The 136740-nt window shown below is 49.5% G+C and overlaps 6 protein-coding genes across 23 annotated transcripts; 4 read left to right on the forward strand and 2 right to left on the reverse strand.

Annotated features, from left to right (window-relative positions):
* Positions 1-821: 821 nt before the first annotated feature.
* DCAKD (dephospho-CoA kinase domain containing) lies at positions 822-31193 on the reverse strand. Of its 4 annotated transcripts, XM_049860230.1 has the most exons (7): positions 31057-31193; positions 30696-30742; positions 30436-30612; positions 11594-11784; positions 10171-10374; positions 6467-6554; positions 822-3175 (listed from the first exon to the last, which is right to left on the reverse strand). In XM_049860230.1, exons 4-7 carry the CDS (start codon positions 11703-11705, stop codon positions 2884-2886), a joined length of 696 nt encoding a protein of 231 aa, XP_049716187.1. In that variant the 5' UTR covers positions 11706-11784; positions 30436-30612; positions 30696-30742; positions 31057-31193; the 3' UTR covers positions 822-2883. The 4 variants fall into 4 exon arrangements, with proteins under 4 accessions (XP_049716187.1, XP_049716186.1, XP_049716188.1 ...); XM_049860229.1 differs by lacking the exon at positions 30696-30742 and having other exon boundaries at positions 31013-31193; XM_049860231.1 differs by lacking the exons at positions 30436-30612; positions 30696-30742; positions 31057-31193 and adding an exon at positions 23679-23879 and having other exon boundaries at positions 822-1056; positions 3016-3175.
* A 204-nt stretch (positions 31194-31397) lies between these two features.
* On the forward strand, positions 31398-59848 carry NMT1 (N-myristoyltransferase 1). Of its 2 annotated transcripts, none has more exons than XM_049859609.1 (12): positions 31398-31566; positions 43493-43601; positions 46978-47122; positions 50015-50133; positions 51014-51105; positions 52158-52274; positions 53115-53285; positions 53904-54012; positions 56720-56890; positions 57504-57671; positions 58718-58855; positions 59501-59848. In XM_049859609.1, the coding sequence occupies exons 1-12, from the start codon at positions 31436-31438 to the stop codon at positions 59519-59521; spliced, it is 1491 nt and encodes a 496-aa protein (XP_049715566.1). In that variant the 5' UTR covers positions 31398-31435; the 3' UTR covers positions 59522-59848. The 2 variants fall into 2 exon arrangements, with proteins under 2 accessions (XP_049715566.1, XP_049715568.1); XM_049859611.1 differs by lacking the exon at positions 31398-31566 and adding an exon at positions 35324-36109.
* Positions 59849-59949: 101 nt separating this feature from the next.
* Positions 59950-84535, reverse strand: PLCD3 (phospholipase C delta 3). 2 transcript variants are annotated; one of them, XM_049859607.1, is made up of 15 exons: positions 84254-84535; positions 74094-74255; positions 73777-74005; positions 73137-73266; positions 72051-72279; positions 71521-71722; positions 71230-71374; positions 70467-70619; positions 68615-68761; positions 68349-68499; positions 67511-67627; positions 66795-66961; positions 66500-66635; positions 66264-66413; positions 59950-66054 (listed from the first exon to the last, which is right to left on the reverse strand). In XM_049859607.1, exons 1-15 carry the CDS (start codon positions 84402-84404, stop codon positions 65966-65968), a joined length of 2358 nt encoding a protein of 785 aa, XP_049715564.1. In that variant the 5' UTR covers positions 84405-84535; the 3' UTR covers positions 59950-65965. The 2 variants fall into 2 exon arrangements, with proteins under 2 accessions (XP_049715564.1, XP_049715565.1); XM_049859608.1 differs by having other exon boundaries at positions 65966-66054; positions 66570-66635.
* A 1548-nt stretch (positions 84536-86083) lies between these two features.
* ACBD4 (acyl-CoA binding domain containing 4) lies at positions 86084-97037 on the forward strand. 13 transcript variants are annotated; one of them, XM_049859773.1, is made up of 12 exons: positions 86084-86188; positions 86284-86418; positions 86589-86718; positions 87001-87121; positions 87206-87290; positions 87569-87689; positions 87903-87992; positions 88310-88380; positions 88470-88548; positions 89281-89420; positions 91500-91571; positions 92631-97037. In XM_049859773.1, exons 3-12 carry the CDS (start codon positions 86631-86633, stop codon positions 92754-92756), a joined length of 993 nt encoding a protein of 330 aa, XP_049715730.1. In that variant the 5' UTR covers positions 86084-86188; positions 86284-86418; positions 86589-86630; the 3' UTR covers positions 92757-97037. The 13 variants fall into 13 exon arrangements, 9 of the variants coding, with proteins under 9 accessions (XP_049715730.1, XP_049715732.1, XP_049715731.1 ...); XR_007514018.1 differs by lacking the exon at positions 91500-91571 and adding an exon at positions 89532-89669 and having other exon boundaries at positions 86087-86188; positions 92631-92706; XR_007514019.1 differs by lacking the exon at positions 91500-91571 and adding an exon at positions 89955-90042 and having other exon boundaries at positions 86087-86188; positions 92631-92706.
* A 553-nt stretch (positions 97038-97590) lies between these two features.
* Positions 97591-101086, forward strand: HEXIM1 (HEXIM P-TEFb complex subunit 1). Its single transcript, XM_049859772.1, has one exon. It carries the CDS (start codon positions 98204-98206, stop codon positions 99284-99286), a length of 1083 nt encoding a protein of 360 aa, XP_049715729.1. The 5' UTR covers positions 97591-98203; the 3' UTR covers positions 99287-101086.
* Positions 101087-108370: 7284 nt separating this feature from the next.
* HEXIM2 (HEXIM P-TEFb complex subunit 2) lies at positions 108371-112166 on the forward strand. Its single transcript, XM_049859782.1, has 2 exons — positions 108371-108451; positions 111153-112166. The coding sequence occupies exon 2, from the start codon at positions 111231-111233 to the stop codon at positions 111939-111941; it is 711 nt and encodes a 236-aa protein (XP_049715739.1). The 5' UTR covers positions 108371-108451; positions 111153-111230; the 3' UTR covers positions 111942-112166.
* Positions 112167-136740: the final 24574 nt, after the last annotated feature.

Genomic DNA, 136740 nt, shown 5'->3' on the forward strand with positions numbered 1-136740 from the left:
GGTGCTGCCACCTGCCGGCGGGAGAGGAGGCCGCCCGCTCCGGCGCTGGGCGGGGGACTCTGGTGACCTGGCCCCTGGTGTGTCCTGGGCAAACCAAACCAAATCTAGTGCCATCGAGTCGATTCCGACTCATAGCGACCCTACACGACAGAGTAGAACTGCCCCATAGAGTTTCCAAGGAGCGCCTGGCGGATTCGAACTGCAGCCATACCACTTAACCACTACACCACCAGGGTTTCCTGTCCTGGGCAGCAATGGCGAATTATCCAATAAGTGCTTACCTTGCTTACCAGATCATCTATAGTGAACAATTTCACATTCTTCGACATCAAAGATTGTGCTCCTAGGTATGGCATCTGCCTCTCTCCTAACCCGCACAGCACCTTCCTACAGAATCAAAGCCTCTTTTCAAACTTGCAGTCCCTGACAGGGGTAAGTTACCCAGTAAACAAGGTGAACACCGGCTTACTTGGGCTTATTTAGTGATCTGTAGTGAAACTGGGCGCTACAGATTAGTAGATAAGCACAAGTAAACCCATGCTTACCTTGGTGAGTAGTCTCCTGGTTCTAGGCTCCACACATGGCCTAAACATGAGGTCACACCCAGGGTAAGCAGTCCTTGCTCTAAGGCCACCTTGGACCACCAAGCTTGGGAGAGGGAACAGCAGAGGAGGAAGGCCTGAGGAGAGGGAGAATGGGACCAGGGCAAAGGCAGGACAGAATCTCGCCACACCTTGCAGCCTGGCCACCCTCTGATAGCACTGCATCAGTGTCAGCAGACGGAGATAGGGAAGAAAATAATTCTCTGGAAATTTGAAGTTTGCAAAGGATTTTCCATCCTCCATTTATTAGGCCCTATGACGTAAGCTTCACGAAGCCCACGTTATAGAAGAAACCGAGGCCAGTAGGTCACACAGCAAGTAGGCAACAGTGTCTGAACCCACTCCCAGGTCTTCTGTTTCTCCAGAGAAAAGACTCAGAGGCACGAGGCAGAGTTCTGAAGCCTGGCTCTGTGACCGGAATCAAACCTCTTCAGACTGTTTTCTCTTCTGTGAACTGGAATAACTGATGCTGTGTTACCTATAGGGTGTCCCACGTCCAACACAGAGCCCAGCATCCACAGGAATGAATGAGGAGTCATTTTCTCAGTCACTGGGGTAACAGTGTGGGAGGGGTCTATCCCTTTCCTCCCCTTTGCCTCCCTTCTGCCAGGTCCCACCAAACCGGGGAAGCAGCAGGCTGTTCTCATCCTTCCCTGTTGGCCCGAGCCCCCCACCCCAAAGGTCCCCACTTCCTTGCCCAACCCTTCTTTGCCCCGTAGGGGTTTGTAGTGAGTTAATGAGCTGGACTCTGAAGAACGAGCAGCTCTGGGAAAGGGGGCACTAAATATGGCCATCACAGCATCTGCATTTGTCATGCTCATTTCTGGCCTTAATAGGCTGCTGGCCACAGGACCAACACATCAGCAGGCCTGCCGGCTCTGGCCAGGAAAGGCTGATGTCTAAACCGGTCTAACTGGGTTGGGGAAGGAAGATGGAGCAGTGAGGTGGGTGGGTTGTGATGCTGCCCCGGCACCTCCATCCACCTCCCACATAGGTACATCTGAACGTGGCTGGAATCCTCTTGGGCCCAGGGGAAACTCAGGGGGGCTACTGCGCCTTCTGGAGCCTGGGAAGTGAGGGCCCCAGGCCCAGTGTGGGAAAAGGCCAAAAAAAAAAAAAAAAAAACCCATTACCAACAAGTTGGTTGCTGTCAAGTTGATTCTGACTCATAGCAACCCTATTGGACAGAGTAGAACTGCTCCACAGGGTTTCCAAGGAGGGCTGGTGGACTTGAACTGCTAGTCTTTTGGTTAGCAGCCAAGCTCTTAACCACTGCACCACCAGCGCTCCAGGAAGAGGCCAAGTAACTCCAGATGGTATCAGCCAAATTGGAGAACCTCATCTGGTCCGTGGTGCTGGGTCACAGAGGCAGGGCAGGGTATTTCAGATGGAAACACTTTATTGAGTACCGATGGTGAGCCAGGCTCCACACCAGGGACACAGAGATGAGTAAGACACAGTCCCTACCCTCAAAGACCTTACAGTCTAGGATACCAACCAGCTTTTGGCTGATGACTATACCCTGGATTAAGGTAAAACAAGGGGGGGTATCCTAGAGCACCTAACCCAGCCTGGGGCTTCAGAACATTTCAGCTGGGAGTTAGCCAGTTGTAGAAAAAAAAAAAAAGGAAAGGTATTCCACTTGGGAGAGCAGCATGGGCAAAAGCACAGAGGCCAGAAACAGCCTAGTATGTGTGGAATACCAAGCGGGGCATCTAGTGGGAGGCAGGGGGTGGCTGAAGGCTGGCAGGTGGTGTGCAGGGTGTGGGAATGCTGGAGAGGTCCCACGGTAGGATGGTGGGGCGTCCCAGAAGCCGGGCCCCTGCTAGGCTACAGCATTACCCACGAGAGAATCCTCTCTGCACTGTTTGAAGGTGGCAGCCTTTGGTCCAAAAGGATTCCCCACGGTCCACTAAGGAGGTTTTGGCCATGATGGGGGCCAAGCCCAGGGAACCCTTGGCCTCCTAGCTCTACACTGGTGAGGGCCACCAAGACAGTGTTCCCCACCCCACTCACAAGATACTTATAACAGACGGTCCCTGAGTGTCGCTGTTATGTACCATCACGGATACTGTTCTGTAGGTGCCGCCAGAGGGGAGGAGCCTTGGGGAAGGTAGGAAGGAATAGCAACTGGCAGCTTTTTCTCCACTTCCGACAGGATGCTCTCCAAAGAAGGGTCCACCCAGTGCAGGCCCCAGCCCAGATTCAGATCGTGTCTGAGAGTGTGTGTGTGTACGGTGTGAGGGGTATGACCTGGGGCTTCCTGACTCGGACTGCCCAGCTAGGGGGCAGGAAGGAGGTAGCGGGTGAGCAGGTAGAGGAGGCTGGCAATGCCAACCAGGCCTGTGAGGATGCTGAGCCTCAGTGGCAGGTACTCTAGGGAGCGCTCCAGCTCAGCATGCAGGAGGATGACCTGGCGTTTGGTGATGCTCCACTCGCCCGAGTTGTCCAAAACGTGGCGGGCCATGCGGGCTTTGTCCTTCAGGGGCAGCTGGGCTGAGATGCGGGCCTCTGCCTCCTGGCGGTTCAGCTTGTTCCGCTGCATCAGCCGTCTCAACTGTGTATCCCGGTCACTACAAACGGGGTAAGAGGGCTGCTCAGGCACTGCAGGCCCAGCCTCCCTCCCTTAGCAAGTTATAGGGCTGCGGCAGCCCTGTCGGCCCCAGCCTGGAACAGGGTCTGGGGACTGGACCTTTCTTGGAATCCTATCCCCCTCTAGGATACTCAAGTTCCATCCCCCGGGAGAGTGGCTTGGAAACTCACTAGCTATTCCCCCCTCACACCACTCCTTGTGAGCACCCTGGTGGCTCTGTGGGCTGCCTAAGCCCCTCGATATAAGCAAAAGCAGGGGGCGGGGGGGAACGCTTACAGCAGCTATTTTCTGCCATCTGGGGTCTTTCTGCTTTGCCACTAGGCCTGAGGTTCCCCAACTATAAGATGGGAGATTTGATCACCTGGAATCAGCTACGTCCTGGATCCGTGGATGGGTGACCTTTACTGAAAGGCCTGTGCCTGCAAGTTAAACATCCCCTTCAGTTCCCTGGGGGCTGGGCCTACTGCATCAAGAATAGCTTCCTGAACCACCACAGGGGCCCCTCTGCTTCCCCACGTCACACACATCTAGAGCTGGGTGTGCTGAGATGCTGTGTTTGATGCTACTGATGAATACAAGGGGCAGGCCCAAGGTGCTTCAAAAGGTGCCAGGACTTGGGACTTGGATCCCTCAGTCCTTAGGACAGGATAAGCACTGCGTTAAGCCGAACAATACCCAGGTCTTGCAACTCCAAAGGAAACTGAAAAAAGATCTCTTTTACCCACCCTGATATTACCATCTGGGTCCTTCCACCTCCCTCTGCAAGCTTCCTCTCCTGTCTTTGGCTGCACGGAGCCACCTGGCTTGGCTGGCTGTGATCAGTCCTCGGGAATGGACTCCTCTCCACCACCACTCTGGCCCTCTGGGCTTCCTAAGCCCCTCGGTGGGGACAAGTGGGGAAAGGGCTGCAGAGCTGTTTTCTGCCATCTGGGGCCTCTCTGCTTTGCTACTAGACCTAAATTTCTCCAGTTATAAGGAGGAAGGATTTGATCACTGCAGTTTGGTCCCCTCTTAGGGACCCTAGGAAGCAAACTAGGCAAAGCCAGACATATGTGGGAGTGGCAGCCCACCCCTCCCTGACAATGAACTGCAAGAGGCCACTGATTTCCTTTGGGGGACAGTGTACTGTTGAGGTCATGGGGCCAATCTCTGCTTGGCTGAGAGCAAGGACTATCCAAACTTAGTCAGGGAGACCACAAATGCGGCTGGGAAAATCTGGGTAAGACAGTGGAGATAGCTCAGGGCTCTGTGGGTGCACATTCTTCTGAGAGTACAGCTGAGACGCAAAGGCCTCTGGGATGTGAAGGCAGCATCCTTCCCTAGCCCTGGGCTGGGGCCCAGAAATAGTCCTGTTATGGTTTGCTTAAGACTTGCTGCTATTTGTGGTAATGGTATTTTCCCCTAAACACCTATTCCACTATTGGCAAGTGCCTCATGAAATGTGAATAATCACATTTTGGTGTAATTACACTTTGGTAAATGCCATTATTACTTCAGATGCACCAGGGGTCACTTGCCATTAAAAGAATCCATGAGGGGACACTTACTTTTGTAAAGTATAGATCCCTTTAGTGAAAAGCAAATAATCACCCCCTCCTAGCTCTCTGGACTCTCTCAAGAGTCATACACCCATGTGTCCTCAATGTGGGGGCAGGCCCGGCACCCAGGATTCTGGCAAAGGCTTCTCTGGCTGGAAAGTGGCGCTAATGCCGATCTCTTGGTGAGGAGGCAGAGGCTAAAAAGACCCGCTCATCCGCCAGAAGCCACAGCTATCTCTGCTCTTAGCAAATGGAGCAACTGAAAAGGAAAACGCACGAAGAGAGAGTGGCAAGGGTAGGCGTGAGGTCACCTGTGATTACAAACGCACTGCACGTTCTGAAGTCTCGTTATGGGCCTGTTCTGTTTCCTTACCGACACGCTAAGAGCCTTCTTTTTTTTTAATCCCCAGGAACAAAGTTCCAATTGTGTTAAGATTCCAAGGCAAGGAGGATTCCAGGTCTTGTCGGGCCCCTTTGGCCTCAGTTGACAGTCTTTCACAAACAGGGAACAAAGAACCCAGAGAAGCTGCAAGTTTTCATGGGGAGACGCAGGCCAGTGGGGGAGCTGAGAAGGATGCCTGAGCCCCCACACCAGGTTCACAGGATTCATACTGGGCTTTAAGGACGGCCCATGGTGGGGAGTTGGGCAGCGGAAGGTGATGCTCAGGGCACTGAGACAGGACTCTAGGCCCCACCCAGTGTGCTAGAAGCCTCTCACGCATTAGTCTCTTGAGAACCACCCTGTGCCCAAAATACCTGCAGAGCCAAGTGCCCACCTATGCGCCTGCTGCACTGTGGGTGGCATCCAGGAAGTTTCTGGGAGGCAGAGACACTCTGCAGCCTCATCTACTCTCTCACCCTGCTGCGACTGTGACTCATTTTTCTCCGACAGCTTGATCCTCCTCTGTTTGCCAAACCTGGATTCTGGTTTGCTTCATGTCCTGGGGGATTCTGAGAACAAAGCTCCTTCCTTAGCTGGGCTCTGACACTTCCCTCCATGCAACTTTCTGTTCAGCCATTGCCAATAGGTGATCCTGGACAAATTCCTTAACTCCCTCCTTCAGTTTTCTCTTCTGCAACTTAGAGGTATCAACCCCTGCCCTGACCACCTCCTGTTGAAAAGTAAAGTGAGTGAAGCAATAAATGTGTGAGTTGCTTTGGAAAGCTGAGAAGTGCTATAGGAGGGAAAAGGGATCCAGTGAATGTGAATAACAACTACGTCTCACATTCTTTGGACATTTGTCAGGAGGGACCAGTCCCTGGGGAAGGACATCATGCTTGGTATAGGGTCAGCGAAAAACACGAACGCCCTCAACAAGATGGACTGACACAGTGGCTGCAACAATGGGCTCAAGCATAGCAATGATTGTGAGGGTGGCGCAGGACCTGGCAGTGTTTCGTTCTGTTGTCCATGGGGTCTGCTGAGTGGGAACCGAATTGAGGGCACCTAACAACAGCCCAGGAGGACCAGGTATCTGGGCTGAACTGCCACTAATGGCCAGCAGGGGGAACACTTCTCAAGCACTTACAGAACCAAGGGTGGTGGTGTGCAGACAAGAGTCTGAATCCCACACCTACCCCCAGACATATCTGGGTCGGGCAAGAAGGTCAGTTTCTATAGGCTCTGGGCACTGCTGCCAAACCTCCTGTGCCTCCTGGCCACCGCAAGGAACGGGTACTCCAGGGGTGCTCCTTCCCAGCCTCACTGGGGCTGGGCCAGGCCACATACTCACCAGTACACTACCACGGTGTGTTTCATGTACTTGAGCAGCTTCTTGGTCTCAAACAGCAGGGGGATATCCAGAATCACATAGCGGTATCCTGGGAAGAGGCCGGAAAACCCACAAGTTCAGTTCTGAAAGAACGTACTGAAGGTGACTATGTGCCAGGTGTGGGGACAGAAAGGACAGCCTGAACACTAGCCAGTTCCAATGCCATTCAGAACAGAATGCCATAGAAAATCATCTCTGACTGGATGCCCACAGAAGACTTGTATGAAGGATGGCATTTGTACTGGCCTTAAAAAGGGGGTAGACGTCCGACACTTGAAAATGAGAGGGTGGAAGGAGGATCCCAGCGTGGGGACAGCCAAGCACAGTGAGCAGTGAGGCGTCTCCTGTCTAGCTGAAGTGCAGGCCTCCTGCAGTGTGAGGCGAAACTGACAAGGTGGTCAGAGTAGACACAAAGGGGTGAGTTGGCCTTGATCCTGAACCCAAGGAGTTGTGATTTCCGAGCAGGAAAATGACACAGCCAAAGTTACAGGAGACTGGGGAGAGTTTTCAGGAGTAATGGCCCTTTCTGCCCTACTTCATTTTACTTTTGCTCTAAAAGACCAAAAGGATAGGTTCCCCCGCAAGAACCTAGTCTGAGCCTGGCCCCTACTGGAGAAGTCTGCTGTGACTATCTCAACCAACTCACCGGGGCAGCAGCCCCAAAACGAAAGAGGTTGCTTCTTGGCATCAGAGGCAGACCTCCGGCCAGGGATTGTGGGGACTGGGTCTGGAGGTGGCAGGGCTAGCTATGACTGATACTATATAACTAACTCAAATGAGGCAAAAGGCACTGGCTGAACTTCCCACTAACAAGCCAAGGCCAGTCAAAGGCGGCACCCTCACCACTGTGAGCGGGCATGTTCCCTGGGCCGCTTGCCCAGAAACACTGTGGCCTACACCCTCCTAGTTCTCCTTAGGCCAGCAACTCCTGTGTATGTGTGAAAAAGCTGGCAGGGAGCAGGGGAGCAGTGAGGATAAGGGACAGGATGGCTTCTACACAGAGACAGCTGGCCTGGATGGGGCACAGACTATACCCTGGTGGGATCATACCAGACTCCACACACTTTCAACCACAGAACCAGACACACACCAACTCCATGGGTGTCACAGGGAATGTGGCGCTCAAGGTGATGCAGGGAACTGGGGAGGCAACCCCACCTGCTGGGTTTCCTGGCCCCCAGGACCTGCTGCCCAGGAAGCCCAAGAGATGCCCTCAGCTGAATGAGGTGGTCAAGAGCACGGATTCTGGTAACACAGGTTGGCTTGTAGCCCCCCACTTGCCCAACATGTGACCTTGGGCCCATTAACGAATTCATCTGTGTGAGTAAAATAAAACCACCCACCTCACAGTATGATCCAACCAACCCAACCCACTGCCATTGAGTTGATTCCGACTCATAGCGACCCTATAGGACAGAGTAGAACGGCCCCATAGAGTTTCCAAGGAGCACCTGGCAGATTCGAACTACTGACCTTTTGATTAGCAGCCATAGCACTTAACCACTACGTCACCAGGGTTTCCCACGGGATGATGGTAAGGATTAAATAAGCAAGTGCATGCAAACCAGCCGGCACTCCCTCCGCCAGCCTTGCTAAGTGCTCCATAAATGATGGGTATTATGGCCACTGTTCTCGGGAGAAGGGGGGTCAGCAGTGCTGGGCACCACCCTGCGGCCCCACCTCAGAGCGCCAGCTAAGACCAGATCCTCTCCGGGCCTCTTATCTCCCTTTCCTGCCCCACTCCCGTCGCCACCTCTCCTCTCACTGGCCTTTCTCCTTGGCCCTCTCGGGAGCTCGTGGCCAGCTCTTTGGTTCACTGGCAAAGGGCTATTCAGCTGTCACATCCCTCCTGCTTGATAAGCTCTGCAAACTATCCTGACTCTATTAAGACATCCGTCTGCCTACACAGAGACCTCCCCAACAGCTGGTGATCTTATCTGACGTTTGATTATACCAACTTTGACAGTTGTATTTGTTATACTCATCAGGGAAAAACTGGGACTGTGCAAGCCACAGCTGTCGTCCCCGTTTTTCACCTTATCGAGCTGGAAAAAGCTTTCTGGCTTTTATTTAACTGGTGGTGGCAGGGGTGGGGGGGGGAGAAGGTGAGGGGGGAGAGGCTGGGTGGGATGACACAGTGGGAGAGCTTTGGAGTGGGTGACATTATCCTGTGTTTAATTTCAGAAGGAGAGAGCCACCGCCGCCTCGAAGCCCTGCAGATGTACTTGTAACTGGCCTGGGAGCAAATGCAAAAGGGCAGGAATGGAAAGCAGAAGGCTCCGCTCCTGGGCAGGGGACAGGAGGGGTACTGGGACAGACAGGCAGCGGGACAAAGGCAGTACGACCAGAGACTCTTTGGTGGGGGTGTGCAGGAGGGGTTGTGGCGAGGTACTGAGGGGGAGAGCAGGGTGGTCCAGTGGGGAGGATGTCTAGAGTCAGTTCCAGCCTGCCAGAGCCTGGGGAAGTTGGGGAGCTCAATGTCATGGATGTCTGTCAAGTCACCATCTCCTTCTGGAGAGAGTGAGGGTGGGAAGGATTCCTCACTCTGTACATGAGAAGCTGGGAGAAAAAGGGCTTTGACCATCACAGTACAAAGGCCTGAAGAAAACTTAGACGGCTCCCCATGCCCTCCAGGTAGGAAAGTCTCCATCGTGACTGACAGTGACTGACAGACAGCCAAGCCTTCAGCACCAAGGCCATTGTTGGAGGCCACGTATGCCAAAGGCTGGCAGCAGACTCACCGGGCCCCAAGCCAGCCTCTTGCCTGATCCTGAGCCCCTGCTCTCTGCTTTTCCAATGCTCCTGGTGAGCTGACCCCATCTTGGACAGGAAGTATCAGGTCACCCAACACAAGAACTGGGCTTGTACCGGGGTGTCTGGCTTGGGAAAGGCTGCTAACAGTTGTACAAGCAAGGTTCTGGACAATGACCACAGGCCCTTGCTTTTCAAACCCTCTCCCCTGCTTCTAGCCAGGCACACCTCCTGGCAGTCCTTGCACATGCCAGGCTGACTCTGATCACTGAGTCCTACCTCTGTATAACCGTCCCCCAATTAGAACTCCTCTACCTCCTCTACCACCTGCCCTGGCCATCTTGGTCCCTCCCCAACTTCCATTCCACCTACAAACTTACTTTCCCAGGCGGCGGCTCAACCATTTCCAAATCTGACTCTGACCACGGTTTATATTTGTGTAGTGACTGATTGTCCCTAGAGTGGACTTTTAGTCCTTCCAACAGCTTTCCAAGGTCAGCATTGTTATCCTCACTGCACAGTTGAGGAAAGAGGCTAAGGGGCTGGACCACTCTGCCAAGTCACACAGGGAGACACTGGGAGAGCTAGGACCTGAACTCAACTCTTAGGACTTCATCAGTCATCAGCTATTATCACTCTCATCCCCACCAGAAAAATCAACTTACTTCCTAGGGATCATGAATCAAAAGCCTCATGTGTTTCTTCTCATTAAACTGTCAACCACCCTAAGAGTCAGGGATCATGTACTTCTTTCCTCTGGGGCTGGTACAGGGCTCTGCATGGGGGGAGGTGCCAATGAACAGTGTGAATGGACCAGCCTGAATAACCAGCTCGCATGCCCTGGCCAAGCTTTCTGCAGAAAAGGGCCCTGGCCCTGGACGGCGTGGGCTTTGCCCCTGGCCCCTGAGTCTTACCCCGGAGAAAGTACTTGAAGGTCTCTTTCATCATTTCCTTGTGGATCTCAGGGTGGGTGATGGTGTTGAGCAGCCGCCGCAGGTCAGGCTGGTTAAAGATCAGGTCCCCCAGGACCTTGCGGTTGATGTCACCATTCTCTAGCAAGACTTCAGTGCCGAAGGCCTCCACAATGCGCCGGTGGGCAGGGTATCCTGGCTGGACCACTGTGGCACAGGGAGGAGGCTAGGTCACTCTCGGGAGCCTCCAGGTCAGCCAGAGGGACCCCAATTAACTAGAGGCAAGATGATAGAAGAATCCAAGGGGTGCTTCTTACAGTTGGAGCAAAAACAAAATGAGGGGAGGACTCCAGACCTCCTAGAGTCACGGAGGCTGGATAAACCCCTGAAACTACTTTTTTTTTTATTGTGCCTTTAGTGAAAGCTCACAAATCAGTCTCATAAAAAAATTTATATACACCTTGTTATATACTCCTAATTGCTCTCCCCCTAATGAGACAGCCCGCTCCTTCCCTCTACTCTCTCTTTTCGTGTCCATTCTGCCAGCTTCTGACCCCCTCTGCCCTCTCATCTCCCCTCCAGATAGGAGATGCCAACATAGTCTCAAGTGTCTACTTGATCCAAGAAGTTCATTCTTCACCAGCATCTTTTTCTATCCTATTGTCCAGTCCAATCCCTGTCTGAAGAGTTGGCTTTGGGAATGGTTCCTGTTCAGAAGGTCTGGGGGCCATGACCACCGGGACCCTTCTAGTCTCAGTCAGACCATTAAGTCTGGTCTTTTTACGAGAATTTGGGGTCTGCATCCCACTGGTCTCCTGCTCCCCTGAAACTATTGTCCTAAGATAATCTTTAAACCTTAAACTAAAAATATCCCCTGAAGTCTTCTGAAAACCAAACAATAGTTTAGTTTAACTAGTAAAGAACCTTGAACACTGTGCTTTTTTAAGATCTATCTATATGGGATCAAACTGACAACAGCAACTCAAAAGATCAGATAGGTAACCTGTGGGCAGTGAGTTAATGTCAACGAGGGAGGAACAACTTGGAAAAGGAGGGTGAAAATGGTTGCACAACTCGAAGAATGTAATCAGCGTCACTGAATTGTACATGCAGAAACTGTTGAATTGGTGTACGTTTTGCTGTGTATATTCTCAACAATAACAACAAAGTTAAAAAAACAGAACAACAAACGAGGGGAGGGAAAGCAGTTAGGGAACAGAAGGCAGAGACTCTTCTTGTCAGTGATGGTCAAGGGCACTCCCAATTAGACAGGAGAGTGAACAGAACAGACAGGGGGAGGCAGGAAAGCCTTTGCCTCCCCTGAGGCCTTCAGGTGAGAAATGAAAAGGGTGAGGCATGGTAGAAGAGAGGGCGCACAGGGGAGCCGATGTGTACAATCCCCCTGAAGCCCCTTCCTGCAACTCACCATGCCGGGCAATGACGTCCACATCAATCACTGCACAGCCCAGCTGCTGGAACACCTGGGTCACTGAGCTCTTGCCCGAGGCAATGCCCCCTGTCAGGCCCACCAGGAACATCTTGCCCAGGAAAGAGGGAGGTCAGAACACTCAGAACCAGGAGCCAGGGAGTCACTGGAGAGTAAGGCCAGCTCAACCACTACCAGAGGAAGGAAAGAAGGACATGCTGGTCAGACAAGAACAGGGCTGATCAGTGTTGGCGCTGGATGACTGGGGGGAGTGGGAGGCAGAGAGATGGAGGGGAGATATGGCCCAGTCACTGACAGTCAAGCCTGAGCTTGAGGAGAACTGGGTCCACCTGGAGAAAGAGAACACCTCCACAAAAAGCCTCCAGTATTCTTTTAAAGATACTCCTAAAGCAGGCAGACTAACACAGTATAAATTTAGCAGTCAAAATCTTAAGCAGGCAAGAACCTGGTCAGGTGCTGTTAAGCAAAGAGTGCTTTCTGGAGGAGGCAGTTTGCCTGATGGCAGAAAGGAGGCACTCACCCCCCTGTGGGGAACCCAGGTCAAGTCCAGATGCCCCTGATGAGGAAGAACAATGTAATCACAGCCTCCACTCTCTAATCTGGGACAGTGAGGCTCATGGGAAAGAAAGGGCCTAGCTGGAACCACCACAGTGGGTCACAGCAAAGATTACAAACAGACCCCAGGGTCTGGGCCCTCTTGCTCCAACTTCCCTCTCCACAGGAAGGTCTGTCTGCCCACCCCACCCTAAGCACCAACCTGAGGGCCACATGGGTGGCTGGTCTAGACTGAGATGTCTAATCCCTCCAGCTCAACCAAGAAATGGCCTAGATGGGGCTCAGCGGCAAGCAGTGGCTTGGGTTCGGCAGTGCTAAACTTGAACTTTTAGAGAAGCCCGGATTTTGCCAAGGAGGAGTACGAGGGGAAGGATGACAGGCCAGGAGGGGACTCTGAGCTCTGCAGTGATCTGTGGCTCCCCCTGACAGTGAAGCAGCAGTGCAGCACAGAGGTCAGGAACACAGGCCATAGAGGAGGCTGGACTTCAATCCCAGCTCCTCCACTTAATCTTGTGACACTGGGCAGGTCACTTGTCTCTCTGAACCTTGTTTCACTATCCATAAAATGGGAATAGCAAAACCTGCCTCACAAGGTTGTTGTAAAGGCTGAATGGGAAACACACATAAAGTCCTTCACACACGGCCTGACTACACTGTCCGACTCGCTGGCTTGGGGCACGTCATCAGGAAGGATCAAACGCTGGAAGAGAACATCATGTTTGGTGAAGCAGAGGGCCAACAAGGGCAGGGGAGACCCTTAGTGAGACAGACTGGCACAATAGCCACAACAATGAATTTGAACATGCCAGCAATTGTGAGGATGACGCAGGACTGGGCAACGCTTCACTCTGTTGTATGTAAGGTTGCCAGGAGTCAGAGTCGACTCAGTGGCAGCTGACAACAACAGCACAGCGTGAGACATGGTAAGTGTCCAATAAATAGCAGTGAGAAAGGTGAGGTCAGGTGGTAAGTGGGGGTTAAGAAAAAAAAAACCTTTCATGAAGTCACGTCCCCATTCCTGCCCCCTCATACTATCTCACAATAAACCAAAAAACCAAACCCGTTGCTGTGGAATCGATCACTACTCATAAGGACCCTATAGGACAGAGTAGAACTGCCCCATAGAGTTTCCAAGGAGCGCCTGGTGGATTCAAACTGCCGACCTTTTGGTTAGCAGCTGTAGCTCTTAACCACTACACCGCCAGGGTTTCCTACCTCACCATAGGCTTCCAAAAGTCAGGTTGCATTTTCTGGAGTCAATGGGGCTCCCATTGACTGGATTTTGATCCCTAGGCTAGAAGAAATTAAACGGAAGACCAGCTCTTTTCCACTCTTCCTTTGATAGCAAATCAATTCTCCAGGACCTTGAGCTCTGTCATAGGACTCTTTTTTTTTTTTGTTAAACAGCAGATTACTGTCCTAATTACACTTTCCTCGAGCTTATTCTGAAATGAGTTTGCCTCCCCTGAGGTCACACCAAATGACAAGGGGAGGCAGCCTTCAGATGTGGGCTGAGCGGGTGGGTGGGTGGCTTGGGGTGGCAGAGGCACCAACGGAGAAGTTTAAATCTGCCTAGGATCATTCTCACACAGGGAGGCCAGGGGTAGAGACGGAAATATTCACCAGAGTCACCACCCAAATGGAGGAGACCTAACTGAGTACTGCTGTCCATAATGCAAGGGCAATCAGCTCCTCTTCTGCAGAATGACCAATGTAGAGGAATGGAGTGTGCCTTGAAGACAAGCCAGGGCCTAGAGGAGGGGCAAAGGCCAGCTCCCCACAGGTCCCTGACCTCATATCACTGAATGCAAGCCGCTGTCACCCGGTCACCCAACTTTGCCAGGCTCGGCTGAAGGGGCCTCAAAGACCATCTGGCTGAGGCAACCTCTACCCTCTCTGTACACAGGTGCCAGGACCCCTCCTAAACTGAAAAACCAGTTGCCATGGAGTTGACTCCAACTCATGGCAACCCCATGTGTTGCAGAGTAGAACTGTACTTCATAGGATTTTCAAGGCTGTGACCTTTCAGAAGCAGATTGCCAGGCCTTTCTTCCACAATGCCTCTGGGTGGGTTTGAACCAACCACCTTTCAGTTAGTAGCAAAATCCAAATCCATTGCCATCTAATCGATTCTGACTCATGTCCACCCCTTGTGTTACAGAGTAGAACTGCTCCATTAGGGTTTTTTTTTTTTTTTTGGCTGTAATCTTTATGAAAGCAGATGGCTACTCCCTTCTTCTGTGGTGCTGCCGAGTGGGTTCAAACCACCAACCTTTCAGTTAGTAGTCAAGCACTTAACTGTTTGCGCCACCCAGGGACTCGTAGACCCCTCCTGAGACCAAACGAATAAGGATCTCTGGGGGTGGAGCTGCCCAGGCAGTTCTGATGTATAGCATGGCTTGGGATCAACTTAACTCTTCATTTAAAGCTGTGAAGACTGAGGGCCAGAGAGGGGTAGGGCCTTACCCAGGGCCATAGCTATTAGCATACCCCAGATGAAATTCAAGGCTCCCAGCTCCCTAGCCTAGACCTGTGCCTTTAATGTACTCCAAACTCGTTACCACTGAATCAATTCTGACTCATAGCAACCCCATACGATAGAGTAGAACTGCCCCATAGGGTTTCCAAGGACTGGCTGGTGGATTCAAACCGCCAACCTTTTGGTTAGCAGCTGAGTTCTTAACCACTATGCCACCAGGGCTCTACTTAATGTACTCAGGGAATGAAAAATTAATTTACCTTTAGACTAAACAAACAAAAAAAAACCCAAACCTGCTGCCGCCTAGTCAATTCTGACTCATAGCAACCCTATAGGACAGAGTAGAACTGCCCCATAGGGTTTCCAAGAAGTGCCTGGTGGATTCAAACTGCCAACCTTTTGGTTAGCAGCTGAGCCCTTAACCACTGTGCCACCAGGACTCTACCTTTAGACTAAGTAAGACAAAATGAGGAAGGTGAATCTGTCTATAGGTCAATCAATTTAGAGCCAATAAGAACTGATATTTTGATTATCATACTATTGTTTTTCTACAGAATGGGGTCAGGAGAACTTTGGACAGAGACCAGGACACGGATATAAATTTCAGGCTCATCTCTGTCCCAGGGTAACCTAATGACTCTCTTCCCTTCTCAGAGCCTTGGATCACCATCTGTGGCAACAGACCAACAGCTGCTTGGCCTCCATCAGGAAGGCCAAGGGGATGGAGAAGCACATGCCTGCGGAGACTCTGGACCCCTGGCTTAAAGGGGTTGGAGAAATAGCAGCTGTTCTCATTCAACAAGGCCCTCCAGAACTCAGGCCCTCACTAACCATTGGTGCCAGGACTTCTCAAGCAACCAAATGAAAGCACAGGTCTTGCTCTTCAGGGAAGTTGGAGACAAAAACAATTACAACCGAAACCAGTGGAGAAACAGAGCACCGACAGGTGAGCAGAATTGGTCACCTGGTATTCTCCCTGGGCCCAGAAGATATGTGAAGGTCCCTTCCAGCTCACATACCTGCCAGGGAGGGAGTTGCAACAAGTAAGAGCCCACTGTCCTCCTAGGGCTTAAAAAAAAAAACCCAGCTGCCATCGAATCGATTCCAACTCATGGTGACCCCCTGTGTGTCAGAGTAGAACTATGCTCTGTAGGGTTTTCAATGGCTGATTTTTCCGAAGTAGATTGCCAGGCCTTTCTTCCAAGGTATCTCTGGATGGACTCGACCCACCAACCTTTTGGTTAGCAGCTGGGCACTTAGCCATTTGCGCCACCCAGGGACATCTCTCAAGGCTTAGCTAGGAGAAAATGGAGGCTTAGGTTCCGAGCTGCCTCTAAACTCCACCTAGCCCCTTCTGGCAGCTCTTCCCCAGACATCCATGGAGAAGTGACCCCTTTGATAACTTGTGTTCATGACTTTCTTTCTGTTCTGGCTCAAACCATCATTTTCCGGAACTCACTCCAGTCCCTCCTTTCCACTGCCATCTACACTGAGCCAGTGGCACCTTACAGCAACTCCTAAACTTGGCTTGGATCTGCCTGCCCTATGAAACTTTAGAAAAGGTACAGAAACCCAGGTTTCACCCCAGATCTACTGAATCTGAACCTCAGGTGAGACCCTGGCATCCCAGCCAGCAAGGTTCTGGAACACCTGCTAAAAGGGAAGATTGTGAGCTGGGACTTCAGAGGCCTGGGTTGCAGTCTCTGAGCTCTGCCATAAAACTACCCGTGTGGCTGCAGGCATACTTCCTTCCCAGGCCCACTGCGGTTAGTGTTCCACAAATAAGAAATGGGGGCTGGCCCTGAATCCCTTCCAATCTCTGTAAAATGAGGGGGCTCGCCTTCCAGTGCCAATAACAGCGCCAGCTCCTGGAAAAGCTCTGAGTCACTGTGGTGCTTCCTTCCTCCCCCTCTGGGGTTCAGTGCTCTTCCGGAAACAGTCAATAAATGTTCACCTAGTGAATCAAAGAATGACCACTGGTGGCCTGGAATTTTCTTCCTCAACACCAAAAACCATTAACAGAGATGGCTTGGCTGGAGGAGGCAGGACAAAACCGAGTCCCATAGTTACAGAGAAGAAGCTAATGCCCAGTAGAAGGAAAAGGGAAGCTAGATTCCGGAATTAATCCCAGGCAAGGGAGACATCAGCCAAGGTAGGATCAGAAGAAAAAGCCAGGACTCCAATTTGAATCCTTTCATTTCCCTCCATGTCAATGGAAAGGCAGCAGGGGGTAAAGAAAAGGGTAAGGACTTCTGAGTCAGAGGTGGTATCTGCACCCCAAATCTGCTGTGAGCTCTGAGGCCTGAGCTTCCTCCTCTGTGAAATGAGGATCAGATTCTATTGTGTTCCATAAATGGTGGGCCCCTCTCTTTGGCTTCTTCAAACTGCTTTTCAGCTCTTACCTCCTGGGCCTGGCTCCAACAGCCCCAGGGAGATAAAGAAAACGCATTCGGGGAAGAACAGTCTGTTTTGGAATCTCCTCCGGCAGTGTTGCACAGGGAAAAATGAGTGGGCTGCTTCACAGGCCACCAAGCAAAAAGCCCAACTGCCTGATGCATTCTGTACAAGTTGTAACCCCTCCAGGCCCATCCTGCTAATCTAAGGCATCAGCACCTCTTGTCCGGACCACTGCAGTAGCCTTGTGACCCGATTCATCTCTTATTTCTCCCCAAGGCTTTCTCTACATGGCAGTTAGTCATGGCTTAAAGTGAACACTGGATCATGTCATTCTCTTGCTTAAAACCTTCACTGCCCTCTTGTCCCTCCTCCTAGCCCCTCCCAGAGGCCTCCAGGCTCTGTGTGACCTGCCATCAACCCCTTCACCCCCTCAGTGATTCCTTGTCTGTGTCCTGTGCAAGTCACACTGGCCTTCCTTTTGTCCCTGAACATTCAGGCTCTTTCCTGCCTCAAAGCCTCTGTATATGCTGCTCCCTCACCAAGAACTCTCCTCCTGGCTAACTCCTCTTTATTTCTTCAAACAATCACACACCAGGCACTGTTTAAGCAAGAGTCCCTGCCCTCCCAAAGCTTACATTCTAGTGCAGGAGGTGTGTGGGGAGTGGGGCGGTGGATATAAACAATAAACTCATAACATGTGTGGTGGTGGTAAGCGCTATGAAGAAAAGAGAAGGGAGTAAAGGTATTAAGAGTGCTGGGGGCATTGTTTTCAGTGAGGGACCAGGGGCCCTCTCCGAGCAAGGTCCTGAAAGCAGTGAAGGAACAAGTCACAGCTCTCCTTCAGAGAAGCCTAGTCTGATCCCCTAACCCACATCAGGCCCTAAGTCTTTCATGGCTCCATTTACTCTCCTCCCCCTTGTACCTATCAGGGTTTGTACTTTTATTTCTGTTTGTGTGACTATTTTGACTGTTTTAGATAAACTAAGCTCCATGAGGCCAAGAGCCATGTCCAGTTTGCACCCCTTCATCCCAGAATTGAGTGTGGTGTCCAGCACATGTCCTGGGCTCTGTCACTTGTCTGGTGAGTGAACTGGTCAAGTTACTTAACCTCTCTGCAACTCAGTTTCTTTATCTGTAAAATAGGGCTAAGGGCATTGGCTTCTCTGAGTTGCTGTGAAGAGTAATTAAGTTAGTATACATGAAGTGCTCAGAATGGTCCCTATTTGTTATTAAAGGGAGTTTAATTTACAAAATGAATGACAGAATGACTTCATGAGCAGGTCTAGGTGTCAGCCCAGGGAGGGAGGGGAAATGTTTGGGGTCACATTCTCCTGTCAGTGGCAAATGGGAGGCTGGAAGCTGCCTCCCAGCCTGCTCCTTTTTCCATTAGAACCTGCTCCTAGTTGCTAGTAAATCTCTCTTGGAAAAAAGCCAAACACCCAATGATTAAACACAGTAAGGAACAAGTATTTGAATGGACATTCTCTTCTCTCCCTTGGGAGAGCTCAGGACTTGAGTCAGAAGCACGTTCTATTGCTTCACATTTCCCAGTCAACAGCCCCAAATCTGCTTGTACGGGGGCCAGGACCTCTTTCCCTCATTAGCTTGCAGCTTTACTTCCTCCTCCTCTCAAAGCCTCTCAGGGTTTCACACTGGGCACACTGACCAGCCAGAAGCTTCGCCTTTGAATTGCTTTCCAAAGGGGATGTATCTGTTTTGCTCCAATGATCAATACAATCATTCATGAAAACGAGTCATTCCCTGCCTTGGGACCCAATTATTTTATTGTGGAACCAGTGGTTGCAAAAATATATTGTTTTCCAGTTAACTATTAACTGCTATTTTTATATACAGTTTCCCTGCTCCTAATCTTTCATTATTGGTGAGAGGCTGCTGTTTAAACCTCTGAGTCCAAGTTCTCTCCATGCAGCCTGGCCTATTAAATTCCACCTCCTCCAAGTGACCAGTTATGTGGAGGGAGCCCAGGAGGAGGTGTGGACAGTCATGCTCTGTCTTCCACCCTCCCCCCACCCCCACCACCTGCCAACACCAAGGGAAGGGAAAGAACAGGTCTCTTCCATCTACTTGCACACTCTCCCAGCACAAAGGAACACTTAGGGAGCTTTTATAGGTGGGCAGGGAGGTTGATTGGATGGACTACTACGCTGTTATTATGCAGCAAAAGGATCACAGACAACACCAACTCTCAGAGGCTTCTGAGTCAGAGGGCCCTAGATTTGGATCTTAGCTCTGCCCCTTAACTACCTGTGTGGCCTTGGGCAATTCAGCAACCTGAGCGTGTTTCCTTGAGTTTAAAATGGGATGAATGTGACTATACAAGGGGGTCTTGCCAGGATGAAATGAGGTGACATAAGACACCACGGGCACCTCATCTTCTCCAATTCAGTGTGAGGCATGTCACGGTCACTGCAGTTTACCCCATTTCATAAATGGCAACTCCATCCTTCCAGTTGCTCAGGCCAAAAACCTTGGCATCTGTCTGCCTCCTCTCTCGCCCTCTTCATCTGATCCACCAGCGCACCTTGCCAACTCTACCTCCCACCTTCATGACCTAGCCAGACACCCCCGGATCTGTACTCCATCATCATCTTGCTCCTACATCGCTGCAGTAGCCTCCTGAGTGATTCATCAGCTGCTCTCTCTGCTCCCGGACAGTCTATTCACAACACAACAGCCAGCGTGATCCTTTAAAAATGCAAGTCACCCCTCTGCTCAAAACCTTCCAATGGCTCACTCTGAGTAAAAGCCAAGTCCTAACTATATGGGATCAAATTGATAATAGCAACTCGAAAGATTAGACAGGAACCTTATAGAGCAGTGAGCTTATGTTAATGGGGGAGAAACAACTCAGAAAAGGAGAGTGAGAATTGTTGCACAACTTGAAAAATGTAATTAATGTCACCGAATTGTACATGTAAACTGTTGAACTGGTGTATGTTTTGCTGTGTATATTCTCAATAACAACAAAAAAAGATTACAGCCAAGCAAACCCTATGGGGCATTTCTACTGTCACATGGGGTCTCCATGAAAAAAAAAAAAAAAAGTCAAGTCCTGACAGAACTTTACAAGTACTTCGTGACAAATGCAGGCTAGATCCTCTCCAGCCACCCAGCCACCTCTCGCCATTCTCCGGGTCGCTCCCCTCCAGCCACACTGGTCTTGTGCTCCTTGACCTGGCTGAGCACACTCCCACCTCAGCCTGTGGCCACGTTGTTTCCTCCTCATGGAAAGCTCTTCCCCCAGAGGGCTGCCCAGCTCGCACCCTTCTGCCGAATTGTCACCTAGTCAGAAAAACTGTCCCTGAGTATAGAAAATAGCATACACACTTTACTCTATTCTCCTCATGGTGTCATTTTTCTTCATGGCATGTTATCAACCTATCACCATGTGTTTATTAATCTCCCTTTCTCCTCCAGAAACTGGTTACTGCTGTATCTAAGATGCCTACAACAGGGCCTGACACGTAGAAGGACCTCAAAAAACATTTGTTGAATGAATACATAAAACACCCAGCAAAGTGCCTAGCTCATGGGTAAGCAGGAACTTGACATTAACTATTGTTATCATAAAATAACGTACCTGTTCCGGAAATCTACTGTGAGAATCACAAAATCTCTTCCACATCACTTCCCACCACCACATTCCTAGGCTGACACTATCTTGGGCTCACAGTGAGGAAACTGAGGTACTGTGTGCCTAGGAAAGTGAGTTTCTGAGCCAGCAGGAACTGCTGTAGGAACATAGCCACTACTTGAGCACTTTCTATGTGCAAGGCCATCCTTGATCCCTTCTGATCAGTACAACCCAATAAAGTGTTTTGATTTATTCTCACTGTAAAGATGAGGAAATAGAAGTTAAAAGAAGTTAGATATATCTATCTGCCCACGGTAGTTTCAGCTGGTCTCCGCATTAGGGAATGAGAACCTGTAGGGGAATGCAAGAAGCTTTCCAAGGGGCACAAAGGCACGAAGGGGAAGAAATTCCCAACTTCCACAGCCATCCCTAAAGAGACCTGCCTGGGAAACTGCCTGCAGGCTCTTTTCCCAGCTTCTCCTTCACCCTCATTCAGTCTTCCAGACAGGTATTAAGTACCCACCCATCCCAAATCTTACTAAGATGCATTGTCCCACGGTGCAAAAATCCCTGGGCAGCATAAAGGGCCTATTTAAAATATTAGTCTCCATGCTGAGAATGGTGAAGGCCTGGTGACAAAGTTAAAGGAAGGCCTAAAAAAAACTTTCCACTTATGGATCATTAACAATTGATTTGGATGATAGATGGCTATGTTTTTTTTGTCCGATAACTCAGGTGCTCAAAGAATTGAGACATTGCTGCAAAAAACTGCCTTCAACTCCTCTGTAGTTATTCACATGAACAAACTTTTTCGACGCTATAAAAACAAAACAAACAAAAACATAGCTGTTTCATTCAAGCAAATATACATTGATGGATGCATGAATAAAAACAAAACCACTCAGCTTATTAAGAGAAGCATTTCCAATAAAACTTATGTTTAACAATGATCAAAATTTGTAATGTATTTATGTTGTTTTGATCAATTGTGTACTAATTGTTGTAATAACCCAATCCAAAAGGAAATGTTTAATATTATAATCACAACACAAATTTGAAAATATAGATTTTAATTTTTGAATATATTTTTATTGCAGAGGACAATAACCCTAAGGCTTTCAAACATAAAATCTACTACGCTAGAAAAAACTTCTGCCGTGCAAATATGAGTTCGAGGAGGAAAAAGGAACAATGCAAAATCTCAACTGTTAAATAAACACTGGTTAGTGAATTTTTTCCCCCAAAACCGAGGAGGGAAATCAAATCGCTGTGGTGTTAGAGTCCACTGCACACATTTAAACGAGTGATGACGTAACAGTTTTAGTTTAAAATGTCAGTTATTTACAATTAACCAGAAATCATATCCTTTGGAACTACTGAAACTTTCAGAGAAAAATTTTAGTTGTCAACCTAAAAATGTGGGAATGGATAGTTTTCAAAACAAAGTTAAGCTCACTGCTTGCCTGCTTCCTTCAGCTAGCAGCCCTCATCTTTCCTCCTAAGGCATAGGTACCCTGAAGCCCTCTATTTAACACATCACCAGAAGAACACATTCAGACCTTGCCCAAGGTATACAGAAGAGGATCTGATGGGAATTTAGGGCCCAAGCTAACACCAAAGTGTGGTTAAGGTTCAGCTCTGTGGGAGAAAGATGTGGCAGTCTGCTTCGGTAAAGATTAAACCAAAAAAAAAAAAAAAAAAAAAAAAACCCTTGGAAACCCTATGGGGCAGTTCTGCTCTGTCCTACAGGGTCGTTTTGAGTCAGAATCGGCTCCACTGCAACGGGTTAAGACTGAACTACCCCAATCATACTGTCCACTTTCTCTTCATCAACCAGATCCCTCTAGAACAATGCACCCATTGCCCCAGGCCTATACCCACAGCCCCCCCCCCCACCAAGTCAATCGGATTTATTCAGGCAAAATCAGCCCCACCCAAATAAAAAAGTAAAAGGAATTCAAAGCCTTCCCCTTCTTCGCCTTCAGAATTAGGACTTAATATCAAAGTCCACTCGGGCGATAATTTCCCCATAGTTAAAAGAGACAGAAAGTCTGAAAACTTCAAAAACAGACTCAACATCAGGGATGCCAACGCCTCATTTGGGAAGCTTCTCGTCTGCGGTCTGCTGGCCCTCTTCACTAGGGGACGAATGGCAGCTCTGAGCCTCCTCCCAGGCCTCGGGGCTTTCACTAAAACTTTAAAACCAGCCCATTCTTTTGGGTGAAGCGGACGAGAAACGAAGTTTGAAAAGCGAAGATGAGCACTCAGCACGACAGTCGCTACTCAGCAAAGCACTGCACATTCACCCTGTGAAATTAACCAAACCAAACCCAGTGTTGCCGAGTCGATTCCGACTCACAGCCCCACGGAGTTTCCAAGGAGCGCCTGGTAGATTCGAACTGCCGACCTTTTTGGTTAGCAGCTGTAGCACTTAACCACGACGCCGCCAGGGTCTCCCCCTGTAAAATAAGTACCATTATTCCCATTTTTCAGCGAGCAACTGAGTCGGAAAGGTACCCAAGGTCACACAACTAGTAAGTGGTCGAGGCTGGACTCAAAAGTCAGATCTAGGTCTGATCACAAAGTTCGAAAGTGTAGAGCGCTTTGGACTGGCACCTGTTTTGAATCTACAATTTCATTTCCGTCGCTTTCTAATTGTAGACGTTTCGTTTCCTTTTAACATCTGGCTTTGTACGGTTGCTGTGAAGGCCAGGGGCAGGCCTCGTCCGTGGGAAGGAACGAGCCGTGGATACAAAGCGTTTGACACGCGGTGTGCTACATAGTATTTGCTGGAAAAATTGTAACCAAGGCTTTTAAAAACGGCGCAGACTCGGCGCCCCACCAGGAGGCACGGCCGGGGCGCCTCTGGCGGTGGTTCTGGGCGCCCAGAGGCTAGCTGCCAACCCAGCGCGGCCACAGCGCCTCTGGTTGAGCCCAGCGACGGAGGGGAACAAACCAACCGGGTTTCACCGCCGTCCGCGGCGCCCCCTCCCCCGCGCCCGGCTCGTTTTCACCCGCCCGCGCGGCTCGCTACGTACCAAGGGCCTCTGGCCCGGCCCGAGTTGCCGCCACTCGCCCAATCTCGGCCTCGCTTACTGGGTAGCTCCGGCGGCGGAGGCGGGGCCTCGGAGGCGCGCGCGCGGAAGGACCGGAAGTCCGGCCGCCGGAAGGGGCGTGGCCGGTGAGGTAGGCGGGGAGGGGCGTGGCCCGATATTGTGGGACAGAGGGCGGGCGGTCAGAGGTCCAAAGTACCGCTGCGTCGGAGCCTGAGCCTTTTTAACTCTAACCACTGAACTCTAGAGCAGTCTAAATTCAAATAAAGGCTTGTCCGTTCCCTGTTGTGTAGCCTCTGGCGATGGTAATGATAGCTACAGTAATTGAGCGCTTTGTACTGGGTCCTGTGTTGTTGCTTCTAGTTACTAGCTCATTTAATCCTTGAGTTGGATACTGTGTCATGATCCCTGTTTTACACAAGAGGAAACTGATGTTTAGAAGCTAATCAATTTGCCTTATTATATAAAGCCTTTTGCCAGCACAGCCCATATCCTGTTCCTAGCAAGTCCCTTAACTTTTCACCCTGTTTCTTGTTAGTTGCCGTCAAGTTGATTCCAACTCATGGCGACCCGTACGTGCAGAAGTAGAACTGCGCCATTGGGCTTTCAAGGTTGTGACCTTTCCGAAGCTGACTACCAGCCTGCCTTACAGGGTGAATTTGAACCACTAACCTTTTGGCTAGTAGTCAAGCACTTAACCTTTTCTGCCACCCAGGGAATATTCTTATTCTTAAAGTGGAGATAATTGCTACTGTGTAGCGCTGTAAAAAGAACTGGAAATACATAAAGCATCTAATGGTATCTCATCTCACACATAGTGATCCTTAATTAACTCCTATCCCACCTTCCTTCTCTTTCCCGAAACAGTATTTGCTCTCTATTTCCTTTAAAATAGGAATCTTGTCTATCTTAACCACTATATCCCAAGAACCTAAAACAGTGCCTGGCATAGCAAGAACTCAATACATTGAGGAATAAAGGAACTTAACATCTTTCTCTGAAAACTTGACTCCAACAGCACTGACTGCCTTCACCCAATAATGTCTCATGATCCACGGGTCGATTGGTCCAAACACCCAGTGTTTGAATCCCTTCCGTGTCATCTCGGCCATCTATACTTGTCATTTCTCCCATCTTTTTTGTACTTGGATGCATCCAGTGTCAGGGAACTCACTGCCTCTCAAAGCAGCTTTATGCTCTTCAAAGTCCAGTTCTGGCAATTAGAAAGTTCTTTCTTAGATGATCTCTCTCCTAGTTCTACTCCATAAGGCCGTATAAGAACAAGTCTAATCCCTATTCCATAGAGCCAGTTCTCACGGCCCAGTCCCTTTCCTGCTCCACCCCCTTCCTCAAGCCAAACTACAGATAACCTAGTTCTGTGGTTCTCAACCTTTTCCCTACTCCTGACACATAAGAGGGATACCCAGACTCCCATTAGTAACCACGGCAGTGATAGGGATAAGAACATGTCCGCCCTTTCTCCCAAATTATCAGGATCTTCCTGGGGCATATTGTTAGGAAATCCTTGCAGATGATCCTGATTTTCCCAGGTACTGCCTTATAGTATCGTGAGCTATTGGTATACGAGTGAGGGTTTGGCTTCTAAGTAGACGTCCTTGGGGTCCAACCTGCCAACACCCACTAAACCTTTACCAGGGGCAGAGCAAAGGCTGAAGGGCTGCTGCAGGGCTTCAACCCAGGCACCGTCTGGTACTGAAGCTCACCTTAGCAGTGTTGAGGTGATGCCATCAAGAGTTTTCTCAGCCCAAACACATATCATCCCTTGTTCACCAGGCAAGCTTTGAGTTGGCTCTAGCTGCTTACATGATCCCACTTCTTCCTGACAATGACCTGCATCCCAGTCACCTCTGTGTCCTTAGCATCTAACATGATGCCTGGGACACAGGGGTGCTTCGAGTTTTGTTTGATGAACAACTGAGTCCATTAGAGATGACTCCTTTGACTCCTGGATCTTTGACTCGAGTCTTAAAATTTATTTTCTGCGTGTTTACTTTAAATAAATATTAATATGCAATTAAACTTATATCGTGCCTCACAAATACCATTAATATTTATCCTCTATTAAAAAACTTCAGAAAAAAAAAAAGCCTCCCATAGGTCCTTATCAACTAGAAGATAAAGTCCCACCAGACATACATTCCCCTTCACAAAGGAGAAGGAGGAAAGTAATCTAGTTATTGCACCAGGCTTTGTTAAAACACTCAAGTTCAGGTCTGAAGTCCATACTGAATAGCAACTAAGAAACTCTGGACAAATCACTGAACTTTTCTTTGGCTCCTCACTGTAAAACAGGAATAATACTTGCCCTGCTCACCACACAGTATCATGGTAGGGATCAAAGGAGATACAGTGTATTCGTGCATTTTGTGAGCAACAAAGCACTGCACAAACATAAAAAGTAACTATATTGTGTGTGTTCCCGGCTCCGCCTTTGCTTGTTAAATCCCCCATCCTGAAGGCCTTATCCTCCTTTCTTGCCATTCACTCACTCACTCAGTCATTAATTAATTCAACAAATATTGCGGACCTATGGCGTGCCTACCCAAGGGATAAAACCTGTTGCTGTTGAGTAGATTCTGATTCATAGTGAGTAGAACTGCCCCACAGGGTTTCCAAGGAGCAGCTGGTGGATTCGAACTGCCTATATTTTGGTTAGCAGTCATAGCCTTTAACCACTGTACCACCAGGGCCCGTCCAGGGATAACCAAGACAAACAAACAAACCCATTGCCACCGAGTCCATTCCAATTCACACTGACCCTATAGGACAGAGTAGAACTGCTCCATACAGTTTCCAAGGAGCACCTGGTGGATTTGAACTGCCAACCTTTTGGTTAGCAGCTGTACCACTTAACCATTATGCCACCAGGGTTTCCTCCCAAAAAATAAGTGTTGTAAATCCTAACCTCTATGCCTGCTTTATAATCCCATTTGGGAATGGTTGTCTTTGTGATATTAATGAGGCAGGATTAGCATAGGATATATCTTGAGTCAATCTTTTTTGAGATATAAAAGAGATTAAAGAAGCTAGCAGAGCAAAGTTGGGGGAAGAGAGATGCCAAGCCACATGAAGATTGCCCAGGGACAGAAGCTCAAAAGAGATAAGGACCTAAGCCTTCCCTTGGATCCTGCTTGCACCCTGAATTCGGACTTCTAGCATCCTGAACTGTGACAAAATAAATTTGTCTGTGAAAGCCATCCATTTGTGGTATTTCTGTTATAGCAGTACTAGATAACTAATACACCTGTAATGGCCTAAACAGCCTGGAGGCCAAGTTCAAAGTCTGCTTTCTCCAGAAAGCCTTTTCTAACACCTTTTCCCCCCTCACCATTTGACTTATTATCTATGTGGCTTATTTGTTATCTAATCACATGCAGTTAGGCTTTGTTATTTTATCTTCAAGTGTGCCTAGTCTTCCTGATTTTACTGTGCTCTCTGGACAGGGAATGCCTGGCACACTCCTTCTTAAATCCCACAGCACTGAGCAGAAGGCTGGGCCCACTGTACTCCAGGCTCATGTATTGAATGAGTGAACGTAAACTGAGATCCAGCAGGGGCAGTGACTCAGGAAGGAAGGGTACCCTTCCTGAAGGGGAGTTCCAGTGGAGACAGGAAACTGCCAAAGATTATCTCCCCATCCCTTATTTCACAATTGAGCCCACTAGCCCTGTTCTTCTTCAGAGGGGGAAAACCCTTCCCCTAGGACAGCCAGAGTGCTGTCCAGTATCATCCCTCTTTCACAAAAATTTGATCATGTCTCTTCCCAGCTAAAAATCCCTCAAGGGCTCCCATGAGTCTTCAGGATAAAATCCTAACTCCTCAGCATCCTTACCCCTTCATAGTCCAATTCCTGCCTGTCTCTCCAGTCTCAACTGTCAAAATTCCCCTCACACTCTAAGCTCCAGTCGCATCATTCTCATTGCAGTACCTCAAAAGCATCCTATTCTAAGGCAGCTGGACAATCACATTTTCTGCCTAGAATGTCTACCCGTTTGCATGCTTCCCCTACAAAAACTCAGCTCTCATTTCCCCCGGGTTCCCTTTCCCCAGGTTAAGGGTCCCTCATCTGACCTCCCACTACACCCTGTGCTCCCCACTCTCTCATGGTGCTGTATTGTTACTGTCAGTCTCTGTACCTACCAGCTTCTAGCGGGAACCCAGGGCAGGGACTATGTTCTTTTATTTCTGATTCTCCAGTTCCTGCCATAGGGTCTGACACGTTGTGAGTGCTCCAAAAGGTTGACTACATGAACCTCAACCTGGCTCATGCCTTCCTAGGCCCACTGGAAGAAAGGGTATCTCTGATGTGCTGGGAGTACAGCAAGGGCCTTGATCTGTGATGGACATCATGAGAAAGCTTTTCTTTGGTTACCACAGCAGTAATGCTGACCTCCTGGGAAGGAAAACAATTACTGGGTATTGACTTTGTCTCAGAGTGCTTTACATGCATTGTCTCATTGAGGCTCAGAGAAGTTAAGTGACTCGCCTAAGGTTAAGTCAGAGGTAGAGCCAGGATTTAGAAGCCAGGGAGCCAGATGCTGGAGACTGAGCTCTTAATCACTCACTCCAGTCTACTGCCTCCAACAACACCTGCGAGGGGATGATGGAAGTGTCCACAGTAGGAGCAAGCTCCAGAATCTGCAGAACTTCACCAGCAGGTCCTTCAGCCACCCTCTGGGCCCTGCTGTACTCTACAACCTTCATATGATGTACCTGCCAGAATGTACGGTGGGAAGAGCCAACAGGGCTAGATGGGAGGGTCTGCTATTCTAGTGTGATGAGGGGTTCAGAAAACTGGGAATGTTTGCTTTGGGCAAGAGAAGAATTTTAGGGAACCAGATGCTAATTGGAAAATATCTTACAACATATGACACAGGATTATATATTTCTGCATAACTCCGTAGGGCAGAACTTGGCCAGCTTTCCATCAGTTGGAGCTGTCTGAAAAGTGGAAGACTCTCTTTTATATGGGAGTGTAGAGAAGCAAATATGAGAACTAATGGAACCCAAGAAAATATCTGTAGACCCAATTTAGGAAAGTCTACATTGCTTTGCTTTGGGTGATCATTCTGTACCAATGTCACTGTAAACCCAAATGGAAGCTTAGGCACCAGAATCACAGTTATCAAGTGGTCATTTGAAAAAAGTGATCACAGGTACTCAAGTTCTTCTTAAAAACAAATTTAAATTTTATTATAGACAACTCATTGATCCTACAAAATATAAGGGAGAACTCCCACTTGAAAAATCCTGAGAGAGAGAGAGGAGTAGGTGCTCCTCAGGTCTGTTCTAACTCTAAAATTCTTGGAGGTGCTGGACTCCAGAACTTTGTTTTGAGCTTGGTTGTGTCAGCCACATTGTCTACCTACCTCCCAGAAAGTCTCTCCAGTTTAAAAAAAAAAAAAATTGCTCAGTTTACAGTGAAATACAAGGCGGAGTATCTTCTTAAGCTTTGAACTGCAAGAACAGCAGGGACACAGAAACAAGTACCGTCTCATTCCCCATAATCATTCTTCCTTGGTCATGTTTCCTTAGCCTTCATTCAACCTCTGCTTATCTGTGGGAATTAGGATATCAGATGTGGTCCTAGCTCTGCAACTGGGTCTACTGTGATTTTTTTTTTTTCCAAGTACAATTTTCAAGTCACCACTTCCTTATCTGCTTCACAAGGTCAAATATATGAGCTGAGATAGGTGAAAACACTTAGAAAAGTTAAATCCAACTAACAGAAGTAAAAAAAACAAAAACCTGTTCCTGTCAATTCCAACTCATAGCTACCCTATAGGGCAGAGTAGACAGTAGAACTGCCTCATAGAGTTTCCAAGCAGTGCCTGGTGGATTCGAACTGCCGACCTTTTGGTTAGCAGCTGTAGTTCTTAACTACTACACCACCAGGGTTTCCCAAAAGGGCATCTGCCTCACCGTTGGGAAATCAAACTCTGTCTCCCGCATGACGGGCGGGGATACTCACCACTATACTAACGAGGATGGCAACACATGAAAGGCTCTAATATTATTTATCATGTATTATATTATTATTTACTATATTTATTATCTCTGATCTCCTGCGGCTGCATATAAGGCATCATGTTGACAAGTAGTCTTGGCCCTGCAGAGATGAGCATGAGTGACAGCTTTCAGCCTGAGCAGGGGTCTCTGACTGCCTTCCAATGTCGAATGTAAATGGGGATTATCTACTGCTTTGGACCACATTTACTTCTGCTCTTGCCACACACACGAAAACTAAGAGTTGACTATATTTAGCTCTATGTTTTATTTCCTGAGTTAGATGGGAACTGTTTCTTCCCACCCTACCCTTCTTCCCATGTCGAGAATCTCCCAAAGGCATAATTCATTTCCCTTTTTGGACACAGAGCTGATGATAGAACTAGCCCTGGTGGAAGAGTGGTTAAAAGCCCAGCTGCTAACCAAAAGGTCAGCAGTTCGAATCCACCAGCTGCTCCTTGGAAACGCTATGGGGCAATTTTACTGTCCTATAGGGTGACTATGAGTTGAAATCGACTCTATAGCAAGGGGTTTGGTTTGGTTTAGTCCTTCCCTCATCACCCATTACACCCAACCTGAATAGGAAACCTCTAAGAATGGAACCGTGGAATCTCTCTTCAGTACCCAGGTCAAAGATTACTCCATCACAGGGGTGAGACCCAAGGGACTAAAGCATTCAGTCAAGGCTACAAATAAATTAAAAAATTGCAATTACCTTCTAATAACAGATTTCCTTGGGTAGATGTGCATATCAGACACTGGAACTTTTGTGGTGGTAAAGAATTCAGAAGGCCTAGGGGCAGATAAATCCCCATTTGTATACTGACTTCGCCACGTATTAGCTCTGTGACTGTGTGCAAGTGACCAATCTCTCTGGGCCTCATTTCTTCATCTGTGAAAAAGAGAAATAATAATATCATCCGCATTCTAGGCTTGTTGAGAGGATAAAATGAGAGAATGTATGAAAAGCCTTACCACAGTGCCTGGCATACACGTGCTCAGTAAAGAGTAGTTGTGGAGTGCTGTTTTGGAGAAAGAAAGGGAAAATGTGTGCAGAAAGGCTGAGTGGAGATCAGCACGTGAAGGACAAGAAGCGACGAGGCCCGGCTGAGCAGTCAGGTCTCCTGCCTCGCGAGGCCTTGAACTACCAACGACCAGAGATTGCCAAGTGTGCCGAGGGAGGAAAGCGGACAGGGGCCAACCGGACTTCTTGCAGGAAAGTCCCCTCCAAGGCCCGAACCATGCGAGCTCCGGACGGGTCGCATCCACCGGCCGCTGGCCCTCTCACTTACCCGGGAATGGTAACGGTCCTTAACGGCAGCCAATAACGGCTTACCTGTGGCCTAGGCAATAGCAAGGGCAGGCTGAGGTCAAACCTTGGATTTTGAAGCCTCCACACCTGGAACCCTAAACTACCATCGAACTACAATTCCTAGCATGCCAAGCGGTCACCCCGGCCCTTCTCTCCCCTAAAGCGCGGCCGAGCACCTAGGGCTTCCGGGTATTGCTGCCCCGCCCAATATAGAGGACACCGCCCCCCATGATTTCTGGGTACTGTAGTCCACTCGTTTCCGTTTTCAGGGAATAAGCCGCACCTAGTTGCGGGCCATCCATCCGCAAAAAAACTACAAAACCCAGAAGATAACGCAAGTTTCTCTCGTCCAATAGGAACTCCGCATGTAGCGCGGCGCGGAGCTCGGCTCTCGCAGCTCAAGATGGCGGACGAGAGTGAGACAGCAGTGAAGCCGCCGGCACCTCCGCCGCCGCAAATGATGGAAGGGAACGGAAACGGCCATGAACACTGCAGCGATTGCGAGAACGAGGAGGACAACAGCTACAACCGGGGGTAACGAGATCCTCGGAGTTCAGTTCCCGTCCAGTCTCCCCACAACCTGGGTTTTTGGGGTGCGGGGAAGTAACCGGGAGCTTAGTCTAACCCCACCCCTGTATTCTTATTGGCTAAGGGATTGGGATCTTGCCTGGCGATTGGTTGCCGTTTTTGTCATTCACCAAAGGTGGGTGTTCAGTATATCGAGGGCCGGAGACATTCAATACTTCCATTATATAAAAGTTCTTCTGTGTGATGTTCCACTCGTGTGCTTGAGGTGCGTCTGAGGAAAAGAACAATTTGGACGATGGTTTTTGATGGCACAACCCGGGGCAATCCAATGACAGTACAGTTCAAAGGGAACGTTACCTGTAGAGGTACTGTATGAACAGACTGATTAGCAATAAACGAATAATAAAACATTTCCTCTAGTTCCCCTTCAATGAGGAAATCCATCAAGCTATACAAACCGTAATTATATTGTAAAATATTACTACTAGAGAATCCTAAAATATATACTGGCCTTAAAAATCCTAGGTAATTACTGTATGATAATGTTTTGAGTTATACGGTGTCCGTTGCTCCAAATAATTCATGTTTCCTGAACAATGTAATTAGGTCTTCCCACATCCTTGCTCTATTAACTTTGCGAAGTAGCCTCAAGCTTCGAGAAATTGAGTGATGTTGCTTCTCGGACAGTTTGGAAACTGTGGATTTAATACTGCATCTTATACTTTAGAGTCTTGCTTACTAGTAACTGCATTTCTTCTTTGGGAAGAAGAAATGCATCAGGCTTTTGAGTATTGAGTTCTTTTAAGCCACAGCCTATCATTCTTCTTTCTTCACATTGTTATGGGGACTGGCACCCTATACCAAAAAACCCAAACCAAACCCGTTGCTGTTGAGTCAATTCCGACTCATAGCGACCCTATAGGACAGAGTAGAACTGCCCCCATCGGTTTCCAGGGAGCACCTGGTGGATTCTAACTGCCGACCTCTTGGTTAGCAGCCATAGTTCTTAACCACTACCTAATCTACTATATTCACATATATATTATTAGTCGTGAGACACTGTTTTGGCTGTATAATTCTGAGTCTGTGGTAGTCTGATTTTTCATAGCCAGCTTGTCATTTGCAGTGCTAATGGTAGTCCCAGAGAAGAAGGTTGAGGTTTTTGGAAACTTTCTTTTTTTTCTTAATTCTGCTACCTAGTGGGGACTGGAGAGTGAAGGATTACTTAAGTAGTTTATAGTCTGCTTGTTGTGATGAATCTTTATAGCTTTTATGTTCTTCCAAGAGCATAAAACTCACACAAAGAACATAGAGGGAAAGGTAGCTTGCCAAATTTAGGTTTATAAGACTGTGTTCTGTTGCTGTAACTCACAACAGTTCTAATGTAATAAAAGCCTTGTTTTGAAGTTTGAGATTCCTTAGAAGAGCTAAGAAAGAGGAAGTAGGAACAGGAAGAAGGGAAAGTGCAGCTTTCCTAGGTAGAGGTTAGAGTCAGAGACGAGAGTTATTGAATGTGAAAGTCATTTCAGAAGTGAAAATATGACTTTTTCATTGTTCTTTGCGTAGTGTGCTTTGAGTTTTCTCTGCTTAAGCCATTGCTGTGATCTGTGTCTATAATTCTTCAGTAGGTTTTGTTCCCTACATGCTATGAATCACTTTGCAAAACTGTCTGGCAGAAAGTTTTGTGTTCATGGTACAACTAAGTGGCAGCCTAAAAAAAAAAACTTTGGAGATGTTTTTGTTGTTGTTTTTGTACATGCTTGTGGCTTGGGTAAGGAGCCCTGGTGGGGCAGTGGTTAAAGCATTCAGCTGCTAGCCAAAAGGTAGTCGGTTTGAACCCACCAGTCCCTCCACAGGAGAAAGATGTGGCAGTCAACTTCCAAAAAGATTTGCAGCCTTGGAAATACTATGGGGCAGTTCTGCTCTGTCCTATAGGGTCCATGTGAGTAGGAATTGGGCTTGTATGTTTATGGTCTGGTTGAGTTAAGTTTATTAGCATCCAAAATCTAGAGGTCTGTGAAAAACAGAGGACCCAGCCTGGAGGAGAGAGTCCGATTCTGGCACTTAGATAATAGAATCTGAGGTAGAATCAACACTTTTCAATTAATTGTCAGAGGAGGTTTGGGGAAGAAGCAGCGTGACATGGTGGGAAAAGCATGGACTTTGGAGTCATTCATACATGGGTTCAAAGTCTCATTCTGACACTTGATGTGTGACCTTGGGAAAGTTACTTAACCTAGACTTGTGGGGATTAAATGAGATAACATCTGGAATGCAACCCTCTGGCTTTGCATCCTGCTCTTCCTTCAAATCTTCCCCATCCCCTTCCCCTAGCTGCCTCCCTGCTTTTATCACATACTGTATTTTTCATAGCTTTTATCAGAACAGTAATTAAATAACCCACTGCCATCCAGTTGATTCTGACTCACAGCAACCCTATTGGACTGGGCAGAACTGCCCCATAGGGTTTCCAAGGCATTAACCTTTATGGAAGCAGACTGCCATGGCTTTCTCCCATGGAGCAGCTAAGGAGTTCGAATGACTGACCTTTTGGTTAGCAGCCAAGCACTTTAACCACTGCACCACCAGGGCTCCAATTAAATAACATATTTGATAACTTTGTATAACGTGTTGGGTCCCTACTTCACCCAGTTGTAAGGTGCCTGAGAAAAGGGATTGTGGCCTTGAGATGCTTCACATTTAGTGGGCATTATTGAGTGTTTCCTGGATGAATGAATGGCAGGTGTCAAGTGGCTGACCCAAATGTTAAAGAAATTTCATTTCCCCTCACTGAATGGAAGGATGTGAGATTTTTTTTACGTACACAATTTTTTTCCCCCAAAATAACCTCGTCGTAAGCTTTACTGCAGTTTTTGTGACAAACCAGTGGAAATGAAGGATCCTTCAATTTGTGGTAGAAGCTTCTGCTTCTTGAAATTGTTTTTGTCTTTGTTGTTAGTTGCTGTTGAGTCTCCTCCAATTCGTGGAGTCTCCATGTACAACAGAATGAAAAATATTGCCTGGTCCTGCACCATCTTCACGATTGTTGGTATGCTCAAACCCATCCTTGCAGCCGCTGTGTATTTTGAGTGCCTTCCAACCTTGGGGGCTCATCTTCCAGCACTATATCAGATAATATTCTGTTTGGAATCAATAGGATTTTCATTGGTTAATTTTCATATATAGATCGCCAGGCCTTTCTTCCTAGTCTGTTTTAGTCTGGACACTCAGCTGAAACTTGTACACCATGGTAGACCCTGCTATTATTTGAAATACTGGTGGCATAGCTTCCAGCATCATAGCAACACGCGAGCAACCACAGTATGATAAACTGACAGATGGGTGGTGGTTCCTGTCTTAATGCCATTTAAAATGTTTTTAGAGTCATACAAGAATTGAAAAGGAGTTTCTCTTAATGCTAGAAGCTGTAAAGTACAATATGCAATAAAGGTTAATGGGAGTTAAAACTATCCCTTATTCTTTTAAGATTTTCTTTCAGAATGAGTTCGTAGTGCTTTACACTGAGATGAGTTACATTCATGCACTGGGTTAACAGGAAATGCAGTTGGTGCTAGCTTCTTATGTCTCTTTATGTATAAGTTTAATTCTTTTCTAGCATGTATTTCCTCCATAATCAAATAAGCATAAATATTTGTGTATAAAGCTTAACATACGCAGATAAATGTATATATATACGTAAGTGCTTGCATATACATTGTATGCATAGTATGTATGTACCTGTCTACAGCTTTTTCTATCAGCTATTTTTTTTAAAAATATACTCAACAGGAAAGGAGGTCAGCATTTTTCCCACAGTTACTTGCCTGACATGTTACTCTCAGCAATTGAGAGGAGAATCAGAGTAAAATCATTTTACGCTGTATATCTTTGTAGTTCTGTGGTTCTGAGCAAGCAAAGGGCTGTTTAAAAGCCTGTATTCATCTATATGATTTAATTTGCTTGTTTGTTTTTAGTGAAAGGCTTTCAAGAAGTATTGCTAAAGAACAATTGCTGGCTGTAGATTTTAATTTGGGGGTAACACAGCTTATCTGGGTGTTTTGGAACAGGAGAGAACTTTTAGACTATTTTGTTCCTAGGATTCTTTTGGAATTTATTTTGCAGCATCATTAATACCATTGAGATGTGAGTAAGCCATGGGTCAAGCAAGAGCCCTTTGATAAAGAATGCCTCTTTGGCCTGCTCTTACTGCGTGGATAGGGACAGTTAACATGAATTCTTAGAAATTTTCCTTACCTGTGGATCATGAGGTAAAGAGAAAAGAAAGGTCTTTTTTGAAAGTAAATTCCATAAAGCTATCCTGACTTGCTTTTGTTTTATTCTTTAGATTCTCCAAGAGCGATTCTTTCCGTAGTCATTTGATGGCTTATAGCTGCATCTACCTCTTGGAAAGAAGAAATCTTTTTAGTCCCTTTTTATTCTTCCCCTTCAGCTTTTGGTTTTTCAAAACTAGATCAAAGCAGAAGTGAAAAAAGACACTAATCAAGAGCTGCTTCAAAAAGAAGAGGCTGGAAAGCAGAAGAAATGAAAAGTAAATGAGAGCCTATTTCAGGGAGGCTGCTGCTCATGGCAAACTCGTTTTGCTGATTTTTCACATTGTTTAACTAATGTGCTCACCCATTTATTTCTCAGCTTTACTAAGTCTGCAGTTAACTCTTTCCCTGCAGAGTCCATAGAGTTTAGTAATTTTAGGGGGATGCCTCTGTAGCTCTTCCTCTTTAATCTTTTATCTGAAACTCTTACTTTGCACTGCAAGCTTCTCTTCTAATTACTAGAAGAAGGTGCCCTTGTGATTGTTGCATTTCAGGCACACAGAACATGGTGTTCTCTATTGAAAGTGCCAAAAAGCAAAACTAAACTAAAATTCTTCAACAAGGTCAGTGCTTCAGAAAATTTTCTAGTACTTCTGACTATAAGGCACGTGAGGATTCACTATTGTTACGGGTTCAGTAAATGTCATCTATTTCTGTTATCACTGCATTGGGCACTGTGCTACGCCTTTGACATGGATTATCTCATAGAGACTTAACTTATAAAGACTATGGTTTAGCTTTAGTCTTTAGGCTCGGAATCGGCACCTCCGCCTTTCCCTTTTACATCTCAGAAGGTTCGTTCAGGATTTAGTGGATTCCTCTCCCTCTGCGTTGACTTTTGCATCCTGAGTCTGCAGCAGTATGAGTCCTGTTTTGGATCCATTCAGCAACCCACGGACTTTCTCCAACTCGGGAGCCAGTTAGTGATAGAGATGGCTGGCCCCTTTAAAAGCTCCTCGATAGGCAGTATCTTTTTCAGAGGTTGTTCTAGTATGTGAAATTGCTGCCAGCGTTGAGTCATTGCTCAGAAAATTTCTGGCAGTGGTCTCTGAACAGCATTTGATTTGACCTTGGAGTTGCCAGGTCAGCCTAGCTCACCGAACAAAGCCAAAGGATGTGGATTCTATACTTTTGTCTCATTCCTGTTTTAAACAGTTTAGTATATCAGAGCTTTCGTGACCCTGAAAATGGTTATCCTTTATGAAAGGAATTCACCCTTGAGACTCTGGCTAATTATCCAGGGAGGGTAGAGGATGGGAGTAAAAATAATCTTTGTAATCCCTTGGCACAACCTGCTGTTCTTTTCACAGGCCTCCTAGGACACCCTGATGGCAGTAGTGAAGTGTTTTTGTTTTTCTCGTCATTTAGGATTCACAAGCATTTTTAAATATAAGTAACTGGTTAGTGGGAATTTGCAGTTTGGATATTGCATTATTGCATTGAGTAGTTCTATAGCCAGGGTAGCACAGAGAATAGGCAGCTGATAGTGCGTTCTGCACACCCTGTGGCTTCCACCTGGTAAGTGCCACTTCAGTTACCTTTCTTTGGGCTTTCTGAGTGCTAATAGGGATGCTGATAACCGTATTATATTCATGAGTAAGTTGACTTGCCAGAAGGATTTCCTGGTGTGTAAGGTGGAATCAAAAGGGTATTAGAAACTAATTTTATCTTAGTTAGTTTCTGTGGTGAATGTGAATTTTATCCTAAAGCAGGAACTCCTAGTTTACAGGGGTGGGAAACAAGTGACCAAAAGTTGTGAATTTTTTTTCTGAACCCTTTTTGATCTCAGTCAAAACTAACCCCATGAGCTGTGTTTAAGACATTGAGGCCATTTGAAATAGTTACGGGAAAGCTTTTGTATTTTAACTTTTGTAGGAATAAATAGGACAGGTCCTAGGGAGAGGAGACAATGAATGAATAAGAAAGTTGAAAATTTGAAATCTCAGCCAGTGGCTCAAAAGAGCACAGCATTTCCACTGCTTTCATAAACTAGTAACACAGCTGTCCTATGAAAACAGTACTGAAGATGTTTTGCTGACCCTCTTTTGGGCTCTGACTTTTCAGTTTTATTTTAGTCTATTATGCCTGAAAAGCTTCAGTCAGGCATGTATTTGTGGAACCCTTTACTGTGTGCTCAGCACAGCTGAGAGGTGTATAGTGGTCTTTATGTTCAGAAAGTTTTTTAAGTTCATTGGGAAGCCAGAAAACACACATTATTATTTATAAGGTATTAAAGCACCTGGTAGACTTGAACTGCCAACCTTTTGGTTAGCAGCCATAGCTCTTAACCACTATGCCACAAGGGTTTCCATTAAATTGTTTATGAGACCATGATTTTAAAATGGAGTCCCTGGGTGGTACAAATGGTTAACATGCTCAGCTGCTAACCAAAATGTTGGAAGTTTGAGTCCACCCAGAGGTGCCTTGGAAGAAAGACCTGGCAATCTACAGCTGATAAAAACAGGGCTTCCAAAGGGTCCAGTTCAACCCTCTGCTGAGAATTTCCACCTCCACCCTAGATAAGAATGTACATTTTTAACAAGATATTTTAACAACATATTCCTATGTATCTGTAAAAATCACCCGGGGATCTTGTTAAAAATATAGATTCTGATTCAGTATATCTGGGGATGGAAACGCAAATTCTCAGCAGGGGATTGAACCAAAAATGAACCAGTTTGAAGCCCTGGAAAAAATCAACAATTGAAAACCCTACGGAAGAGTTCTCGTCTGATACATGGGGTCACCATGAGTTGGAGTCTACTTGATGGCAGCTAGTTTGGTTTAATTTTAAAACAGTGATCAGTGAGAGCTAGAGTAGTCAGAGGAGGCTTTCTAGGTAAAATATGGGTCACTCTCCTCATTATGTGTAGTTACTTGCACTTCTGCTACAATAAAACTTCATTCAAGGGCCCCACGTGATGAAACAGAATGAGCGTTCTTTTGGCTTTGGAGAATTCTCATATAAATTCTGATAGGAATGAGTCTAGTGTCTGGGGAAGGGTGGCCTCAAGTTCTCAGATTGGTGGCTTGTCCCCGGATTAGTTGGTTAGATGATGTCTGTGGGCCATGGCTTCCTCATCTGTAAATAACAGGTTAAGCCAGATGGCGCTGAGATTGCACCCAGCACTGCTGGCTTAGCTTGCATTCCCATCTGATAGCTGCTTTCTCAGCCACATGCCTTGGAGTGGATTTGTCATCCAGTAGAATTGAGGGGAGGCCTCCATTATGGACCTTCACGGCTCATGCTGTCTGGAAGTTCTGTGCTCCTGCCGCTTCTCTGTCAGCTTGCCCTTCCCTCCCACCCACTCACGCACCCTGGCACTGCATTCTGTTTTAGAAATAAGTACAGAGATTTGTTTTCCAGATCCATCGCCTAGCCCTGACTTTATTTAAGGGCATCCATAGGATTTCTTAATATGTTTGAACTTAGAATGTTCTGGCTTTCATTGGAAGATGACAGAACCTGTTCCTGGGTCTGTCATTCTACTGATTAGTCCTATATTCACCAAGTTGGTCATTAATGACTTGGTTTGACCAACTTTACGCTGGGAGGATATAAGTCAAAATTTTTGTATGGACTCCCATCTCCCTTTTCATGACAGGCACCCACCAAGAAAGGCAAATTTCACCTAATTCTCTTTATTTTCGAGGCTGATTTCATAATCAACTAGAAAAGCAAATGGAGCAATTGGACTTTGACTTATTGTATTCCAAGGTTCTAGTTCTGGCCAACCTCAGTTTGAAGGATGTTAAGGGGACTTGAGGTTTACAGAGATCTTTGAGAGATTTCTGTTTCAATTTGCAGAATCTCAGCATACCCTGGGATACCCACCCAGTGAGTATAGACTTTAAACCAAGCCAAACCAAACCTATTCCCATCAAATTGATCCCAACTCATAGCGACCCCATAAGACAGAGTAGAACTGCCCCATGGAGCTTCCAAGGCTGTAATCTTTATGAAGTAGATTGCCGTATCTTTTTCCCACAGAGCAGCTGGTGACTTGAACCACAGACCTTTTGGTTAGCAGCTGAACATTTAACCATTGTACTACCAGGCCTCCTATATGAACCTTAATCCAAAAAAAACCAACCTGCTGCCATCGAGTTGATTCTGACTCATAGTGACCCTACAGGGCGGAGTAGATCTGCCCCAAAGGGTTTCCAAGAAGTGGCTGGTGGATTTGAGCTGCCAGTTTTTTGGTTCGCAGCCATAGCTCTTAACCACTGTGCCACCAGGGCTCCAGTGTGGACCTTAGGGCCCTTTAAAAACAATTCTGAATTCTTGGAGAAGGTGTAGCGTGGCTTCTGTGGGAAACTCTGGTTTGGTGCTCCCCAGATCCAAATTAAGGCCATTATCCTCCAAGGATGCTTCTTGAAGTCCTACTTCAAGGCTTCTAAACTTGTTTTCTTATGAATAATTGAATTGATTATAATCATTTTGAATGTTAACCCCAGCAGGCTTCTTACAGTTTCTGACTCAGTTGTTTTCCTGTTTGGGGGGTATTGCTTCTAAAACTATCTTGAGTTCATAATGTGTTCTCATGGTGTTATATCTGGTAGCTCAGTGAAAACGACTTTTTTTTTTTTAATTTCCCTTTGTTCCCTTTAATGTCTGTGTGCTTGGTGTACAAGTTGGAACAGGATCGTTGCTCTGTAGCTGCTTGTGCAAATCAAGCCAGTATACTCAGAAAAAATATATATGCGGAAAATGAAATTAGTTCTTGGCTTTAGTTTAGGACTTGGAGTTTGTCAGGCACTTGTATTGGTAATACGTGACACAGAACAAGGGTTCAGCTCCAAATCTGTCATCAGAAATGGGCTCCACGAGGTGATGGCTGCACAGAAGTATCTCCACAGAATAGCGAGAGCAAATGGCAGGTCAGGAAGGTAGTTTGTCTAGTGGCTATGTGCACTTGTAAAGACTTGTAAAGTTGAAGAAAGTCATTTTCTCATGTGAAACAGTGTTTAGTAAGCATCCCATTGGTTAATACACAGCACTTCTTCACTTTGAACTTCATGATTCTTTCTTTGAAAGAATTATGAGAATGATCGTTATGCTAATTCATATACAGGGGCTAGGTAATTCATTCCCTAAGCCGATATGAACAAGGACTTAGAAGCTGTACTTGACAGTGACACACTGCTTTGTCTCCTAACATCAACCAGTTTTAAATCTTACAACGCTGTTTATAATCTGAACTGAGAGTATCTGTGGAATGAGAAAATCACATAGAGTTGTAGTCTGCGATTGGGCCTGTGTGTGATGAAAAAAATGAGTTATTAAGAGGAAAAAATTATCTCCAGGCCATAAATGACTTGTGGTTCCTGTTTTCCGCCGTCGCCTTGGGGGTTTTGCTGAGCATCAGGTTTTAAGGAGTTCACCTTATTCCCCCTCTGGCTGTTACCAGCCTTCCTTCCATATTATGCCACCTGGGTTCCATTAATATAATACCTAGGAGGACCACTTGCATCCGGACTTGTGACCTTATGCTTGGACTAAAGTGACGTCCAGCCTTTACTGGATCTCCCTGACTTCACACTCTTTCTGCACCAGGGCATCGAGAGGTCAGGCCAGACTGGTAATGGACAGTTAGTCCAGAGCAGTGGGGTAGAAAATCCAGCAGTAGGATAAGCTGGATGGGAACTGAGGGTGATGTGCCTGGAGAAAGGTTGGGCTTGATACCTTCCAAGTTAAGCAGCTTTTAAAGCCTGGGATGGACACATGGGAAGCCATTTTCACAGAGGTGAGTCCTGCAACTGCACATAGGTCAGTATGATCCAGAGAGACTCTAAAGTCAGGGAGACCCAGGGAAGGGTGGAGATTACTTTAGTCCCAGTGTGAGGTCATGAAACCTGGACACAAGTGCTCCTGCCAGGAGGAGGAAGAGGTGAGTCTGAAGATACTCTACAAAAGGAAATGTCAGCACTTGGCTACAGATTGTCTTCTCTACATAGAGTCCCACTTACTGTAATTAGTATTCGTAATAACCCTAAGGCATTTTAAGACCCTGAAAGCTTTTGAATCATAGAATAAAGTTTAAATAGTACTTATAATGATCATGGTCTCCTAGTTTTGTCTTTTTAATGAAAGATTTTCAGGAAAGATGGCAGAGTGACATCAGGCATTACTCCCAGACTGAAAGTACCCAACTCAGTTTGGACATGACAGAAACCAACAAACTACAGTAGTAACTGGAAAGCAAGCTGTGAGGTGAACCTTAAAATTCATCAATAAAATGAAGGAAACCCAGAATCAAAAGTGTTACCCTAAAATTAGAGGAAGACCAAATCAGCAAGAAGTGGGAGAAAACATCTAGAAAAGAATGAGTGGAAAATGTCAAAGAAACAGTATCATACATGATTTGTATCTCAAAAATATTGAGATACAGTACAGGAAATGATAATAAAAGAGTATGTCATTAGTTGTTAGGTGCCATCGAGTTGGTTCCAACTTATAGTGACCTATGTACAACAGAACAAAACACTGCCGAGTCCTGTGCCATCCTCACAGTCATTTTTATGCTTAAGCCCCTTGTTGCAGCCACTGTGTCAGTCCATCTCGTTGAGGGTCTTTCTCTTTCTTGCTGACCCTCTACTAAGCTTGTTGTCCTTCTCCAGGGACTAACCCCTCCTGATAACGTGTCCAAAGTATGTGAGACAGAGTTCTCCATCCTTGCTTCTAAAGAGCATTCTGGTTGGACTTCTTCCGGAGAGATTTGTTCATTCTTTTGGCAGTACACGGTATATTCAAGTATTATAGGAATTGATAAATGTGGCTGAGAAACTGCTGTTGCTGCATTCACTGGGTATGTTATGTAGAGCTCTGTGAGGAAGTAGCACGAAGAAGACTTATATTCACCTTGTTCACGTGCCGAGTGAGTAGCTGGGTGCTTTGGGTGTTTTGTTGATTGGTTTTTTGAATTTTTCTGAGATCCCTGGTGCTGGATTTTTCCTGTAGTGATTACTCAGCCTGAGCCAGCTGACAGTTGTCCACCATCCTGAGGGCCTGATTTGGGCATTTCTCACGATTGTTTGACTGTTTTGGACACAGATTGCAGAAACTTTAAACTGCTTTTTTTCACTGTCATTTCTATCCTTTTCCATACTGCTTTCTGCTTTAGATTCAGCTGAGGAAACTCAGTAAACCTAATGGATTGGAGAGGGGGCAGGGCAAAACATTCCAAAAAGACTACTGCTGCCTTTTGGCTGTCATCCTTTGAACTTCAGAGGTCTAAGGGAGTGTTGCTGATGTGAACGTCCTTTTAACAAGTATCGTTTGCCTTTGGTGCCATCGGCCTGGCAATCTAAAGAAAATAAGCACACCAACCCAGCCAGAATGGAAAAGGCCCTTTCAAGCAAATAGGACATTCCTTGCCCAACACTCCATCCCTGGGAGGCTCAGGGGGTGGGAGTGGGGAGGAGAGTGGTTTGCCGGTGTCCTCCAAATGCCCCTGTGGGACCTGGCTTCTCCAGTCAGCTTTTGAAGCCAGTGGGGTTTAAGGAAGGGCTGGCTCCACAGAAAGCTCTTTGTTTTGTCAGTGTTGCTCAAAACAGATGATTTTTTAAAACCCTGCATCAGTATTTACTTTGTCTTACAGTGGTTTGAGTCCAGCCAATGACACCGGAGCCAAAAAGAAGAAAAAGAAACAAAAAAAGAAGAAAGAAAAAGGCAGTGAGACCGATTCAGGCCAGGATCAGTCTGTGAAGGTAACAAGGAGGCTCTGTTTTATTGTGACTGAGGGTCACTTTTTCAGCTGAGAGATGTGTAGGAACAGCTTAGATCGATGATCTCCACTGGTATTACTTCAAGATGGAAGAGTTGGATCCCTCTGCTGTCCTCTGCTGCCATAGTCCTGGGTGATGAAACTGCTATCAGTACCTTAAAAGACGTAGGTTAGACACTGACTCCCAAGCAAGGGGCCCCATCAGAATTTACAGGTACATCCTTGCATGTGGTGCTGTGCTAGGTGCCATAGAGTGATAATTACATAGTGACAGCCCCTGTTGCCTAGAGCAGTGGTTCTCAACCTTTTCTGTCTTAAGCCCCCAACTTGTTCTTTTTAAGGTGAACCTTTACATATTTGCAAGCACTCTCTTAACATCACAGTTGTTGTAATGAAACCATGGGTGTCACAAAGTCTGTGAGTTCCACTGGTTGAGAACCACTGGCCTAGAGCTTATAACCTAGGACTGACTCCCTGACCTGGAACAGAGAGGTATGGATAAAGATTATTTGTTATCTTAAATAAAACATTTTTATAAAAGCCTTTCAGGTAAGTGTTGTTCTCTTCAAGGTAAGCCCCTGGGAAAGCTCAAAATGTATGCATACTTCTTCTTTTAGAATTGCCTCAGAGAAAGTTAATGAGCTTTATAAGCTTATGAGCCACACTTTGCTTTATGCCTCAAATGTTATGGTCCAGTTTGAATCTCCTACCTTACTTACAAATAACTGGAGAAGCTGGACTATATGAAGAAGATTGCGGGGGGCATCAGGATTGAAGGAAGACTCATCAACAGCTGGCGATACGCAGGTGATACGGCCTTGCTTGCTGAAAGAGAAGAGGACTTGAAGCACTTATTGGTGAAGGTCAAAGACCACAGCCTTCAGTATGGATTACACCTCAACATAAAGAAAACAGAAATCCTCACAACTGGACCCATAAGCAACATGATGATTAACGGAGAAAAGGTTATCAACGATTTCATTTTTCTTGGATCCACAGTCAAGGCCTATGGAAGCAGCAGTCAAGAAATCAGATGATGCATTGCATTGGGCAAATCTGCAAAAGATCTCTTTAAAGTGTTGAAAAACAAAGATGTCACTTGAAGGACTAGGGTGCACATCACGCAGGCCATGGTGTTTTCAGTCACCTTATGTGCATGTTAAAACTGGACAATGAATAAGGAAGACCGAAGTAGAATTGATGGTTTTGGATTATGGTGTTGGCTAAGAATATTGAATATACGATGGGCTGCCTGAAGAATGAACAAATCTGTATTAGAAGAACTATAGCCAGAATGCTTATTAGAAGCAAGGATGGTGAGACTTTGTCTCACATACTTAGAACATGTTATCAGGAGGGGCCAGTCCCTGCAGAAGGACATTGCAGTGAAAAAGACCCTCAATGAGATGAATTGACACAGGGACTACAACAGTGGGCTCAAGCATAACAATTTTGAGGATGGCACAGGACTAGGCAGTGCTTCGTTCTGTTGTACTTAGTGTCACTGTGAGTTGGAATTGACTCAATGACACCTGGCAACAATAACCTTACTCAGATGTGTCTTCAAGCAATTTTTTACTGTTTCCAATATCAAACCCACTATGAAGAAGATACAGCTATTATTGACCATGATAAGGAGCCCTGGTGGTGCAGTGATTAAGCATTCAGCTGCTAAGCAAAGGGTCAGCAGTTGAAACTCTGCAGGAGGTAGACTTGGTGATCTACTCCCGTAAAGATTACAGCCTAGGAAACCCCGTGGGGCAGCTCTATTCTGTCACATAGGATCACTTCGAGTCGGAATTGATTCTATGGCACACAACAACTGATCATCATGTTGGCAGGCACTTCACTTTCAGTTAGCTGCAAAGCTTAAACATCCCTACAGAGTAGTGGGGTCTTCGCATTTTAAAGACAGGTTTCAGTGACTTACCCAAAGTCTCTCAGTCATGAACTCCAGCCCAAACCCATGCTGTGGCTTTAGGATTGTTTATTTGTTTGGGACGAGTGTTCAGATGATTCCAGTGGAATTAGAACTCCAGCCTGTTATTGAAATGGTTCACTTGGAAATTAGGAATTTTTAACAAAACACCATTTGCATAGCCTGTTTTCCTCTTTAAAAGAGTCATGTAGTTCATTGTAGAGATTTTAGGGAAAATCATGTAAGAGGAAGAAAATTAAAATCACTTCCAGTCCCGCTTCCTAGAAATAAGCAATGTAAACATTTTAGTTGATATTTTCCCTTTTCTTTATAATTTAAATGAAAAAAAGTGAAGAAAATATGGATATTTTATCATCTTAAGCCTGACATAAGACCCAGAAGCAATAAAAGAAAAAACTGACCATTTTAAAACTACTCTGGCAAAAAGTACTGTAAAAGTCAAAAGACAAACAACAAACTGTGGAAGATATTTACAATATGTGTATCAGTCAATTTAAAATAATAAAATGAGGAGGTCGTTCACAAAATAAAATATATAAGTGTCCAGTGTATGAAAAGATGGTTAAACTCACAATGAAAGAAATACGTATTAAAACAGTTTTTTCCTCCTGAATTGGCAGAGGTTAAGACTTAGTAACATCCAATGATGAGGGTCTGGAGAAACAGATACTCTCCAACTCTGTTCATTGGGTCATTAATATTCTCTCTTTAGAAAGCAAGTTGACAGTATCTGTTATAATTTCAAATGTGCATACCCTTTGACACAGCAAGCCTCTTTCTTAGACTTCATTGTACAGAAATAGATGTAAAAGCAGGTTCATTATAGCATTGTTTGTGAAACTGAAGAACAACGTCACCAAAATGCGCCTGGGAACGGGACTGGCTAAATATGTTGTGCCCTATGCACACAGTGGACTCGGTTGTTAGGGATGAGCCAGTCTGTGGATCCTCAAATGGAAAAGTCTCTAAGATATGGTGTTTGAAGAAGAGATGTGTGTAGAATGATATCATACAATCCAATTGTAGCTTTTGAAAAGTTTGTGTGTGTGTTTGGAACTTGCATGCAAAAAAAGTCTGGAAGTATATTTGCCTCTGCCCACCATACCTCCCAAATTAAGATGACAAGGATAATATTTGAGGGATAGGATTGTTGGTGCATTGTTTGAAATTTTATATTGAGCACGTATTATTTTTGCCATCAAACAAGACTAAGAAGGGAAGGAACCCTATAGGAAATACCCACCCATCGAATAGCTCATCATCAACCCCTCTTTCTCTAGTTGTCATATAATATATGATCTCTGGGATTAGGACAGAAGAGCCACACCCAACTTCCACCCTTAACTCTTGAGTTTGTAATTAATCAAAAGTACTTATTAGCATAATGGGCCTTGTTTCTCTCCAACTTTGTCTTGGCCAGATGAACTCTTTGCCAGCAGAGAGGATCCAGGAAATACAGAAGGCCATTGAACTGTTTTCAGTGGGCCAGGGGCCTGCCAAAACCATGGAGGAGGCTAGCAAGCGAAGCTACCAGTTCTGGGACACACAGCCTGTCCCCAAACTGGGTATGTATATTCTTTCTTCTCCAGTCGTGGGCAAGAGATGTGCCTTAACGGTGCCTCCATGAGGGTTCCACGCTGAATCTGTGAGGGAGAGCGGTAGAGTCCCAGAGTTCTGGGTGGTTATTATTAGAGGGTAGTCTTCAACGTGCAGTAGAGAAAAGACTATTGTTCAGGGACTTTATCATTTTAGTAGCACACATTGAAGATAATGATTCTTTTAGTACATCATCATCCAGTATAAATTTACAAAGAAAAATTGTATTGGCTCATGATGTGCAAGGATGTCTGCCCATGGATCCGTCTTCCACATAGATTTTATAGAAAGACTGTCTTGTTTATCTAGGAAGATGTTTAAGCCTGGGGGTGCAGAGTCCCTAGCCCCTTGTGCTTGTCTCTCAGCCAGTGCATGCTTACTAAATGCAAAGTAATTTGAAATTTTGCTTAGTAGTAATGGTTTAGCACCTGGAATACCATATGGAGTGTTGGTTGGCACCCCAGAGTAGGCCCTGTGAAGCCCTTGGGGCTAGGCACTGGGAACGACTATGTGGGAGCTCAGGCTGTGTCTCAGCCTTGTTGCCACCCCAGACTGGGAGTCTCTTCAGAGTGGCCACTGCTTTCTCAGAGTTCCCTGTAACTCTGCTTTGTCAGCTCTGTCTTGCAGATATCACACAGTCTTGGGAATAACCCAAGAGCTGTTTTAGCAAAAGTTAGATTTGGGCTTACCATTTGAATAATGTATTAAAAAGTTCGCTGGGTAATGTCACTTATCAAGCCCTTACTGGGTGCTCCTTGTAAAATAAAATGCAAATCCAAACACCTTGTCACCACCACCCTCCACCTTGCATTCCCACTTAAAAACCCATTAAGGACATCCTACAGTCCTGAGGATAAAGCCCAGCTTCTTTGGAATAGCTTGCAGGCGCCCTGTGATTGGCCCTGGTTATCATCTCCAGCTTCACCTTCTAGTTTTGGTTCCTCTCTTTCATCTGCAGACCTTTACGTATATACCTGCTTGTCTGATTGGTGTCCATGATGGTGACGACCTGTGTCCATTTCCTTCACCAGCTTCTGCCACAGAACTGGTGCATTCTAGGATTTGGTGAAGAAGGGAGCAAATGGAAATACCTGCTGCGTGCAGAGCCTTGTAGGCAGCCCAGCTGAAAAGCTCTGGCCTTGTAATATAGTAGGAAAGGCCACAGTTTCTTGGCCATGGAAATCACTTAGGACAGAAAAACAATAAAAAGGTTCTGAGGTTACATGCATTTTGGAAAGGGTGTAAATTCTGTAGGAGATGGGAAAAGGGCTGGCCACCTAGACAGACTACAGAGTGGAAATGCTGGTGCCTTACTAGGCTCCAGGATCTAGCCCTTGGCCTTGTAGGCTCCAATTTGATTCTGTTTATATACATAAGAGTGAGTTGGAAGTGGGTTAATTTATATTAAACAAACTCACAGGGACTATTTTATAAGTAAACCAGAAGGCCAGTTTCATAACTAGGGAAGAAAAATCTAACTGGTCTGGCAAGCATACCTTTTGGGGAGCCAGATTGTAAGTGGAAGGTAGCTAGATGCAGTCCTGCTAGGTGCACCTGTTGTTGCCTGCACTTTCTAGTTTGTGACTCTTAGCACATCAGTAATGACTTGTTTATTGAATATCTTCCCCCGGAAAGTGGTACAGTATCTGAGGACAGAGACCTTGTCTTTTTCACTGCTCTGTCCTAGTGCTGGGCATAGTGTCTGGTGCACGGTTGATGTTCAGTAAATACATTGAATGAAAGTGAGTGGGATGGTCGGTCCTGATGGTGGCGTCCTCAGGTTGTAGCCTGCTGTAGCCGTTTCCACTGTTCCTGCCCCACAGATCAGTGACTGTGAGGGCTTTCAGCTGCCTGTTCATTCATATGTTAGAATGAAGTTTGGGGCCAGGAGTCTGATAGTAAAAGCAAGAATTGAGTGCCTAGTGTGTGCAGAACCCTATGCTAGGGAGCAGTGAACTGAGTGAGTGGGAACTTTTTGAAAACTCAGTTTTCAAAACGTACTGAATGCCTTGTTCCAAGTGTGAACATGAAAGAGTTCTGAACAGTAGAAACTAATCCCAAAGACCCAAATTAGGTGACCGATTTGTCGGGTTTATCAAATGAATCCTACTGGGCTCTGGGTAGGAATCGGGCCGTGCCTTCTGAGCACTCTCACGTACTCCTTCAAGGAGGGGCATGCTGTCTAGGCTTCGGGGTATTGTGTGAGGGTCACTTCCCGGCAGCACTGTGGAGACTCAGTGATTCAGCCCAAAGGCACTTGTAGGGGTCCGTAAACACTGAGCGCCTGGGTTGGCAATGACAGTAACTGGCCTCCATTGCTGAAAGCCAAGTCTGGCATGGCCGAGATTGAGCCTGGCGCCTGGGTGCTGTCATCTGTTTCAGGAACAGGCCCAACACATTGTTGAAGCTGTTGATACAAAAGCAGCCTTGTTGCAACTTCTTATAAATCTTTCCAAATTGATGGGCCCAGGCCAGGGCCATGACAGCACTCCTTACACCAACCAGGAGACACAAAGCCAGATTCAAAAACCCAGTGCCATCGAGTCGATTCCGACTCATAGTGACCCTGTGAGCCAGATTAGTAAAGATAAATGTTTGTCATTCAGTAACTGAAGGAACATTCGAAGGGTTTCCAAAAAACCAACCACCTTGGATTCCAGTGATTGTTCTGAGGTGTTTGCCATGGATTGGCCCTCAATATGGGGCCAGGGATACCTGGAAGTATGGGCTGCTGTTGCCGAGTACAACGTGTACTTCAGATGCTGGACTCCTAGGAACGGGGAGTTTGCTCTGGGTGGTTTGAGCTGAGCCCCCTCCCTCCCCAAGAAGACAGAGTGAGGCTCATGGCTGTGCTCTTCCAGGAGAGGTGGTGAACACCCATGGCCCTGTGGAGCCTGACAAAGATAACATCCGCCAGGAGCCGTACACCCTGCCCCAGGGCTTCACCTGGGATGCCTTGGACCTGGGGGACCGTGGTGTGGTGAGTAGGCCCAGTCAGACCACGGGTGTGGGTTGGGTGCTATTTTCAAAGTAAGCCCTGCAGCCACACCAGGCCTTCCTCGAGGAGCCTCTTAAGAGCTGAACCAAGCAGATCTGAGCAGACACCACACATTCTCCACATAAATAGCACTTGGCTTTTCTGGCAAGTTGAGAGTTGACCTCTGTAGCTCCCCAAGATGGATATCCTTCTTTCATTCATTCTTTTTTTTTTATTCATTCATTCATTCCCTTCTCTTATTTCTAATCTGTACCCTAACTAATGAGTTAAGGCTGCTCAGTGAAGGCCTCTGCTCACCTTCCCACCCCAGCTGCCCAGATCCTCTTCTCTTTGTTCTGTTTCTTCTGTAAGGAACGTTGGAAACAGGAACAGACTTTTTTAATACCAGACTTGGGCGCACAGGTGGAGACAGCTGGGAAAGCAGAAAAAGGCCCAAAGCTTTTGTTGCGCCAGAAAATAAAAACCAGATATGGTAGGAAATGGCAGTGACTCTACTTAGACTAATCCCTTGACTAACCCCAAGGGTCATTTCTCCAAAGAACTTCACAGTAGAAACCAGTAGATCTCCATTGCTGAGAGATCAGAAGTGATGGAATGGTTGGTTAGTTGGATGACATTCTTGGTCTTCCACTTTATGTATCTTAAGTCAGCCACTGTACCCATAGTGGCTCAATTTCCTATTACAACTAGGGTGCTTATTCCAAGAAAACCTGTCATGCCTGGGGTGAGAAGGATTCATGAAATTAGACAAAGCATTTTGGTGGTTTGCCTCCTCCTCCTGAAACACTTGTTGGCCCAGGGTCTTGGAGTTGATGCCCCACCTTCCAGAATCCCTTTAAGCAAGTGCCTTATTTCTCTACAGCTGAAAGAACTGTATACCCTCCTGAATGAGAATTATGTGGAAGATGATGACAACATGTTCCGATTTGATTATTCCCCGGAATTTCTTTTGTGGTGAGTCGTAGGGTTTTTTTATGGCTCTTGAGAGTAAGGCAGAGAGCAGGACAACCACAGGGCACCAGAGTCCCCATACCTACCAAGAGCCAGCCTTTGAATAGCAAATTAGTGTATACTTGCTGAGTTTCCACTGCATCTGAAGGAGACTTGCTTCCAGGGGAGCTTAGACGTGAAACCTTATTTAGACAGAATGGCTGGTTGAGGGAGACCTTTGTAGAACTGGTACCCAGAAGAAAAGATCATGTACTGTATGGTGACCTTATGTAAGAAGGAAAGGGGATAAGGCCTACCACGATTTAAAAGAAAACCAAACCAAACCAAACCCAGTGCCGTCGAGTCGATTCCAACTCATAGCGACCCTATAGGACAGCGTAGAACTGCCTTGTAGAGTTTCCAAGGAGTGCCTGGCGGATTTGAACTGCTGACCCTTGGGTTAGCAGCTGTAGCACTTAACCACTATGCCACCAGGGTTTCTGATTTAAAAGAAAAGCAGGGTTGTTTTTCTGTCCAGTTCCTGAGCATGCCATTGTATAAAAATGACCCTGCCTGGTTGAGCCATCCACCTGCCTGGGCCACAGTTACTATCCGGGAGGATACAGGCATGAAGGCTGAAGTGGCGAGAAACTACCTGAAGGGGATGGGGAAGGAGGAATAGGCAACCAGAGGGAGGGGAGCGGTGGTGCCGGGAGGGCAGGTGGGAGGCCAGAGCTCCAGGGGGTCCATGATCCGCTCCCAACCATGCACCCACTGGCCTTGAGCCGAGGAGGCTAGTCCTCTGGTACTTGGTTTAAGCTGTCAAAATGAGCAAAAAGAAAATTAGATTGGGTGCGAAAGCCTTAGTATACCAGCCTTGGATTGGGTGAGTGAGTAGGGCAGGTGGGCTGGGCAGAGAGAAAGGGCCAAGGCTCAGTTCCACGTGTGTCCTGGAGGGCTTGGCCCCAAAAAGAGTTCAGCTATCAGCCCTCAGAGGTAGTGGCTGTGGAGCCTAAAGAGCCTGTCCAGCCTGCTGGCCAGCAGCACCACAACCCCAGCCCCTGTCTCCTTTCCAGGGCCCTCCGGCCACCCGGCTGGCTCCCCCAGTGGCACTGTGGAGTTCGAGTGGTCTCAAGTCGGAAACTGGTTGGGTTTATCAGCGCCATCCCAGCAAACATCCATATCTATGACATGTAAGCAACGGTGGCTACCTCCAGCCTTCACATCACCACTATCCTTCTTGGTCTGAGAGGGAGAAGAAAAAAGATACACATATCCACTTCTTTCTCCCTCCTTTTCCCCACCAATGAAAGAAAGAGGGAAGGTCCCATGAAGGGAAGAAACCCGGGTCCTGAGAATAGGAATTTGTGATCGGCACTACCTGTTTTGCTCTGAGTTGCTGGCTCTGTCTGTGACCTGGGCTGGAGGGGGCCCAGCCTGAGGGCTGGTGTCCTAACTAAACGGCCCCATTTTTGTACTCCTGCACCAGTCCCCTGTTGACACTCTTGTGCAGCTTCAGAACTGGGCCAAAGCCAGTGTGTCCCAGATTCACACAGTCATTGGGGCTTTCAGTCTCTTCGTTTTCCCTGGAAATATCAGAACTACCTGTCACAGGCTTCTGGGCTTCTGGGCTGTGGATTCTTGTGAGAACCAGAACCTTGAAATCCTGGAATAGCCTTTGCTTACCCTGAGGGGTTCCCCGTGCCAATTCCCTGCCTCTTAAATGTGGGGCACCCCTGGCCCAGCTCTTGGGGATGAATCAGGCAGATGCTGGTGGTGCCTTCAAATAAAGGAGCTTGCTTGAGTTGCACTTTTCCTTTGGAACTGAGCTCTTGGGGAGGAGTAAGAGGGCTCCTTGTCTGTGGAGGCTGTTAGAGCAGTGAGAGTCCGAGATCTAATCGCCGAGGGCAGGTGGCAGCAGAATGCACCCCTGTGCTGAAGGCCTGGGCCCTCTAGGAGTGGCTCCAGACCCTGGAAGCGATAACCTCCCCCTGTTAAAAGCCTGGTCACCTGGCCTTTTCTTCCTCCTTCAGAGAGAAGAAGATGGTAGAGATCAACTTCCTATGTGTCCACAAGAAGCTGCGCTCCAAGAGGGTGGCTCCGGTCCTGATCCGCGAGATAACTCGGCGGGTTCACCTGGAGGGCATTTTCCAAGCTGTTTACACTGCCGGGGTAGTACTACCAAAACCTGTTGGCACCTGCAGGTAAAAATCTCTTCCTGCCACCTGCAGTAGTTGAGGGGCTTGTGTCATTGAGCCTCAGCGTTGCCTCTTGGCTCAGCGCCTGCCCAGGAGCGTCTCACTTTTGTAATCTCTGGTGAAATGAAGCCCACAGGCGCCAGGCAGGGAGTGGAGGGGTGGAGGGGGAGGGCTGTGGGCATGGGCAGCTCGAAGACCCATGTCCTTTCTGAAGGGGTCAGCCCTTCTCAGCCCTGCTGACTACTGCCATTTGGAAATGGGGGTCAGTCTGCTGGGGGTTTTGTTTTTGAGAAAGAGCCAGCTAATCTGGATTTTTATGAGAAATGTCCCAATTTTTTTAATGGTTACCTCAATTTTGTTTTGAATGTTGTGTAGGCCAAAGAGAGGATGGTGTGATGATTACTCTTCCCAGTAACAAAGTAGTGGCTTTTTTGAAATTGAAGAAAACATGGCTGTGCATGGGTGTTCACTGGAGGGAGGTTGGAGAGCTGGGTAGGGTGACCCTGGCTCAAGTGGAGCCTGATGTGTCTCTCATGCCACCTGCTGGCCATCCTGAGATCTCCGTGCCATTGTCTTAATGGGACTGGCCAGAATCCCAAGGACAGGACATTTGTATCCCCACAGGTACTGGCATCGGTCCCTAAACCCTCGGAAGCTGATTGAAGTGAAGTTCTCCCATCTGAGCAGAAATATGACCATGCAGCGCACCATGAAGCTGTACCGACTGCCAGAGGCCAGTGGTGCCCTGGGGCAATGGGGTGGGGCAGAGCCTGGCCCTTAGCTGGGGTGGTGGGGTGGTGGGGATTCTCTTACCAGAAAAGTCAATCAACCCATAGTTTCCAGATTCCTGGACTTGCCATTTCTGTCCTCTGTTATCTATAGCAATTACCCATTACCATTGCGTCAATGCTGAGTCAATGCCGGCTCATAGTGACCCTGTAGGACACAGTAGAACTGTCCCATAGGGTTTATAAGACTATAAATCTTTATGGAAGCAGATTGCCACATCTTTCTTCCACAGAGCTGCTGGTGGGTTCAAACCACCAACCTTTCAGTTAGCAGCTGAGTGCTTAACCATTGTGCCACCAGGGCTCCCCATCTATAACAAAGGTTTTATTTTGACTTTCAGTTCTGCTGGGTCTGCACCTGGGCCAGCTTCCCTGCCATGTGTTGATGAGCTCAGAGAAAACACCTATTCTCTCTAATTTTAGCCTGAGTGACGCATAAATAGAAATATGAATCCACTTACTGAACCTTCACGTACACAGCGTCCTATCCCAGAGCCCAGCATAAGGGAGTTGTAGGGTGTTCCCTCTGCCTAGAAGACTGTGTTTCCAATCCCAGTTCCCACACCCAGCGTTCACTGCTGGAGGACTGGGCAACCACTTGGGAGTGGTTTTTCTGTGCTGAACCTCAGTTTGCCTGGCTTCCCAAAGGAGCACATGCTCCTCATTCTCCAGTTGTGCCTGGCTTCAGGGTCCTCCGACAGTAGGGGTTCTTAAAATCCCCTCTGTCTCTTGGAGCTCTTCCAATTAGTAGTCATTCAGCCCATAGTCAGTGGTGCCTGCTGGTCAGAAGGCTGCCCTCCTTGGATTCATCAGCCACCAAGTTGGATTCATCACCCTGGAATCCAGCTAATCTACTGTAGGGTTGGGGTCATTAGTGTCCCAGCTTGAGAGACCACTGCAGCGCAGTTAGACAGTGTGCCAGAAAACAGGTTTTGGAGGCTGTGATGTGTCTTCTCCCTCTTGTTACCATGACAGATTTGCCTGCATTCTAGGCAGGTGGGCAGGGAGCGTTCCGAAAGTGGCGCAGCAGCCAGAAGAATGATCTGGCTCTCCCCAACTGGGTGAGACTCCCGGCATGGCTGCTTTTTTCAGCCCAGGACATGAGGTGTCATTGTGGGAGCTGCTGTGTAGAAACAAGGTCAGTAAGTGCTCCCTAGAGCAGTCAGTATAGCAGGGAATTTTGGAGGCTCCAGGCCCTGGAACTGAAGTTTTAAAAACAGTTCCTGCACTAGGAAGAAAGTGAACCAGGCAGTGACTAAGGGCATGTAAACTGGTCACTCCACCCTGTTTTGAGATTTGGCCCAACCCCACCTTTATGTATCAGCCTCTCAGGAGGCTCTATCAGCCTAAGCATTTGCTCCACTGGAACAAGTGGTCTCATTCCACTGGAACCTTTTTCTACAGAAAAGTGGCTGTGTAGTGGGACTCTGGTTTGAGAGTAAAGCTGAAGAGTTCACTGCTTTTCTTCTGAGTTTAACTTGCAGCGTCCTTTGGGGCCCTGCTGGTGCAGTGATGTCTGAGTAGATGCACAGTGTGAGCATCCAGGGCAGGCTTAGCTGGGCCTATCTGCAAGTGCTCTGAGTCTTGTAGAAGAGACCCCAGTGTAGGAAGAGAGAGATCAGTTACAGCGCAGTGTGGGGAGGCTGGGGGACCAGGACAGGATCCAAGGGAGGCTGTGCAGAGGCCTGGGAGTAGCACTGTGTTGGGCAGAGGAAGGTGGTCGAAAAGCCCCGAACACATCCATGGGGCAGGCAGGTTTCTTAATCATGGCACCATTGGCCTTTTGGGCCAGGTAATTGTTTGTCGTGGGGGGCTGCCCTGTGTATTGTAGAATGTTTAGTAGCATCCTTGGCTTTTACCCACTACATGCCAATAGCTCCTCCCCCAGTTGTGATAGCTAAAAATGTCTCCAGACATTGTCAGATGTCCCTTGGAGGGCAAAATTGCCCCACGCCTGATAACCATCAGCTAGAGGAACAAAGCACAGCCAGAAGAGCCAAATGGTCCACAGGGCGGAAGGCCTTTTGACCTCATTAAAACCGAAAAACCAAACCCATTGCTGTCAAATGGATTCTGACTCATAGCGACCCTATAGGACGGGGTAGGACTGCCCCATAGAGCCCAAGGAGTGCCTAGTGGATTTGAACTGCCAACCTTTTGGTTAAAAGCTGTAGCACTTACCCACTATGCCAGCAGGGTTTTCTGTGACCTTATTTGGGAGTTTGAATCAAGGGAGGGAAGGATGGGTTGTGTTCTCTTAGGAAAACAGCCTGGGGCCATGTGAATAAGAGGTCAGAACACAAACAGCCTTAGCCAGATGACAACCTTCACAAGGAGGGGGAGTTCCAAAAGCTGTTGAAGAGGAAGGACTGGTGCCTGAGTAGTTGTGAGCCATGAGGGAGAGGGAAGTGCTGAGGACAACTGAGGGCCTGACTGAATAGATCTAGGGTAGTTGTGCGTGGCTTCAGGAGCCTGTGGTAGGAATTCTTAAAATCCTTTCTCTCTCCTCAGAGTTCTTTCTGTCAGTAGTCAGTTGGTCCACAGCCTTCTCACCGCTGCTGGCGAGAAGGCTGCCCACCTGGATTGAAGTGAGACAAGGCACTGACTTCACGTTCAGCACATGTGAGGTGGTCTTTTCTGTCTTCCTTCCAGACTCCCAAGACAGCTGGGTTGCGACCAATGGAGAAGAAGGACATTCCAGTAGTGCACCAGCTCTTCACCAGGTACTTGAAGCAGTTCCACCTCACGCCCGTCATGAGCCGGGAGGAGGTAGAGCACTGGTTCTCTCCGCAGGAGAATATCATCGACACTTTTGTGGTGGAGGTGAGTGGGGGGCAGGGGTGTCTTGGGCCTCTGGCCTGTTCACAGAGAGGTATCCTCCTTGAGTGGCTGGGTTTCCAGGGCTGGTGTCTGAAGAATTGATGACAGCAGTGTTGACACCCTAGACTTCTTTGCCTGTCCATGTTTGGTCTTCTCTAAAGACAGGAAGACTCATAGCTTGCATTTGTTGAAAATGATACTCTCTGAACTGGCTCAACCCATTCTTTTCTCCCCCACCCCTGCGGGTGGTGACCGAGTAGAGAAAACTGAGCCCCTCTTAATAAGTCAAGTAAGCCTCTGATTCCCTGCCTGTCCCAGGTGACCAAACATCAGGGACACAGACTGGGAAAAGTGGCAAGAAGAGGTCCCTGGCGATGCCCAGGCAGGGAAAGAGCTTGACAGGCTCAGCCCACAGTCCAGCCTGGATTTTCCTCCCCGTTCTGTCCTCAAGTGCCCTTGGCCAATGCCTTTTCTTCCTCTCTGCAGATCCCATTTCAGTGTCCACCCTTCATCTGAGAGAGCGCTGCCTCGGGGGGGCGTGAGTAGTAGGAACCATTTTGTTCAGACTGCAGTATCGCTGTGTGTAACATTGCCTCTTTTATTGTTTTCCCTTCAGAATGCAAATGGTGAGGTGACGGACTTCCTGAGCTTTTACACCCTTCCCTCCACCATCATGAACCATCCAACACACAAGAGTCTAAAAGCTGCTTATTCCTTCTACAACGTTCACACCCAGACCCCCCTTCTAGACCTCATGAGTGATGCCCTTGTTCTCGCCAAAATGGTGAGGAGCAAGCTAGAGGATCCCTCCAGAGATCTATGGGGCAGGGCAGTGGAGCACTGGTGCTCACAGCCCCTGGGAGGTCTCTGCTGCAGGCCAGGAGGGGTCGACCCCTCCTCAACTCTCCTGCTCAGCTTAAGTAGAGTCCCAGCAGTTCTCAGCTAACAAGTCAAAAGTAGGAGGGAGCAAGGAGTGTCGAGACAAAGTGCAGGCATTAAACTCCTGATTTATTTCAGTAAGTTTCGTTCTCACAGGAGGTGCTGCCAAGTAGCTTGAATAGCCAGGCCTGCTCTGGGCATAAAGGAGTTCTCCTTACTATTTTCCCCAGCGTGGGGCTGGGGAGATTGGTCTCTCTTGGTGAGTCACTAGAGGATCTGACCATAGAGCATGGGGTGGAGGGGCCCAGACTCCTGTTACCCCAGCAAGGTCATCACTCAGTCCTTCGTCTTGTTCTGGGTACCCTCTTCCACCAAGCCCAGCACACTGTGGGCAGGCAAGAAGGGACTATCCAGTTCTTGCCCTCTGAGAGCTGATCCAGTTGGTGAGATTGAGGAAGTGTCTGTTTCACAGTCTCAGAGGAACATGTCCGGAGTCATTAAATCCCATGATGCACACCAGAGGCCTAGGAGTTGGGGTGTCTGAGGAGCGAGGGAGCAATGCCAATGCCAGGTAGCTGATGGGAGCCAGCGTCTTAGGTTTTGGGGCTTGATCTCTGTAGGGGACTGTGGAAATCACTGCACAGTGTCTCAGGGAGGCATAACAAGGAACAACAGGAGCGGTGGCCTGGACAAGACAAGTGTGTGCTCAGAGCCATGCTGAGGAGAGGCCAGGCAGCAGGGGTGGTGCTCAGGGTCTCATGAGAACACAACCTGCAGAGCTAGGTGCTTGTAGGAGTTTGGCTTTGACGAGTAAGCAGTGGGAGCTTCTGAAGGAGCGTTGGTCTTTCAGGCTACCTGTGGGATGGTTTGGATGTGACTGAAAGGGGGCAAGAAGGTAATGCAGCCGCTGTCCATCCTAACATGTTCTTGTTTCTCCCTGCTGCTGGGCAGAAAGGGTTTGACGTGTTCAATGCACTGGATCTTATGGAGAACAAAACCTTCCTGGAGAAGCTCAAGTTCGGCATAGGGGATGGCAACCTGCAGTATTATCTTTACAATTGGAAGTGCCCCAGCATGGGGGCAGAGAAGGTACGTGCTACCTTCTTGCCATGGGCAGCCTTCCGCTGGAGCTCCCGTGCAGCGGCCTGGGCCACCCATCAGGGAGTTGATGTCTCCAACAGCCAGGGCCATAGATGTGGGATGCAGCATCAGCTTGGGCTCTGGTTACCTGGTGTTTGGGCCCTTGAAAAATTCCCTCCCCTGATGGCCAGGCCAGCAGGGTCGTGTACCCCTTTCGGCAGCTGGTGTGAGCCACCTCAGCTGGCTGGAGACAGGCCATTCCGGACTGTCTCAGGGAACGTTAACCAGGAAGGGTAGAGCCTGAGGACCCAGTGATGGGTCCTCTCCTCTGTCAGTGTGAGACTTCTTAGCCCTTCTCGCACAGCCCCAAGGGCAGCTCAGGGGCATGGGTACAGGCAGCACTGAGGAAACACTGACAGGTCTGCTGAGGGAGGCCTGACCAGTTTTCCTTCAGGATGCTGACAGTGGCTTTCCTGGAGGAACCCTGGAGCAGAGGTTTGGTGAGATGGTCCTGGGCTCTGGTGGGAGTGTGTTCCCACCACACAGGTGGCATCTGTGGATCAGTCAGTCAGAGCTTCAGGACGGGATGGGGGAGTGGACGAGTCTTTGGACAACTGTCATCTCAACTCTGCCTCTCCCTGTTGGCTCTCCTAGGTTGGACTGGTGTTACAGTAACCAGTCACCAATGAAATTCTGGATAAAGCCACTGAGATTCAAACCAGGAAATGGAACCCCACCACTTGTTGGTCTGATTTTCACAAACGTGAGAATCCCTGGCAAAGGGAACAGAACTGAACCGGCTTTATGAAACAGCCATTGAATTTGACAATTGTATTGTGATGGCATAGGCTGCGTGATGTCACCTCTGGCCGTGTCTTTGGTCTTTCTGTTTTCCAATTAACCACATCTTCATGCAGCCGTGATCAAGGGAATGTAACTGCTGAAAACTAGCTTGTGATTGGCATATTATGGAGTTAACGGGTGAATAATAAAAGTATATATATTATATATATATAAATACTTTAAATATTGTTCATGTTCCAAACGTACAAGGATATTTGGTCTCTAATGAAAAGCTGTATCCAGACCATTCCTCAGAATTAACCCAAGGACAGAGCCAGACACACACATTGGGGCAGGAACGATTCACTTCTGGAAGCAGGCATTGACTTCTCTTGGAGCAGGAGAGAGGATCTGGGGAATCTTAGGCAGTTCCGCTTCTGAATCGGCTGGAATGATTGGCTCTGCAAAGGAAGGGGAAGGCAGAGGGAGTCTGCCAGGCTTTAGGGAGGGCTCTGATCTCTCAGGATGGCAGGTGGAGCTCCTGGATGGCTGACCCTCAAGTCAGGGTGTTCCAGCAGGGCTCAAAGCTTTTTGCACTTGAGACTGGGCAGCAGGGAAGATCAGTGGAAGCAGATTTCATTCATCAAGACCCTTCTGCCATCCCCTTGGCCTGCTCCCTGTAGGAAGTCATCCTGCTGACTGATTTAAAAGGGCTCTCTAGCCAGCAGTTGCCAACATGATTGGGATGAATCCCTTGTGAAATTTGGCTTTCCCACTGCCTGGGGTGACTGGCAGTTTGAAGGGGACCTTGGAGCTCCTTGTAGCATCTGGGACCTTGTGGAGACCACAGCAGTCCAAGCCCTGCTTGGTGAGCTCATCAAGAGAACAGAGGCAGCACCCTGGTGGAATGGGTGGCTGAGCAGGCGTGGCGTGGGGCCTGTACCTGGCCTGGGCCTTCCAACTGTTGTCAACTCATTAGCTACTGCTTGTTGTGCTCCTTTCCAAGACAGGCAGCCGGCAGGTGGTGGTGAGGAGTGGTGAGTAGAGGAAGATCGGGTCTTGGCTGCAGAAATTATTTCACATCGCCACTAGCTGAGTCTCATTCTCACTGATGATGTTCTGTGGGTGGTGATGGTGGTGGTTAGTGATGCTGCCAGTTTTCCTAAATGTAATTGAGCCTCTGGGCTCATGGCTGTCCACGTAGGCAGTTCTTGGTTATGCTCCGCCAAGTGGCTTGGGGAGAACTGGGCTGTGCAGTTGTCAGCCACCCGCATCCAGCTTGCACGTAACTTTTGCTCTAGGAAAACATAAATGTCAGATAGCATGATGTGTAGGGTTTCCTTGTCACTTTCACCTCTCGGCTTCTTTTAGGGGGAATGAAGCCTTAGCCAGGAAGCAGGCTCAGCCTGGTCCCACTAACTGAAGTCACTCTGCAGGCACAGGGGTTTGTTTTCAGGCTGTGGGTTTGGGCTGAGGTGTGCCGGAGGCTAATTCTGCAGAGTCCCCAAAGCCGGAGGGAACCATGTGCTCGGGATGGGGGCTGCACCACCTACTGGGATGCTGCCTGCCCTCTATAGACTGCGTGGGAGCCAGCAACTCCATGTACTGGGTTTTCCTCAGAGGTCTCAGGGGGCCCCTCACCCCCTGTTGTTCATGGCTGACCTTTGACCCCAAGAACCCAAACCAAAGAAGCTGCTGTGCTTAGCAAGGTGTGCACAGCATTCTGCAGACAAGAAGTTGGAAAGGCAAGGGCCTGCATGCACAGCCTGACCGACATCAGACACAGCCCCCCAGGTCCAGAGCAGCTCACCTGCCCAGATCGGCAAGAATATCAAAGAACAAAGTGCCCAACTCTTTCCTCCGTTGGGCGGGAGCTGGAACTCAAAAAGGCTTGCTGTCCTAGTCTTGGTCCAGTCTGGATCAGGCCCCAGCCCGAGCTGCTTCTGTGGGATTTGGAGTGTTCAATAGCCTCTCTGGAGTGTGCTTTGCCTTGGTTGACCCAGGTCATGAAATGGAAACACCAAGGCTCAGGTGGCAGCTTGGGAAGAAACAGATCTCCTGGCAGAGGCCCAGTGTCTCCTCCAAAATCATGTGGCCTGCCCCTTGGACTCTGCTGGTGTCTCATGATGGGGATGCTACCTGGCCCTCAGCACCACCCCCTGGTTTGTAGAAGTCAGCTCAGTGGCTGCTGCTGTCCAAACAGCCCCTGGGTTCTTCACTCAGCCCCTTTCAGGACTCCAGATCAGAGCACTCAGAGAGAATCATCACTCAAGGTGCAGGGTCTCAGCCAAGGAGCTTTGCGGTAGGGTGGTGCCACGGCTGACATGAACCAAGCAAGGGACGGACCCGGGCCTCCAGGCTTGTGACTGGTACTGGCCTCAGGCAGCCACTGCTGGAAGGCCTTCCTGAACTTGGCCCTCATTTCCTGCCACCCGGTATTCCTGCTAGCTTTTGGACTCTGTGTTTCAGTCATCACAGTTACCTCCTGCCTTTGAATGACTGCATTTGACCACTGCCCCCATGGCACATTCCCACCGTGATCTCTGTGAGGGAAAGTGCTGGGGAGATAGGAGCCTCTGCTCCAGATTGAGGCGACACAGGGCTCATTTCCCCCCTACATGCCGGTTCCTGAAGTCTTAGATGTCTTTTGGAGGCCAGCCCACACCAAGCCACTTCAACACCCAGGTTTATGGAAAATTTCAGGCCTGGTCTGCTACTCCCTTAAAACAGCCCTAGCAGCTCTTACCTGCTGACTCTGGAGCCCAAAGGGGACGTCCATGTGGTCTTGAATTCTTTCCCCAAAGATGACCAGCATTTAACCAACCTGAGAGGTGGCCCCAAAGCTTCACTGAGCTGTGGCCTAGGAGAGCGAGGGGCTGACCGTCAGGCCCAGGAAGAGGGGCAGGAACAGTTCCCTGGTCAGTGCCTCCCCACTGGCTTCAGTTGTACCCTACTGCACAGCGAAGGGAGGCTTGCAAACAGACTGCCCCTAGGAACTGGTTCATTCAAGTCAATTGAAGATTGAGTGGCAGGCAGGTGCCACTTCTGGGAACGGGGAAGAGGGCAGCTTCACCTTTTTGTCTTGGCTTTTCTTTGGGCTTTGGGAGGGGCATCCATTTCCAGAGTCGGGGAGGAAACACCAAATGCATTGTTGTTCTGCTCGATACATCTCACTTGTTTCTAATAAAGGAAGCAGCTGAACAAACCCTTCTGTCCTCCTGGTCTTCCTCTTGTCAGCAGGTGGCAGTGGGACAGTTGGGATCCTGGGCTGAGGCCTGGCCTAGAGTACCATCTCTTCCTGAGGGCAAGGAGGCCAGCAAAAAAGGCTCACTGCACAGGGCAACTTTTGACCAGGGTCCTTGGGTGAGGCTGCCCTTTTTTCAAGGCAAACTTGGCTTTTTCTGGCAGAGAGGAGCTGGGGCTGACCCAGCTTATTCCTTGTAAGAGGAGCAGCCGGGCTCTGAGCCAGCACCTGAGCCCCTTGGCAGAAGGACCACTGAAAGGTGGTCTGTGAGCCCCTTAGGATGGGAGGCCCCTCCCAGGCTTCACCAGCCAGGAGCAGATGAAGCTCTCTCAGTCCAGGTCAGTGGTGGCTCCTCTGATGGAGGGTGCTGGGCCAGCTGTGTCCAGATGCCCCAGCTCTCTTCCTGTGCCAGGGGCCAGGGTTCTCATGAGCCTCAGGGGTGCTTGGTTGTTTTTTTGTTGTTCTTTAGATGAAAGTTTATAGCTCAAGTTAATTTCTCATTAAAAAATTTATACAGATAATGTTTTCTGACATTGGTTGCCATCCCCACACTGTGACAGCACACTCCCCCTTTCCACCCCAGGTTCCCTATATCCATTCATATAGTTCCTGTCCCTTCCTGCTTTCTCGTCTTGCTTTTGGATGGGAGTTGTCATCCATTTGGTCTTGTATGTTTTGATTGAACTAAGAAGCACGTTCCTCACGTGTGTTATTTTTTGTTTTATAAGCCTGTCTAATATTTGTCTGAAAAGTGGGCTTCAGGAATGGTTTCACTTCTGGGTTAGCAGAGTATCTGGGGGCCATAGTTTCGGGGGTTAGGAGTGCTTGTTAACACTGCCATCACTAGGTCCCTCGCAGACCTCCTGAATCAGATCTCAGGGCAGGCCAAATATCTGCATGCACAGCTCATCTTCCCCTCATTCTCGTCATTTCCAGTCCCCTATCTGTGGCCTCCTGTGCCTGGCACCTCTAAGCCTCTTTCCAGGCATCTCGGCCACTGAGCTGCAGGACCTGCCATGGGCATAGTGTGAAGCTTTTCACAGAGGATTCCTGACCCCTGAGCCCTCACACCTGTGCGCAGTCAGGCCAGGAGCAGGAGCTAGAACAACCAGCTTCAACCAGGTGGTTCTAAACTCCTGAAGGCTCCTGCCTTCATTCCTGCCCTTAGATTTGGGCTGGGAGAACAGCCCTATGGGTGGTCTCCGCCCAGGGACCACTAGGGCTAAAAGCTGTGCCTCCACCTCTCATATTCAGTTGCTTTCAACTTTCTAGCATTAGACTCTTGCCCTCACAGGGCAGGCTTCCCAGATCTGGGGCACTCATCCTCGTAATAATAAACCTTTCCTCTTGCTACACCAAATGCGAGAAGAGAAGCAGGCTGGAGGCTCAGCTCAGGGCCAGTGCTCACCTGACTAGAGCTGGGCCTGCAGGCACCAGCGACCCTAGTTCGTGCCGTAAAGCTGCACTCACTCTTGCCTGCCCTGCTGGGGTAGCAGTTCAGCATCTTGGCCCTCCCAGCACCTCTGAGTACCACGTGCCTGGCCGCTCCTCCATGGTCCCTGGACAGAGGGGCTTCTGGGCCCCTTGAGATTCTGATCATCCTCCTAGGGACAGAGTAATTCATCAGAACTAAATGCCACTCCCAGGGAGAGAGGCTGCTGCTCCCTGCTTACCAAATCACCTGTAGTGAACAATTCTGCATTTTTTCACCACATCAAAGATTCTTCTAGGTATGGCTCCATCTGTCTCTCTCCCAACCGCAAAGCACCTTCCTATAGAGTTAAAGCCTCTTTTCAGATTTACAATCCCTGACAAGAGCAGATGACCCAGTAAGCAAGGTAAGCACTGACTTACTTGTGTGTACTTACTAATCTGTAGTGAAGAGTTTCACATGTTTTTCACCACATCCAAGGTCCCAGCATCTCTGCAGAGGCAGCCAGAGCAGCCCGCCCAGGCCTTCACTTACAAGGCTGATTGGCTGCTGGAAAGGGAGCCCCAAGTCCTTGGGATTTGCCCTGCTGAGCAGACAGGGGCCTTGAACCCAGCTGGAGGCCTGTCCGAGGGTGCTTCTGAGTCCTGTCCCCACCCTCTTTAGAGCCATGACAATTCCCACCCACGTGCCACCTCCCCATTCAGGGCCCCCTGTATGTGGAGTGGGAGGCCAGGGTAGCCTTGTGAATTGGTGTCCTGGGCAGTCTTGTGATGCTGGCCGCAGCTCTAACCCAAGAGGTGGGGTGGGCTATTTTGAGCTGTGGCATCTCTTCCAGCCCCCACCCCTTAGAAAATGCAAGTCCTGCTGGGGCACGAGGACCCAGGGACTCTCCTTCCAGCCCAGTCCTCTTCCCAGGGCTTGTGGTGTCATAGAGGTGCTTAGGGGAGTGGAAGGTCTAAAATTAATTTGCTGCTTTATTTTTTAAAATACATTGCCTTATTCTACTGTCCTCAAGGACTCTTTTATGACACAAGTTAAAACCTGCTACTAGGGTCGCTATGAGTCAAAACTGATTCAACGGCAACGGGTTGGTTTTTTTTTTTGGTACTAGGTTTCCTCAGAGCTGTGAGCCTCAGCACTCTTCTTACTCTAAGAAGGGATGGAGATCAGGTTCAGGAGCTTGGTGAGGGAGGAAACCAGGAAGGCCTGGTGGGGAAAGGAAGGGGTGGCTAAAGTTCAGGGAGAGTGGTGGGTGGCTGGACTCCTTTGGGGGAAGGGAAGGAGGCTGGGGTGGCCCAGTTGGAGGGCAGAGAGGAACTGAAGGCTCAGTCGCGCTTTGGTCCCCAAGTCTCCTGGCAGTAACAGGCCTGGCTCTTCATAAGCCATAATGAGGAAGGTGCATGAGAACCAGAGGAGCTGGGGCCATCCAAGGCCCCAGGGGTTGGTGCGCACAAGTCCCATCAGCAACTCATCGGGTAAAGATCAACCCCTGTTCTCAAAGGAGGGGCTGAGGCAGCCCTCAGCATCCAGTTGAGTCAAAGTCCAGTGAGTGGCTGGAGACTCTGCTACTCCCACTGCCTCTTTACTCCAGGGGGCAGAGGGTCTCTGCCCTGGGACCAGACTTGCACCGGCAGAACCCCAGGGTGGGTCAGTCCAGGCCTCAGGAGCGCTGGATCCGAATGTGGACGAAGAGCGTGGCTGGTGAGAGTGAGGCCCCATCCTTGGAAAGCAGGTGGATGTGGCGGTACCCTGTGGGGTGGGCAGTCAGGGGTCAGGTTCACTGCTTACCACCCTGCAGGGCCAGGCTGTGCAGGGCTCAAACCACATTCTACCCCGGTGCTTGACTCTAGCTCAGACCTACCTCAGGTTCTCTCAGAAGTACCTGGCACAAAAGTGGTCAGGGTCTGTGGCCCAGGCCCCATCCCTTTCCATCCTTACCTCCCACCACCCCCACCAACCTTGCTTCAGGCTGTTCAGAGGCAGTGTAAACTGGCCCACAAAGTCATTGGGGGAGGTGGTGTCATAGTCCTCCACCACGAACCGGACCAGCACCAGCTCCGGAGCCCGCAACTGGAACTGCAGGGTCTGCCCCCAATGCGGATTGAAGCCTAGGGCACAAGCAGTGGTCAGAGCCCCGTGGCCCCCAGGGCCCACCCTGCACTTCCCCCATGCTCACCCAGCCAGGCCCACCCACCATTGTTGAGCACATAGTCAGTCTCCTTGCGCGCACAGTCTGCCGGCACCCCGTGGATCTCAATGCGTACCAGGGGGTCCACGATGGAGTTGGGCTTCTCAGCGTTCAGCTTGGGCAGCTGCTGTGCGGTCAGCACCTGGGCAGGAACGAAGGGTGCGCTTCAGCCTGAGCTCTGGCTGCCCTGCCCACACACAGACCCCAACTCCCGCCTACCACACCCATTCTGCCTCAGTGTCTTCCTTCACCTCTCCCAGATAGCTCAGACCCAGGGTGGGGCTTGGCCCAGCCTGCTGACCTGGATGGTGAGTGTGGTTCTGGGGGGCCCAGGGCACTCAGGGTCAAAAGTCGTGTCAGGTTGCCGTAAGCAGGCAGGTTTCAGAACATAGCCACACTGCCCATTGACGAGGAAGCGCCCAGCATTGAGGTCCATCTCGTAGCCTGGCGTCTGGAAGTTCAGGGCCACTGGGGACACAGCACGGTCAGGGACTTTAGTGGCCCCCTCCTCACTGTTCAGTTTCAGGGGGTTGGGGTGGGGGGACTCATGACAGCCAGAGGACCCAGCCCCCACTGTCACCAGTACCTCATCCCTGGTATCCAAGGCCCAAGGGTGAGGGTGGGGAGGGGCTCTTAAGGGAAGGGCTGGTGGGGCCCCCACCCTCAGGGCCAGGCCCCAAGGACAACATACTCCCCTCCTTCTGCCAGTGCCCAGGCCTGCCCTCATCACTGTGATATGGTGGGACTCTCGGGTGTGTGTGTGTATGTTGGGAGGGGCACATGGGAGTGGAGGTTTTTAGCTTCTACCTTCATAAAAAATGTGACTTTCATGCTGTCAGGAACTAACAGGTGAGATTTGTTTCCCCACATACATTGCTGACTGCTCTTTCAAATAATTATTATCCACAAAATAAGTTTTTGTTGCCTTCTGGAAAGTTATGTAGCCCCATCTCTGCTGGAGCCTCCCACGGCTCTTCAGGGGTCACCTGGCGGCCCAGCTCCTGCTGTGGCACTCACCCAGCTGACAGCCCGAGTTCCACATTTCCTGGGGGCTGTAGTTGGCCGAGTTCATCCGAAGCCCCAGTGGGTAGATGCGGGTCAGCTGCAGAGTATTGTGCCTGACAAAGCTGTTCCCTGGTGGGGGGCGGGGGGGGGGGGTGCTGTGACAGCCCCTAGGGTATCCCTCACCGAGGAGTGCCAGGCCCTGTTACTTCCCCTCCTCCTGCTCCTCCTCCCGGACCCCAGGCCTCTCTCTCTTCTGACCTTAAAGCCCCAGGATGGGGAGGAGGCCTCAAGGAGGAAGCTGCTGAGTCCAGAGAGGGACAGGGACATGCTGCAGCCACACAAATTCCACCATTCTTGACTCACACATCATCCACCTGGCCCCGGGCTGGCACCCCAGTCATCCTCCACCCGTTCCACCCACACCACCCTCCAACCACATGCCTCCAGGCCTCAGTACAACCTGTTCCTCCCGATTTCCTGCTTAGAAATCCTTCCCTCCACCTCACCACTTCCTACACATCCTTCAGCTCAGGCATCATCACCTGCTCCAGGAATCTAGCCCTGGTCACCCACTACTGCTATTATCTGGTTATTTCCGGCACCACCACGAGGCTGTGAGCCACGCAGGTAGACAGCAGCCCTCCCATTCCTGTGTCCTCTTCCCTCCATCAACACCTGGCATGGTGCTGGCACGGGGTGGGCACTCATTCCCCGAGCCACTTTCTGGGGTCCTCCGGACTGCTTGACTGCTCCCTCCTCAAAGCCCTCTCAACCTCCTTCCCAGACCAACTTCAGGCCACCTCTCCCCGCCCACTCGCAGAGTGCCCTGCGCCCAGTGCCCCACTCCTACCTGCCTCTCGGATGAACTTCTTAGCCTTGCGCTCGCTGAGGGAGCTGACCTGGCAGGGCTGGGCCGGCGCAGGGGCCGGGCGCAAGGTCTGCAGGCGGGTGGCGCAGCAGTACACGACCAGGGCCGACAGCTCTGGGGAGATCTGCTTGGCCTGCAAGAAGAGCCTCAGCCGGGGTCTGCTGGCCCCAGTGGCCTAGTTCTCTTCTCCCCCATGTTCCCCTGTCACACCCCAGGGGAGGGACGCTGGCCCTACCAGGCTCACTTACCCACCGCCTCTGCTCTGCAGCCTCCGCCTCCTCTTCTTCCTCTTCCTCCTCTTCCTCCTCCTCCTCCCTGTCTGATAAAATTCGGCCATCTTCGCTCCGAGCAGCCGGCAGCTTCTTCCCCTTCACCAGGACCCGGCCCTTCAGTTGCTGTAAGGGCCAGGATGGAAGGATTAGGCCCTCGTGACCCCCTGTGTCAGCCAGTTATCAGTCATTCAACCTGTGTGAGGGGGTGGCTTGGGGTGCAGGGCAGAAGCAGAGACACAAAGATGAAGCATGTTTCCAATAGGACAAAATGGGACACAACCTACATACCCCCTGGCTAATAAGGTCTCCTTCCTCTATATATCAGAATACTACGCAGCCATTAAAAAGATAAGGCAGCTCAGGATTGCAAGAGAAGAAGCCTTCTTTAGAAAAATTCTTACATGAAAAATAAGTGCACAACATGTAAGTGCATGGTCCTTTTTTTTTTTTAATTTTTATTGTTCTTTAAGTGAAAGTTTACAAATCAAGTCAATCTCTCATACAAAAATTTCTATATACTCCTAGTTGCTCTCCCCCTAGTGAGACAGCACACTCCTTCCCTCCGCTCTCTATTTTCATGTCCATTTGGCCAGCTTCTGACCCCCTCTGCTCTCTCATCTCCCTTCCAGACAGGAGCTGCCCAGATAGTCCCATGTGTCTGCTTAAGCCAAGAAGCTCATTCCTCACCAGTATCATTTTCTATCTTACAGTCCAGTCCAATCCCTGTCTGAAGAGTTGGCTTTGGGAATGGTTACAGTCTCGGCCTAACAGAAGGTCTGGGGACCATGACCTCCGGGGTCCTTCTAGTCTCCGTCAGACCATTAGTGCATGGTCCTTTTTGTGCAACATTTAAAAAACAACACAATCACATATGTAGGTTTATGTGCATGGGAAAGTTCTGGAAGGACACACAAACTGTTGAAGATGGTTACTTCTTGTGAACTATGACAGAGTAGAGGAAAACCCGCTTTTCATTGTATACCCTTTTGTACAGCTCAAATTTTTTTTTAACCATATGTATGCTCTGATGCTGAACAGGTTTCAGGAGAGCTTCCAGACTAAGACAAACAAGGAAGAAAGCCTGGTAATCTACTTCCAAAAAATCAGCCAGTGAAAACTCTGTGGATCACAACACCCGATCCCGTTGTACCTGGGGTCACCATGAGTCAATAGCAGCTAACAACAATGTTATTTTTGTACTAATAACAAAAATCACACACACAATAAAGGTGAATCAACATTCCCTGCATATTTGGGATTGGGAAAAATCCAAGGAGGAGTAGAGTTTTCTTAAGGAGCCAGAAAAGGATAACTATCCTGAGAGGGTAGATAAAATGCTCTGGGGTTTTGGGAGGAAGGGAGGAAGGACCACCTCTGGCCAGAGGTCTAGGGACATTTATAAGGCTCTGGAAGAGATGGTTTAAGCTGAACTAGAATTTCAAGCAGCTGGTATTTGGCAAATGCAGATGGCTGGGAAAGCAGTGCCAAGTGGAAAAGACAGCGTCAACCAAGGCCTTCAAGGTGGAAAGGCTGAGCTTGCAGGAACTCTGCGGGCAAGGAGGGAGCAAGAAGGCAGGGCCAAGTCATGGGAGGCCTCGAATGCCAGGTAAGAAGGGTTAATGGGCCAAGAACAGACAGAAGACAGGAGTGACAGGACCATGGGGTAGTAGATGTCAGATGAATGGAGGAGCAGGGGGAAGGGGACTGGAAAGTTAAGGTGGAAAGAGGTGAGGGGCCCTGAGCCAGGGAGGTGGCATGAGCGGGACTGGTGGGGGGTAGACCCTAGCCAGACCCTCCCCCCATCCAGGTTGGGGCCTGGGAGTATCACCTCCGGAGATGGCAGCGCCTCAGGATTCTGGGAGTCCAGTGCCTGTGTCACCAGCATGTCCCCCAGGATGGTGCGGAGGTGGCGGGCCATGGCAGCTTGCTGCTCCAGCCCACAGTGGTTCTCGAGGGACAAGATGACAGGGTATGGGGACAGCTATATGGGGGAGAGGAAGCAGCTCAGAGCCACTCACTCCTCCCACAGTACCCTCCTGCCCCCTCAGGACAGGAGGGAAAAGGCAGGGCTCTGGGGGCCCCGCTGTGGGGGAGACTGAGAGTCGGAGGGATCTGGGTCACACATTGGGACCAGTGTATAGTCCCAGGGGCAGAAGTCTGATCTGGGACCTCAGGGATGGGGTGGACTGTCTAGGAGGCTGAGGTGGCTGCAGGAATGATTTTTTTTTTTTTAAATAAATGCTCTTTATACGTTAATGACATTGACCATATAGTTTATGTTGCAAACTTTTTTCCCCAGCCTATCATTTGTTGATGGTTAAGATTTATATAGCTTGACAAAAGTTGCAATGCTTGTATAGACACCACCGTTGAGCTTCTCTTTTATGGCTTATTCTTTAGGGGTCAGGATTAAAATGTTCTTCCCTACCCCAAGGCTTTCTTCTAGAAATTTTATTACATTTACTAAAAATAAGGGTGGAAATGAGAGCATCTCGCCTGGCTTTATTATACTCTACTGGCCAACTGTCCCAGCAGCACTTGGTGAGTTATTCTCTGGCCAGGCGGTTGCTGGGAGGGCCCCAGGGGCTCACCGTGAAGGCATGGTCATGCACGGCTTGGACTACGTCACGGAAGAGGATCTTGGAGGTAAGTGTGTGGCCGTGGTAGATGATGGGTTCCCCTCCTGGGCCCTCCCAGCAGTCTAGCTCCACACAGCGGCATCCCTGGGCAAAGGCCCTGCAGGTGGATAGATGGACAGCTGAGGCATTGTGTGGGTGCCACTGGGCAGAGGTGGCAGACCAAGCTGGGCAGGCCCCAGGGAGCCTATGGTGGGAGTCAAGGTGTGTTCATCACCACCCCCACCACCATCCTCCCTACAATACCTAACGTAGGCCTCGGTGCTGCTGGGCCCCCCAATCTGAGAGTCAGTCAGGTAAGTATTGTGGGAGGAGGAGATGAAGTAGTGGGTAAGGGGTTGGTCCATGTCCTGGAACACGTGCGTATGGGCCGGGTCCAGGGCAGCCCCTTCGGGCGACAGCAGGTACATCATGAAGCCGTCCAGCATCATCAGCTCATGCTGCTTGGCTACAGGAAGGGGAAATAGAGAGCATCAAGCCACACGGGGGACCCTATGTCTGGTCCAAAATGCCCGCAATTTAGTAATAATGAACACCCATCGACTGATTGGACTCTACACAAGTTATGTAATTTAATCTTCAACCCACCCCTCTGAGAGACGTCCATTATCATGCCATTTTACAGACGCAGAAGCTGAGTTTCTAAGAGGTGAGGTAATTTGCCTGAGATGGCACCCACAGCCAGTAATGGCGGAGCCCACTTAGCTGGGAAGGCAGACTTGTCAGAGGCCAAACCCTACTTGTGTTGATCCAACCCCATCTCATCAGACCCCTACCTGTCTCGTTGAGCTCATAGGTCTGGATGAGCTGCTGGGCGCGGGTCAGTGTGGCGTCGTCCTCACCCTGGTCCTCCAGGAACTCTAACAGCTCAGGGGCACTCAGCACGCGGTCTTCACCCGAGTACCGATGGAAGATCTCCTCCAACTCAGGGCGTTTCAGCAGCCGCCGCAGAAACTCCTCTATCTCAGTCTCTTCCAGCTTCTCATTGTTGGAGTGGTCACACTCCTGGGGGACAAGGGCAAAGGCTCAGGGGAGGGGGCACCCTGGCAAATCTGGCCCACACTGACATGTTCATTGTCTACAACAGCTGGGAAGGCAGGTGTCCCCACTTCACAGGTGGAGAAACTGAGAGCTAGTGAGGCCCAGGGTCTCATTCAAGCTTTCACCGGTGTGAATGGCAAACCTTTAAGGCCAGTCTCTTGGGTTCAGTGTCTGTCCCTCTACTGTACCATGACCTACCCCAAGAATCAAGATGTGGGAGGAAAAATGGTGGCCCAACCTCCCCTCCTGTGTGTACACATTACTATCCTCACACCCACAGTCAGTGAGCAACGAGGAAGTAAGAATTCATGGAGCAGTCCACATGCACCTGTTGCCAAGTGTACAGGTGGGCACCATGAGTGTCACAGACAGCTCAGACTCAACATCCAATGGCACAGGTGTCTGCCATGTGTCCCTGTGGTCCGATGTGTGGGGTGTGCTGTGCTCCTGTGTACAAGCCCTAGGTGGTCACATGTGCAGAAAGTGCCCATAAAAAAAAAAAAATAGACAAATAACACAGCAGCTATGTTGCTCACTTTGGAGAGAGGGAGGGTGGGGCGGTGCAGAGATCCTCCCTACCCTTGGACTCTGCCGGAGGGTGAGGAAAGAAGTTCTGGGCCAGCACCCCCAATCCAGTCCTGGCCCAGTGGCCTCAGGGGAGGGTAAAAGGATAACTAGGCCCAGATGTTGCCTTTCTGTAGGGAAAGGCCACTCCCCACACAAAAGCTGAGGGGGCTGGACGCTGATGATTCAGATGGCAGCTGCAGGAGGGCAGAGTGGTAACGGGGGGTGGGGGCCAGGGTTCAAGGCAGGCAGCCCACCTTGAAGAGGTGGTAGGCGTACATGTCATTCATGTCCACGTTGACCATTCTGAGCAGGCTCTTGATCTCCTTGAAGCTCATCTTACTGTCCTGGTTAGAGTCTGCCCGGTGCAGGTAGAAGTGGATCCAAGTGTGGGTGCTCAGGAAATACAAGGAACAGACTGGGCACCTGCCCTCAGCTGACAGGTCACAGACAGGTAAGTCACCACCACCTTGGTTTGGATGCCCCCTGAGTATTAAAAAAAGGCTCTCCAATTTAGGGGCTATATTTTCCCCGCAACCTGTGGACTCCCTGAGGACAGCCGGCGTGTCTCCTCAGTGGGACTGGAGCTCCCAAAAGACAGGAGGTCGCGTCTCCACCTTCAGGGATCGCTGGTACACCCCGAAGGAGCTGAGGCTCCCCTCCAACTGGGAACTCAGGCAAGGCAAGGGCACTTGCCTCAGCCCTCAGTTCGGAAGAGGCTCAGTGAGCTCCCTGAGAGTGGCCCTCATCCCTGCCCTCAGACTAGGGGTCCTCCCTCCCAGCCTCCCTCCCTGGGAACGCCCTGTGAGCACGGCCCTCCCCTCACCCTTCTTCCCACCTCCCCCAACCCCGTTCCCTCTGCCCCTTCCCCGGCCCCCTGGCGGGCGGATAGGATATTGGTCGAGCCGCTCGCGTTGGCTCATGGCGTCGAGGCGCGCGCGCAGCTTGGCCAGGCCGCGCACCCAGCGCTGAGCCTCCTCGGCCGTGGGCGCCACCAGGTCCAGGTTCTTGCGGCGGCCCTTGAAAGCGATGGTGAGGCAGCGCTCGGGCGCGAAGGCGCCGCCGAAGCGTCGCAGACCCTCGGACTGGTGGCCTTCGCGGACGGCCTCGATGTGCTGCACGAAGACTGGGGAGGGACGGGGACACGCGGGCCGGTCAGGGCGGCGGTCCGGCCGGCGCTGTCCCCACCGGGCGCCCGCTCGGCCCTGGCTCACAGATGTGCTGTGACGGTGCGCGCGGGATACGCCGCTGGAACCACACGCTCAGGCAGTCCTCCTGCAGCCGGTACAGCCGCTCCTTGTGCCACGTCCGCGAGCGGACCTTGCGGAGCCGAGAGCCCCGCAGCATGGCGCGCACGTCCTCGTCCTCCGTGAGGCCTGCAGGGCGAGAGAGCAGCGGGCGTCGGGGCTTGGCTCTCGCAGACCCAACCCCACCTGGAGGTTCCCTTCCCAGCTGGGAGCTGCGGACTTCCCTCCCTGAGCCTCTCCAAACCCAGGCCTTCAGTCCCTGCCCCTCACAGACCTCTGCTTATTGTAACAAGCCCCCAGTACTGGGTTTGGCTTTACACCCCTGCATGGTGTGTCGCCCCCCCCCACCGCCCCCCGCCAGACTCCCTTGGAACTGGTGCCTGTAACAGGCCCTCCCTCCTCTCTGCCAAGCAGCCACCTTTGGAATACCCCGGAGTAAAGAAACTCTTCAGACAGAGCCTGAAACTCAAACCCCAATAAAAGTCACCCTTTCTGCCACATCCCGGATCCCAGCCTCCAGCATTCAAGCCCAGAATCTGCCACCAACAGCCCTTTCCCTTGATGTGAAATCTTGACCATCAGGAAGGCCCTTTCACTATCTAACCTAAATCCCTCTTGCTGCAACCCAAGCTCCTGGCTTCTCCTTTCCCAAACAAAAGGGAGAACAGCAGAGGTCACTCTGGCTGCAAAGTCACAGGCCAGGGTCTTGAGGACCAGCCTGCCTTGGTCGGCCTTTGGCTGATCTCCAGGTGTCCTTGGTGGGGCCCTGCTAGAAGGATGGTCTCCTGTGACATTTGGCCTTTCCCCTTGCCCAGCCACTGCCACACTCACACACACGCCACCAGCCCACATACACTCTCCAGCCAGTGTTACCACCTTCCTTAATAGGACCAAATGCTTGCAAAGCCACAAGGAAACTGAGGCACAGAGAAACTTAAGTAACTGGCCAGAATCCCACAGCTAGGAAGTGGTGGAAGCAGGCTTCAAACCTCCAATGTCAGGCTCTGCCATCTTTGCCCTAAGGCACTCCACTGAACTCTTCTCCTGCCACTATCTTCCTCTCTCCCCCACACCTGTTACCACCCTGGGCAGAGGGCTGTAAGGAAGAGCAGAATTTAAATTCAGAGGTCTGGAGCATCAAGTTCTAATCTGTCACTTCCCAGTTGTGTGGCCTCAGTGGCACTAATCTGTGACGGCCCTAGGCTTCCTGCTCTCCATTGGTAAAAGTACTACCTGCTGCAAAATCCAAAATCCGGTAGAGATTTGGAGGTTTCTACTGTGACCAACACTTACTGTCTCCTTCCTCTAGCCCCTCAAACATGCTGCCCAGCCCTGGTCATACCACACCCTGCCCAAAAGCTTCCCGGGGCTCCAATTCACCTCAGCAGAGGTCACGAGCAATGGAAGAGGTGGGAACCAGGCAAACTGGACAGTCCACGCCCTTTGGAAGGAGGGGGCAGTGTTTCCAGGCAACTGGAATCTGGATCTGAATGTGAAATCTCCAGATTTTTCAATGTTGGCCACTAAATCATATTGGGGGGAAAAAAACCCACACAACAACGCTGTGTGGGCCAAACTAAACAACAGTAGGTCAGTTCCCCTGAGAGCCTCTCCCCCCCCATTACAAGCTGACCCAGGGACTCAAGACCCCAGCCTTTCCCAGGCACTCTCTCATAAGATCCCTCCGCTCTCCTCCTTTTTCTCACACTCACATCCTTTAAGGACCAGCTCAGATACCACCTCCTCCACGAACCCTTCTTTGGTTTGTCCTCAAATGTAAGGAAGTTCTCCTTCCCTGACCACCAACACTTTTTACTAAAACACAAACAATAAAACAACCACTCATTGTCATTTCAGTGGACTTTAATGAGCCTGAGGGCACAGATGAGCCAGGCTCCCAGCAAATGTTTATTGAAGGGAAAGGTGGATGGATGGACATTCTCCTTCCAGCCCTGCTCTCACCTGTCCCAAGTTCAGGTCAGAGGCCTTGGGTCAGGGTTTCTCAACCCTGGCTGTTCGTTCATTGGAATCCTTGGGGAGAAGTTGCGAACCCGATGGTGGAGATTCTCACCCAGCAAGTACTTTTAAGAACCTACGTATGACTTGGAGGGCAACCATGGTTGAGAACCAAGGTTTCAGAGGCAAGACCAATGCCCCTTGGGCAGCCTGTGGGTCTGTTGGGTCCAAGGAGTTTCTAAAGGTCTGGACTGTGGCCCTCTGGAAGAGTCAGTGCCCACTCAGTGCTCCCTGGCCAGGAAGGAGAGGTGGAACCCTCTTTTTTTCAAAGAGCTGGATGAGTGAGACATGCCCAGGCCAAGGGGCTCACCAGACCCTCAATCCCCCCCCCACCCTCTGCCCCTATCTGGGCAACCTCTGAATCCTTGTAGTCTGAAAAATAATGGGTCGGAGTAAGCAGTCAGTACCACCATGACTGTGCCTGCCCCTCGTCCACCCACGCAGCGGTGGGAAGGGGACCACTTGTTGCCATGACAACCAGGCTGCGTTCTGCAGCCAGGGCCACCTCCCCTGACCGGGTCATCCCACAGCCCTCCGGTGCCAAGCGTTGTGGTGGCGGGGGCTGGGGGTGGTGGTGAATGACTAAGGCCGGAAATAGAGGTGAGTCACTAAGGGCCTGCTTTGTCCAGAGTCATCTACAAACAGGCCAGCGAGAGAGGCCGCCTGAGCTCTGGTCTTTCGCTGGGGCAGGTTCCCACATGGAGGGAGCCCCTGCTCCTGGTCCCCAGCCCCGGCTCCCTAGAGGCCTGTTGGGGGTAGGGGTGGCATTACAGCCTGCCCAGCTGGCACTGGCCCCTGGATCACTCTGCCTGCAAACCACACATACCATGGAAAAGCAAAACAGAATGAGGGTGTAGGGCCGGCTGGGCCAGGGGCTGGGTCCCTGGTGGAGGCCTCTTTTTCCCCATTGCGCACAGTTTCTGAACCCTGGGGGAGTGCGGAGACTGGGGCGTCAGACAGAAAGGGCGGGACCCACAGAGCAAAGAGGGTGGGACAGTGACGCCAGGAGGGCCTGGCTCCCTGCCAGCCACCCGGTGAACATTTACAGGTCCTGCCTGTCTAAACCCTCGACCACATTCCTACCTGCTCTGAGCAGGCGCACACGCCACCCTCCTCCTATGGCTTCTGTGTGTTTCTATCTGTCCAAGTACTACTACCTTAATCCTGGAGCTGAGCTGGGCCAGAGCCCATGGCCACCGTCCACTGACTGGGTGGGGGAACGATCCTGACATAATAGCAGTGAAGATGGTAGTGAACATGTACTGAGCGGCGAAAGTCCTGTGTAACCTTACCACAACCCAAAGGATGCTCTTATTGTCCCATTGTACAGATGAGAAAGAAGAGGCACAGAGCATCTAACTGACTTGTCCAGGGGTACCCGACTGGTAAGTGGTGCAGCTGGGGCTCATCAGGAATCAGGAGTCTGACTCCAAAGGGCCAGTGAGTGGCTAGAATGAGCTACATTCAGTACACAGAGCACTCAGTTTAGGGCCTGGCCCACTGTGGATGCTCAATAAATGATAATAAAGAAGGAAACTGAGGCAGGGCTCTGAGGAAGTGAGTCAGTGCCCCAAAAGAGAAGAGGAACTGGGTATCTGATACATCTGTCCTCCTCAGCCCCATGCCCTCTGGCTGGGTCCTTCTCCAGGCCAGGACTGTGGCATCTCCTGCCCCATCCAGTCTTGTCGCCTGGGGCCCACACACATTCCCTGAGCAGTCTGCTTATCTCAGCCCCCAGAGAGGGGCTTCAAGGTGGTCAGGGATGGGTAGGCTGCAGAGCTTTCCAACCACCTGGGCTATTTGTTGAGTGTGGTCTGGGGCCTGAGCAGTTCTGCCTGGGTGGTCCAGGCTGGGGCAGGAAACTGCCTCATGTCAGAGGTGGGAGGGGCCCTGGGGAAGGGCAAGTCCAGCTCCAAGGCCCCCAGTCCCACCCTTCTCATAGATGGGGCCACTGAAGCTCAGAGAGGACCAGCCATGTGTCACAGGGCAGGGATGAATGCAGGGGCGGGGCAGGGGTGGACAGAGGCCAGAGAAGGCCTGGAAGTGCTGTGTGCGCAAAGGGGTAACCTGTGGAGAGCACAGTGTGTAAGCAGTGGTTGGCCTGGAGCAAGGGTGTGCGTGAATGATGTGTGCAATAGTGTGTGTGTGTGCGCGCGTGCGTTTTCTGGGCCAGGAGGAAGATGAGTGCTTGGGGAGGAAAACAGGCATCGTGTGTGAGAGCCAGTGTGTGCTCAGGAAGGCACACGGGCTCCAGCAGGAATGTGAGACATGCAGGGAAGAGCGACAGCCCTGTGCCAAGGCAGCAAGGAAGGGGAGGGAGGGACAGAGTACGTTCCCTGGTGTGTGGGGCCATGAGGCTCTGGGAGAGGACACCCAATAGTAAGGGGTCCCAAACACCTTCCCACCCTGATCCTTCGGCCAGCAGGCAGCCCCAGCACCTCATACCAAGTGTGCCCCCACCCCATCCCTGCTGGCTGCCACACCCAGGGCTGGAGCCTGGTGAGGGCTCAGTGCCAGAGTCCATAACATTCCTTGGAGAATCAACAAAGGAAAGGCAGGCAGTGGTTCCCTGGGCCCTGGGCTAGAAACAGGGAGATGAAGGTGGTAGGCCCTTTCCCTGCAGGGCTAGGACAGGCACACAGCCTGGCTGGGGACAATGGGTGGTAGTGGTGGGGCGGGGGGGTGTTTCCAGAGCTGAAGAAGCAGGAGAGGTGAAGGTGGACCATAGCATGACAGAGCTGCTCCCAGCCCCCTTAGTCCTGCCAGACCCGCCCTTGCTTAGCCAGCAGGGCTGCCCAGGCCAAGCGTCTGACAGGGCTGGGGGCTGCTCTGAAGCCCCCCACCAGCCAACCCTGCCCACAGCAGCCCCACTCACCCTGCAGGAGACATCCTGGGCAGGCCATCAGGAGAGGCCTTTTGCCCAGCTGGACTTAGTGGTGTGTCCAGGCAGAAGAGGGAAGGGAACAGGATTCTGCCCACTCGGTACTCTGAGGATTAGGGGCAGGGGCGGGGCACTGGGGGCACAGGCGCAGATAGCGGCTCTGGAGAAATGGGGCTGCCAGATGAAACACAGGACGCCCAGTTAAATCTGAATTTCAGATAAACAACAAATAATTTTTTGGTATAAGTATGTCCCATATTATTTGTTTAACTGGGCATCCTGTATTTTATCTGGCAACCCTACAAGGGCACCCTGGAGCTTGGCAAGGCCACTATGGGAGAGGGGAGTAAGAGGCAGAAGCTGCTCATTCATTTATTGTAGTAGTATGAGCACAGACTCTGGGCCAGACTGGCTGAGTTCAGTTCCCCTCAGCTACTTGCCAGCTTTGAGCCGTGGGTGTTATTGAACCTCTCTGAGCCTCATTTGTAAAATGAGACTAATGGCACCACTCTGGATGCTTGATAAATGATAATAAAGAAGGAACTAAAGCAGGGCCACATATGATTGTGAACATTAAATGAGATGATATGTGAAAAGCACTTGGCACAAGCTATAAAGGTGTTGCCATGCAATGGGTTTCTCTTACATATGACCTTTCTCGCCTTGGGTTTATATTCTGCCAAAAATAATTGGTTAGGCCACAGGCTGTACTATGATTGGTCTATTTTACACACCTTACAGGAACTGATCAGTCTACTATGCAAATAGGGTGTGTAAAACAACCCAATAGGATTACATGACCTTGAGAGGGGGAATTGATCGATTAATTTGCAAATTAAGTGACTGTGGTCTACTGAGGAGATTGATCGTGGTCCTGGTAGGAGGACCATGCCTTGAAATTGACAAGGAGTAGGCTTATATGAAGGCCAATCCCACAGAGGTTTAGGAAGACCTCACTACCATCAAGAAGAGCCTGGAGCAGAGCATGCCCTTTGGACCCTGGGTCCCTGTGCTGAAAACCTCCTAGACACAGGAGCGAACTAAAACACTGAAGACCGTAAGAAACGGCGACAACCATAGCAGAGCCTAGCAACCGAGAAACAACAGGAGCAGTACGAGAGGCGGTGAGAGCCAGCAGACCTGCAGAAGGCAGCTGTAGTGGGCTTGCCTACTCATGGAGCAAGAAAGAGCTGAGTGCCTTTGGGCAGAAGGCTTGCTGATGGACTGGAGTACCTCTGGGCACTTGTCCATGGAGCTGAAGAGCTGTAACACTTGCCTGAGGAGGGCAGAGGCCTAGAGAAGGCCCTGCCGGCTGGCATGGCCAAAAAAAAGGCCAGCAGCAGGTACAGCTGAGAGAAGGGCCGCCTGCCCGTGGGCATGGCCGAGAAGGAGCTGAGAGCTGTCTTGGTTGGAAGCCGTCCTGACTGAGGAACTGTAACCTGTCTCCTGAGTTGCATCCTCTTACTTCCAAGTTGATCCTGATCCTGAGTTGTAGCCTGTTATTTCCCTAATAAACCACGTAACTGTGAGTATGGTCTGTGAATTCTGTGGCCATTGCAATGAATTATTGAACCAGTGACGTATCTACGAATAACGGCGCCTATGGCAAGCACTAAAATTTCACCCCGTCCAACCATGTGACCCCCATCTTTTAGATAACTTTACCATAATATCAGTTCAAAAACACAAGTCAAGCTCATTGTTTTTTTACTTAACACATTATGGCACTACATGAAAATTGCACCTGCACCTTCCTTGCTTTCACTGATGAAGGCTGGACTATGATGAACTCAAAATCATTTTCTTCAGCTTCTCTTTCTACGCTCAGCAGAGCAAGATCACAGTCAGCCTTGACCCATGGAGGCTCTCAAATCCAAAAGTATCAGTTGTAACTTGCTGAATGATCTCTCACACCTGGCGATGGGAACGGCGATGGTTAATAGAAACTGCTCAGTGGCACCCCCTCCCTTCAGGTGGCGCACAGGGCACCTGCCATACCTTAGATATGCCTCAGTTAATTGAACCCAGCAGAGAAGTAGAGTGCCGTGGGGAGGAAGGCTGGTGTCAGAAATGGCGAAGAACTGGAAGGGTGGAGGTACGTCAGACCTCCACTTCATAGGAATCAGCTTTGTGCCGATCTTAGTTCTCATCCCTTCTCCTGAATGGAGACGAGGTCTGAAGCTACTAGATTTCAGGCATTAATTAGTATTCATTAATTCTGGCAATAAAGAGCTATCATTGAGAACTGGCTATGGCGGCAGGCAGACGTGTGGCTGTGAGCAGGCTACTTCACCCCCTCCACCTGGGTCTCCCATCTGTGAGGTAAGGCAGCAGAGGCACCTCCCACTACACCTTCCCCACAGGAGTGTCTGAGGATCAAGAAGGCTGGAACTGGCACGTCCTAGCATTAGCACCTCTTCTCACTATTCAGCTATTCCAGAAGCTTCTTGAGGGCTGGCCAAGTCAGCAGACCAGCCTGGGGGTAGGGATGGGGGGCCAGAAAGGGCAGGACCCCAGTCTCCACAAATGACTGCCGTCCCCCTGGTCCTGGTCCTACCCAGTATGACCCTAAAGCCCCTTTCCCTGGGGACCTCCAAGCCTTTGACCTCTGAGCCACTCCCTACCCTTAGTCCTACCATTAGTCACCTGATCTGAAATAAAATCTGTTCTCTGTTAGCCTAAGGGGTGTGGAGATGGCGGTGGCAGGGCTTGGCAGTGAGGGTCACCTCAGAAGGGGTGGCAGCTACAGTAGTTGCAGAAGCTACCTCAATGGCAGGCCTGGGCCTTGGCCCCTGATGGAACAGGGCGCTGGGCCCCAGACACCTGAGCTTCATCTCTACCTGTCCCTGGACTCAGTGTGGCGTTCCCCCCGTGCGTTCTGTCTTCCTCTCTATGCAGTCGCTCAACAGGAAGGGGCAATGGTGGAGAGGGAGGGTGGCTGATATGACCTTCTGACACTCACATAGTTCCTAACAGTGTCACTGTGATGGGATACCCATGCAGCCTTACTCAGCTGATGGGTGCCAAGTCCTGGGCTACTCCTCCCACTAAACTGTGTGCTCCCGGAGGGAAAGGCCTTGTGTTGTTCATCTCAGTAGCTACCCTGGCCCAGCACCCTACCACATTGCTGAGGCTTAACAAACGTGTGGAGTGATGAGGTAGATGGGTGTCCTGGACAGCCTTCAGCCTGTCTACGACATCCATAAGCTCTGCGTGGCTGCCTCCCAGGGCTGTCCTCTGGTCCAGACTTGACCCCCAACACCAGCCCTGGGAGTCTTGGTGGCACCTCAAACTCACCATGGCTCTCCTCCTCTCCTCAAACCACCGCTGGTTCTTAGCCCAGAAAATGACACTGCCACCCACCCAGGCACTCAGGGTAAAGACATCTTTCAGATCCCCCTGATTAGAGTCCAGCCAAATCTACCTCCTAGGTTGTTCTGAATTCATCTTGGCTGAACCCACCCAAGTCCAAGCCCTACTGGCCCTTGCCCAAATGACTCCCCAGCCTCCTATGGGTCTCCCTGTTTCACCACTGCCTATGACCCACTCAGCCCCTCTGCTTGTCACAGCTCACTGCCTGCCTCACTCAGCCTGAGACCTTTCCAGGGCTCCTCCTGCCCCCAGATAAAGTCTATACCTCTACAAAGAGGGGCCATGAGGATCTGGCCCCCACCAGGGGAGCTATTCCCTTTTGCCACACTCCAGGCTCTCTCTAGGCTCTGGGGGTGTAGTCTGCACTCCCACTGGCTCCTCAGCCATGCTAGGTCCCCCAGCATCTCACCCGCCCCTCCCTTCAAGGTCTTGTTTCATTGTCTGACCTCCTTGCTGGTGTCTCAGCTCTAGAAGGGCCAGGACTGTGTCTGTCTTGTTCTTTGCTGAATTCCAGTGGCTGAGTATACTATACCCCAAAACCAAACCCATAGCTATCGAGTTGATTCCGACTCATGGTAACCCTATAGGACAGAGTAGAACTGCCCCATAGGGTTTCCAAGGAGTGCCTGGTGGATTTGAACTGCCAGCGTTATGGTTAGCAGTTAACCTCTATGCCATCAGGGTTTCTGAGCATACTATAGGCACTCAATAAATGTTTGTTGAATGTATGCATGATTGAATGGAGGGCAGGGCAGAAATCATGTCTTATGTCTCAGTAAGTGGCAGGCAAAGCGTTCAGTAAATGTAGGCCAAATGAGTGAGAGAATGTAGAACAAACAGGGGACATAGGCAAAGGGAAAAAAGATTGGCAGTCAGGATCCTCAAGTTCTGCCCCAAGACTCACCTAGTCTCCTGGGCAGCCCTGCCCTTCTGCTCCCTCTCACCCCTCTTTGTCATTAACTCATCAACTCTACCAACAGCAGGTGCAATACACCACTCCCGTTTTACGGCACTTGACAGTGTACAAAATTATCTCACATACATACCTTCATTCAAGCCGCTCAATCACCCTAGGAGTCCCACTTTGCCCAGACTTTAGCCCCTCTATGGCTGTGTGAGCACAGACAAATTCCTTGACCTCTCTGAGTCAGTTTTCTCATCTGTGAAATGGGGATTAGATCACCCACCTCTGAGTAAGGTGAAGGAGTTTCAAGACACTACATATGTAAACCACCCACCATGAGCCTGTTAAGTCACAGCTACATTCTTTCCCCCCTGGGTAACTCTTCCCAAATCAGAGATGGGCACCCTGGCTTTCTGATTCCAAGGGCCATATTCTCACTAGTCAGACCAGTCCTTCAGACGCTATGTGGCTGCTGTTGCCCCTGTGGGGGCCGGGGGTCGGAGGGCTGACTCGGGGGCCCGGCCTCTCCCACCACCCTCATCCCTAACTTTTAGGGGCTGCCAGGAATCCGGGATGCTCCGGAACTCCCGCAGACCCCGGAAGGCAAAGAGTGAGGGTGAAGGCTGATGAGAGGCACCCCGAGCCTGCCTCTCTCACTCTGCAGTCCCGGCTTCAGGGATCCCGATCCGCGCCCCTCGCCCCAGCTCGCGCCCCAGCACGCCCCGCAGGCGCCTCATGGTGGGAAACAAAGACCGTCCTAGGCGCCTCGCTCTGGTCCCGGGCACCTCAGGTGACCACTGCCCTCCCCCCTGTCCGCAGCGCGACCTCCATCTGGAACGGCACTGACATTCCACCCCTCGCCATACTCCCACGGCCCCACGCAACCTGAGAAGCCCACCAACGACTCCCGGAACACCCCGATTCCCACCGCGGCCGCCCGTGCCTGTCACTGACCCATCTTTTTCAGCGCCCGCAGCCCGGGCCTCTTGATCCCGCCGTCAGTGGGCGCGAACTGCGGCAGTAGTGCGGCTGGTGCCGCGACCTGGGCCGGCACCGGGGGCTCGTCGGGCCGGCGGCGGAGGCTCCTCCAGAGGCCGCACAGCATGGCTCGTAGGTCCGGGGCCGGGCCGGGGTCTGCTCGCGGGGACAGGGAAGCGGGGACGCGGCTCCGGCCCGGCCCCTGCTCTGCGCGCAGTCCCGAATGAAGAAACTTAGCGGCGCCGGGAGGGAGCCGGGAGGAGGTGTCGGGAGCAGGGAGAAGGAGGGACCGGGACGAGGGGAGGGACAGGGAGAAGGAGGCGGGGCCGAGGACGGCGCTGGGCGGTGCGAGGCGGCGGGGGTGGGGGGGGGGGCGCAGATCCCAGGCCGGGAGGGCCTTCCGCGTGCCGCCGAGTTTCCGCGTTCGCCCCCTGCTCTGGGATCTGCCTTCCCATTCCCTGAGCGATCCTCGAATACCGGCCCCACCGTGGGTCACAACCCGCATTCCGGGGGGCGCGCCGGAGGGGGCCAAGGCTGCCCTCTGGCACAGACACCTTCTCCTTACCGGGGACCCTAACTCAATGCGGACTCCGGGCCCCTCTCCACCCACCCCAGCCCACCCCCGGGAGGTCTCGGAAGGGAACCAGATCGAGGGAGCGGGGGTCGGCAGGGCTGCTTATCCTGGGCCAGTGGTTCTCGGGGGCCAGGAAAGCCTAGGCTAGGGGAGCTGCAAGTGGGAGAGGCGAGAAAGGGTCTGGCTGTGACGTCATAGGATTAACCTTCCTGGCGCCGGGCCAGCTGCCGCCCCCTCAGTGGTAGAAGCCTAGAAGCTGGATAACCTAGAGAGGATGGGGTGGGACTAGTTCTAGAGTCCCCAGCGATTAGTTTTGGGCCTCGAGGCTTGGACAAGTCTGCACCCCACCCGGCGCTTGATGGTCCTGAGACGGCCGCCGCATGGGCGTAGGTGTCAGCGACATCAATCCGTTAGTGCGCGTTCGCAAGGGGTTCGCGTGGTAACCGTGTTATGTGTGTACTTAATATATATGAAACCACTAGAGTATGTGCACGAAGGGTGGGGTGTACAGGTGAGTAAGGTCTGCGTGTGCGCGCGTCTACGTTGTCCGTAGCTAGTGCCCTGGGTCGGGGGTGGAGAGCTGGGCGCACAGCGCCACCCCATGGCGGCCAAGAGTGTGGCACCCCAAAGAGAAAGCTCGGTTTCTCAGGACCTAGATTTGCCATCTACTTGTCCCCCGGCTCTATCCCATTCTCAGAAATCCCCGACCCAGAGATTCTGCGTAATGGCTCGGGTTCCCATGCCAGTCTGGGGTCCTGAATTGTCTTCCTGAATATCAAGTCTCCGTCTCCGTACTGCAGTTCCTTCGTCCAGGAATGACCTTCTTCATTCTTCTCCTGGCTTACTTCTGTTACTAGTTGTGTCAGCTCCGATGTCCCTTCTCCTGAACGCCTGACTCCAGGACATGACTCCCTTTTTTATCCCCAGTGCCTGATACTTGTTCAATGAGGTGAGTTGGGTCTTTCCGAACTGAGGGGCTGGAGCTAAGCAGCCAGACAAGGGTTTCCACCAGGTGGCGCGAGGAATCAGCGTCATTTCACTATGCCCACCAGGGGGCGCTGCCGCCCGCCTCTGGCCGTCCGGGGGTGGGGAGTCGGACGCGAGCATTCGCCCCGCCTGATTGGGAGAGGCACCGTGAAATTATTTGCATAATCTTGAAAGAGTTGCGCTGAGTGGTTGGGGTTTAGAACCCAAATGTGAAACGGGCTTTCCTATTGGCTCAAGTTTCTACCTTGTTCCTCGGCCCCGTCCCAGCCACTTTGGACCCCGAGGTCAGTCGGAAGCAGCCACCAAGTGGCGAGAGAGGACCTAGGGGTCCAGGCAGTGGGCACCGCGGGGTGAGTGCAGGGCGGCCGGGTCGGGTGCTGGGTCCAGCGTGAGACACTGTTCGCCCCGCCCTGACTCCTCCTCACTTTCCCATTCGCCCGTCTAGGAGTTGGGGATGCGTACCTAAAGAGGAGCATCAAGGGACATATTTGATTCTGGACCCTTACCACCCGCCTCTCCGCCCACCCACCGGGGCTCCCCGAGGTCTCCGATACCCTCGCCCCGCCCACGCTGCCTTGGGGTAGGAAAAGGAGTCTCCCTCGGCCTCTTCACTGGCTCTGATCTCTCGGCGTATCCCACTTGGGCCTCTAAAGAGCTTGGCTTGCCCTCCTGGAAAGTGGATCCATGACTTACGGCGGTGTGTACGGGGTGGGCCCTAGAGGCCTGCTCTGACGGGATTTGTTCTTGCAGAATCGCTCAAAAGTAGGGCTCCAGGGCTCGGAGCAGCTGGGTATGGGCACCGAGAATGAAGGCCCAGAGCCAGACTGCCAGAAGCAGTTCCAGGCTGCAGTCAGCGTCATTCAGAGCTTGCCCAAGAACGGTGAGACCGGGGGACAACACCGTGGGGACCCACATTTATTTTGGGTGTCAGATCTGCTGGGATCTGACCTCTGGGTAGGAAGTGGCTCCGACTCCTGAAGTTCCTACAGAAAGTTCCCTGCCCGGGCTGCCCTGCGGGATCCCTCAGCCACTTGCCCCTTTCCAGCTGCCCTAGATGGGACCCCTCACCATTTCTGTCCACTCCAAGGGTACTTCCCCTCCACCTTCATCTTTCCGGGGCTGGAGGTGATGCTATGTCCTCCACTTCCCAACTCCTACCCAGGCTCTTACCGCCCCTCCTATGAAGAGATGCTGCGTTTCTACAGCTACTACAAACAAGCTACCATGGGCCCCTGCCTGATTCCCCGACCTGGTTTCTGGGACCCCATTGGACGCTATAAGTGGTGAGCTCCCCACCGGCTGGGCAAGCAAGCCTCAGCTGTCAAGGAGCCCTCTCACAGCCCTTTGCCCCCCCACCCCCACCTCAGGGATGCCTGGAACAGCCTGGGCAAGATGAGCAGGGAGGAGGCCATGTCTGCCTACATCGCTGAGATGAAGGTGGTTGCACAGAAGGTAGGGAGGGCTGCTGGCCAAGCCCCCACCCCTGTGGCCTGCCCCCCACCCTGCCACCCCTCTGACCATGTTTCCTACACACTGACACCCCCATGGGAGTCACTACCTTCATGCTGCCTCCCAACCCTGCCCATCTCTTGTCCCTGGTTGGGGAAGGATGGAGTGGGCAGGATGGGGCAGGGGTGGGGCCAGGTGGAGGGCTCAACTGGAGGGACAGAGAGATCAGTGGTGGGAGCCCAGCAGGGCCAGCTCCCTGCAACAGGCTTCCTCCCCCACAGGTGATTGACACAGTGCCTCTGGGTGAGGTGGCAGAGGACATGTTTGGTTACTTCAAGCCTCTGTACCAGGTGATCCCTGACATGCCTAGGCCCCCGGAAACCTTCCTGAGAAGAGTCACAGGTCAGGCCCCCAGGACAAGAGCTGAGCCAGTGCTAAGGGGGCTGCTCAGTTGGGGGTGGGGAAGGTGGAGGCAGAGGTCTCCATGTGATGACCCTGTTATAACAAACCCTGACCAGTGCCCCCAGTGAAATGGTTCTCAGGCAATGTCCGGAGCTGGTGAGGAGCAGGGATACCAGCCTTCCCCCAGATCCACCTCTGGGTGCTGTGTCTCAGCAGGTCAGAAAGAGCAGATACTGAACAGCAATGTTGGGGCTAACTTGGAGCCTCCCTACCCCGCCAAGGAGCCAGCCCCTCCAAACCCAGGTCAGTACCTGGGGAGCAGGGGCAGAGAGCCAAACCCTGATGGGGTGCCCTCCAGGCTGGGTGGAGGGGAGAAGGCTGGATGCCAGGCTTTGCCCTTCACACCTCATGCCCACAGACACTGAGACCACCTGGTTCCCAAAGGCCAGGGCACAGGTTCCAGGACTCCTGTGCCAGGGCCTTACTTCTTGGGTGACCCATTTGCGCCCCTCATGGCAATGTCTCCACTGCCACCTGAACAGGTCCTCTGTCCAGTTGCATGCCCTTCCTCTCCCTCTGTAGCCTCCTCTTTTCAATAACTCTGCCTACCCACTCCCCAGAGTCCCAGCAGCCCAGGGATTTGGACTCTGAGGTTTTCTGTGATTCACTGGAGCAGCTGGAGCCAGAGCTGGTGAGACCACCCCCATTCTCCCTCCCTTTCCCACCCCTGTTGTGCCCTGGCTGCTCCGACCCACCCTCAGACCTTGTGACTCATCTCAGCAGGTTTGGGCGGAGCAGAGGGGAGCACCTGGAGGAGAGCCTGGCACCAGGACCAGCCCCAAGCCCCCCAGAGAGCAAGGTAAGCCCTTGCCAGACCTTTTCACCCCCCTCTGCCCTTTCTTATGGTCCTCAAACCCAGGCCTCCCCCAGCTGCCCTTTTAGGGCAGAGGTGAAAGTCCAGCTCTGGGCACCGAGACAGCAACCTCAATCCATGAAGGGCTGCCAAACAGGCAGACACTTGCCTGGATGGGCAAAGTCCCTGCCCTGCATCTTCTCCCCGAGGGCCACCCAGGAGCCTGCAGCCTCTGCCAGTGCTGAGAAGGGATGGGAGTCCCATCCCAACTCTGTCACCCACAGCTTTGTGGCCTAGGGGAAGTAGCCCTCTGTCTCTGGGCCTCCCGTCTGGAAATCTCAAAGGAGAACAGTGTGTCCTGCCCTATACCCCTTCTAGAACTTCCTGGGTGCCAAGGCTTATAGGGACATTTTCTTATATATTATCTCCTTTATTTCTCTGAGCAGGCAACTCTGAGAGAAAAGGCATCTTACTCTAATTATTGGATGACAAAATGTGGCTCAGAGAAGTTAATCACTTGCCCAAAGTCACACAGCTGTAAGTGGTAGTGCTGGGATTCAAACTCCTGGCACCCATTACTCAGCCACATGGATGGCTTTTGCCAAGAGCCACACTTGCTACAAGGATTGCATTCTATGATTGCATTTCCTGGGATGTGCCCCAGCCTGCCACCACCCTATCCTGCCTCTAGCCCTGCTGCCTCCTGAGTCCCCTTCCTTGTGTGTTTGTGCTCTGCAGAGGGCTTGGGGGGCAGCCTGCTGGGACCCCAGGAATTGGACACGTGGCTGGTGGGAACAGTTCGGGCGCTGCAGCAGAGCATGCAGGATGTCCAGGGGAGACTGCAGAGCCTGGAGAGCATGCCCCGCCCCCACAAGCAGGTGAGGCCCCCTCAACCCCATTAAGACTGGGGCAGAGCTCTGGGTGTCCCAATTCCAGCCTCCTTACCCAGGCACCTTTGACTTTGCCCCCATACCGACACCTGCCCACAGCCTGCCTCCTCCAGAGAATGGTGTGGCTCATGTTGCAAGCAGGGAAGCCAGGGGTACTGAAGTGCTTCCACCCTGTAAGGGAGAGTGGGGAGGGTCGTCCCTCCTGCTCTTACCTTCCATCTGCCCGAAGAGAAAGAGGTATGAGAATGAATTCCGAGAGCTGGAAGGGCACCCATCAGTCAGGCTTTTGTTCTCATTCTTAGAGTTTTCCCCCAAACAGATCAGCCCTTGCATCCCTCACCCCCTCTCCTCGATGCCTAGATCTGCTTGCCGCTTACACCTTGGCTCCTGGGCTTCTGCAGAATAAGTAACATCTGCCATTTCTTGAGTCCCAGCTGTGTGCCCAACTTGCTACTTGCATTATCTTATTTAATCACACACCATCCCTATGAAATAGGTTTTCTTTTCATCTCCTTATTACAGATGAGGAAACTAAGGCTCTGAGAGGTTGAGTAATTTTCCTGAGGGCGCACGACCTGGAAGACTCTCACAGAGCTGCTGTGAGGATTAGGTGAGATAATGCAAGCAGGTTCTTCTGCAGTGCCCAACACACAGGAAGCCCTTCACAACTGGGCCCGTTGTTGTTACTATTATTATTAACATTAAGTGATGGAGCTAGGAGTGGCCCCAGGCCTCTCTCCCCCTAAAGCTGGCACCCATCATTAACTCTGAGTGGGTCTGTTCTTGAGAAGCTTGGGGTGGAGGGGGCAGGAGGGGGCTGGATGTGGGGGATCCCTCAGGTGACCTGTAACCTGCTTGGTACAGTTGGTGTCAACCAGGGTGGCAGGAATTTCCTCAGACCCACAGCAGCCCACCTTTCACCCACCCACACTGGACTTTTTTTTACCTTTTACTAACTTTATAGGCTGAGATTTTGAATGGATTATAGATCATAGGAGTCCCTGGGTGATGTAACGATTAACACGCTCCAGTGCTAACAGAAAGGCTGGCAGCTCAAGTCCACCCAGAGGTACCTCAGAAGAAAGGCCTGGTGATCTACTTTAGAAAAATCAGCCGTTGAAAAACCCTATGGAGCACAGTTCTACTCTGACACACATGGCATTTCCACAAGTCAGAATCAGTTTGACAGCAGCTAGTAACTGGCGTTCCCTGGTGAATTTGAACTGCCAACCTTCTGGTTAGCAGCCATAACACTTAACCACTACATCACCAGGGTTTCCTTTTTTTTTAGTACCTGGTGTAGACCTCCTGATGTCCCTCTTCTAAATACTCGGGTTTACATCTCTATAAACAGGAACATTCTACTACCTAGCCAAAACATTTATCACACAATTAGAAATTTCTTAATGTCATTAAATACCTAATCCAAATTCAAATTACCCCAGTTGTTCCAGGATTGTCCTTTCCAACTGTTTTGTTTGTCCAGTCCAGGACCACACACTGCATTTTATGTTCCTTAAATCTCTTCTCATCTAGCACTGTCCCTTTTCCTTGCCGCTGACGTGCTGATGAGAATGGGCCAGTGGTCCTGTAGAATGTCCCACCTTCTGGGTTTGTTTGATCACATCCTTATGGTATCATTTAGCTAGTTCCTCTATACATTTTATTTCCTGGGAGCTAGAAGTTAGATCTAAGGGCTGGATTAGAGTCAGGTTAGATGGTTTTGACCGGGTTATATTAGAGCTGACATTTTTCACATCAGGGGACACACCAGTAGTATTTCCAGCATGGACCACTTGCATGGATTAAGGGGATAACAGCCCGATCCCACAATTATAAAGTCACATTTTCCTCTTGCAGCCAGGGGCTATTCTGTCTTGTGTTATCTTGGCACTTCACAAACATCCAGTTCCCTGCTAACGCCATTTGCCACACGGTTTTAAACAGCAATTGATAATCCTTGCCTGAGTCAATAATTTACTTAGTGGTTGCAAAAAATGTTGATTTTTAAAGTTTATTATTCCTTTAACATTTTTCTGTATAGTAGAACTTTCTCTAATCCTCTAGGGTTTTCCTGAAATACAGTTCCTTAAGGAGCCCTGGCGTGCAATGGTTAAGCGCTTGGCTGCTAACTGGAAGGTTAGTGGTTCAAACCCATCAGCCACTCTGTGGGAGAAAGATGTGGCAGTCTGCACCTGTAAAGATTACAGCCTTGGAAATCCTATGAGGCAGTTCTACTCTGTTTTATAGGGTCACTATGAGTTGGAATCGACTTGATGGCAATGGGTTTGGTTTGCTTTGATGGAAAGGCAGGATAAGCACTTAATTTTTTTCTAATTACAGTCACCTCAGTGGTGACAAATTTCCAATTTTTGTTTTTTTTTATCATTATGTACTCTTGGATTTTAAAGACTCAGTATTTCAATCAAGTGCAATCATCATTCTTTTTGATGCTCAGACTGTTACAGCTTTGCCAGCAGAGACCCTTTCAGCCAGGTCTATGTCTTTATAACAAAAAAAAAAAGAAAGTTGCCATCAAGTTGATTCTGACTCATAATGGCCTCATAGGACAGAGCAGAACTGCCCCAGGGTGTTTCCGAAGAGAATATGGTGAAGTCGAACTGCCAATCTTTTTGCTTAGCAGTCGAGTTCTTAACCACTGTGCCACCAGGGCTTCATCCTTATAACAGGACCTCATTAATCTTTGAAATCTTCCTTGCTTTCTGGTACAAGATATTCCACATTCACTTCTACCTTCCCTGCCCCAAACCTGGAATCAGCCACTTCTCCAAGGAGTCCTGGATCCTTTTAGTGGGAAATGGTATTTAGAAACAAAAAAGTTTTGAGTGTCCAGGGCCCTCCTTTGAAGTATGTGGCAATATGGGGTCTTCAGATTACCAACAGAGTCATTGCTTTGTGGACCAGAGGAGACAGCCTGGAAGCCATCCCTCCATATGGTAGTCCCTTCCCAACCTTGGATTGCTCTGGGGAGGAGGATGTGGGAGAGAGTTACAGCTGTGTGTCAGGGACACGTTGTGGACCCCTTCCCTTCCAGACTCCTGGGCAAGGGTATCCTCTGTCCTAGGCCGCATAACTTTGGTGAAGCAGAGCTCCCACTAAACTCAGGAAGTGGATTCCTAAGGAGGGCCCAGTCTGTGCCAAGGCCTGGGCTGATCCCTGACTCCCTCCTCTTGGCAGCAGAGGCCCCCACCCAGTGCCCGGCCTTGGCCCTTTAGGCTCTCAGGTCCCACACTGCTCTTCTTCCTCCTGTGGCCCTTCGTTGTCCACTGGCTCTTCAGACAGTTTCGAATCCAGAAGAGGTGACTCCATGAAGGGGTCTCTGCAGCCAACTGAGGAAGCGAGGCTACAGGCGCCCGGTTCTGCTGTGTCCTGAGCCTTCCTAGAGTGGGGTGAAGAAGGCTTTAAAATCACCCCCCATCAGTGTTTGCCTTGACACCCCATCCTCTAATGGGGGCTGGATAAGGCCGTACCCTTCTCTGCAGCTTCCCGTGAACATTTCCTCCCCCAACAGCCCTTAGGAGGCTGCAGCTTGGTGCACGTTCCCGGTCCTTGGTTGGCCGGCAACACAGGGGGATGCTGCGGGTCTCAGCCCCTGCCCTCTTTACCCTCCGACTCCTTCCACCCCAGCCTTTCCCCAGGAGGCTCAGCTCTTGGGCAAGCTGGGACTTGGCCCAGGGCCTGGACGAGTGATTGGCTGGGAGGCCTGGATGAGTTGGGGAAGGGGAGGGGACAGGCCTAGGGGGAGAGGAGTAAGCACCGATTTTGTTTGACCCTCCCCCACACACACTCAGGACGTCTTCGCTGAAGATTCACTGTACAAATGAATGTTTCACTAAATAAAACCTTAACTTGCTGCAGTCTGTGCCCCCATGTAGTGAGGCGAGAAACTCGGCCCGGGGCGAGCGAGGCACAAGCCCCTTCCCTGCACCCGCACCCCCACCCCAATGGCAACGCCCCTTGTTGAAGGCCCGGGTTGGTGTTTTTGAATGAGGAACGTTTTCCCTCCTCATAGGCGAGAGAAGGGAAAACAGAGGCCTCGGTAAGGAGGAAAGTTGGGGGGAGGAGGAAGGCCCCGGGGCGCCCTGGGCGGGGCGGGGGCCCCGAAGGGAGGGAGGGGCGCGGGCCCTACAACAGCCGCTGGGTGGGTGGTGCCAAGGGTGCAGCTGCGGCCCCGCCCTCCGCCCGTCGGGGCTCAGTCCTGGGCAGCCCAGGGGGCTGGAGAAGAATAACACAGGCTGGGGCAGTTGTGACGGAGGCTCCGAGACCCGGTTCCCAGGAGCTGCCCGCTTACCCTTGCTCAGCCGTCCGTTCCGGGTGCCGTATCCCCTTGATCTCCGCGCTCGGGCTTTCCCAGGGAACTTTCTGGAACACCAAGGCCCAGAGGGAGCCTTATCTCCGCCCTGCTATGCGGAGTAGGGGGCATGGCCCCACGCGGCCCGGAGCCCGGAGCCCCCGTCGGGGTGGGTGGAGCACCAGCGTGTGCACCGACCTCCGGGTGCCCGTGGCTGCTGCAGGCTGCTTGGGGTTCCGAATTAATTTTTCTCCCCGGCCCAGTGGCTTTGGCTTCCCTCCGGTCATCGCCAGCCCTGTCGTCCCACACGGGCAGCCTTGGCTCCAGCCACGGGCCGGAATTCCGTGGCAGAACTCGCCACTGTGAGCGCCTCCAAAGCCACTGGCCAGGGTCCCACCCCGCAGAAGACCGCAGCAGCCTAGAGTTCCCTGCAATTCCCACCTCTTGGGACCCCAGGACCCTCCCGCCCGAGTCAGGAAGAGGCTGTTCTTAAGACTCTTCCTTGGAGACCCTTAACCTCCTGAGTTCTCCGTCAGCCCCTGGCCTTGACCATGGCCTGGGACGTAGCCATCGTCTGCACCACTGGAAGCTACAGTCACTCTTTGCCCATCATTCCTTCTCCCGAAGTGGGAAGGGTACCCCTCAGGACAGACACAGACCCTGCTGCTCCAAAGGACCCATTCAAGGGTCACAAGCAGAAAGGCTGCATAAACCCCTTGTGATAAGGATGGACAGCAGCAGGGCAGTGGGAGGGGATGAAATCGATACTGGGGATGCAGGCATGGGTCTGAGGCCGGCTCCACCACTTGCACACGCTAGCTGTGTGACCTTGGGTAAGAGCCTTAACTTCTCTGAGCTTGGGCTCCCTTATCTGTGAAGTAGGGGTGATGCTGTCTTCATCGTAAGGCAATCCTGCTGTTAAAGTGATCAGGGCATGTAAAATGCCTGGCCAAGAGTTAGAACTGAGCTAATTTTAAGGGGTCTGGCCCTTTCTTTGCTCGAATTCTAGAAGTTTCACAAAATCTTATCAGTCTGGCTGTCTTCCCCAACCCCACTCCCAGCTGGGTTTGACAAATGAGACCATGCTGCTGAGCCCTGCCAGTGAGCTGACACTGTACTCAGCTATATCTTCCAAATCCCCTTACTGGGGGTACCCAGGAGTGCTTTGGGGTCTGAAAATGTAACAATTTGGAGGTCTTCTACTCCCAACTGAGTACTCTGCAAAAACCCTTTACCTCAGGGTGCTCCCAGTATAAGGATTCAGTTCCTGCCCTCAGGGAGTCTCCTGCTTCATGGATGGAGAAACACAGGGCAGACTTTTTAGATAGACCTGAGTTCTAGGAAGTCCAGGGAAAACATAAATGAGAAGCTGGGTGGTCAATTCCAAAACATCTGATGTGCCCCAGAGGTACTCTGCTGGCTTTTCACTTTGGAGACAGTCTACACAGGGCATGTCCATCACCACTGCCCCACCATACACCTTACACTGACCCACAGAACCACTCCTGAGTCCCCAGACAAATCTTTTCTTTGGACATGATACTCACTCTTCATTAAATGCCCTCTACATGACACTCTGCCTGGAAAAACTCTTCATCCTTTGGAGCCCAGCTAAGTCACCTCCTCCGTGAAACTTTGCCACAGTTCCCAACTCCCACACAGCTTGGTTCACAAGCTGCTATCAAGATTTTCTTCACTTGCCATTTTGGGTCTCTTTCCACTGAATTGTGATTTGGTGGCCGTTCTACACAACCCGAGGGCAAGGATGACATTTTATTCACCTTTGTGCCCTCTGAACAAATGTTTGCCAAGTGAAGGAATAAAGGCCTGAATTAGGTTGAAGCTGTTGGGAATGAAAGTAACTAAATTTGGAGTTCTTGAGAAAGAAGACTTCAGGAGACTTTGTGACAGAAAGAAAAATGGCATGGGGGATATAACCTGCCTCCATCAGGAATTGCCACTTAATTGTCATTTGACCTTGGACAAGTCATTTAATTTCTGAGTGTCAGAGATTTCTTATCTCTAAAATGGGGACTATAATTTATACCCTGCCTAACTCACTGGGCTGTGGTGAGGTCAAAAAGTCCTGTAAAAAAATGTTATATGGTGCAAAGTGGTAGGAACGTTTGCTATTCCCATCAACGGATTATGCTGGTGGTGTAGTGGTTAAGAGCTACTGCTGCTAACCAAAAGGTTGACAGTTCATATCCATCAGGCCCTTCTTGGAAACCCTATGGGGCGGTTCCACTCTGTCCTATAGGGTCTCTATGAGTCATGACTAGGATTTGCAGTCAACTCAATGGCAATTTTTTTTTTTTTTTTTTAAGGTTAAGGAAGAAATAATGAGAATGGGTCACTGACTGGGTGGCTGGTGACTACCAAAGATTTTAAGCCTAAAAGTGATTATGGCGGATTCAGGTCCTCTCAGACCCTGTCTTTTGGGCAGGGGCTGGGAGTCTGAAGAATTTCTCTCCACAGTCCTGGGCTGGAATGCCCCCTGCCCGCCCCATTTCGGGGCAAGGCCTCCTCCTCAGGGAAGCTGGTGGCTTCCCTCCGGTCTTGGCCAGTGCCCACTCATGAGGAAGGGCCTCTGCAGATGCTACCCCGTTTTCTTTCACTAGCCAAGGTTGATGACTTAAATTCATTATTAATTTCGAACCCCTCCCCAACAAAGGCACCTCAGTTGGCATGGACTCCCTCATCCGGGTTCAGGAAACGCTCTTGGTCGGAAGTGAAGAGACCAAGTCGGCCCCTGGAGGCCATTTTCTTCGACAGAAGCTGAGGCCCGAGGGTTAGGCCCTCCCGCCCCGGCTCTCCCCGGCTCCCACCCTGCGCTTTCCGATCCCCACCCTGGGGAGAGGCACGGCCGCGGATCACCATTTTGCATTGGCCTCTGTGGCAGAGGCAGCCCCGAGAGACCAGGCCAGTGGCGGGTGTTGGAGCTCGGCTTCCTTCGCTCAAAGGGCCGAGCCCAGACCAAGGATCGTCACCCGGGACTCGAACCTGCCGTCTCATTTTCCGCGGCCTAGTCCGTGGTTGCTACGCTAAACGGAGTCACGCTGTCCCTTTAAGGCGGCGCTTTTTATTTTTCATTTGTTTACTTCTTGATGCGCTTTTCGTTTTATTGCAAAATATGTTCACTATATCCTTCCGCAAATGCCAATTCCAGGCGTTAACCACACACCTTGAAGCCATTGCTATAATCTTAAGAGTTGAGAGTTAATAGCCGTGGGCCAACTTCTCTCTTTATAGAATTTAATCCTCTTTTACATTTTGGGGACTACTTTTTAGGAATAAACCATTTTTTGCTTTCGTTAACAAATGCTTGTACTTTTCACAACCCTTCTGCTGAGGACAAAATGCAATAATATCCTTTAAAACGCACCTTTCCGTAAAAATATCCTGTGCGGGCCCTCATGGGCCACCGAATCTTGCCGTATCCCTGAAGCATAATGGTATGGCCCAGAACCCGCCCCTCTTCTCTGCGATTGGCCCTCCTTCCTTGGCGAGCCGTGTGACTCTTAGCCAATGGTCTCTTACGTTTCCCTAGCGAGGGCGAAGCGAGGGAATGAGTAGGCCGGGGAGACGCCCCCTACGGGTCCTGGGATTGGTTACGTCGCACGGCACGCTAGGACGGCGGGCATAAAAGATGGGAACTACGATTCCCGGCTTCCCGCGACGGGGACTCCGTTACGCATGCGCGGGGGCGGAGCGGCTGGGCTTCTATATAAAAGAGGCGCAGAGGGCTGGGAGACAGCAGTTGGAAGTTGGCAGGTGGAGAGGCAGGTTGGGAGGGGAAGTCGGGGGAGGAGGCGGAAGAGAAGCTGTCGGAAGGGGGAGGAGGGAGGGAGGAAAAGAGGAGGAGGCGGAGGAGAACTGAGCTGAGCAGAGCATCGAGCCAAAGGGGAGATGAGTTTGTCTGTCCTCGGCTGAGGCTCCGGCCGGGCCTAGGGAACTGGGAGCTCGGGTTGGAGCGACACCCGTGGAAGTGGGAGGAGGTGGCTCAGGGACTTTAACCCCTTGTGGGCTCTGCGGCAAGGGATTTAACCCTTTGTGGATCCGGCCCCTCCGAGGCAGCGTCATCGGATAGTTTTAACCCCTTCGGGGCTAGGTTTAACCCTTTGGACTTAATCTCATCTCTTTGCCCACCAACTCTTCGATTGTGCTCTGCGGGGAGGCTTGAGGGCTGTCCCCTCTGTACATTACGTACTGTTTCTACCGCTGCACCCCCTTGGACCCACTTAACTGGCTGCGCTGAGGGCACTTAACCCTTTACTGACTTGAGCTCCCCCAAGTTGCAACTGGAGTTTGCTGGCAGAAGGACTGATTGAAGAGGTTCACTGCAGGAATTACTAGCCGAAGAGGACGACGTTGGATATTTTTAAAAAGAAAAAACCTTTTTTCCTTAAGGACTTTTCGCCAAAATTTTTCAAACTTCGAGAAGAGGACTCTCTTAGCCATGGCCGAGCCACTCCTGTCAGAATATCAGCACCGGCCGCAAACTAACAACTGTACAGGTGCTGCTGCTGCTGTCCATGAAGAGCGGAACCCCGAGAGCCCCCCGGGCGCGGAGGAGCGGGTGCCCGAGGAGGACAGTAGGTGGCAATCGAGAGCGTCCCCCCAGTCGGGCTGCCGTCCGGTGCAGGAGGGGGAAGGGAACCTGGAGCCCCGGCCACCTCCCCTACTGACCCAGGCCTGCCCAGAGCCTAGCTGCCCCGAAGCGGTGGAAAAGGGCCAGAATGGGGACGACCTGCCCACTGGCAGAGTCTCCCCGCCAGCGGCGGGAGGGGAGCCAAGGCCCGAGGCCGGACCGCCCGCCCACCCGTGTCAGGACTCCGAGGCCAACAAGTTGGGGACACCTGCCTCCGGGGGCGAGGAGATGTGGGGACAGCAGCAGAGACAGCTGGGCAAGAAAAAGCATAGGAGACGCCCCTCCAAGAAGAAGAGGCATTGGAAACCGTACTACAAGCTGACCTGGGAGGAGAAGAAAAAGTTCGACGAGAAACAGAGCCAGCGAGCTTCGAGGATGCGAGCCGAGATGTTCGCCAAGGGCCAGCCGGTCGCGCCCTACAACACCACGCAATTCCTCATGGATGACCACGACCAGGAGGAGCCGGATCTCAAAACCGGCCTCTACCCCAAGCGGGCCGCCGCTAAATCCGACGATACCAGCGATGAGGACTTCATGGAAGAAGCGGGTGAGGAGGACGGGGGCAGCGACGGAATGGGAGGGGACGGCAGTGAGTTTCTGCAGCGGGACTTCTCGGAAACCTACGAGCGGTACCACGCGGAGAGCCTGCAGAACATGAGCAAGCAGGAGCTCATCAAGGAATACCTAGAGCTAGAGAAGTGCCTCTCGCGCATGGAGGACGAGAACAACCGGCTGCGGCTGGAAAGCAAGCGGCTGGGCAGCGATGACGCGCGGGTGCGGGAGCTGGAGCTGGAGCTGGACCGGCTGCGCGCCGAGAACCTCCAGCTGCTGACCGAGAACGAACTGCACCGGCAGCAGGAGCGAGCGCCGCTTTCCAAGTTTGGAGACTAGACTGAAACTTTTGGGGGGAGGGAGGAAAGGGGACTTTTTACAGTGATGGAATGTAACATTATATACATGTGTATATAAGACAGTGGACCTTTTTATGACAAATAATCAGAAGAGAAAATCCCCCCGGCTTTGGTTGGTTTGGTAAATTTAGCTATGATGTAGCTTGCGTGCTTTCTCCTGTTCTTTAATTATGTGAATCTGAAGGGTTACTTTTCTTGTTTTCCTTTTTAGAAGTTTTTTTTTTTTTAATGTGTAATTTGACCAAGTTAAAATGCATTTTTCTGTTAAAAAAAAAAAAAATCCCCTCCTTAAACGGAGCTTTAAGGTGGCCAAATCTGAGAACCATTAAATTCATTCTAGTTATAATAAATTTAATATTTGTAAATGTAACATAGTTTCAGTGTGATTTCTAGCTAATTCAAAATAGTAGTAATTTTTGTGATTGCATTTTTGGGGTAAAGAAATCATTAAATTTGTCAGTTTGCAAAAAATCTTTAATGGGAGAATTTTCAATTTGCCAGATATTCTCTTGAATGGGTTTTAGTGTGCTACAATACACAGTTCAGGCAAAATATAAAAACTTAACTATCTTCAATACTTAAGTGTGCTTGCTTTCCAGTGCCTTGGTTTTCTTTCTCGATGCTGGGTGTTTTGGGGAGTGCAAAGTGGCTATAATCAAAAGTTTACATTTTAATTCCGCTTACCCATAAAAAGTCTGTTAACAAAAATGTAAACCTAATTTGGCAGTTTGTTAGGTTAGACAACAGCCTTGTGTTTCCTTTCTACAAGCTGGTTTTCAGCAATCAACACCCCCTACCTCTGGGACAAATAAGGCTGGAAGGAGTTCCTGAATGCTTGGAAGAGGCTCTTGGTAAACCTTTTGCAAGCAATGGTTAGACTAGATAAACAACTTGTGGAGCAGCTCTTTGTGTTAAGATATTTAGAGGTAGGGAATACTGGATTTATATGGCTGTTTGAGGGGGGTCCCAAGGACTTACTCTAATTGTCTAACACTCAAGTGGTCCCTGTACTCATTCCGCACCCCTCCCCGCCACTGTCATCAAGTCGATTCCGATCAAAAAGGAATAGGAGGGTTGAAATCAGAGAAGACCTCTCACTCCAAATCAAAGGTAAAGTTTCTGGTTAATTAAGCTAAATTAGGTCCTTAAGGGCAGAATGAAGAACCCTGCATACTCCTGTACAGCTGCTATTCTCAACTACTAAACTGCACTGATAGCTTTTTAGGTTCAGCTCTTAAAACAGCTAGAAGGCTCTGGCAATTAATTTTTGCTCCAAAATCAAAACAGTAAGAATGGTAAGATTGTTCCTTCCTGTCACCATAGTTTACATCACCCAGCCCATCTTCACCTGCCCTGTGTCGGTGTTTCCCTAGAGCAATGGCTCTGTTCAAATCACTAGCACAGGGGTTCCTTAACTTGGGGCCTTAGAAACCAGAGGGGGCCTTGGGGTCTGTGAACTCCATGACATTATATGTAAACTTGTTATATGTGCATTTTTCTGGGGAGTTCAAAAGAATCATTGTCAAATTCCCCCTGAAGGTTAAGAATTCCTGCAGTAAAAGGAAAAAAAAAAAAAACCCTGGTTTTGCATCTACATGGAAATAGTGGAGGTGGGAACTTTAAATGTACCTTATGATACATAAGGAGCATACACAAATCAATGAAGAGAAATTATGTTGGGTCAAGACTGTCTCAGGGCCTTCAAAGCTGGATTGAGTTGGACCTATTCTAGCAGATGGTCCACTGGAGAAAAATGTATAATTACATTAAAGGTTTATTTTGAAATAGTTTACTTCGTGTTTTCAATTTTCCTTCTGCTATGACATCATGCAGCAGCCCCAGAAACCTGCTCTTGGTGGAAAGGCAGCAACACTGCCCTCTGGCTTTGCACTACAGAGTGGAAGCCTCACGGAATGCACTATGGGATAGATGCAGCAGGGAGAACCTTTAATTTTTAGATCCTCTTCTTAGGTAGAATAACTATAAAGATCTTGTTTCCCTTACTATTGGAAAAATTAAAATTCCAAAAAGGACCTTGGAAAGAATCACTAAACGCATTTGCCATCAAAAAAAAAAAATGGTTTTACTCTTAGGAGATAAATTCAGCTGCCTTAAAAAAAATAATTATCATTTACAGTTTCAAGTAATTATCATAAATTACCTTGATTTACCTTGAGTTATGTAACTTCTGGTTTGAATTCTGCTTTTAAAGGCACTGGCATTTTACTATATTATTACATTTATGTTCTCAGAATGAGGTCTGTGTGACGTTTCAGGTACGTACACTTTCTACACTGGACCACTTGACCAGGATACTGCTCTCCAGACAGTGGGAGAAGCCTCTCAGTTAGTTACCTTATTAATGGGGTTGCGATGACAAATGATCCTTATGCGCTTTCTAACCTTTCACTTAAGTCCCCTCTGCCAAACATTTTAACTGAGTGTTCAAAACACCAGGCTTACCGAACTTGCAATTTGTTCCCCTGCTCATACTGGGGCCTGAGTGTTCAGCCAGGGCAAACTGGTTCCCAAACTTTTGAGACAGCTACTTGGACACCTTAATCCTCCTCTGAGTGAGGACAGCTTTTCTTGGGCTGACCTATAACGTAAAGAGGCTCTCGGGAGACAGGGACCTGAGTTTGTTTTCAGAGTTTTTTGCGAAGAGAAAGCCAGTGGGTTTCATTCTGAAAAATAGGCTGGGCATCTCTGAAGAGAGGAAACATAATAAAAATGACACCAAACTGAGTCCAAAAACCAGGGTCCTTGTCACGCCTTTGCCATGAACTACCTGTGCAACCCTGGACACATCTCTACACCTCTCAGTCTCAATCTGTTTCTGCATCAGCAAAATGGGGCTAATACTTGCTGGCTACTTCACATAATTGCTATAAGAGTTAAACGTGGCCGCGTGAAATACAAAAAATGAAAATGTTCTATACAAAAGTAAGGTAGCAGTGCTGTGGTTACTATTGGTTCTGCTTAAGACCAGAGCACTTGGTCATTTGGTATTTTAATTTACACTTCATCCAGACTAAAATTCTCTGCTTGTGGAAATGAAAATAAATTTACCATGAAGATTTCAAAAGTTAGAGAACCCAAAAAGGGAATCCACAGAATTTTTTTTAAAAATCCACAATCTAATAGTCTACCTTCAGAACATCCAAGGATGGCTGTATTTAGTCAAACATTAGTTAACACACCGCACGTGTTCTCCTGAGGGCAGGCCCACTGGCCACTTACACCCTTAACCTCCTGCAACAAATATTCACAACAGTGTGGTGGAAAAGTTGGCTACAGTTAAGGTAGTACTTTTACCTTAGTACCTTTGAGCTTGTTGTATTTGGAAAATAGCTATTTTTCACATTTGCATACATAAAACATTAGGATAAAAACTTCACTTTACTATCCTTTCTGATACAGAGTTTAAATGATTATTGATGCTAGAAATGAAAAGTAACTTTTAAAAAGACAGAAAATGTCAAACTGCTGACCGAAGGGTAATAGTCATACTAGGCAACACGGCAGAATATACTATCCAGGAGGTAAAGATTCAATCTTTGGCTAACTTTTGACACTTGTTTTTGAATATTGGAAAGCTTACAACCTGTTTCTTGTCAAAAAAAAAAAAAAAAGGCTGCTGGGGGGGCCCTTTAGACAGATCAATAATTTAGCTCTCACAAATCCTCCTGAATGAACTTTTTCTTGGGTTTTACTTAGAGAAGGCTCTATCAACGAAAGCCCTAACACAGGCAACAGCAGGAATAATCCTAATCATCTACTGATAACCTTCGCGTACCAACAACATTCAAATGGTTCAGCTGCTACAGGAAACTGCCCATGGTCTTTTTAAATAGCTACTGTGATCTTCCCCTCAATATATGAACAAAAGCAGTTATGTTTGACTTCTAAGTTTTTTTCAAGAACAGAAATTCAGAAGGGAATTGTAAACTCTCATCTAAAGCTGTATTCTATTTGACAGATCCACTTACTTTCTGTGAAGTTTTAAAAAGCCCTGGGTTTACAGTGAGTAAAAAGGACATTCCTGAAGGAAAGTGAAGGAGCTCTAGAAGAGTGCTCCATACACAAGAATTCGAGAAAACGGTAGCAACACCTCTCTTATAAAGCTACTCACTAGAACTTGTTCTAGCTTCAAGAGGGTCAGGGGAGGAAATTAATTTGGAGTTTCGAGGGGAGGAAATTAATTTGGAGTTTCGAAGCCTTTAAACATGTAATTGTGTCAGAAGACCAAACTGAAGAATGGAAGACCAAACTGGGGAATGGAACAGAATGTCTAAGAAGTTAGTCCTGCCTTCCTTTTGGTTATTATTACAAGTGTATTTATTAAAATCATAAAGGATTTGAACAATTTTTAAAAAGGGAGGATGGAAGGAGATGAAGAATGGAGAGTAAAAAACTGTAGAAACTAAATTGTTCAGAAAGAAGCATCTTCAGCCCGCAGTGGAGGACTGCGGCAAAAAATTCCTGCCTCCATCAATGAATTCTGCTCATACACAGCCACGGGCCCCCAGGAGCTGGACATCAGGTAAATGCACAATGTCCAGGACTTCACAGTAACTACTTTTACTGCTTGGCACCCTGAGAGACTGCCCCTTGTTCAGCCTACTTGAATGGTCACCCTTTTGTGCTGCTGTGGGCAATCCAGGCTATAGTTCAGTAAGACAGGCTTCCCAACTGTCCCAAGCGACCTTTGAAGCAGAAGTTCTAAAGTTCCCAAATGATGAAGTTATAGCAAGTAGATATTTACATAGCTACATATTTACATGACTAGTTACTCCTCAAGGTATTTATGAGGGAGGCAGCACTGATCCCATTTTGAAATTAGGAAACTAAAGTACATAGGGTTTGTACATAGGGTTTGGAGAATTTGTCATAAACCACGAAGGTACTCAGCTGAAAGTCGAGAGCTGAGGAAGCTAAAGGCCTGGTTGAACATTAGATGAACAGACTCAGTAACAAAATGACCAGTTTGGCCTTATCTTCAGGGTTTGGACTGTAACCAAGCCAGCCAAGTCAGCAGCAGCACAAACAAATAGAACTTGGAGTTCCTAACTCCCAGGCCTGTGTTTTACTCAGTAGATAACCAGGGAACCATTAATAAACTGGTTTTATCCCCAACTTTTTTTTTTTTTAATCAAGGAATGGAAAAGCTTATGGGTCAACCTTAAAGACAATAAGCTTTCATCTTTGTAAATGAGTAACAAATTCTGCACCTGATACAGTGTTCCCCACTTGGTAGCACCCAAAGGCTTAACTAGATTACTTCACAATGGAGGATGAATCACAAGTCTGGGATTCTCCTTCATTAAATTTTTGGCAGAAGAACCAAATAATCTCTAAAACCCCTTTCGGCTCCTATGACTATTTAACTTAACTCCTAACAAGTTAGTGTCAGCCTAACTCCCATCTTCTCATGATTTGAAAAATAGTATAAAATGAACATGACCCTGACTGAAAGTCAACTTATACAGTACAAATCAAGTATATCAAAGCTTCATTTAGTTACGACTATGTGGTTCAAGTCTGACATTAAGAACCTCAGTCAATGGTGATATTTTTGCAATCTAGTCCTAAGACTTTCTCTGAGAACATCTTGGAGGGCAGAGAGAATAGTTAAGGCTGTGGAGTTGTCACACATACAACTTAAAAAAGTTACTTTATTAGTAATAGGAACAAGGAGCCCTGGTGGTGCAGTGGTTAAGTGCTCAGTTGCTAACCAAAAGTTGGCAGTTCAAACCCACCAGCAGCGCCAGGGGAGAAAGATGTGGCAGCTTCCATAAAGATTACAGCCTTGGAAACCCTAGGTAGGGCGGTTCTACTCTGTCCTATAGGGTCACTATGAACCAGAATCGACTCAATGGCAAGAGGCTTGGTTTTTTTGGAATAATAGGGACAAGGCTTCCGTTGTGAAGAACTCGCCCAAGATTTCTGTTATTGTTATTTAGAAATGATTTGTGTATCTGTAACTAGTAAGATTCATCAGAAGATACCCACAAAGTTTACTACCCAGTCACCCAGAAAAATCTCTCCTACTTAAGAACCTACCTACGCATCATTTCAACTGACTTTATTTTTAGCAACAAGACTATTATTTGAAGATTTCCCTGAGCCATAAATCACTCTGGACTTAGGCTTCAGGCAGTAGGAAACAAGACGGTGCAATCTGCCATTCGAGAGCAAGAACTTCATCTCCAACTTAAGTCTTTAAGAAGCTGCTACGGCTATAAAGTTGAGAGTTTTATTTTTCAAAGCGGATTCTCCACCCAAATGCCACATATTTTGGTAGCATCTAGGATCTACAGAAGTGATTTTCAATTACTTGGAATTCCAAAAGAGAAACTCCCTAGTAACAATGCACCAGTGGCTGCAAAATGCTCCCTCACTTTGCTTCGTTTGGGAGAGAAAATTCTTTAAACCGCAAAGAATCTGTAGTCTTACAAAGACTACACTGGAATTAGCTCGTTTTTTTCCTCTATATAAGGGCAGCCATTTCTCCAAAAGCTTTGGTAAGTTACGGCTCCGATTTCAAAATGCAAACGGGATGTCCACGCAGCATCCGAAATGAGCCACTCCATTTCTACTCCTGGGCTGTAGACACTATGAGTTATTTTCTGTCCCAACTCTGCAAAGGGCAAAGACCCACCCCTTTGGTGTGAACTTTCAAGAGAAGCGCAACAGCACACTTCAGGAGTCTCCCAAAGTGAATGGAGACGTGCGAGTCTGGTCGTTACGACAATCGGGGCTGGATAGGAGAAATCCTGAGAGCAAGTGCGCTCACAGATCTCCAAGCACTGGGCTCGCAAAGGCTTCCACGTGCCCCTATCGAGCTGGTCCCAGGAGAATCAGTGGTTGCTACAGTATGAAGGCTGCTCCTTTTCGCAGCCCGTGCTACAGGATGGCCTTGGTGTATGGGATTGGGGGCGATGGTAGTCGCGCCAGGCCCTCCGCTCTCGGGGCCAAGGGATGGACCCGGGAGGGAAGCGCGGCCAGAGCTGCGACCTCCACCCTGCCCGCGGCGCCAGCCTTTGGAATCTGGCGTCGCTGCCACCTTGCCCGTGAAGGCGGGGGCCCCGCTACGCTGAGCCTCGGCACCATACCTAGGCCGGATGGGGGTAGGGAGAGAATTTGGCAGAGCTTGGCCTCGGGATCCGCACCCATGTGGAAGGACAGAAGAGGGGAGCCGTTTCCCCCGGCCTCTCCCCTACTGGGGTCTCGGGAAACACGCGGTAATTACCCAAGAACCCTGACCTCTGTAAGAGGCGAAGCTGCGGGGCTGCCGGGACGGTTTGAGGACCGGGCCCAGCCGGGGAGACTCCAACCTTCATCCCCTCCCGGCCCCGGATACCACACCCCACCGTCTCCCGGCGCCGCCACTTCAGGCAGCCCACTCGGCCCGGCCTCTCCCCGCACCCGGACCACCCCCCACGGGGTGCTCTCACTGCGCAGCGAGTCCCTCCGCTGCCTCCTCCCAGCCCAAAATGGCGGCGGCGGCCACCGATCTTCTCGTCGCCTTCCTCCAGGGCAAGGATTCCTCCGCGCCCAGGCCCCGCCGCCTTCAGCCGGATCTATTTTCTGCCCGGTCAAGATTAGCGCCATCAATGAACTTTTTAATTGAGTTTGGAAAAGGTGGATCCGGTTGTGCTGCCGCACAGCTAATCGTTGACGAAAGTTAGGATTATTAGCATATGTTTCGACCAATCAGAGAACGGAAGTGATGAGCGCGGAACGCTACTCGCGCAAGGATAGAAGGGTTTTGTAGTCCTCGGAGTGGCAGTTGATGTGATAAAATCTTGATCCGCCTTCCAATGGTAGAAGAACTATAATCCCCAGCAGGCTCCGCGCCGTCCAGGGTATCCCCTCCCCCCAACCTTAGTGCCTGAGCGGCTTGACCAGAGCTGCTGCAACTGCAGCAAGAGGTAGGGCTGGGACGTTGGAATTGCACAGGCAGGTTGCCTTACAGAAAGACACTCAGACGTAGTCGTGTGCGCAGCCGTTCACAGCAAATAGGTCAGTTCCACTTTTGCAAAATCTCCTTCCCAAACCATTTCCCCTCTTTCAAGGAATCCAGCCTTATCCCAGTTGAGTTTCCCTTTCAGCTGCCTGTAGTGTGACGACTTCTCCTTCCCCTTTTCTCTGTTTTCCATTCTGAGAGGGAGAAGGGCGGCAAGCCAGGCTCTGTAGACAAGAAACCTCAGCCTAGGCTCGGCCCAGCCCCCAGCCGTGCTTCAAGGGGCATTGCCTTCTGGAGCCCCAGCTAAGAAGGTGGGGGACTGCAGCCAGGATTAGGGCCTCTGGATGCAATGGGAAAAAGAACTCTCTTAAACCAGCTACATATTGTCAGAGCCACAGACCCACTCCACTCCCAGCCTCCCCAGGGTCATTGCTGTAGATAGTATATTGGGGTGGTCTTTTTTTCCCGTTTGGTTGTTGGGGGAATAGAGAGTAGGCCTCGTTTCCTAGCTGCCAGCCTGAGCCTCAGTGACTTCCAGGAGGTCATTATGGGAAATAAACTCCGGCCTGGGGCCTGAGGAGTTGCACTGGGAAGATGGACACTTAATCCTCATTGGACCCCTAGCTGGAGGAGGGTGTTGGAGCCCTGGTGGTGCAGTGGTTAAAAACTCGGCTCTGCCAACCAAAAGCTTGGCAGTTCAAATCCACCAACCGTTCTTTGGAAACCCCTATGGGGCAGTTCTACTCTGTCCTATAGGGTCACTATGAGTCTGAGTTGACTTGGCAGCAAGTCGGGTTTTTTTTTTTTTTTTGGCTGGAGGTGTGGAAACCAGGGTGTGGAGGCAGCCTCCAAGGCCTTCCTTTGAAAATGAGGGTGTGCAAGCCTGGTGCTACAAAATGACTGGCACTGCCTTAGTAAAGACATCCTAGGTAACCAGAGCCCTCCTCAGAATTCCCCCTCAGGACTTAGGTTTCTGTTGTTCTTTAAAGCAAGGGTCAGTACTTAAAGGCATCTGCTCAGAGATTTGGAACAGAAGAAGGTGGCCACTCCAAAACAGACCAACTGTAATACGAGTCACCAGCAGCCCTGGAGGAGGCCAAGGTAAGCCCTGACCCTCTCATCCACCTGCCTACACGGAACTTGGACCCTGCCAGCTGGGATCCTGGCTTGTCTCAGGTGTGTTGGCAGATTTGGAAAACCAGCATTTTTTAATAAGTCCCTCCTCTGTGATGGGCAATATGCCAGATGCTAAATCTGTGCTATCTCATGAATCCTAGTAGCCTTTCAAGGTAGGAATTATTATTTACATTTTACAGAAGCTAAGGTTCTGAGAGCTGAAATACTTTTTCCAGGATCATGCAGTCTGCAAGCCACAGACCCAGGTATAACCGAGGGCCTGCTGACAACAGAACCATGCCTTGACCTCAAGGCCACAGAACTTGGTTGAATATTTGTATTTTGTCCAGGTTGAGAACCAAGTCTGAAGCAGGAAGAAGAGTTTGAACAGTTCGTGTATAATTTGGGATGGCAGTAGGGAGTAGGATATCACCCAGGAAAGAGAGAGGAGAGGCGAGTTGTATCAGGTCCCTGAAGATATCATTTTCTTATCTGGCTGTTGCTGTTGTTAGTTGTTGTCAAGTCAGCTGCCGACTCATGGCAACCCCATGCACAATGGGCCAAAACAGTGCCCAGTCCTGCACCATCTCCATGATCAGTTGTGGATCAGGTCATTGTGATCCGTAGGGTTTTCATTGGCTGGTTTTCAGAAGTAGATCACAGGCCTTTTCTCCTAGTGTGTCTTAAATCTGGATGCTCCATGGAAATCTGTTCACCATCATAGCAGCAGGCAAGCCTCCAGTGACAGATAGGTGGTAGCTGTGCATGACGTGCATTGGCCAAGTATTGAACCCCGATCTCTTGCACGCGAAGCAAAAATTCTACCACTGAACCACTAAAGTCCTCCTAGCCTATGCTCTCTCACGGCCCCTACCGTGCCCACTCTTCTCCCCCAGCCAACAACTCCCTGTAAGTGAGGACGGAACTTAGAATGGGCATTGGAAGAGCTTCTGATCCACACTACCTAGCTATTTCCAGTGTTTCCTGGATTTATTTAATTTAGAGTTCATGGCATGTCAGGGCTAGAAAGTTCAGAGAGGGCAAATGACTCACCCAGGTCACACAGCTCATCTGCAGTAGTGATAATAGTGGTGGAAGGACAAGCTTTCAGGAGGAAGGCAGTATGTGGGGCTGAAGGGCAGGGCTAGCTTGGGTGGGGGGAAGGATCATTAAAGGACATTTGCTGAGGTCTGTGAGCAGGCAAATGCACACACACAGACAAGCCACCCTGCCTTGCTGTGGCTAATGGCCTTACCTCTCCTGGGCTGGGTAGCAGTTCTGTGTCCACTGACCTACACCATTGATGAAGGCAAGGCCTTTTGCCCTTGACTCATGATCTCCCTGCTGGTGAAGTAAACGTACAACCCATCAAACACCACACACACACACTCACACACTCCAACATACCTCCTTTTCCCTGAAGCAGTTCTCTTCAGGATATCCAAAATGCATGTAGCATATCCCTAGCTCTTATAGGACAGTATACACCATGCCCCCTAACCCACACCCTACGCCTGTGTGGACCTATGCTCAGAGACATGTTGTATATCATAAAGCAATATACCAGTGGCAGTGGTTATTATTAGAAATCCCCAAACCACAAACTTAGAGCAATTCATTCCCTGTCCCCCACACTCAGTATTCCCACCCTTGCCACACAGAGATAAACAGATGCCAATAAACACATACACACTCTCTTGGCAGAGTTCATTCTATCTCTTAGATAAGTTCTGGAACTCTCTCAGCTGCAGACTGGAGGTTGGCTCTTCTTCTTCCCAACTAGAACCTCTTTCCTGCCTCTCATGTAGAAGAGTGATACACCAACTTCTGCTTGGAATAAATACATTCTATTTCCTCTGCCCTAGAACCATGGGAAGAAGAGTCTCACTGTCCAGTATCTTTTGGATCCCTCTGTCTAATAGGGTTTAGATCATTTAACAAACATTTATTGAGCACTTACCTTGTGTCTAGCATGGGGATAGAATAGTGAACTGAATGGACAAGATACATTTTGATGGGTGGAAGACAGATGTTAAATGGTAATGTGATCAATGTTATGTGCGACGTTAACAGGGTGATAGGGAGTCACTGAGGAGGGGAGAAGGGGGCTACTTTTGATAGGTGGTCAGGGAGGGCCTCTCTGAAGAGATGACATTGGAATTGAGCCCTAAAAAATGAGAGAGTGAGCTATTTAAATATGTGGAAGCAAGATCAGCTAACGTGATTTATGGGGCCCAGTGCAAAGGGGCCCTTTGTTCAAAAATTACTGAGAATTTCAAGATGGCGACAGCAGAGCTTTAAGCCAAGTTTGAGACCTTTCTGAACACGGGGCCCATGGAGCCAGCCCTGTCTGAAAGACAAGCTTTCTAGGTAGAAAGAAGTGCAAGTACTATTTGGGCTTCTGATTGAGCAAACACATCGAAGTCACCTTCCGTCCTAGTTTTCTTCTCCTACTTCATCCAAATAGTTTTTATTGAATACCTACCCTGTGCCAGGTACTGTTCCTAGGTATTGATATTAGAGTGAACAACACAGGCAGAGTTCCTGATCTCACTGTGAGTCTACTTGGGGGTGGAGCAGGGTGGGCAGACAGTAGACGGGTAAGGCTAAATAAACAAAATGGTTGCAGAAGGGTGAGGGGCTAGAGAGCGATCAGGCTGGCTGGGTGTGGGAAAGTCGGCCTCATGCTGGGTGAAAAGGGAAGGTTTCTACCACTGGGGACAGGCTGCCCTGATCCTTTGCTTTCGTCCTCTCTCTTCAGAGCTTTAGGGCTCCTGGGAGCCCTGAAACACCTCCTGTGTCTCATGAGCCTGACAGATCCCTTCCCGTGATACCCCGGATGGATAGCCGCCCAGAGGATGAGGATCCTGCTGGGGCTGCTGGTGGCTGGAACAATAGGAGTCCCTGGACCCAGAGCCCAGCGGGCTGCTCGGCAGAGGGGGTGTTTGCCCGGAAGAAGCACCGCCGGCTGCCATCAAAGCGCAAGAGGCACTGGCGGCCCTATCTGGAGTTGAGCTGGGCTGAGAAGCAACGGCGGGATGAGAGGCAGAGCCAGAGGGCCTTCCAGGTGCGCGAGGAGATGTTCGCCAAGGGCCAGCCCGTGGCGCCGTACAACACCACCCAGTTCCTGATGAATGACCGAGACCCAGAGGAACCTGACCTGGATGTGCCCCACAGGGTCTCCCACCCAGGCTCCAGTGGGGAAAGTGAGGCAGGGGACAGTGATGGGCCAGGCCAGGCTCACGGCGAGTTCCTGCAGAGGGATTTCTCGGAGGCCTATGAGCGCTACCACACTGAGAGCCTGCAGGGCCGCAGCAAGCAGGAGTTGGTGCAAGACTACCTGGATCTGGAGAGGCGGCTGTCGCAGGCCGAGGAGGAGACACGGAGGTTGCAGCAGTTGCAACGGTACACCAACCAGCGGCCCTGTCGCCAGGTGGAGGAGCTAGCTGCCGAGGTGGAGAGGCTCCGGACCGAGAACCAGCGGCTTCGGCAGGAGAATGAGATGTGGAACCAAGAAGGCAGCAGCTGTGGTGAGAAACTGGGCACCTAGGGATGCCCGCCAGCCAGGCTGACCCAAGGAGAAGATGTCATGTCATATCCACTCAGGCTAGCTGGATCCCAAAGAGGCAGGTGACAGATGAAAACCATTCTCAGCTCCCTGTGCCCTCTGAGAACACTGAAATCGGTTCATACTTCTACCTTGTCATTTCCACAATTTGTTCTTTGATGTCATCTTATTTTTCATAAAGAAATTAAAAGGTCTTGGTGAGACCAAACAGGAGTGGCAAGTGTTGACTTCATGAACTTTGGAGGGGCAGTCCAGCCCCTACAGCTGCTCTGGGCATCCAAGTCCAGTCCTCCTAGGGAAGTCTGGGAATTGGGTTGCAGCCTCCCCTTGCCCCAAGTTGGGAGGATAGTAGAGCGGTGGACTGGGGACCTATCAGGGTCCCCACAATGCTTAAATTCTGCTCTCTGGGTCCTGGAGCAATCAGAAGGCACTGAAGGTTTTTTCTAGGCGCTGCAGAAATGGAACGGAGCTCAGTCAGGAGCCCCCAGGTTCAGCTGGAACCTGACTTGAGATGCCAGCAGGCTGTGAGGAGCTGGGAGCTTCCCCTGGAGAGAGCTGTCGCTCTGTCCCAGGGGTTCCCTCAAAGTTTGCTCCCAAACCAAAAAACCAGTTGCCATCAAGTTGATTCCAACCTATGGCAACCCCATGTGTTGCACAGTAGAACTACACTCCATCAGGTTTTCAAGGCTGTCACCTTCTGGAAGCAGGTTGTCAGGTTTTTCTTCTGAGGTGCCTCTGAGCGGGTTGAAACTACCAACCTTTTGGTTAGCAGTCTAGCACTTAAACCATTTGTGCCCCCCAGGAACTCCTGGTTTGCTGCCAGGCTCCCTGTATTTAGAGGGTTGGGGTAGATGAGGTCTGAGTGACTTGTGTCTCTTTTTCCTTGACAGCAGCCCCATCTTCCCCACAACCCCCCCAGTCCTGCAGCCAGGACTTGGGAAGGAGGCTAGTCATCTCATGCTTGTCCCCTTTGCTCCTGGAAGGACACTTACAAGTAAGCACTCAAGGGACGCGTTCTTTTGATGGAAAATAAAGCCCAAGGGGCAGAGGGGGACAGCAGATGGATCCTTAACAGTGCTGGGCTGCCTGGCCTTCCTGATGCCTGCTCTGCGTCCGCATGCATCCTGCTCCTCTGAGCCTAAACACACATGTAGTAAATTCCCTCTGAAGTGCGTGAGCCCCTCACCAGTTCGCATAATAGAGGGTCACCCTGGATAATAGAGACCCCACCAGCATGGCAGCCACTGTTGGGCTGCGAGGAGATGAGCTGACAGACCCTCACACTCAGACTCACCCTTCTGCAGGCACCCTGTCTCTTCCCGCACCCTCCCAGACCTTGCTGGCCATGGCTGGTACCAGGCTGACAGCGAGGATGACTGAGGTGGCATGAAGGAAGTTAGTCAGCTCACAAGTGAGCCTGTGTTGACTCTGCCACTGCACACAGGGAGGGGCAGAGGCCTGGCCGGCCCAGCCTGGCTTCCATTCCAGGCTCTCTTCTTGACAGGCCACATTGGGCAAGAGAAGGGCTCAGGCCTGGGAGCTGCTGGGATGGAAATACTGACGATCCGTGTGTGTTGCCAGAAGAACTTTCATTTTTGCCCTGCCACACCCAGGCCTAGCCAGCGCCTCCTACAAAAAGCAAGCGGGAATAGACTCTAGGAAGGGCAGGGCTTCCAGAGAGAGACAAAGTCCCATCCTTAGGCAATCTGCCCCTAAAACAGTGGCTGAGCGCTTTAATTTATTAAGCCCCTTTCCCTTTGATTCCCAGACAACTCTCTGAGGAAGGGTGGGCAGGAATGGTCGTCCCCACTTTGCAGATGAGAAACCAAGGCTCAGAGAGGAAGTGACTTTCCGGATTCTAGGGAAGCGGGCCAAGGCCTGCCTTCCCGTGTAGGGTGCTAGCCTGGGACCTGAAGGCTGCTTGGCAAGGCACAGGCAACCTCCCAGCTGCTGCATTCCTCAGTGTGGAGCCTGGAGGGGGAGGGCCAGGAGAAGGTTGTTTACATGGAGGGGTGTGTGTGTGTGTGCATGTGTGTGTGAAGACTCCAGAGGGCTGTTGGAGTGTTGGGGGAGGGGGCGTGGTGTGGAGGGAGAGGGTGTGTTTGGAGGCAGCTGCTCCCTGAATGAAGAGCAGGGGCTGGGAGGAGGGCAGGTGAACAGCTAGGCCCTTCTTGACCAAGAAGCCCTAGAGCCTGGAGACAAAAAGTTACCAGCTGAACTGTCCTCTCACTCCTCTCCCCTCCCTGCCCCCCCCCCACAATAGAATGGCCTAAGGGCTCTTGGCCAGGGCACACCACTGTGGTTGGTGATTTTTTCCCAAGGCTAATAGGGGACAGGGTGGGGCAAGAAGCAGACAAAGGAGAGGGTGTGAGCTGGGAAAGTCAAGAGGAGCTGAACAAGACGGTCAGTGAAGAAGGATCCCTGTCACCCCCCTTCTGCCATCTGGTTCCCTAACCCCCAGGGTGAGGGGTGTGGAGGGAAGAGACCATCACTGGGAGCTGGAGTGTCTGAGGCTCCCTCCTGGGGAAAGCAGGCTCAGCTACAGGTGGCAGCCAGGCCTGGATTCATCTCATCACTTACCTCCTTTCCCTGAACAACTTGTCCAGTTGTTCCCTCTCTGGCTGCTTGGTCCTGAGGCCTAGGCTTCTCCCCTACCCCACCACAATGATAGATGCTCCAAGTTACAGACATGCACTCAGCTGGAGAGGAGAGGTTTGGACATACCTATATCTCTGCTCCCTAGGCCTTTCTAGTGCCTTACTTGCCTCCAGCCCAGTTTGCTTTCTAGGGCCTTCTTGGTCTCCTGGGCCAGGAGAGAGAGGACCAGAGAGGCAAATATTTCACAGGAGTGATTGCTGATGCTTCCCACCACTCCTGCCTAGCCTGGTCTGGGACCCCCCTTTCTTCCCCATCAAGAATTCCCCCCCTCAAGTAAAAACCCCTGGGTCCAGTGGACCTGCAATGGGGCAGGGAATGAGAGGTAGTGGGGCAGAGGAGCTGAGGGGTCAGGAGAAAGCTGCCAGGAAGTAAGGAGGAGGTTGGGGTGAAGTAATTCAGTATGAAGAAAGAGGTTGGCCAGAGCCCATTGCCCCTTTGGGAAGTAGGCAAGGGTAGCACTGGCCCTTTAAGTGGGGGTGCCAGTCAATGCCCTCCCTTGTGCGCCAACTCAACTTGTGGGCATACTGAGCATGTGCAGGAGCTGTGCAAGCAGAGGGGAGGGAAGCGGGGGATAGATTCCGGAGGAGCTCCTTACCCCGTTACTTCCTGTAGCTGCCCCCACTGCCCTTCCTGGGTCTGACAAAGGAGCCCACACTGCTCACCCAGTCCCTTCCCCCATCCCAGACCCCAGTGCTGCCCTCTGGGGGACAGCCTGGGGGGGGGGCGGTGATTGGCAGGGCACTGAGGCCTCCGTTTTAAAGTCCCCTCTCTGAGGTGGCAGCAAGCTCAGCCCAGGGCCATCCTCGCTTGTGTGGGCGGTGGGTAATCTTCCTGCTGCTTAACATGTTTGATATCATTCCATTGGTGCCAGGTGTTTTGAAAGAACCATCTACCTGTAATGACACTTGGAAAATTAAAGAGCTGAAAATATGAGGTCCCTGCTTCCGCCTCCTGGGAGCTTCTAGTCTAGTCAGAGGGGGAGCAAACACAGAGGCCAAAATGCCTTGCCCAGACTCCCTCTCATTTGGGTTCTCCCCTCCTTCCTCTACAGTGCAGTGGCTCCCCCAGCCCACAGGCTCAAACTGCTTCCTCAGCCAGCAACATCCTCAGGCCACTCTGCTCTGCAGCTGAGGAACCCCCCTCCCGCAAACCTTTCTCCACCTCAGACTTCCCTGCTTCTGCAACGTTCTCCTCTCTTCCTCATATCTCAGCCCCTCCTTTACCTTCCCTACCCCCTACCACGCGTCCACCTTTCTCCTTCCTCTAATCTCTTCGCTACAGGTACCATTATTATTTTTAATTCAGGTGACAGTCACATAACATTAACCATTTAAAGTGAACAGTTCAGTGGCATTTAGGAGCATTCACAATGTTGTGCGACCTCCACCTCTATCTAGCTGCAAAACATCTTCATCCCCCGAAAGGCAGACCCCATGCCCATTAAGCAGTTATTCCCCACTTTTCCTCCCCCGCCCCACCCGCCATCCCCAGCCTTGGCAACTACCAATCTGCTTTCTCTCTCTACAGATTTACCTGTTCTGGATATTTCAAACAAATGCAATCATACAATGGTAACCTCTTGTGTCTGGTTTTTTTCACTTTGCATAATGTTTTTGAAGTTTATCCACACTGTAGCATGTGTCAGTATTTCATTCTTTTTTATGGTCGAATAATATTCCATGGTGTACCAGTTGCCATCTATCTGATTTCAACTCACGGTGTCCCCATCTGTGTCAGAGTAGGACTGTGCTCCATAGGATTTTCAATGGCTGATTTTTCAGAAGTAGATTGCCAGGCCTTTCTTCCGAGGTCCACCTGGGTGGACTCAAACCTCCGATCTTTTAGTTAGCAGTCAAGTGCCTTAACCATTTGCATCACCCCAGGGACCTCTGCTTCTAACTCAGATTCTCCTTCTGACTCAGGGCTCTTCTTTCCTTATTTGTTCAAAGGGAGTAGGGGGCTTCCGGCCAGGCCAGGATCCTGGGCTATCCAGGGCCTATCCTGGGCCAGGAGGCTCCTTCTAGAACTGTGCTGCCTGTTCTAAAAAACTGCCTGCTGAGTCCAGGCACTGAAGGTGGCCCAAGGGGACAGCGTCTTCCTGTAATTAGTACTGTGGGGCTTGGGGTCAGATACTGACATGAGAAAGCTTTAGCTCAGAGAGGTTGAGAAACTTGCCCAAGGCCAAACAGAGAGCAGGGGGCTGTGCTGGAATTACAGACCGTGATGTCTAATTGTAGTTTGAGGTCTTGACCATGGTGCTCTCTTGTCTTAATGTAAGTTAAGGGCTTAGCAAAGTGCCAGCTATGTAGCAGTTGCTTTCAGATGGAAAACAGCAGTAAGTGTTACTATTGTGGGACACTGCATAATCCTGAATAGCTCCATTCCAAGGTGGTTCTTGGGAGTTCCTCTCATTCCTCCCTTACCTTATCTTTTGGGGAGGGTTTCCCCTTGGATCTCTCTACTTGGGTCTCTAGGTTGACAGTTTTTGTTGGGGGCTGGGAGGGGCTGTCTGGACCTGGAGACTTTTGGGAAGCTAGGGGTGAGAGGCATGCTCCCCTGCCCCATTTCCACAGTCCCTGATCCGAGCCCCCCAAGAAGGAGGAGATGGTATTGTTTCCTTCATGTGGGGCAAGTTTCACCCTTCCTTCATGGCTGAAAGTCCATCTCTGCCTCCCAAACAGAAAGGCCTTTGTGGGCCCAGAGAAGGGCAGGAGCTGCACAGGTCTTGCCAGGCAGGGGACAGGCTGAGCAGCTGTCCCCCAGTTGGCCACTGTGTCCCAGCTGCCTATAAGCATGGACATTCCAGAGACCACTTGCCCCAGAGACTCCCTCTCAACTGCATCCAAGATGGGACACTCAAGACCAGCCCCCAAGGCACCTGCTGTCTCCCACCTCAGGGCAACCAGGCTGGGCCCCCTTCATGCCTTCCCTCCAGGCTACATCCTGCTGTGTCCTTAACCCAATGGCTCCAAAGAGGAAGTTTCCAAGAAACTAAGTTGTGAGGAAGACTGTGACCCGTGTGGGCCGCCACAACCTGCCTCTGCCATATTCCCATCACTACCACAGAGAAGGAAGATGTCCTTGGGCCCATAATACTGCCTGGCTCTTGCTTCTTCCGGCCCAGTGTGCTCCTCAGGACCACATTCGGTAACTTGTTACCTGAGTGAAGAATCAACACAGGGAAGCTGCAGGTTCCCTCACAACCCAGGCTGGCCAGCTCCCGTTCCTACCCTGGGTCCTAGGGCTCCACCACGTCCTTTCTACCAAGACCTTCTGTTCCTTTGCTTCTCAGTCCCAGCCTCGGCTCTTTCCCTCTTGGGCCTCTGAGAAAGGCAGATCTGTTTTTCCCTGGGCTCCTGGTCCAACTGCCCTCACTTGCAGTTCACCTCAGCTGTGTTTGTGGCCGTAGGCACCACCCCACCCCCCAACTCAGCCCACCCCTCCTTCCCCAACTCCTGTTTTCCCCAGCAGCCCTGGACAGAACTCCTCACCTGTCTTTCCGCCCTCCTCCTCTGGGCTCCAGATCCTAGACTTCATTGCTTCCCTGCAGCTTTCTTCCCCTCACAGAGTTCCTGTATCCACTAAATCATTGCTTCTCAACTTGGCTGCCCATTGGAATCACCAGCCAGAGAAAGCTTAAGAAGTTTAGATACCTGGGTATCACCCCCAGAAATTCTGATTTAATTGGGTGTGGCCTGGACAATGGGATTTTTAAGGCCCCCCAGTGGGGTTCCTGTGGAGCCAGGGCTGGGAACCAGACTTCTAAGAGCTCCAAACATTCTCTCTGCCCAGCTCCCTGTGGCCAGGAGCCCCTGTGTGGGTGCTGCTCTCACCTGCCCAGCTCCCAAGGAGGACTCCAGAGTGGGACGACCTCCAGTGTGCCCACACCAGACAGGGGAGCCCTGGAGGACAGACCTGGGCTCCATGGACAGAGATGCTCCAGAGAAGGAGGCCATTTCCCCCAATCAGCTGTGGGCCAGGCTGTCCCCAGAGACTCCTGGCCCCCACCACTGGATGTGCCAGGGCTCCCGAGGAAGGGCGGGAGTTGAGACTAGGAAACCGAGCTGAGGGCCCCTGCAGCTCTCAGACATGGAAATTCTGCCTAGCAAAGAGCTGTTGCTTCATCTCCATAGCAGCACAACCACCCCCCCAGGGGGTGTGATAATGACTCTGCCCCTTCTGGGCAGGGAGTGCTCTAGACTGGGGGTTCGCCCCTAGCTCCAGCCTCTGGCATTCACCTGTGAGCAAGAGCTGCGTATGAGTCAGCTGGGAGTTTCAGAGTCAAATGCTGTCCCTGCTTCCCTTTTTAGCCTCTTCCTGGTTATCTCCCATCCCTTTTCTTCTCATTCACCCAGGGAGGGAGGGAGGAGGCAACTTGGAAGCTAGGGAAAGGGGGGTTTTCCAGATCCAGCTGGGCTTTTCCAGGGCCCTGGCAAAGTGTATTTGTTAAGAGCATGAACGCTGGCATTGGGTTCAAACCCTGCGCATCCTGCCCACTGCGGCTCCCCGCCCAGCTCAGCAAAGGGCAAGCATCTGCCCACTGCCCTGCCTGGACACCCACATCCTCCTCTCCTGGTGAAACAGAAGCTCACGTCTTATTAACAGCAGAAACAGCACCATTTGTTCATTCAACAGATATTTACTGGGAGCCTACTATGTGCCAGGCACTGGGTCACCAAAGTGAACTCGATGGACAGCCTCTGCCTTCGGAGCGCTTACCTTCTCTTGTGGTCTTTTTACCTATGGGCCTCCCGTTTTAATATAAGCTGTCATTAATGAAATCACTCTGGAGTGTTCAAAGCCCTTTCATTCATATGAGTTTGAGCGTTTCAATGTGACCTCCATTTCATGGGTGGGGAGACTGGGTTTTGGAGAAACTAACTGACTTGTTCAGGGTCACATGATTAATAACTAATAATACAAATAATAACAATATCCAGCACTTGCTGGATACCAGTCAGTGCAAGCTTCCCACATTTCATCTCATTTGAGCCCCACAAGCATTTTGCAGGATAAGGAAATTGAAGTAAGTTGCCAATGAGATTGCACCTGGACTTGAACCCAGGCAGTCCAATTCCAGCATCCATACACTTAGCCACCACACTATGCCTCACTACAGGGAGACAGCCTTGTGTTTCTTTCGCTGCTCTCTGCTCTCCACCAGCAAGTCAAGTCTGATCACTTGTTTTATCTGTCCTGCCTGGCAAGAGGCACCTCTTTTCTCTTCCTTATCAAACTTCTTTAAAGCTTCTGCTCTCTTCCTTCTTCCTTCCTGCTCCTCTCATCCTGGACAGAGTTGCTTTTCAAGTGTTTATTTTATATTACAATATTTTAGACATAAAACAAACACCCATGAACCTATTACTTAGCTTAAGAAGTAGAAGCATTGCTATTGTTGTTGAAGCCCCCAGCGCCGTACCCCTCCTCTGTCGCTTTCCCCACCCTAGAGGTGGCCAGGCTCCTGGATGGGTGACAGTCATTGCCATGCATCTTTAGAAACACAGTTTGCTTTTGACTGACAGGAAGGGATCTTTGAGCTTGATTCTTGATGAGGAAATATAACAGAAGGTGGAGATCAAGGTGGAGCTGCAGCTTGAATTGAATCTCTTTTGAAAATAGATTATGATGAAATATTTCAGACACAAAAAGACATATAGAATGAGAAAATGAACCCCCTGCTTAGGAAAGAAAACATTCAAAATAGGCACTCCCCCCCTCCCCCAGGTTCTTGCCTCTGATCCCATCCTCCCTGATGAACCACCCTCCTGAATTTGGGGTTATTATTCTGGGCTGAATCTTGGGTGGGGGAGTGGGGGTTTGCAGTCAGGTGGGGGTGGGAAAGGGCAGCAGGGGCAGACTCAGAGGAATGAGTTTGGGAATGGCATGCCTTGGGTGTGGCTTACAAGCTGGGTACCCATGAGAGAGAAGGGGTGGGGACAAGTTTGGGGAGATAGATAAGCTGCCAGCACAAGCCTCCTCTGGGACCTTGCTTCTGTATTGCCCTCATCACACAGAATCATAACTGACTGTTAATTTGACCCCCAGATCCTGAGGGCAGGGGTCCTCTTTGTCATTTTTGTCACCCCAGCCTCTAATACAGTGGTTGGCACAAACGGGTTTTATTAAATAATTGGTAAATGAGGAATACTTAACTGTTTGATTTCAGCCACCTGGGGGTGGTGATGATGACAGTCTCTGGATGGTGCAAATAGTTAATGCACTTGGCTGCAAACTGAAAGGTTGGAGGTTTGAGTCCACCCAGAGTTGCCTTGGAAGAAAGGCCTGGTGATCTACTTCCGAAAAATCAGCCATTGAGAACCCTGGTGGTGCAGTGGTTAAGAGCTATGGCTGCTAACTAAAAGGTTGGCGGTTTGAATCCACTAGCCAGTCCTTGGAAACTCTATGGGGCAGTTCTACTCTGTCCTTTAGGGTCTCTATGAGCTGGAATTCCCTCGACAGCAACAGGTTTGGTTTTCGGTTTTTTGAAAATCCTGTGGATTATGGGCGATGGTTGCACAACATGATTAATGTAATTGATACCACTAAATTGTATACCTGAAAAAGACTGAGTTTGCAAATGTTGTGTTATGTGTATTTTTACAACAATAAAAAATGCATCGATTCTTCACCAAAGAAGGAAAACCCTGTGGAGCACAGTTTTACTCTGACACACACAGGGTCACCATGAGTTGTAATCAACTCGATGGCAACTGGTTTTTGGGGGGTGGTGCTAGTTGTGACAGTCTGAATGGAAAGTTTGAATTTAGAGACTGTGAAGAGGATTGTCATTTTATTACTGTAAGTACAGTAACATCACAACCTTCACCACAGTGGGCCATAGAGTCAAGGAGAGAACTTGTTTAACGTCTATCAGGAAGGGTGGGTGAGAAATCACTGTCCAGACGGCTGCACTGAAGTGATGGCCAGATGAGCTTCCGGCAGCTTCAGCCACCACCAGAGTCATTCCTAGCCCTTTGGACTATTAGCTCTGATTGGGGTTAACGGACTAATCAGCCTCCTGCACCAGAAGGGCCTATTCTCCTCCTTAAAACCAACCTTCAAAGCCCAAGCCTCTATGAATCCCATTAATGTGTTCCTGTGGTTAACGCTGCTTATTGTGTTGGGGGCAGCTCCTCTCCTTTGCATTCCTAGAAACCTTCTCAGGGTTTTTAATGCTTCCATGGGTTTTGAGTGGTGAGAAGTGCTTTTCTCAGAGGCTGCATTCCACCTGGGGCCTAACATACAGATAAAACGCATCTGCAGTTAGCCACATCCCTGAACGTAAAGAATTAATGTGTCGAAGGCTGTTTGTTTATTCTCTTGAACTAGTCAAATTTGCTCCATGAATTTGTTTTGATCAGACTTTGGTGTAGAGAGCCCTCTATTCTATCTATCCCATGGGGAGGACAAATATACTAATCCAAAAAAGACAAATGAATTGAACTATGTGTGTCATAAAGATAAAACATTTCCAGTAAAGAGCAAGTGATTTAAAAATTTTGGTAGTGTGTATGATTTGTAGAAATTTGGTCCACCATATTCTGAATTTGCAGAGTTCCCATGATGAAGAAGTCGTTTCTTTCCTTCTCTGTGCCCTGTGTCTGTAATTCAGTTCAGGTACAGCAGGTGCTGAATTGGGGCTAAGGCGTTCATTATTGCTGTCTCCCTTCCCCCACCCAGGAGCCCTGGTAGCTCACTGGTTATGTGCTTGGCTGCTAACTGAAAGGTTGGCAGTTCAAAGCCACCCAGTGGCTATGCAGGAGAAAGATCTGGCAATCTGCTCTGGTAAAGATTATAGCCTGCGAAACCCTACGGGTCAGTTCTACTTGTCACATGGAGTCACTATGCATTGCAAATCAACTTCAGGACACCCAACAACAATGACCCCTGCCCCCTAGTTGTGGTACTGTTGGGAGTGCCCTGGACTTGGCATTTTGTGTGAGAAGACCTGGCATTGAACCCTGGCTCTGAGGCTTTACTGGTCAAGTAAGCCTTCATTCACCAAACATTTGTTGTGTGTCAGGCACTAAGTTGGTGCTGCAAAGACAAAGATAAATGAGACAATCTTCTTCTCCTCCCCTTTTTTTTTTTTAACACTGAAGTTCTTTGAATTAGGAAATATGTCAGACAGTCAGAAAAATATACAGAATAATAAAATGAGCACTCATGTTAGGAACCACCCAAGTTAAGAAATAAAAGTATAAGAACTTTGAAGCTCCCTGTGTATATATCTCATTCCCCTCTCTCCCACTGAAATGTCACCTCTGTTCTGAATTTGGTGTTTATCATGCCCCTGCAAGTCTTTTATTTGTACTACGTAGTAGGTACGTATGCTTCAACAATATGCAGTGTTAGGCACTTTTAAAATGTATGTGAACCATCTAGCAAATATCTTTTATCAACTGTTCTATACTCAAAATGTTTTAAAATTTCTCTATATGATACACATTGTTCAATTCATTTGCCCTCTATATTACTGTAAACTTTGTATCGAAGTTTTACATTTATACAAAAAATGTATAACTGTACAGCTTAATGAATTTTCATAAAGTGAACACACTTGTGTAACCAGCACCCACAGAAAGACACAGAATACTACCGGTACCCCAGAGCCCTCCATGCCCCCCCTTAAATCACTGCTTCCCAGGGATAACTGCTATCCTAATCTGTAACGTAGATTAGTTGGCTATCAGAACTTTCTGTGAATGTAAATATGCTATATGTACCTTTTTTGTGCTTGGTTCCATTCCTCCAACATTTTGTCTGTGAGATTGACTCATGTTGTTGCAAGTAGCAGCAGTTTATTCTTTTTTGTTGCTGGATAGTACTCTGTGCATAAATCTACCAAAATATATTCATCCGTTCTACTGTTGATGGACATTTGGGTTGTTTCCAGCGTGGGGCCATTATGATCAGTGCTGCTATGAACATTATTTTATGTCTTTGGTGCATGTGTACACACAGTCCTCTTGGAATTCCTAGGAGTGGAATTGCTGGCCATAATATATGCATATATTCAGCTTTAACAGAAACTGCCAAAAGGTTTTCCCAAGTGGTTATACATTTTACATCCCCATCCGCCGAGTATAAGAGTTCCTTTGCTTCACATCCTCGGCCAACACTCGATGTTGTCTTTTTTCATTTTAGCCATCCTTGTAGGGATGGACTTTCCCTTTTTAAAGTTAAATTTACTGTGCTAAGTACTTTATCTGTATTATCTCATCTAACCATCACATCAACCCCATGAAGAAGGTATTATCATTAATCCAGTTTTACAAATGGAAAAACAGAAATTGAAGAGTTAAAGAACTTTCTCAAGGCCACATAATAAGGGCTAGGGCCAGGCCACCAGGCTTCACTGCCCCCAGTTGCTGTTGTCTGTAGCCCAGTCTGGGAAGGTGGGAGTCTCATGATGAGAAATCATTGGAAAACGTTGAGACAAATGCAATCGTTGAGGTATTATGTGAGGTGCCTTGGTGTCCCCAAGGCAGAATTCAATCAACCCCACCAGGTGGATCAGGAAGAGTCAGGGAGAAGCACTAGGCTGAAGTAGATCTTTGGACAAGTCAGCTACAACCCCGATCTCTGATGGTCCTTGTGAGGACTGAACATGTTTACAGTAGGTAAAGCTCCAGTGGGGTTGCCATGAGTTGGAATCTACTCCTCAGTAACTAACAGCAACAACAAGGCTCCCAGTACCTCTCACAGAGCTGGTGCTCAAGGAACGTTTGTTGAAGGAATTAGTGAAGGTTAATGGGTTTTTTATAGGATAGGGAGATCCCTAGGTGGTGCAATTGGCTACTAACCTAAAGGGTGGCAATTCAAACACACCCAGTGGTGCCACAGAAGAAAGGCCTGGTGATCTGCTTTCATAAACAGTACAGCCAAGAAAACCCTGTGGGGTGGTTCCACCCTGTAACACCTGAGGTCGCCATGAATGGAAATGGACTCCTAGGCAATGGGTTTAGTTTTTTTTGTGTGTGTGTAGAATTGGGATAACTTTACACACTTACAGTCCTTCCTGGAGAGGGAGGGTGGGGTGGTCAAAACAACCTCTCCAGGCCTGAGTCTCTACCGGGTCAGGGGAGGGTGGGAGTAAAGGGCTAGGCCCACCACCCCAGGCAGGGAGGACCTCTCCCCCGACCCTAGCTCACTCTATCCCAGAGGGGCTTGGACAGCAACTCCTTCCTACACAGGTGGAAACAACACGACACGGCATCTCTTCCTCCCCCAGCACCCTGCCATCCCCTCCCCATCTTCACCCTGATCCCTGGACCCAGCAGGGGAACTGGAGCCTAGGAAATGGCACCTTCTTGAGAAAGGCCCAGGCCGCGTGGGGATGGGCTCAGGAGGTGTGTGTTTGTTTTGAAACCAGCTGGCTTGGGTCAGGCCGCTCCGGAGGAGAAGGAAGGGGAGGAGGCGGAGGGAGAGAAGGAAATGGGCGGAGGAAAGGGGTGGATTGAATTTGCTGCTCAGACTCCAGGGCCTAGTGCTGGAGCTTATTCCTGCCAACCCCCTCCCCTCCTCCACTTGGGGTCGTCCCAGGAGGCTGACTTGAGGCATCCATGTTGGAGGGAGGGGTGCGGGAAGCTGAGGGCCTGGGAGCGAAAAACCAGATGGGAGCTAGAATGAGCGAGTCTGCTCACAGATCCGGGTGGGCCGGGTTCTGGAAGAACCCCATGGGCTGGCTATCTCCAGGTCGCCGTTTAGCCTCGGCCAGGTTCTGCCAGAGCTGGCTCAACAGCGGCACCTGCTGGCCGGGGCCCTCCCTGCGGGCTGGGGCCCTCGTTGCGGGGCGGGGCTCTCCCAGTGCCCTGGGAACCCCGGGGGTGAGTCACTCCTGGCCTTAGTTTCCTCGGCCTCCCCAGCTGTCAGATCTGAAAATGTCGGGGGCTGAGGAATGTCCCGAGGAGGCCGGCCTCTGCCCTTCCGGCCGCCACCTGTGCCCCTAATTCTATCCAGTTCACGCAGGATACCGACCGAGGGCCTGCCCACGGCCAGCGCTGAGGAAAAAGAACTGGGGGCTCCTGGTTTGGGTAGGTTTTTTTGTTTTTTGTTTTCTCCCTTTTCTTTTTTTAGTTTTTGTTTGGAAACAATTTCAAGCATATAGAAAAGTTGCAAAAATCATACGAAGATCCCTCATGTACCCCTTACCCAGATTCACCAGTTGTTAACATTTTGCCCATTTTCCCGTGCGCGAACTCTATATATTTTCCGAGCTATGTGATTTTTTTTTTTTATCTGTGATAGTAAGGGGCCCCTAGTGGTGCAGAGGTTAAGCGCTTGGCTGCTGACTGAAAGGTCGTTCTGTTTGGAACCCCTGCTAAGAATTTGTATTTCTAACAAATTCCCAGGTGATGCTAATGCTGCCGGCGTAGTGGTTAAGTGGTTAAGTTGCTAACCAAGAGGTCAGCAGTTCAAATCTGCCTGGCGCTCCTTGGAAACTCTATGGGGCAGTTCTACTCTGTCCTATAGGGTAGCTATGAGTCGGAATCGACTCGATGGCAGTGAGTTTGGCTAATGCTGCTGGTTAGGTACCAATTGTGAGAACTACTTGTAGTGTCCCCATCCCCACCCTTTGGCATCGAGTCCATTCCAATTCATAGCGACCCTAGAGGACAGAGTAGAACTGCTCCATGGAGTTTCCAGGGAGCGGCTGGTGGATTCGAACTGCCAACCTTTTCGTTAGCAGCCAATCTCTTAACCATTGCACCACCAGGGCCTAGTAGAGCAGTTCTCAAAATTTATTATACGTAAGCATTATTATACATAAACATCAGCTGGAAACCCTGGTGCCACAGTGGTTAAGTGCTGTGTCTGCTAACCAAAGGGTCGGCAGTTCAACCCACCAGGCGCTCCTTGGAAACTCTATGGGGCAGTTCTACTCTGTCCTATAGGGTCGCTATGAGTCGGAATCGACTCGATGGCACTGGGTTTGGTTGTTTTTTTTTTTTTAAGCATCAGCTGGGATCTTGTTTAAAATATAGGTTCTCATCCAGTGTAACTGGGGTAGAAATGCAAATTCTCAGCAGGCATTCAAACTGGAACTAACCAGTTCGAAACCCTGGGTCAAACCCACCAACTGCTCTGTGGGAGAATGATGTGGCAGTCTACTTCCGTAAAGATTACCTCTTTGGAAACCCAATGGTGCAGTTTTACTCTGTCCTATAAGATCGCTATGAGTCAGACTTGACTCAATGGCAATGGTTTTGGTTTTCTGTATTTGACAGTAAGTTGCAGCCATCATACCCCTTTACCTATAAACACTCAGTGGGTATTTCCTAAGAACAAGGACATTCTCTTGCATAATCACAGTATACTATTCAGCTCTGAGAAATTTAACATTGATACAATATCTACTGTCCATATTCCAGTTTTGTCCATTGATTCACTGAGGGTCCCTTAGAACATTTTTTCCCCTCCTGTATAGGATCCAGACCAGGATCACACATTGCTTTTAGATGTCACATCTCTTTAGGCTTCTTCAATCTGGAGCAATTCCTTATCTTTCCTCATCTTTTATGATCTTTTATCAGAATAGTTGTTGTTGCTGGTTCTCAGCTGTGACTCACAGTGACCTTATGTACAACAGAGATAAATGGTGTCCAGTCCTGCACCAGCTCCATGATCTTTGCTATGTCTGAGTCCATTGTTTAGGCTCCTGTGTCAATCCATCTCACCAAGGGCCTCCTTCGCTTTACCAACTGTGATGTTCTTTTCTAGCATTTGGTCTTTCCTGATGATGTGTCCAAAGTAAACGTGCCAAAATCTCAACATCCTCGCTTCTAAGGAGCATCCTGGTTGTATTTCTCTTAAGACCGATTTGTTTGTTTTTTTCTGGCAGCCCATGGTATATTCATTACTCTTCACCAACACCGCATTCAAATGCATTCCAGAGTAGAGCCCCCTCTTTTTTTTTCTTTTAATTGAATGTTCCTCATTTTGGATTTGGCTGGTATTTCTTCATGAGTAGATTCAGGTTACGCATCCCTGGTGGGAATACTACATAAGCAATATTACGTTTTTGATGTGGGATTCTCCACCCTAAGGGGTCCATGGAATGCTGGGACCTCTAAGAATTAACCCCTGAGTTGTCTGCAAAAACCCTCATCAGATTTTCAAACAGGTTAAGAACCGCGTCATTAATTACTCCTGTGTTTTCACTCTTCTGATAACCAGCTTAGGCTGTGCTCCTCTGTTTCTCCCTCTTCCCCACTTCCCACCACCAAACTTGCCCTTGAAATTCAGCTGCTCCCATTGCAAGCATTCTGTTTGAGGGCCATTAGAGACACTCTAATTGCCTAACTCAATCCCCTTCTTAGTTCTCACCTGCCTGACCTCCTCCCAGGGACTAACCCACCCCTTGCCCTGAAACCTCCTGGGGCTGCCTCCCTTAGTCTCCGCCTGTTCTCCTGCTGCCTCTTCCCATAGTCCTTCATGCCTTCATTCAGCCAATGATGAATGCTACCTGGGCATGTGCTGTCTGCTTTGGGGGGATGAAGAAGTAAATCAGGTGAGGAGCCTGCCCTTCAGGAGGTGGTTTATGCAGGGAAATGCCACGGGCCCTGATCTTTTTTGTGCACCCCTCATGCCGGAAGTAGAGACATTCTCCTGGTTTTCCTCTTCAGATTGGTCTCTTGACACACCCCTGGGAGAGCTCAGCCTTCCTGCTCTTCTTCAGCAACCTAGGAAGGGCAGTCTGAATCTCTACCCTCCTGCCTGGGTGCCAAATGCCCCTCAGACTCCATGAATCCAAAACAGAATGGTTTACTTCTCTCTAAATCTACCTCCTCCTTCATCCTTGTTCCTGTTGTGACCCCAGCATCCCTCCATCACCTGTGCTCCAAACCTGAGTGATGTTTCTCCTGTCCTTCTCCCCTACACCAACACCATGTCTTCACTCTGAAAGATCTTTCTCTTCTCCCCAGAAGAAATAGTTGGTGCCTGGCTACCACCACCAACAGTTCTGACAGGGATCACTGTAGAGGGTCCCAGGCAGAGTGGGAGAAAAATGTAGAACAAAATTCAAATTCACAAAAAAAGACCAGACCTACTGGTCTGACAGAGACTGGAGGAACCCCGGACATCCTGCTAACTCAGAACTGCAGCCACTCTTAAAGCCCACTTTTCAGCCAAAGATTAGACAGTCCTATAAAACAAATGGTAGCGCATGTGAGGAAGGTGCCTCTTATTTCAGTCAAGTACAGGAGACCAAATGGGCAACTTCTGCCCAAAGGCAAGATGAGAAGGCAGGAAGGGACAGGAAAACTGGATGAACGGACACAGGGAATCCAGGGTGGAAACGGGGAAAGTGCTGACACAATGCAGGGATTGCAACCAATGTCACAAAACAATTTGTGTATAAAGTTTTGAACGAGAAACTAATTTGTGCTGTAAACTTTCACCAAAAGCAAAAAAAAAAAATCTGTCTCTTCTGTCCGCTCCCCTCTTCTTTCCTGGTCTGTTGTTAAAATAAGTGAATAAATTCCCTAACCGATCTAAAATTCTTCCTTTTTCTTCTGATATGCCCGGCTGACCATGTCCCTCCTGTCCTACCTGACCCTGTAGGCCACCGGGCTCAGGTCTTAGCTCATTAGCAGGCCAACCAGGACCTTGAAGATGGGGCTTTTGGATCTTTCTAGACTTTCATTCTACCCCCACTCCTACACCCCTTGCTCCAGTCATACCAAACCTGCTATGTTTCTCCCACCAGGTCATTGCCACTGTGCCTTTGCACATGCTGTTCTCTCTGTCTGGACCAGCTGGCATCCTTCCTTTCTCCGCCTCTCCCAGTAATCCTTAAATACTCAAATGTTCCATTTCTGTGAAGCCTTCCTGACCTCTTCAGGCAGTTCTGCCCTTACACCTGGGCAAGAGGGGTCTTGCTGTGGCCTCCTCCAGCTGTGTCCTTCCCCACAGGGTGAGGAGCCCACTTGGAGCCCTGCCTCACCTAGATTAGAGCTGTCCAGTAGAACTTTCTGCGATCATGGAAATGATCTCTGTGCTATTCAATATGGTCGCCACTAGTCACAGGTGGCTATGAGCACTTGGAATGTGGCTAGTGTGACTGAGAAACTGAATTTTTAACTTTATTGCATTTTAATTAGTATAAAATTTAAATAGCCAGATGTGGCTAATGGCTGTCCTATTGAACAGTGCAGGTCCAGACCCTGCACTGGGTATATGGGACTCTCTTGATCCCCTGCCCCAAGGACTCTGAGTCTGCTTCCATGACCTGCACAGGCTTCATCCCAAGTCTACCCTCCTAAGGTGGGGGCTGAATATGTGGGCTATGGTGTTCCCATATTTGTGTGTGAGACCCCTGTTGGTGCAGGACAGAGCCAGGAGTGGGAAAAGAAGGGGGTGCTCTCCTGTGTTCTGGTGTAGCACTGTCATTCTAGAGCTTTTAATTTGAACCTGGCTTACCAGGTCCTTGTGAGGCCACATTTTCCAGGGTAAGAAGCTAGAACCTATTTTATTTATCTGTGTTGACTTGATTTATATCTTTTAAATATTTAGATGAATTGTAAGTGGGCTTCAATTGACTTGTTGCCCTGGGCCCCCAAATATCAGCGTGGGTCTGGGGTCAGCATTTCTTCTTAGTGGCCCGTGTGGCACACAGAACCTCTACCTCCACTTACTCTCCACCCTCAAGGCTGTGAGCTCTACCGGGCATCTAATTCTTCTCTGTCTCCCAGTGTCTACCCAGTGCCTGGCATGTGCTTGGTTCACCGTAAATATTTATTGAGCAATGAGTAAAGAGGTTCTGATACTTGTCCAAGGCCACAGGACCTTGCTTTGACCTTGGATTTCATCACAGTGGCTTCTGGGTCAGCTGGCTGTCTGGGAGGGAGATCTTTGAAATGTCTGCCTCTGGTAGGGTGAACTGGGCCTGGAGACCTGGGTTCTGGTCTCTGCTCTGCCATTGTCTTGACTCTGGATAAATCACTTAACCTCTCTGAACCCCAGTCTCCTCATCTGTAAAAAAAATGGGCTAAAAACACCAACTTCAGTCCATTACTATGAGGATCAAACTAAATGGGATCATTTCATAGGCACAATGTGTGGTATTCAGCAGGTCATCCGTAAATGTTTCTTCAGTCAGCATTCATTAAACAGTTACAGTGTACCAGACACAGGGCTTTGTTCCCACCTACAGGTGAGCCCAGACCCTCAGGTCTGGGCATCTGTTGCTCCCGTTCCATTTGGCCCCTGGTTGGATTGGACCTCATCTGCCCTAGGCTGTGAGGGCCTCAGGGCCCTGCAAAGAAATTCCAGATTTCCCTCTTCTGGCTGGGCTAGCAGAGTTGGTTGCGACAGATAGACAGACTGATGAAGGTGATGGCTGTGGTTTGAGACCTCTCAGCTCAGCCAGACACACCAGAACCTGAGGGGAGGCCATATGCCTCCTTAGCAGACTTTTTCTGAGATTAAGACACAAGATGTTAACCAAAGCTTGTCCCCACACCCGTTGGATTTCCCCTCAAGGAAAATATACTACCTGTTAGACTACAACTGCAATGAGAGGCAGCATGAAAAGAGGGCCAATGTGTGTGTGAGTCCTAGCTCTGCCACTTTCTAATTGAGCAACTTGAGTTTCTTCACCACTAGCAGCCTCAGTGGACCAGAATAATCCCCAGCTCACAAGATTGTTGTCTGCATCTTATCCTTTAGGCCCAGACTCAGTGGTTACCCCCAAACTCAGTCCTTCAGCCTTTATCCCTCCTCCTTTGACCTCAGAACTGACTAACAAGTTTGCCCTACATACATAAGTTATTGCTGCTGAGTTGTCATCATCATCCTCACTTTCATTTTTAGGGCACTATGTGCTAATGGAGCCCTGCCCCATAGGGTTTTCAAGGAGTGGCTAGTGGATTCGAACTGATGGCCTTTTGGTTAGCAGCCATAGCTCACCATACCAAAAAAAAAAAAAAAAAAAAAAAAAAACCCAGTGCCTCTCTATAGCTCACCATAAAACTACAATGTGATACCGTCTCACACTGGTAATAATAGCACTGATCAAAAAATAAGAAAACAACAAATGCTGGAGAGGCTGTGGGAAGACTGGAGCTCTCATACACTGCTGATGGGAATGTAAAATGATGCAACCATTATGGAAAACAATATGATACTTCCTCAAAAAGCCAGAAATAGAAATGCCATATGATCCAGCAATCCCACTCCTAGGTATATATCCTACAGAAATAAGACCCATGACATGAATAGACATATGCACACCCATGTTCATTGCAGCATTATTCACAACAGCAAATCATTGGAAACAGTCTAAGTGCCCATCAGTGGATGAATGAATAAACAAATTGTGGTACATACGCACAATGGAATACTACAAAACATTAAAGAGTAACAACGGATCCTTGAAACATCTCACAACATGGATGAATCTAGAGGGCATTATGCTGAGTGAAATAAGTCAATTACAAAAGGACAAATATTGTGCGAAGCCACTACTACAAAAAGTCAAGAAAAAGTTTTCATGCAGACATTCTTTGATGGTTATCAGGGACGAGGGAGGAGGGAAAACCACTAACTGGATGGTAGATGCACACTAACCTTGGTAAAAAAAAAAAAAAACCTTGGTAAAGGGAGAGATAATACATGATATGTGGGAAGTCAGCACAACATAATCAAGATAAAAGAAGACACTGAAAGGTACGCAAGAGTAAAAGGCAACAACAGTAAATACTCATACACATACAATCCTGCCACAACAGTAATGACAATAATGTACGGGTGGATACATGGGTAGATACGTAAGCTGAACAGGGGTGGGAGGCTATATGGAAGTACATCCACATACTTATAAATGTGTACATGCTGCAAATATACCCACGTATGCAGTAGTGCCCAAAGGGGACACAGTCATGAAAACTTCTTAGCCATAACCGTACACCTCCTGAGACTGAGATACTGGGTTTGAGGGATGCAGATCATAGTCTTGGGGGACATCATGGTCAATTGGCACGTAATCCATATAGACAATGTTTTACATCCTTTTTTTTTTTTTTTGGTGAGTAGTGACTGGGGTCTTAAAAGCCTGCTAGTGGCCATCTAAGATACAATTGACTTCTTCCCATCCCGAGCAAAGAAGAGTGAAGAAAATCAAGACTCAAGGAAATAATTAGTCCAAAGGACTAATGGACCACATGAACCACAGCCTCCACTAGACCGAGACCAGAAGAACTAGGTGGTGCCTGGCTACCACTACCTACCATTCTGACCAGGACCACAATAGTAGATCATGGATAGAAAAAAAAAAAAAAAATTTTTTTTTTTTTTTGGATAGAGTGGGAGAGAAATGCAGAACAAAATTCAGTCTAATAAATAAGACCAGTCTGGAACCTCCCAAGACTATGGCCCTTAGACACCCTTCAAATTGGAACTGAAATCACTCCTGGAGTTCACATCATAGCCATACAATAGGCAGGCCTATAAAATGAACAATAACACCAGTGAGGAGTGTACACTTCAGAACAATCAACCTTACAAGACTTAAGGTGGATATTTGCTCAAAAGCAAAGTTCAGAAGAATGGTAGGGGTAGGAAAGCTGGGCAACTGGACATGGGAAACCCAGGAAGGAAGACGGGGGAGTGCTGACACATTCAGGGGTTTGCAACCAATGTCACAAAACAAGCTGTGTATAAACTGTTGAATGAGAAACTAATTTGCTGTGTAACTTTTCACCTTAACCACAATAAAGTGTTAAAAAAAAAAAAAAAGTTTTATAGCCTTGGAAATGCTATGGGGCAATTGTAGTCTGACCTATAGGGTCTCTGTGAGCTGAAATCGACTCGATGGCAATGGGTTTGATTTTGGTTTTGTTATGTGCTAATGAGGCCCCTGGGTAGCACAAATTGTTTGCACTTGGCTACTAACTGAAAGGTTGGAGGTTCAAACACACCCAGCAGTGCCTTTGGAGGAAAAGCCTGGTGTCCTGCTTCTGTAAATATTACAGCCAAGAAAACCCTATAAGCTCAGTCCTACTCTGGAACACATGAGGTCACCATGAGTGAGAATCCACTCAACAGCAACAGGTTTGGGTTTTTGTTTTTTTTGTTTTATGTGCTAATGGAAGTCCCTGGGTGGTGTAAACAGTGAACGTACTCCACTTGGCTGCTAACTATACGGTTGGAAGTTTGAGTTCATCCGGCGGTGCCTTGGAAGAAAGGCCTGGTGATCTACTTCTTAAAAAAAGCCATTGAAGACCCTAGGGAGCACAGTTGCACTCCGACATGTGGGGCTGCCTTGAGTTGGAGCTGACTCCACAGCAGTGAATGGAGGTGGGTGCTAAGGACTTTTATACACAGTATTTTTGATATTTTGTCCTAGAGACTTTTCAATTTCTGTTATGAATTTTTCTTCAATCCATGAGGTATATTTTGACATTTTCAAATGCATAATTTTATCTTTTTTTTTTGTCATCTTTTATTATTGACTTCTAATTTAATTATATTGCTGTTAGAGAATGTGGTCTGTAAAATTTTCTTGAATTGGTCAAGACTTCCTTTATGGTCTGATATGTGGTCACTTTTGTCAGTGTTCCACGTGTGGCTGAAAGCAAAAGTATGTTCTCTGATTGTTGGCTGGAGTGTTCAAATTATTCTATTAGATCAAGCTTGTCAATTTTATTATTCAAATCTTCTATATCCTTCCTGAATGTTTTGTCTGCTTGACAAAAAATCACCAAATCCAGAGGAAGGTGATTTCAATATCCCATTACATTGGGGGATTTGAGATTTTTCTCACAATTTCTGCTTTAGGATTTTCTAGGCTATGTTATTAGGTATGTACAACTGTAGAATGGTTTTACCTTCCTGATAAATTGAGGCAGGCAAGTATCCCCATCACCTGCCTCTGCAGGGTGGATTTTTTTTCAAGTTTACCCAAGGATGTCACCATCTGTCCACCCTGGACTTTTATGAGGGGAGATTGTCTCTGATCTAACCTCCTACCTTATGAGGCCCCAGGCTTTGCCTTGTTCCTTTCTTGTTTTGTGCTTTCTCATTGTATCTGACCTTTGAAGGTTTTTCTTTTCTTGCCACCTCAGCCTTGCATTGAAAATAACACACACACACACACACACACACACACACACAAATGCTGAATCGTATCTAACATTTTTAGGCATTTTGTACCAGAAAGAAGGAGCCCTGGTGGTGCAGCGGTTAAGTGCTCAGCAATTTGAACTGACCAGCTGCTCTGTGGCAGTCTGCTTCTGTAAAGATTACAGCCTTGGAAACCCTATGGTGTAGTCCTGCTCTGTCCTATAGGGTTGCTATGAGTCAGAATCGACAGAATGGCAGTGAGATTTTTGGTTTATGACTTCACTAAGGATCCCTGATGGCTCAGTGGTTAAACACTTGGCTGCTAACCAGTAGGTTGATGGTTCAAACCCACCAGCCACTCTATGGGAGAAAGATGTCGCAGTCTGCTTCCATAAAGATTTACAGCCTTGGAAACCCTATGGGGAGTTCTCCTCTGTCCTACAGGGTTGATATGAGTTGGAATTGACTCGATGGCAATGGGTTTTTGGATTTCGGTATCAGAAGGGTTTCTCTGGGCTTCAAATCTACCTTATTGCTGGAAATGTAAGTCTCTGCTTAGCCCTTTATATGACATTTCATTTAATATTAAAAACAATTCTATGAAATCCTATCTTCGTCTTTTCGGAGGAGGAAACTAAGGCTCAGGGAGTTAAGGATGGAATTCAGATCCTAGCTCTGACCTTTACCAGCTGTCATGGATTGAATTATGTCTCCCCCAAAACGTGTGTATCAATTTAGCTGGGCCATGAGTCCCAGTATTGTGTGACTTTCCTCTATGTTGTAAATTATGCCTTTATGATGTTAATGAGGGAGGATGGGCGGCAGTTGTGTTAGTGAGGCAGGACTCAGTCTACAAGATTGGATTGTGTCTTGGGGCAATCTCTTGAGATATAAAAGAAGTGAGCAGAGAGAGAGGGGGACCTCATACCACCAAGAAAGCAGTGCCGCTAGCAGAGTGCTTCCCTTGGACCCAGGGTCCCTGTGCAGAGAAGGTCCTAGTCCAGGGGAAGATTGATGAGAAGACTGACAGAGAGAAAGCCTTCCCCTGGAACTGACGCCCTGAATTTGGACTTTTAGCCTACTTTACTGTGAAGAAATAAATTTCTCTTTGTTAAAGCCACCCTCTTATGATATTTCTGTTTTAGCAGCACTAGATGACTAAGACACCAGCTGTGTGACTTGAGTAAGTTAGTCACTCCAGAGGACCCTCAGCTCTGGGATAAAGAGGCCTGCCCTGTGGGGCTGCTGTCTGGATTGGAAAGACCCCTGGGAAGTCACTGCTTTAGTGCCTGGTACATTGTCAGCGCTCAGAAGATGTCATTGACCATTGCTGTCAACAAGGAAGGGACAAGTGCTAGGGGCTAGGGTCTGCCCTCAGTTCACTGGGAGGTATTGATTGATAAGTGCAAATTAGCACAAACTTTTTAAAGGACAATTTGGTGAAATCTACCAAAAGTTTTAAAAATCTTTGACTCACTAATGTCCCATTTATAAATTCATCTTGCAACTGTACACACAGTGCAAACAAATGTATGTACCAAGATATTTCCTTCAGGCAGCAATGTTTGTAGTAACAAAAAGCTGTAATGACCTAAATATCCACTAGGAGGGGAACAATGAAATAAATTATGACACACCCATATACAGAGGCAGATATGTTATTAAGTGAAAATAGCAAGGTGCTGAACAGTGTGGGGAGTGTGCTATCATTTGTGTAAAAAACACACACGTGCACACACGCAAACTGCTAAATGGCTTGGATATGCCCAAAATATCTCTGGAAATTAACATTAAAACTCTGCAGAGTGGTTGCCTTTGGGGGAGGGAGGAGGGACAAGGAGGCAGGTTGGTAGTGTAGAAAGACTTGTTTTTTATTGTACAGGTTTTTGAGCCTTTTTTTTTTTTTTTTTTTTGGTAAGAAACACCAACTGAGTAATTTCACGCAGGTAGAGGGGAGGAAGGGGATTCCTGGGAAAATCAGCTTAGTTACCTCAGCTCTGAGTGGCTGCACAATCCTTCCATCGAAAGTGACGACAGTCCAGAAATGTCACTTGTG

This window comes from Elephas maximus, chromosome 19, assembly GCF_024166365.1.
Source record: "Elephas maximus indicus isolate mEleMax1 chromosome 19, mEleMax1 primary haplotype, whole genome shotgun sequence".
NCBI lineage: Eukaryota > Metazoa > Chordata > Mammalia > Proboscidea > Elephantidae > Elephas > Elephas maximus.

Coding starts and splice junctions, on each gene's coding strand:
- ACBD4 (XM_049859773.1), top strand. CDS start 86,631: ATGGGCACCGAGAATGAAGGCCCAGAGCCAGACTGCCAGAAGCAGTTC. Junction 88,381..88,469: donor AGCAGCTGGAGCCAGAGCTG/GTGAGACCACCC, acceptor GACTCATCTCAG/CAGGTTTGGGCGGAGCAGAG. Junction 89,421..91,499: donor TGCCCCGCCCCCACAAGCAG/GTGAGGCCCCCT, acceptor CTAATCCTCTAG/GGTTTTCCTGAAATACAGTT.
- NMT1 (XM_049859609.1), top strand. CDS start 31,436: ATGGCGGACGAGAGTGAGACAGCAGTGAAGCCGCCGGCACCTCCGCCG. Junction 47,123..50,014: donor ACAGCCTGTCCCCAAACTGG/GTATGTATATTC, acceptor GTGCTCTTCCAG/GAGAGGTGGTGAACACCCAT. Junction 50,134..51,013: donor ACCTGGGGGACCGTGGTGTG/GTGAGTAGGCCC, acceptor ATTTCTCTACAG/CTGAAAGAACTGTATACCCT.
- HEXIM1 (XM_049859772.1), top strand. CDS start 98,204: ATGGCCGAGCCACTCCTGTCAGAATATCAGCACCGGCCGCAAACTAAC.
- HEXIM2 (XM_049859782.1), top strand. CDS start 111,231: ATGGATAGCCGCCCAGAGGATGAGGATCCTGCTGGGGCTGCTGGTGGC.
- PLCD3 (XM_049859607.1), bottom strand. CDS start 84,404: ATGCTGTGCGGCCTCTGGAGGAGCCTCCGCCGCCGGCCCGACGAGCCC. Junction 74,256..84,253: donor GCGGGCGCTGAAAAAGATGG/GTCAGTGACAGG, acceptor CTCGCCCTGCAG/GCCTCACGGAGGACGAGGAC. Junction 70,620..71,229: donor TGCATGACCATGCCTTCACG/GTGAGCCCCTGG, acceptor TCCCCCATATAG/CTGTCCCCATACCCTGTCAT.
- DCAKD (XM_049860230.1), bottom strand. CDS start 11,705: ATGTTCCTGGTGGGCCTGACAGGGGGCATTGCCTCGGGCAAGAGCTCA. Junction 6,555..10,170: donor CTTCAAGTACTTTCTCCGGG/GTAAGACTCAGG, acceptor GCCTCTTCCCAG/GATACCGCTATGTGATTCTG. Junction 3,176..6,466: donor CACACCGTGGTAGTGTACTG/GTGAGTATGTGG, acceptor CCCCGTTTGTAG/TGACCGGGATACACAGTTGA.